The following is a 144,179-nucleotide window of genomic DNA, read 5'->3' on the forward strand; positions in this document are numbered from 1 at the left end:
TCTTCAGCTCGTGTTGCCTCTTCCTCCAGCTCACGCACAGCTGGTTTGGCTTCCTCCCAGAGACCTTGTGTAATTCCACCCACAGCACCACCTTCCCAGTCATCCTCACACTCCCAGTCTACTCTACAGCCATCGGTAGTACAGGCATGGGAGAAAAGGCGGGCATTCTCGGCCAACCACCCCCGAGCACAGGCTCTGAATGCAGACATTGCCAAACTGTTGTCCCTGGAAATGCTCTCGTTCAGGCTGGTGGAGACTGACAGCTTCCGTGACTTGATGGCATTGGCAGTCCCACAGTACAAGGTGCCCAGCCGCTTTTACTTCAGCAGGCAGGCTGTCCCTGCCCTGCACAGGCATGTTGAGGCAAACATAAAACATGCGCTACTGAATGCCGTCAGTAGCAAGGTCCACCTCACCACCGATGCGTGGACCAGTCAGCATGGACAGGGGCGATATGTTTCCCTCACTGCCCATTGGGTTAATGTTGTTGAGCCAGGTACAGATCGTGCGAGTGGCGCAGGACGTGTCCTGCCCACTCCAAGGATTGCAGGAATCCAGTCTGTACGCATCGACTCCTCCTCTTACACCAGTTCCTCTGATTCCTCTCTGCAGGATCCGTCACAGTCCACCCCCACATGGACCCGTGAACGTTTACCTATGACCGACATGAGCACAGCCGTGGCCAAACGTCAGCAGGCCGTCTTGAAACTAGTTTCATTGGGGCATCGAAGCCACACAGCGCAGGAGCTCTGGAATGCCATAAAGCAGGAGAGCGATGTGTGGTTACTGCCAGCGAATCTCCAGCCAGGCATGGTAGTGTGTGACAATGGCCGAAATCTGGTGGCAGCTTTGGCCCTTGGCAACCTCACTCACATCCCATGTCTGGCACATGTGCTCAATTTGGTTGTGCAGAGTTTTCTGAGGGACTATCCGGATCTTGATGCCCTGCTGCACAAGGTCCGCCTAGAGTGTGCTCACTTGCGGCGTTCCAGCTTGGCCAGATCCCGCATTGCTGCTCTGCAGCGCCGATTCCGCCTTCCGGAACACCGCATCATATGTGACCTACCTACCCGGTGGAATTCCACGTTACATATGTTGGAGCGGTTGTGTGAGCAGCAGCAAGCAGTTATGGAGTACCAGCTGCATCAGGCGCAAAGAAGTCGCAGTCAGCGCCGATCAGACTTCACAACCACAGAGTGGGCCACTATGAAGGACGTCTGCCAGGTTTTGCGTCCTTTTGATTATTCCACGCGGATGGCAAGTGCAGATGATGCACTAGTCAGCATGACTGTCCCCCTTATCTGCCTGCTTCAGCAAACTTTGCAAGGGTTAAGGGATGATGTGGTGGAAGAGGTGGAGGATGAGGAGTCACCTTTTCCATCAGCTTCTGGAGAGTCAGCGCCACGTGGTTCCTCACAAAGGGGTACGCAGGGGCCAATTTGTGAGGAGGATGAGGAGGAGTCAATGGAGGAGGAAGAGCTCCGTCCAGAGGAGGGAGCGACACAATTGTCCAGTGGTCAGTGTGTACAGCGAGGGTGGGGTGATGACGAGCGGGCAGAGATCATGTCTCAAGCAGGGGACAGCGTTTCTGGGCCGGTTGGCACTCTGCAGCACATGGTGGATTTCATGCTGCAGTGCCTGAGAAACGACCGCCGCATCGACCACATTCTCAACATGCCTGATTATTGGGTGTTCACCCTCCTCGATCCTCGCTACCGGGACAACGTCCAAAACCTCATCCCTGCGTTGACCCGGGAGCGTAAATTGCGGGAGTACCACGACACACTGGTGAATTCCATCATCTTCTCCTGTCCAACTGAGAGGAGTGCTGCTAGTGCTTTACAAAGCAGCTCAGTGCGTCGAGGCAGTGGGGGAGGCTCTGCCCAAAGAGGGAGCAGAAGCAGTGCCTCTGCCCAAGGCAAGCCCAGTATGGCACAACTCTGGCACACTTTTGTGTGCCCGCCCCAAATGTCTACACCATCACCGGCGGCTCCAGTCAGCAGGAGGCAACGGTTCCGTCAGATGGTGACAGACTACATGGCTTGCCCTCTTACTGTACTCCCAGACGGCTCTTCCCCGTTCAAGTTTTGGGTCTCTAAGCTGGATACATGGCCAGAGCTAAGCCAGTATGCATTGGAGGTGCTGGCTTGCCCTGCGGCTAGTGTCTTATCGGAACGTGTCTTTAGTGCCGCAGGTGGTGTACTAACAGACCGTCGCATGCGACTATCCTCCGATAATGTTGACCGGCTTACTTTCCTGAAAATGAACCAGGCCTGGATCTCGCAGGAATTTGCCACTCCTCTGCCTGATTAAGTAATTGGGTGTCATCCAGGTCTCCTGCTGTGTTCATCTTTCTACCACCTGAACTGCTATTCCTGGGCTCCAACACCGCCAGTTGCGGCTCAGAAGTGCAGGCTGCACAGTAAAAACATACGACCCAGTGTTATTGGGTTTCAGTAACGTCAGCTGATCCCCAGCTGTGTAGCCGGCAATGTGTCCTGCGACCGCCACGCTGGCACAACAACCTAAATGTAAGGGAACCTGTCCCCCCCCCCCCCCCGTCGTTTGTTACTGAAAGAGCCATCTTGTGCAGCAGTAATGCTGCACAAGGAAAAGGTAGCTCTTTTTTTTTAGCTCTTTGCACACGCAGAACTTAACACTTATAAAATGTGTTCACTGATACCGTTATACCGTCCCGGAGCTGGGACTTTCCTTCGTAATGTGACGCAGCACAGCCGTCATTCCTACCCCCTTGGTGCCATGCGCTGCCTCCTCAGCGTTGTTTTAAGCTGTCACGGAGCCTGCGCTGTTCTGTTATCCCTTGGGCATGCCCTATTTGCGCTGCCTGTCTTCTGACATAATTTGGTGTCAGGCTGGCTGCGCCTGTGCGGCCGCGGTGCCCGAGATCCCGCCTCGCAGTGTCTTCTGATTGAGTCACACTGCGGGCCTGGGATCCATGGGCATGCGCAGTGCATATCTTCCCCTCGGGCTCTCGCTCATTTCCCTCCGCCTTCTTTAGACTGTGCGCCGTCAGCTGATCCCTAGCATGCCACGGCCGTGACACCGCACAGTCTGAAGAAGAGGGAAGGAGGGGAGTGAGAGTCGAGGTTATGCACTGTGCATGCCCATGGTTCCAAGGCCCGCAGTGGGATTACGTTAGATGAGACTGCGAGGTGGGATCTGGAGCAGCGTGGACGCACAGGCACTGACAGCCTGACACCAAATTATGTCAGAAGACAGGCAGCGCTAATTGGGCATGGCCAAGGGCTAACAGAACAGCGCAGGCTCCGTGGCAGCTTAAAACAACGCTGAGGAGGCAGCGCACGGCATCAAGGGGATAGGAATGACAGCTGTGCTGTGTCCCATTACGAAGGAAATTCGCACCTCCGGAACGGTTTAACGGTATAAAGGGACACATTTTTAGTGTTTACTTCGGTGTTTGCAAGGAGCATAATTAAAAGAGCAACCTTTTCCTTTTGCATCCTTAGTGCTGCACAACATGGCTCTTTCAGCTACAAACGTCTTGGGGGGGGGGGTTAAAGGTTTCCTTTCAACTTGCTCCAATCAGGCTTCGGCCTACACTCTGTTCCTCTGCTCCTCCTGCTGTCCCTGGGCTCTAACACCGCCAGTTGGTGCCTGGAAGTGCTGTGTGCACAGTCAACAGTCGCTCCTCTGTTATTGGGGTTCAGTAACGTCAGCTGATCCCCAGCTGTGTGTGCGGCAATACCTCCAATCTGCTCCTCCTGCTGTCCCTGGGCTCTAACACCGCCAGTTGGTGCCTGGAAGTGCTGTGTGCACAGTCAACAGTCGCTCCTCTGTTATTGGGGTTCAGTAACGTCAGCTGATCCCCAGCTGTGTGTGCGGCAATACCTCCAATCTGCTCCTCCTGCTGTCCCTGGGCTCTAACACCGCCAGTTGGTGCCTGGAAGTGCTGTGTGCACAGTCAACAGTCGCTCCTCTGTTATTGGGGTTCAGTAACGTCAGCTGATCCCCAGCTGTGTGTGCGGCAATACCTCCAATCTGCTCCTCCTGCTGTCCCTGGGCTCTAACACCGCCAGTTGGTGCCTGGAAGTGCTGTGTGCACAGTCAACAGTCGCTCCTCTGTTATTGGGGTTCAGTAACGTCAGCTGATCCCCAGCTGTGTATCCGGCAACGTGTCATGCGACCGCCACGCTGGCACAACTAAAATGTAAGGGGACCTGTCCCCCCCCCCCCTAGGCGTTTGTTACTGAAAGAGCCACCATGTGCAGCACTAATACTGCACAAGGGAAAGGTCGCTCTTGAAATTATGCTCCTTGCAAACGCTGAACTACACACTCATGTAATGTGTCCCCTCACACCGTCCAACCGTCCCGGAGGTGGGACTTTCCTTTGTAATGTGACGCAGCACAGCCGTCATTGCTACCCCCTTGGCACCGTGCGCTGCCTCCTTAGCGTTGTTTGATTCCGTCATGGACCCTGCGCTGTTATGTTATCCCTTGGCCATGCACAGTTTGCGCTGCCCGTCCTCTGACATCATTTGTTGTCGTCCTGGCTGCGCCTGTGCGTCCACGCTGCCCGAAATCACACCTCGCAGTGTCGTCTAATGTGATCCCACAGTGGGCCTGGTATCCATGGCCATGCGCAGTGCATATACTAGCCTCTCACTCCCCTTCTTCACGCTTCTTCAGACTAGGCGGCGTCAGCTGATCCCTAATAGCATGCCACGGCCGTGACGCCGCACAGTCTGAAGAAGCAGGAAGGAGGTGAGTGAGAGGCGATGATATGCACTGCGCATGCCCATGGATCCCTGGCCCGCAGTGGGACTACATTAGATGACACTGCAAGGTTGGATCTCGGGCAGCTTGGACGCACAGGCACTGCCAGCCTGACACCTACATGATGTCAGAAGACGGGCACCGCTAACTGTGCATGGCCAAGGGATAACATTACAGTGCGGGCTCCGTGACAGAACCAAACAACGTTGAGGAGGTGGTGCCCGGCACCAAGGGGGTTGGAATGACGGCTGTGCTGTGTCACATTACAAAGGAAAGTCCCACTTCCGGGATGGTTTGACGGTGTGAGGGGACACATTATATGAGTGTGTACTTCAGCGTTTGCAAGGAGCATAATTTTCGGAGCCACCATTTTCCATGTGCAGTATTACTGCTGTACAAGATGGCTCTTTCAGCAACAAATGCCTGGGGGGGGGGGTTAAAGGTTCCCTTTCAACTTGCTCCACTGCAGGCTTCGGCCTACACTCTGCTCCTCTTTGATTCCCTGGGTTTCAACACTGTCAGTTGCCACCTGGAAGTGTTGTCTACACAGAAAAAAACACTAGGTGATGTGTCAGTGGGGTTCAGCACCGCCAGCTGTTCCCCTGCTGTGTAGTCGGCAACGTGTCCAGCACAAGCCACGCTGGCACAACAGAACAAAAGCTGCCACCAGTGCAGGCTTCGGCCTACACTCTGCTCCTCTCCTCCTCCTGCTGACCCTGGGCTCAAACACCGCTAGTTTTTGCCCGGAAGTGCTAGCTGCACAGAGAAAAACACCAGCCAATGTGTTAGTGGGGTTCAGCAACGCCAGCTGTTCCCCTGCTGTGTAGCCGGCAACGTGACCTGCAAACGCCATGCAGGCACAGGAACTGAAATTAAAAGGGAACCTGGCCCCACCCCCCCAGGTGTTTCTATGTATAACAGCCACCTAGTACAGCAGTACTGCTGCATTTGTACAAGGTGGCTGACTTTTTCTCCTTGCCCACGTGGAACTCAACACGTACAAAATGTGTGTCATTGAGACCATTCCACTGTCCCTGAGGTGTGACTTTCCTTTGTAATGATACGCAGCACCCCCCTTGGTAGCGTTTCCCGTCTTTTGTCATCATGGTTAGCTGGCTGCGCCTGTGCATCCGCCCTGCTAGAAACAACGCCCCTTGTTGTCATATTTATTTTGTCAGCGAGGGTGTGGTTTATGGGCACGAGCAGTGCATATGTTCGCCTGTCTTAACTCATCTCCTTCCGCCTTCTTCAGACTGTGCGGCCTCCTGGCCGTGGTAGGCGATAAGGGATCAGCTGAGGCCGCCCAGTCTGGAGCAGGTGTAAGGACATGTGTAAGCGGCAAACCTATTTACTGCACAAGGCCACGAATCCCAGCCACGCAGTGTGATTTTTTGAAAACACACTGTGGGTCTGGGATTCATGTCCATCGCTAACCGCAACGGCCGACATGAAATGAGGTCAGAAGACAGGAAGCGCTCACAGCGCATGGCCAAGGGATCACAATAGCGCAGACTCCTGTACAGCAAATAACAACGCTCAGGAATCTGCGCCCAGTACCTAGGTGCAAATTTTGACACCTGTGCTGCGTCTCGTTAAAAAGACAAGTCACGCCTCCACAACTGTTTGACAGTATAATGGGCTAAATAGTGTACGTGTTTTAGTCAGCGTGTGCAAGGAGCAAAACAAATAGAGCAACCTTTTACTTGTGCAGCATTAATGCTGCACAAGGTGTGGCTCTTGTACCTTGCAACACCTGAGGGGGGGGTTAAAGGTAACCTTTGAAATTGGTTCAACTAGGCTTCGGCCTACACTCTGCTCCTCTACTCCTCCTGCTGACCCTGGGCTCAAACACCGCTAGTTTTTGCCCGGAAATGCTAGCTGCACAGAGAAAAACACCAGCCAATGTGTTAGTGGGGTTCAGCACCGCCAGCTGTTCCCCTGCTGTGTAGTCGGCAACGTGTCCAGCACAAGCCACGCTGGCACAACAGAACAAAAGCTGCCACCAGTGCAGGCTTCGGCCTACACTTTGCTCCTCTCCTCCTCCTGCTGACCCTGGGCTCAAACAACGCCAGTTTCTGCCCGGACATGCTAGCTGCACAGAGAAAAACACCAGCCAATGTGTTAGTGGGGTTCAGCACCGCCTGCTGTTCCCCCGCTGTGTAGCCGGCATCGTGTCCAGCACAAGCCACGCTGGCACAACCGACCAAAAGCTGCCACCAGTGCAGGCTTCGGCCTACACTTTGCTCCTCTCCTCCTCCTCCTGCTGACCCTGGGCTCTAACACCGCTAGTTTTTGCCCGGACATGCAATCTGCACAGAGAAAAACACCAGTCAATGTGTCAGTGGGGTTCAGCAACGCCAGCTGTTCCCCTGCTGTGTAGCTTGCAACGTGACCTGCAAACGCCACGCAGGCACATGAACTGAAATTGAAGGGAGCCTGCCCCCCACCCACAGGTGTTTCTATGTATATCAGCCACCTTGTACAGCAGTACTGCTGCATTTGTACGAGGTGGCTGACTTTTTCTCCTTGCCCACGTGGAACTCAACACGTACAAAATGTGTCTCATTAGAGACCATTACAATGTCCCTGAGGTGTGACTTTCCTTTGTAATGACAAGCAGCACCACCCTTGTTAGCGCTGCCCGTCTTTTGACATCATTGGTTAGCTGGCTGCGCCTGTGCATCTCCCCTGCTCGAAACAACGGCCCTCGGTGTCTTATTTTTTTGGACAGCGAGGGTGTGATTGATGGGCATGTGCAGTGCATATGTTTGCCTGTGTTCACTCATCTCCTTCCGCCTTCTTCAGACTGGGTGTCCTCATGGCCGCGGCAGGCGATAAGGGATCAGATGAGGCCGCCCAGTCTGAAGCAGGTGTAAGGACATGTGTGAGCGGCAAACATATTTAGTGCACCAGGGCACGAATCCCAGCACCGCAGTGTGATTTTTTAAAAACACACTGTGGGTCTGGGATTCATGTCCATCGCTAACCGCAACGGCCGACATGAAATGAGGTCAGAAGACAGGAAGCGCTCACAGCGCATGGCCAAGGGATCACAATAGCGCAGACTCCTGTACAGCAAATAACAACGCTCAGGAATCTGCGCCCAGTACCTAGGTGCAAATTTTGACACCTGTGCTGCGTCTCGTTAAAAAGACAAGTCACGCCTCCACAACTGTTTGACAGTATAATGGGCTAAATAGTGTACGTGTTTAATTCAGCGTGTGCAAGGAGCAAAATTAAATAGAGCAACCTTTGACTTGTGCATCATTAATGCTGTTCAAGGTGTCGCTCTTGTACCTTGCAACACCTGAGGGGGGGGTTAAAGGTAACCTTTGAAATTGGTTCAACTAGGCTTCGGCCTACACTCTGCTCCTCTACTCCTCCTGCTGACCCTGGGCTCAAACACCGCTATTTTTTGCCCGGAAATGCTAGCTGCACAGAGAAAAACACCAGCCAATGTGTTAGTGGGGTTCAGCACCGCCAGCTGTTCCCCTGCTGTGTAGTCGGCAACGTGTCCAGCACAAGCCACGCTGGCACAACAGAACAAAAGCTGCCACCAGTGCAGGCTTCGGCCTACACTTTGCTCCTCTCCTCCTCCTGCTGACCCTGGGCTCAAACAACGCCAGTTTCTGCCCGGACATGCTAGCTGCACAGAGAAAAACACCAGCCAATGTGTTAGTGGGGTTCAGCACCGCCAGCTGTTCCCCCGCTGTGTAGCCGGCATCGTGTCCAGCACAAGCCACGCTGGCACAACCGACCAAAAGCTGCCACCAGTGCAGGCTTCGGCCTACACTTTGCTCCTCTCCTCCTCCTCCTGCTGACCCTGGGCTCTAACACCGCTAGTTTTTGCCCGGACATGCAATCTGCACAGAGAAAAACACCAGTCAATGTGTCAGTGGGGTTCAGCAACGCCAGCTGTTCCCCTGCTGTGTAGCTTGCAACGTGACCTGCAAACGCCACGCAGGCACATGAACTGAAATTGAAGGGAGCCTGCCCCCCACCCCCCCAGGTGTTTCTATGTATAACAGCCACCTTGTACAGCAGTACTGCTGCATTTGTACAAGGTGGCTGACTTTTTCTCCTTGCACACGTGGAACTCAACAAGTACAAAATGTGTCTCATTACAGACCATTACAATGTCCCTGAGGTGTGACTTTCCTTTTTAATGACACGCAGCACCCCCATTGTTAGCGCTGCCCGTCTCCTGACATCATTGGTTGGCTGGCTGTGCCTGTGCGTCCCCCCTGCCCGACACAACGCCCCCCGTTGTCTCATATATTTTGACTGCGAGGGTGTGATTGATGGGCACGAGCAGTGCATATGTTCCCCTGTTTTCACTCCCCTCCTTCCGCCTTCTTCTGACTGTGCGGCCTCATGGCCGCGGCATGCGATAAGGGATCAGCTGAGGCCGCCCAGTCTGAAGCAGGTGTAAGGACATGTGTGAGCGGCGAACATATTTACTGCACAAGGCCACGAATCCCAGCACCGCAGTGTGACTTTAGGAAAAGCCACTGTGGGTCTGGGATTTATGGCCATCGTTAACCGCACCGGCCAACATGAAATGAGGTCATGAGACGGCCTGCACTAACAGGGTATTGCCAAGGGATAACACAAGAGCGCAGACTCCTGTACAGCAAATAACAACGCTCAGGAATCTGCGCCCAGTACCTAGGTGCAAATTTTGACACCTGTGCTGCGTCTCGTTAAAAAGACAAGTCACGCCTCCACAACTGTTTGACAGTATAATGGGCTAAATAGTGTACGTGTTTAATTCAGCGTGTGCAAGGAGCAAAATTAAATAGAGCAACCTTTGACTTGTGCATCATTAATGCTGTTCAAGGTGTGGCTCTTGTACCTTGCAACACCTGAGGGGGGGGTTAAAGGTAACCTTTGAAATTGGTTCAACTAGGCTTCGGCCTACACTCTGCTCCTCTACTCCTCCTGCTGACCCTGGGCTCAAACACCGCTATTTTTTGCCCGGAAATGCTAGCTGCACAGAGAAAAACACCAGCCAATGTGTTAGTGGGGTTCAGCACCGCCAGCTGTTCCCCTGCTGTGTAGTCGGCAACGTGTCCAGCACAAGCCACGCTGGCACAACAGAACAAAAGCTGCCACCAGTGCAGGCTTCGGCCTACACTTTGCTCCTCTCCTCCTCCTGCTGACCCTGGGCTCAAACAACGCCAGTTTCTGCCCGGACATGCTAGCTGCACAGAGAAAAACACCAGCCAATGTGTTAGTGGGGTTCAGCACCGCCAGCTGTTCCCCCGCTGTGTAGCCGGCATCGTGTCCAGCACAAGCCACGCTGGCACAACCGACCAAAAGCTGCCACCAGTGCAGGCTTCGGCCTACACTTTGCTCCTCTCCTCCTCCTCCTGCTGACCCTGGGCTCTAACACCGCTAGTTTTTGCCCGGACATGCAATCTGCACAGAGAAAAACACCAGTCAATGTGTCAGTGGGGTTCAGCAACGCCAGCTGTTCCCCTGCTGTGTAGCTTGCAACGTGACCTGCAAACGCCACGCAGGCACATGAACTGAAATTGAAGGGAGCCTGCCCCCCACCCCCCCAGGTGTTTCTATGTATAACAGCCACCTTGTACAGCAGTACTGCTGCATTTGTACAAGGTGGCTGACTTTTTCTCCTTGCACACGTGGAACTCAACAAGTACAAAATGTGTCTCATTACAGACCATTACAATGTCCCTGAGGTGTGACTTTCCTTTTTAATGACACGCAGCACCCCCATTGTTAGCGCTGCCCGTCTCCTGACATCATTGGTTGGCTGGCTGTGCCTGTGCGTCCCCCCTGCCCGACACAACGCCCCCCGTTGTCTCATATATTTTGACTGCGAGGGTGTGATTGATGGGCACGAGCAGTGCATATGTTCCCCTGTTTTCACTCCCCTCCTTCCGCCTTCTTCTGACTGTGCGGCCTCATGGCCGCGGCATGCGATAAGGGATCAGCTGAGGCCGCCCAGTCTGAAGCAGGTGTAAGGACATGTGTGAGCGGCGAACATATTTACTGCACAAGGCCACGAATCCCAGCACCGCAGTGTGACTTTAGGAAAAGCCACTGTGGGTCTGGGATTTATGGCCATCGTTAACCGCACCGGCCAACATGAAATGAGGTCATGAGACGGCCTGCACTAACAGGGTATTGCCAAGGGATAACACAAGAGCGCAGTTTCCTGTACTGCAAATAACAACGGTAAGGAATCTGCGCACAGCACCTAGGTGTAAATTTGTACACCTGTGCTGCGTCTCCTTAAAAAGACTAGTAGTCACGCCTCCACTACTGTTTGACAGTATAATGGGCTAAATAGTGTACGTGTTTAATTCAGCGTGTGCAAGGAGCAAAATTAAATAGAGCAACCTTTGACTTGTGCATCAATAATGCTGTTCAAGGTGTGGCTCTTGTACCTTGCAACACCTGAGGGGGGGGTTAAAGGTAACCTTTGAAATTGGTTCAACTAGGCTTTGGCCTACACTCTGCTCCTCTACTCCTCCTGCTGACCCTGGGCTCAAACACCGCTAGTTTTTGCCCGGAAATGCTAGCTGCACAGAGAAAAACACCAGCCAATGTGTTAGTGGGGTTCAGCACCGCCAGCTGTTCCCCTGCTGTGTAGTCGGCAACGTGTCCAGCACAAGCCACGCTGGCACAACAGAACAAAAGCTGCCACCAGTGCAGGCTTCGGCCTACACTTTGCTCCTCTCCTCCTCCTGCTGACCCTGGGCTCAAACAACGCCAGTTTCTGCCCGGACATGCTAGCTGCACAGAGAAAAACACCAGCCAATGTGTTAGTGGGGTTCAGCACCGCCAGCTGTTCCCCTGCTGTGCAGCTTGCAACGTGACCTGCAAACGCCACGCAGGCACATGAACTGAAATTGAAGGGAGCCTGGCCACCACCCCCAGGTGTTTCTATGTATAACAGCCACCTTGTACAGCAGTACTGCTGCATTTGTACAAGGTGGCTGACGTTTTCTCCTTGCCCACGTGGAACTCAACACGTACAAAATGTGTCTCTTTGAGACCATTCCACTGTCCCTGAGGTGTGACTTTCCTTTCTAATGATACGCAGCACCCCCCTTGGTAGCGCTTCCCGTCTTCTGACATCATTGGTTGGCTACTTGCGCCTGTTCGTCCGCCCTGCCTGAATAAAATGCTCCTCGTTGTCTTAATTATTTTGACTGCGAGGGTGTGATTGATGGGCACGAGCAGTGCATATCTTCGCCTGTCTTAACTCATCTCCTTCCGCCTTCTTCAGACTGTGCAGCCTCATGGCCGCGGCATGCGAGAAGGGATCAGCAGAGGCCGCCCAGTCTGAAGCAGGTGTAAGGACGTGTGTGAGCGGCCAAAATATTTACTGCTCAAGGCCACGAATCCCAGCACCGCAGTGTGGCTTTATGAAAAGACACTGTGGGTCTGGGATTTATGGCCATCGTTAACCGCACCGGCCAACATGAAATGAGGTCATAAGATGGGCAGCGCTAACAGGGCATTGCCAAAGGATAACACAAGAGCGCAGACTCCTGTACAGCAAATAACAACGCTCAGGAAGCTGCGCCAAGCACCAAGGCGTTATTTTGGACACCTGTGCTGCGTCTCATCAAAAAACCAAGTCACGCATCCACTACAGTTTGACTGTAGAATGGGGTAAATTGTGTATGTCTTTCATTCAGCGTGTGCAAGTAGACAAATTAATAGAGCAACCTTTCACTTGTGCAGCATTAATACTGCACAAGGTGTGTCTCTTGTACTTTGTAACACCTGAGGGGGGGGTTAAAGGTTTCCTTTGAAATTGGTTCAACTAGGCTTCGGCCTACACTCTGCTCCTCTCCTCCTCCTCCTGCTTCAACACGGGCTCTAACATCGCAAGTTTTTGCCCGCAAGTGCTAGCTGCACAGATAAAAACACACGCCATTGTGTTAGTGGGGTTCAGCAACGCCAGCTGTTCCCCCAGTGTGTAGCCGGCAAAGTGTCCTGCAAACACAACGCAGACACAAAGCTGCCTCCAGTGCAGGCTTCGGCCTACACTCATCTCCCCCTGCTTACCCTTTGCTCCAACACCGCTAGTTGGGGCTCTAGGAAGACAATCTTTAAAAGGCAAGGCAACGCATCCGGGTTCCAGCACCGCCAGCTGGTTCTCGGCAGTGTTCTTGTCACAGGTACTCCCTCGTGCCAAGCCTGGTTTCAGCACCGTCAGCTGTTTCCGGGTTGTGTCAACTTCACTGAGACGCCTATGCTTGCCCCGTCGTGGGGCGGTCGAGTTAGCCAACTCCAGGGTGCCTCCAGTTTAGGAGCTTCCTATGTGGGCTGCGTGAACTGGTAGTCAAGGCTGGTTCTGTAGTGCCAGTAGGCCCAGCTCCCCCTGTAGGACTGTTGGGGTTCGGTAACTGCGGCTGCCTCGCGGCCTAGCTGTTCTCTCCTCTCCTGTGGGCCTTCGGGTCCACCACCTGGTTCCAGCACCGTCAGCTGGTTCCGGGCCGAGCCTTTGGCTTAGGTGCCTCCTCCTGGGTATCCGAGTTCCGCCAACGCCAGGCGGTCCTTGGTAGTGCTTTTAAGCGCGGGCACCTACAGCTTAGTAACCGGGTTCCAGCACCGTCAGCTGGTCCTCGGTCGTGCCATTGGCTCTTGCACACTGGGGCAACGCATCCGGGTTCCAGCACCGCCAGCTGGTTCTCGGCAGTGTTCTTGTCACAGGTACTCCCTCGTGCCAAGCCTGGTTTCAGCACCGTCAGCTGTTTCCGGGTTGTGTCAACTTCACTGAGACGCCTATGCTTGCCCCGTCGTGGGGCGGTCGAGTTAGCCAACTCCAGGGTGCCTCCAGTTTAGGAGCTTCCTATGTGGGCTGCGTGAACTGGTAGTCAAGGCTGGTTCTGTAGTGCCAGTAGGCCCAGCTCCCCCTGTAGGACTGTTGGGGTTCGGTAACTGCGGCTGCCTCGCGGCCTAGCTGTTCTCTCCTCTCCTGTGGGCCTTGGGGTCCACCACCTGGTTCCAGCACCGTCAGCTGGTTCCGGGCCGAGCCTTTGGCTAAGGTGCCTCCTCCTGGATATCCGAGTTCCGCCAACGCCAGGCGGTCCTTGGTAGTGCTTTTAAGCGCGGGCACCTACAGCTTAGTAACCGGGTTCCAGCACCGTCAGCTGGTCCTCGGTCGTGCCATTGGCTCTTGCACACTGGGGCAACGCATCCGGGTTCCAGCACCGCCAGCTGGTTCTCGGCAGTGTTCTTGTCACAGGTACTCCCTCGTGCCAAGCCTGGTTTCAGCACCGTCAGCTGTTTCCGGGTTGTGTCAACTTCACTGAGACGCCTATGCTTGCCCCGTCGTGGGGCGGTCGAGTTAGCCAACTCCAGGGTGCCTCCAGTTTAGGAGCTTCCTATGTGGGCTGCGTGAACTGGTAGTCAAGGCTGGTTCTGTAGTGCCAGTAGGCCCAGCTCCCCCTGTAGGACTGTTGGGGTTCGGTAACTGCGGCTGCCTCGCGGCCTAGCTGTTCTCTCCTCTCCTGTGGGCCTTCGGGTCCACCACCTGGTTCCAGCACCGTCAGCTGGTTCTCGGCAGTGTCTTTTGCTCTTGTACCTTCTGCTCCCCATCCTGGTTCCAGTACCGTCAGCTGGTTCCGGGCAGAGCCTTTGGCTTAGGTGCCTCCTTCTGGGTATCCAAGTTCCACCAATGTCAGGTGGTCCTTGGTAGTGCTTTCAGGCACGGGTACCTCCTGCTTAGTAACCGGGTTCCAGTAACGTCAGCTGGTCCTTGGTAGTTCCATTGGCTCTTGGACATTCGGCTACCCATCCGGGTTCCAGTACCGTCAGCTGGTTCTCGGCAGTGTCTTTTGCTCTTGTACCTTCTGCTCCCCATCCTGGTTCCAGTAACGTCATCTGGTTCCGGGCAGAGCCTTTGGCTTAGGTGCCTCCTTCTGGGTATCCGAGTTCCGCCAACGTCAGGCGGTCCTTGGTAGTGCTTTTTAGCACGGGTACCTCCTGCTTAGTAACCGGGTTCCAGTAACGTCAGCTGGTCCTCGGTAGTTCCATAGGCTCTTGAACCTTCGGGTAGCCATCCGAGTTCCAGTTCCATCAGCTGGTTCTTGGCATTTTCTCAGCCTTCTTGTACCTTCTGCTACATTTCCAAGTTGAAGACCCTAACGTCGACAACCCGGAAGACCACCCCGATGACGACGACCCGGAAGACCACCCCGATGACGACGACGACGACGACGGCGGAGACGACGACGGCTGAGACGACGACGGCGGAGATGACGACACTGGAGACGAAGACCCTGGAGACGACAACATGGAAGACCGAGAAGCAGAAGAACAAGAGGCTGCAGAACAAAGAGCAGAAGAACATTAAGCATAAGACTTAATATCAGAGCAAAAGATATTATCTAAATTATATGCAGAAGAAGACTAAGCAGTGTATGGGGGTGAGTCCGTTCCTCCTCGTGGTGCCCCTGGATAAAGCCTGATGCTGCAGGCCAAACTGAACGCGGACAAATGTAACTTTTGTGACTGGCAGAACGGAAGGTGTAATCTTCCAACTTTTATAGATAACAACTACGGGAATGCCTGTCACAAATGAGAATATGATGAAGAAGTAGAATAGGAAGAATAATAACAGTGGAATAAAAAGAATATGTAGAATAGGAAGAATAATAATAGTTGAAGAAAATGAATATGAAGAATGTAATAAAAAAAAAAATAGGTAGAAGATGAAGAAGAAGATGAATAAGGTGAAGAAGTTGATGTCAAGGATGCTGATGATGATGAAGATGAAAGTGTGGGAAAAGAAAAAAAAAAAAAAGAAAAAAAAGAAGGGGAAGGGCGTGGAATAGTGAAACATCAATATCTGACAAAATAAAAAAAATTTACATACTCAATATCTTTTTCAATCCGAACTTCTTTAAAAAAAAAAAAAAAACATGCTATTCTATTTGATTGGACTAATCCTCATTGCCTTTAATGTCTCCGCCACCTCCCCCATACATCCTACATTATTCTTAGTTGTTTTCCTTCAGGTAGAATGAACCTACAAGGAAAGAAAGGGTTTATTTTAATTCCGATATTTTGGTCCCATTGACTTGCATTGGGATCGGGTATCGGTATCGGCGATATCCGATATTTTTTGAATATCGGCCGATCCAAACCGATACCGATACTTTCCGATATCGGAAGGTATCGCTCAACACTAGTTGTTACCCTTTTAATATTTGTTATCACGCAGGTCATCAGACAATCATCATGGGTCTGGCGGCTTCAACTCTTGGGTTGAGCTGATATCTTCTGAAGAAGCTTTAGTTGATCTTACAATTACAAGTTATGTACTGTAGTATTACAGTGGGTACGGAAAGTATTCAGACCCCTTTAAATGTTTCACCCTTTGTTTCATTGCAGCCATTTGGTAAATTCAAAAAAGTTTGTTTTTTTCTCATTAATGTACACTCTGCACCCAACGTGAAATAAAATCATATAATGATATCTGTGATCCAATGTTTTATTCTAGAGAAATCCATGTTTCTTCTAATATGTAAGTGAGCTGCTAAGATCTATGAGCCGGACATAGATTTCATGAGAGTCTGCCTCCAGAGGTTATTTTAAATTAAAAGAGGTGTTAACCGTGTGAGACATGTAATGACTGACAGTCTGCTTTACCGATCTACAAGTCTCTCAATTGTATTGCCCCCGTCCAATTAAAATAAGATCTGGAGGCAGATTCACATCAAATCAGTGTCAGGCCCATAGATTTTAATAGAGCTTTTACATATGGAGAAAAATGTGGATTATTCTGGAATACAACATTGGATCCCAGAAACCAAGGTATAATTTTATTCAGCTTTCTATGTCCTGCATGCCCTTATAGATGGTTTAGGAGGGTTGCTCCTACTGAATGACTTCCTATAAGAAGATATATTCTGATATAGTGACATAAATGCTGTTTCTGAATAATTCCATGAATAAAATTGAAATACTGTACCTTATATCCATACTTAAGTTTCTACAAATTTTGTTAAAGTAGTTGTCTGATCACACAAGATTTGGTCATCAAAATGAGGTACATGAGGGTCAGACATCCGGAAACTTCACCAGTCAGCTATAAACCCCTTAAGCCCCGAGGGTGGTTTGCACGTTAATGACTGGGCCAATTTTTACAATTCTGACCACTGTTCCTTTATGAGGTTATAACTCTGGAATGCTCAACTCGGATCCCGGTGATTCTGACAATGTTTTCTCGAGACATATTGTACTTCATGATAATGGTAAAATTTATTTGATATTACATGCGTTTATTTGTGAAAAAAATGGAAATTTGGCGAAAATTTGGAAAATTTTGCAATTTTCCAACTTTGAATTTTTATGCCCTTAAATGACAGAGATATGTCACACAAAATACTTAATAAGTAACATTTCACACATATCTAATTTACATCAGCACAATTTTGGAAACAACATTTTTTTGTTAGGGAGTTATAAGGGTTAAAAGTTCGCCAGCAATTTCTCATTTTTGCAACACCATTTTTTTAGGGACCACGTCACATTTGAAGTCATTTTGAGGGGTCTATATCATAGAAAATACCCAAGTGTGACACCATTCTAAAAACTGCACCCCTCGAGGTGCTCAAAACCACATTCAAGAAGTTTATTAACCCTTCACGTGTTTCACAGGAATTTTTGGAATGTTTTAAAAAAATGAACATTTAATTTTTTTTCACAACAAAATTAATTCAGCTCCAATTTGTTTTATTTTAACAAGGGTGACAGGAGAAAATGGACCCCGAAATGTTATGAACAGGTAATTCAGAACCACAATGGACATAGAAGTACAGAGCACACAAAGTGACCTGACAATTACCAAAAACAAAGGACGAGCTCTGAGACGTGGGAACTCTGCTGACCGCAATCCCTAATCCTAACACACCACACTAGAGGTAGCCGTGGATTGCGCCTAACGCTCCCTATGCAACTCGGCACAGCCTGAGAAACTAACTAGCCCTGAAGATAGAAAAACAAGCCTACCTTGCCTCAGAGAAATTCCCCAAAGGAAAAGGCAGCCCCCCACATACAATGACTGTGAGCAAGATGAAAATACAAACACAGAGATGAAATAGATCTAGCAAAGTGAGGCCCGACTTACTGAATAGACCGAGGATAGGAAAGATAGCTTTGCGGTCAACACAAAAACCTACAAACAACCACGCAGAGGGGCAAAAAGACCCTCCGCACCGACTAACGGTACGGAGGTGCTCCCTCTGTGTCTCAGAGCTTCCAGCAAGCAAGAAAAACCAATATAGCAAGCTGGACAGAAAAAATAGCAAACAAAAATAACACAAGCAAAACTTAGCTTATGCAGGAAAGACCGGCCACAGGAACGATCCAGGAGGAAGCAAGACCAATACTAGAACATTGACTGGAGGCCAGGATCAAAGCACCAGGTGGAGTTAAATAGAGCAGCACCTAACGACTTAACCTCATCACCTGAGGAAGGAAACTAAGAAGCCGCAGTACCACTCTCATCCACCAAAGGAAGCTCATAGACAGAACCAGCCGAAGTACCACTCTCGACCACAGGGGGGAGCTTGGCCACAGAATTCACAACAGTACCCCCCCTTGAGGAGGGGTCACCGAACCCTCACCAGAGCCCCCAGGCCGACCAGGATGATCCACATGAAAGGCACGAACCAGATCGGCAGCATGGACATCAGAGGCAAAGACCCAGGAATTATCCTCCTGACCATAACCCTTCCACTTAACCAGATACTGGAGTTTCCGTCTCGAAACACGAGAATCCAAAATCTTCTCCACTATATACTCCAATTCCCCTTCAACCAAAACCGGAGCAGGAGGATCAATAGATGGAACCACAGGTGCCACGTATCTCCGCAACAATGACCTATGGAACACGTTATGGATGGAAAAAGAAGCTGGAAGAGTCAAACAAAAAGACACAGGATTAGGAACCTCAGAAATCCTATATGGACCAATGAAATGAGGCTTAAATTTAGGAGAGGAAACCTTCATAGGAATATAACGAGATGACAACCAAACCAAATCCCCAACACGAAGTCGGGGACCCACACAGCGCCTGCGGTTAGCAAAACGTTGAACCTTCTCCTGGGACAAAGTCAGATTGTCCACTACATGAGTCCAAATCTGCTGCAACCTATCCACCACAGTATCCACACCAGGACAGTCCGAAGACTCAACCTGCCCTGAAGAGAAACGAGGGTGGAACCCAGAATTGCAGAAAAACGGCGAAACCAAAGTAGCCAAGCTGGCCCGATTATTAAGGGCGAACTCAGCCAAAGGCAAAAAGGACACCCAATCATCCTGATCAGCAGAAACAAAACATCTCAGATATGTTTCCAAGGTCTGATTGGTTCGTTCAGTCTGGCCATTTGTCTGAGGATGGAAAGCCGAGGAAAAAGACAAATCAATGCCCATCCTAGCACAAAAGGCTCGCCAAAACCTCGAAACAAACTGGGAACCTCTGTCAGAAACGATGTTCTCTGGAATGCCATGTAAACGAACCACATGCTGGAAAAACAACGGCACCAAATCAGAGGAGGAAGGTAATTTAGACAGGGGCACCAAATAAACCATCTTAGAGAAGCGATCACAAACCACCCAAATGACCGACATTCTTTGAGAGACGGGGAGATCCGAAATAAAATCCATAGAGATATGTGTCCAAGGCCTCTTTGGGACCGGCAAGGGCAAAAGCAACCCACTGGCACGAGAACAGCAGGGCTTAGCCTGAGCACAAATCCCCCAGGACTGCACAAAAGAACGCACATCCCGCGACAGAGACGGCCACCAAAAGGATCTAGCCACCAAATCTCTGGTACCAAAGATTCCAGGATGACCAGCCAACACCGAACAATGAACCTCAGAGATAACTTTATTCGTCCACTTATCAGGGACAAACAGTTTCTCCGCTGGGCAACGGTCAGGTTTATTAGCCTGAAATTTTTGCAGCACCCGCCGCAAATCAGGGGAGATGGCAGACAAAATTACCCCCTCTTTGAGAATACCCGCCGGCTCAGGCAAACCCGGAGAATCGGGCACAAAACTTCTAGACAGGGCATCCGCCTTCACATTTTTAGAGCCCGGAAGGTACGAAACCACAAAGTCAAAACGGGAGAAAAACAGCGACCAACGAGCCTGTCTAGGATTCAACCGTTTGGCAGACTCGAGATAAGTCAAGTTTTTGTGATCAGTCAAGACCACCACGCGATGCTTAGTTCCTTCAAGCCAATGACGCCACTCCTCGAATGCCCACTTCATGGCTAGCAACTCTCGATTGCCAACATCATAATTTCGCTCAGCAGGCGAAAATTTCCTGGAAAAGAAGGCGCATGGTTTCATCACCGAGCAATCAGAACTTCTCTACGACAAAACAGCCCCTGCTCCAATTTCGGAAGCATCAACCTCGACCTGGAACGGAAGCGAAACATCTGGTTGGCACAACACAGGGGCAGAAGAAAAACGACGCTTCAACTCCTGAAAAGCTTCCACAGCAGCAGAAGACCAATTGACCACATCAGCACCCTTCTTGGTTAAATCAGTCAACGGTTTAGCAATGCTAGAAAAATTAGCGATGAAGCGACGATAAAAATTAGCAAAGCCCAGGAACTTCTGCAGACTCTTCAGAGATGTTGGCTGAGTCCAATCATAAATGGCCTGAACTTTAACAGGGTCCATCTCGATAGTAGAAGGAGAAAAAATGAACCCCAAAAATGAAATCTTCTGAACACCAAAGAGACACTTTGACCCCTTCACAAACAAAGAATTAGCACGCAGGACCTGGAACACCATTCTGACCTGCTTCACATGAGACTCCCAATCATCCGAGAAGACCAAAATATCATCCAAGTATACAATCAGGAATTTATCCAGGTACTCTCGGAAGATGTCATGCATAAAGGACTGAAACACTGATGGAGCATTAGAAAGTCCGAATGGCATAACCAGGTACTCAAAATGGCCTTCGGGCGTATTAAATGCTGTTTTCCATTCATCGCCCCGTTTAATACGCACAAGATTATAAGCACCACGAAGATCTATCTTGGTGAACCAACTAGCCCCCTTAATCCGAGCAAACAAATCAGACAGCAGTGGCAAGGGGTACTGAAATTTGACCGTAATTTTATTTAGAAGGCGGTAATCAATACAAGGACTCAGCGAACCATCCTTCTTGGCCACAAAAAAGAACCCCGCTCCCAATGGCGACGATGACGGGCGAATATGACCCTTCTCCAAAGACTCCTTCACGTAACTCCGCATAGCGGCGTGCTCAGGTACAGATAAATTAAACAGTCGACCCTTAGGAAACTTACTACCAGGAATCAAATCGATAGCACAATCACAATCCCTATGCGGAGGTAGGGCATTGGACTTGGGTTCATCGAATACATCCCGGTAATCAGACAAGAACTCTGGGACCTCAGAAGGGGTGGATGACGAAATTGACAGAAATGGAACATCACCATGTACCCCCTGACAACCCCAGCTGGACACCGACATGGATTTCCAATCTAATACTGGATTATGGGCTTGTAGCCATGGCAACCCCAACACGACTACTTCATGCAGATTATGCAACACCAGAAAGCGAATAACCTCCTGATGTGCAGGAGCCATGCACATGGTCAGCTGGGTCCAGTATTGAGGTTTATTCTTGGCCAAAGGCGTAGCATCAATTCCTCTCAATGGAATAGGACACTGCAAGGGCTCCAAGAAAAACCCACAATGCTTAGTATATTCCAAGTCCATCAAATTCAGGGCAGCGCCTGAATCCACAAATGCCATGACAGAATACGATGACAAAGAGCAGATCAAGGTAACGGACAGAAGAAATTTTGACTGTACAATACCAATGGTGGCAGACCTAGCGAACCGCTTAGTGCGCTTAGGACAATCAGAGATAGCATGAATGGAATCACCACAGTAGAAACACAGACCATTCAGACGTCTATGTTCTTGCCGTTCAACTCTGGTCAAGGTCCTATCACACTGCATAGGCTCAGGTTTAAGCTCAGGTAATACCGCCAAATGGTGCACAGATTTACGCTCATGCAAGCGTCGACCGATCTGAATGGCCAAAGACATAGACTCATTCAAACCAGCAGGCATAGGAAATCCCACCATGACATCCTTAAGGGCTTCAGAGAGACCCTTTCTGAATATTGCTGCCAGCGCAGATTCATTCCATTGAGTGAGCACTGACCACTTTCTAAATTTCTGACAATATACCTCTATCTCATCCTGAGCCTGACAAAGAGCCAGCAAATTTTTTTCTGCCTGATCCACTGAATTAGGCTCATCGTACAGCAACCCAAGCGCCAGGAAAAACGCATCGATATTACTCAATGCAGGATCTCCTGGCGCAAGAGAAAACCCCCAGTCCTGAGGGTCGCCGCGCAAAAAAGAAATGACGATCCTAACCTGTTGAATTGGGTCACCAGAAGTGCGAGGTTTCAAAGCCAGAAATAGTTTACAATTATTTTTGAAACTCAGAAATTTAGTTCTATCTCCAAAAAACAAATCTGGAATAGGAATTCTCGGTTCTAGCAAAGAATTCTGAACCACAAAATCTTGAATATTTTGTACTCTTGCCGTGAGCTGATCCACACATGAAGACAGACCTTTAATGTCCATTGCTACACCTGTGTCCTGAACCACCCAAATGTCTAGGGGAAAAAAAGACAAAACACAGTGCAAAGAAAAAAAAATGGTCTCAGAACTTCTTTTTTCCCTCTATTGAGAATCATTAGCACTTTTGGCTTCCTGTACTGTTATGAAAGGCAATTCAGAATCACAATGGACATGGAGGTCAGAGCACATACAGTGATCTGACAATAACCCAAAATAATAGAACGAGCTCTGAGACGTGGGAACTCTGCAGACCGCAAACCCTAATCCTATCAAACCACACTAAAGGTAGCCGTGGAGCGCTCCTGACCAGAACCTAGGCGCCTCGTCACAGCCTGAGAAACTAGCTAGTCCTGAAGAAGAAAAATAAGCCTACCTTGCCTCAGAGAAATTCCCCAAAGGAAAAGGCAGCCCCCCACATATAATGACTGTGAGTAAGATGAAAACACAAACATAGAGATGAAACAGATTTAGCAAAGTGAGGCCCTTCTAGCTGAACAGAATGAGGATAGGGAAGATAACTTTGCGGTCAGTACAAAAACCTATAAATAACCACGCAGAGGGGACAAAAAGACCCTCCGCACCGACTAACGGTACGGAGGTGGTCCCTCTGTGTCTCAGAGCTTCCAGCAGGCGAGAAAAACCAATAAAGCAAGCTGGACTGAAAAATAGCAACAAAATAACATAAGCAAAACATAGCTTTGCAGAGCAGCAGGCCACAGGAATGATCCAGGGAAAAAACAAGTCCTACACTGAAACATTGACAGGAAGCATGGATCAAAGCATCAGGTGGAGTTAAGTAGAGAAGAAGCTAACGAACTCACCAGATCACCTGAGGGAGGAAACTCAGAAGCTGCAGTACCACTTTCCTCCACAAATGGAAGATCCCAGAGAGAATCAGCCGAAGTACCACTTGTGACCACAGGAGTGAACTCTGCCACAGAATTCACAACACAAGTGTTTCACTACAGTTAATAACGCAGAGCCGTGAAAATTAAAAATCCTTTTTTTTTCAACAAAAATTATTTTAACACCCAGTTTTGTATTTTCCCAAGGGTAACAGGAGAAATTGGTCCCCAAAAGTTTTTATCCTATTTGTCCTCAGTACGCTGATACCCCATTTGTGGGGGGGAACCATCGTTTGGGCGCATGTCAGAGCTCGGAAGGGAAGGAGCGCCATTTGGAATGCTGTTGTGAATTCCGTTCTTGGGCTCCCTCCGGTGGTTGTAAGTGGCACTTTTGTGAGTTCTGCTCTTGGGCTCCCTCTTGTGGTTTCAAGTGGTATGGCTGCTCCTTGGAGTTAGCTGTCTTCAGCTGCTTCCACTGATCGCCTTTTCTGCTTGGCTATTTATGCCTGGCTCTTTCCTTTAGCCAGTGCCACTTGTAAATGGTTCCTGGTTGGATTCACATCTCTTTGGATTTCCCTGTTATCCTGACCAGTTCAGCAAAGCTAAGTTTTTGCTTGCGTGTTTCTGTTCACAGATTGTGGACTTATCCATTCTGTGCTTTCTATGTTTGTCCAGCATTATCAGTATGAATTAATTCTGTCTTGCTGGAAGCTCTGGGAAGCAGATTTACCCTGCACACCTTTAGTCAGGTGTGGAGATTTTTTGTAAACTCTGCGTGGATTTTTGTAGTGTTTTATACTGACTGCACAGTATTTCATCCTGTCCTATCTATCAAGCTAGACTGGCCTGTGCTCATCCTGGTTTCATTCTGTGTATGTCTTTTCCCTCTCCACTCACAGTCATTATTTGTGGGGGGCTAATCTATCCTTTTTTGGATTTTCTCTGAGGCAAGATAGTTTTCCTGCTTCTGTCTTTAGGGGTAGTTAGCTCTTAGGCTGTGATGAGATGCCTAGGGAGAGTTAGGAGCATTCCACGGCTATTTCTAGTGTTGTGTTGAGCTTAGGGACTGCGGTCAGTACAGTTACCACTTCCTTCTGAGCTCGTTCCATGTTGCTCCTAGACCACCGCATCATAACAGAATGCAGACGTAGATGGATTGGTCTGCAGGTGTCATGTTGCATTTGCAGAGCCCCTGATGTACCCAAACAGTAGAAACCCCATATTGGAACCTAGATCCCCAAGGAACTTATCCAGATGTGTTGTGAGAACTTTGAACCCCCAAGTATTTTACTACAGTTTATAACGCAGAGCCGTGAAAATGAGACATTTTTTTCCCACAAAAATGTTTTTTTAGCCCCACCAATTTTTATTTTCCCAAGGGTATCAAGAAAAATTGGACCACTGAAGGTGTTGTCCACTTTGTCCTGAGTACAATGATACCCCATATGTTGTGGTAAACCCCAGTTTATGCGCACGGGAGAGCTCAGAAGGGAAGGAGCACTGTTTTACTTTTTCAATGCAGAATTGGCTGGAATTGAGATCAGATGCCGAGTTGCGTTTGGAGAGCTCTGATGTGCCTAAACAATGGAAACCCCAATTCTAAATGAAACCCTAAAGCTGGAGTCACACATAACGATATATTTAAGGATATCATTGCAACGTCACGCTTTTTGTGATGTAGCAACGATCCCGCTAACGATCTCATTATGTGTGACAGCGACCAATGATCAGGCCCCTGCTGGGAGCTCGTTGGTCATTGGGGAATGATCAGGACCATTTTTTGGTCGCTGATCACCCGCTTTCATCGCTGGATCAGCGTTACACACGCTTTCATCGCTGGATCAGCGTGTGTAACGCCGATCCAGCGATGAGTTCACTTGTAACCAGGGTAAATATCGGGTTACTAAGTGCAGGGCCACGCTTGGTAACCCGATATTTACCCTGATTACCATTGTAAAAGTAAAAAAAAAAAACACTACATACTCACATTCTGATGTCTGTCATGTGCCCCGCCGTCAGCTTCCCTACTTTTACAAAGGTAACCAGGGTAAATATCGGGTTACTAAGCGCGGCCCTGCACTTTGTAACCCGATGTTTACCCTGGTTACCCGGGTGCTGCAGGGGGACTTCGGCATCATTGAAGACAGTTTCAACGATGCCGAAGTCGTTCCCCTGATATATTTTCACAGTGGGACATAAATGAAGGAAAAAGTACACCAATATCTATGTCAAAATAGAAAAAAAAGATGTGCATACTAACCAGTAGTCATGACAAATGTACCGCAGCTGCCTCCTCACACTCCAATGCGCGTTTCACACGTCTTGCTTCTTCAGGGAGTCATTTGTCATGACTACTGGTTAGTATGCACATCTTTTTGCACTATGCACTATGCACTTTTTTGCTTCCAAGCTGTTTTATGTGAAGGATAGGTGCGAGATATGAAAGGCCACCTTTAGAGTTTCTATTTTGACATAGATATTGGTGTACTTTTTCCTTCATTTATGTCCCACTGTGAAAATATATTAATATAGCAGCCTTAGAAGCAGATGCATTATCCCTTTGTAACTACCAGTATCCAAATATTAGAGTAGGATATATCCCTTTACAAATTATTACATTATATATATTTTTTTTTATATATTTTGAATGTCCGGAACTGCTCCTCTTGTTTTTAATTATTGTTTGTGTATTGTTCTATTGGTGTCAATAAAATATTTAGAATTTTTATATACTTTTTCTCTAACTATTTATTTTCAAGTAGTTTTTTGATTGGTTTAAAAAAAGTGTTGAGATGTTAGGCTGTTCATATGTTGGCAAGATTTCGTGAGCAGCAGAGAGCAGTGTCTGAATTCCAGCTTCTCAATGCCCATCAGAGTAACACTCAGCCCCCACACATAACTGTCGAGTGGGTGTTGATCCATGGCATTTCTGAGGTTCTTAAAAACTTTAGTACTAAACCTAGGTGGTGAGGGCTGATAACGCTATTGTCAGCGGAACCATCCCGCTGCTCTGTATATTAAAACGTTCACTGCAGAATCTCAAAGAGGAAGCTTTGAATGCCGAGTAGGTGGCTATGGAGTTAGATTTTACAGTGGCTGATACAACACAGCCCAGCCTCACACAATATTCTCAAGCCACATTGGATGATGATGAGGAACAGGAGTACTCCAACGTACAATTATCTTTACACAGATTTTGCCACTCACACAACTGCTAGACAAATATTAGGTATTTTAAGTAGAAAATAGCAGAGAGCTGCAGCATGTACTTGCAATGTTGTGAACACCCAGCTGCCTGCCTTTCACCCTCCCTCCTATTAAATCTCTCCCTACTTAAATCCCCACCTAATAAAAAAGTAATCTCTTGACAATCTTCAGCTCTTAAATGACCTTTTTGGAATAAATAACGCTCACTATATCCTCCTATCACTCGCACTACGCTACTTTCGCTCTCCATATGCTGAAACTACGCTCTCCCTACACTGTTTCCGGCTGCAATGTGTGTAAGATGGTGCAAGCATCACTTAAATATTCCCTATGATGCTGGAAGGCTAGCCAATCACAGTAATGCCACACCGAAGGTGGCGCTGGCATTACTGTGATTGGCAAGCCAGCCCAGCATGTTCATTAGCTGCAAATAAAGTGCCAAATATGCTGGGTGGGTCACTGGAATTTAGCAAGGTAAATACCTAATTACTCACCTAGTAACAAATAGCTCGAACACCGTACTATTCGTGTGAGTAATGAATAGTGCCGAATGTATTCGCTCATCTTTATTCATTACTGATTATACCTGCAATGGGTATGTAAGCCTCAGAACTGGACCATGGAGCAATAGAGAAAGGTGACCTTAAGGCCGGCCTCAGACTCAGCGTATAAAAATACGGTCCGTTTTTTACGTCCGTAATACGCAGAAAAGAAATAGTGGTCCGTATGTCATCCGTAGGCAGGGTGTGTCAGCGTATTTTGCGCATGGCATCCTCCGTATGCAATCCGTATGGCATACAGATTTTCTCGCAGCCTTGCAAAACCGACATACGGACATACAATGGATCCATGGGCTCAAATAATCGTAAAAACATATACTATATATATATATATATATATAAAATCAGTGAGACATATATATATATACAATAGCAAGGTGACATTAACCCTTCATTTCCCCATATCCCACCGCTACACGGGAGTGGGAAGAGAGTGGCCAAGTACCAGAATAGGTGCCTTTTCTGGGGTGGCTGGGGGCAGGTGTTTTTAGCCGGGGGGGGGGGGGCAATAGCCATGGACCCTCTCCAGGCTATTAATATCTGCCCTCAGTCACTGGCTTTACCATTCTGGCGGAGAAAATTGCGCGGGAGCCCACGCCAATTTTTTCCGCGATTTAACCCTTTAATTTAATAGCTAGAGCGCCCGAATTTTGCACATACACACTACTAACATTAGTAGTGTGGAACATGCAAAAAAAGGGATATGACATGGTTTACTGTATGTAAACCATGTCTCATATCATGTCTCATATCATGTCTCATATCATATCACAAAAAAGACCACAGCAGCACATGTGCATGAATCGGCCATGTGAAAACACAGACAAATATACATTTCACAAAAATATTTTTTCATAAAAATTTAAAAAAAAATTTTTTTTTCTTAAAACTTACAGTTAAAATGGAGATTCTTAGCGCATAAATTGGCCAATTCATGTATGCCCATCAACCACGGCAAGGTGATCTCCCCCTGATGGGTCCTACTCTACTGTACATGCCACTCTTGGGCCACCAGCCTACAACTTCGGACAAACATGTCACTCTGGGCTAGACCTACAATTTATGGGCAGGTAGAGTTAATTACCGACACCTGCAAGGTCAATGGGGGAAGTGCAAGACAAGTCTGGATGCTGCCACATCGACACAAATAGAGAAAAAAAACAAATCAGCACTTCCAATGTGAACACGTGCAAGCTGCAAACTGCAACATAGAGACAAAAAAGACCACAGCAGCACATGTGCATGAATCGGCCATGTGAAAACACAGACAAATATACATTTCACAAAAATATTTTTTCATAAAAATTTTTTCAAAAAAATGTTTTTCTTAAAACTTACAGTTAAAATGGAGATTCTTAGCGCATAAATTGGCCAATTCATGTATGCCCATCAACCACGGCAAGGTGATCTCCCCCTGATGGGTCCTACTCTACTGTACATGCCACTCTTGGGCCACCAGCCTACAACTTCGGACAAACATGTCACTCTGGGCTAGACCTACAATTTATGGGCAGGTAGAGTTATTTAACGCCATCTGCAATGTCAATGGGGGAAGTGCAAGACAAGTCTGGATGCTGCCACATCCACACAAATAGAGAAAAAAAACAAATCAGCACTTCCAATGTGAACAAGTGCAAACTACAAACTGCAACACAGAGACAAAAAAGACCACAGCAGCACATGTGCATGAATCGGCCATGTGAAAACACAGACAAATATACATTTCAGAAAAATATTTTTTCATAAAAATTTTTTCAAAAAAATGTTTTTCTTAAAACTTACAGTTAAAATGGAGATTCTTAGCGCATAAATTGGCCAATTCATGTATGCCCATCAACTACGGCAAGGTGATCTCCCCCTGATGGGTCCTACTCTACTGTACATGCCACTCTTGGGCCACCAGTCTTTTTTTTTTAAAAAAAATTTATGAAAAAATATTTTTGTGAAATGTATATTTGTCTGTGTTTTCACATGGCCGATTCATGCACATGTGCTGCTGTGGTCTTTTTTGTCTCTGTGTTGCAGTTTGCAGCTTGCACGTGTTCACATTGGAAGTGCTGATTTGTTTTTTTTCTCTATTTGTGTGGATGTGGCAGCATCCAGACTTGTCTTGCACTTCCCCCACTGACATTGAAGGTGGCGGTAATTAACTCTACCTGCCCATAAATTGTAGGTCTAGCCCAGGGTGACATGTTTGTCCGAAGTTGTAGGCTGGTGGCCCAAGAGTGGCATGTACAGTAGAGTAGGACCCATCAGGGGGAGATCACCTTGCCGTGGTTGATGGGCATACATGAATTGGCCAATTTATGCGCTAAGAATCTCCATTTTAACTGTAAGTTTTAAGAAAAAAAATTTTTTGAAAAATTTTTTATGAAAAAATATTTTTGTGAAATGTATATTTGTCTGTGTTTTCACATGGCCGATTCATGCACATGTGCTGCTGTGGTCTTTTTTGTCTCTCTCTCTCTCTCTATATATATATATATATATATATATATACCCCTATACTATGTGTAGACATTTATCTTCGCTATTCTATTCTAGTCTGTCAGTGTGATTTTACTGTATACCGCGCTGAATTGCCGGCTTTTCTATAGAACACCGCTGTGTATTTCTCGCAAGTCACACTGCTGGTCCGTGTGTAAGCCATATTTTTCTGTCCCCCATAGACTTTCTTTGGAATATTTTTTGCGCAATACGTTGACAAACGCAGCATGCTGCGTTTTTCTACTGCCGTAGAAGACCGTATAATACGGATCAGTAAAATACGGCTGATAGGAGCTGGGGCATAGAGAAGCATTGTACCGTATGCAATCCGTATTTTCAGCACCTCTCTTACATCCGTAAAACACGCTAGTGTGAGGCCAGCCTAACTGATAAATCACATTTTCATTTTAATTATGTGGGCAGCCACATGCGATTAAGTCACTTCCATGAGAAAAGAAGGCACCAGAATGTTGCATAGAAGGAAGGCAGAGGTTGAGTGATGCTCTTGCAAACTCTCTAGATGCAAACCTCCCATTAATGCAGGGCAAGTACTCCTCTTTATGGCAGCACTATTCCATGATCCACCTTTGAAGGAATTATTTTTCAAACATAATGCATATCATTGGCTTTTGCTTTCTGTTTTCCCTGTGTTGTATAGTCTATTGCTGGCTGAAGAACCAGCTAATGCCGTTGGCCAAATGATCTTTATTTTAACAGATGTGTCGAAGACATGATTTTGTGTACATTTACTATTATATTAGCATGAGAGGTTCGTCTCCAGCTCTCGTTACTGCACCCTGCACAGCTCTACAGTCAATAAAATGCTTCTGATAGAGAAGCATGTGACCAGACTTGTCAAGCAGATCTCCCAATATTAAAGCAGCTTTTTCATGAAAGGTGTTTTCAGTTAGAGGAGACTTATGGATTGGTCTGGTCGCATGGTTTGATAGTCTGGTCACATGCTCCTGCAGCAGTAGCCATTTCATGGACTGGAGAGCAGTGCAGTCTTTGAGGAAATCTCTACTAAAAACTGCAAGGGAAGAACCGGTCATTCCAATATATTAGTAAAATGTATGCAAAATTATGTCCTCAACGTATTTGTTAAACTAAAGATAAAGTGGGAAATCAGTTTAATGTTATGACTAATATAGGTGCTTCTCACAAAATTAGAATATCATCAAAAAGTTAATTTATTTCAGTTCTTCAATATAAAAAGTGAAACTCATATATAAAGCCATTACAAACAGAGTGATCTATTTCAAGTGTTTTATTTCTGTTAATGTTGATGATTATGGCTTACAGCCTATGAAAACCCAAAAGACATTGCAGTTGTGATCAAAAGTTTACATACCCCGGCAGAATTTTTGCTTTCTTGGCCTTTTTTCAGCGAATATGAATGATAACGCCAAAACTTTTTCTCCACTCATGGTTAGTGGTTGGGTGAAGACACTTATTGTCAAACTACTTTCTTTTCTCTTTTTAAATTATAATGACAACACAAAACATCCAAATGACCCTGATCAAAAGTTCACATACCCCATTTCTTAATACAGTATATTACCCCTTCTAACATCAATGACAGCTGGAAGTTTTTAGTGGTAGTTGTGGATGAGGTTGTCAAACTAATGTGTTTTCTCTATTTAAATAATAATGACAATCCAAAACATCCAAATGTCCCTGATCAAAAGTTTACATACCCCATTTCTTAATACCGTGTATTGCCTGTTATGATCAGGTGACCTTGGAGCAGCATGAAAACTTTCACTGGAGTAGGTGGTAACTATACTGACCGCAAACCCTGATCTTATCACCGCAACTAGAAGTAGCCGTGGGGTGTGCCTAACAAAACCTAGACACCTCGACACAGCCGGAGAACTAAATATCCCTAAAGATGGAAATAGGAATACTATCTTGCCTCAGAGCAGAATCCCAAAGGATAGGCAGTCCCCCACAAATAATGACTGAGAGTAGTAGAGGAAAAGACAAACTCAGGCAGAAAACAGGATTTGGCAAAAGAGGCCACTTCTAGCTAAATAGGAAAGGATAGGACAGGACACTAAGGGGTCAGCATTAAAATCCTTCCAAAATATCCACAGCAGAAAATACAAAAATTAACTCCACCACCTAACTTAAGGTGTGGAGCGTATATCTGCAACTCCAGAGAATCCAACCAGACTGAGAAAACACTGACACAGTCTAAGCTGGACAATAGAAAAACAAACGAACAGCACTGAAAATAAGCACACTGCATGTGTGCCACAGGAAAGGAAACAGACACTTATCTTTGCTGAATTGGCAGCTAAGCAGGAGAGGCCAAGAGAGATCCAACACTTCCCAAGAAACATTGACAACTGGCCAGGAGTAATGAGTCCAGCAAACCTAAATACCCCAGCCAGAATTGCAATCAGCAGATACACCTGTGCAAGACTGCAGCCCAGGGACAACTGCATTACCATTTACAACCACCGGAGAGAGCCAAAAAGCAGAATTCACAACAGTACCCCCCCTTGAGGAGGGGTCACCGAACCCTCACCAGAGCCCCCAGGCCAATCAGGATGAGCCAGATGAAAGGTACGAACCAAATCAGCGGCATGGACATCAGAGGCAAAAACCCAAGAATTTCTGAAGGCTCTTCACGGATGTGGGCTGAATCCAATCATGAATGGCCTGAACCTTAACCGGATCCATCTCTATAGACGAGGGAGAAAAAATAAAGCCCAAAAAAGAAACCTTCTTCACCCCAAAAAGACACTTAGACCCTTTCACAAACAAGGCATTGTCACGAAGGATCTGAAATACCATCCTGACCTGTTGCACATGAGACTCCCAATCATCGGAAAAAATCAAAATATCGTCCAAATATACAATCAAGAATTTATCAAGATAATTCCGGAAGATATCATGCATGAAGGACTGAAAAACAGATGGAGCATTAGAGAGTCCGAATGGCATCACAAGGTATTCAAAATCGACTTCGGGTGTGTTAAACGCAGTTTTCCATTCATCACCCTGCTTAATACGAACAAGATTATATGCCCCCCGAAGGTCAATCTTAGTAAACCAACTAGCTCCCTTAATCCTAGCAAACAAATCGGAAAGCAAAGGTAAAGGGTATTGAAACTTGACCGTGATCTTATTCAAGAGGCGATAATCAATACAGGGTCTTAAGGAACCATCTTTTTTGGCAACAAAAAAGAACCCCGCACCCAACGGTGAAGAAGATGGTCGAATATGCCCTTTCTCCAAAAACTCCTTAATATAGCTCCGCATGGCGGTATGTTCAGGTACAGACAGGTTGAAAAGTCGACCCTTAGGAAACTTACAGCCTGGAATCAAGTCAATAGCACAATCACAGTCCCTGTGCGGTGGAAGGAAACTGGACTTGGGCTCATCGAATACATCCTGAAAATCAGACAAAAACTCTGGAATTTCAGAAGAGGAAGAAGAGGCGATTGACATCAAAGGAACCTCATCATGAACCCCCTGACAACACCAACTAGTCACAGACATGGACTTCCAATCCAAAACAGGATTATGTACCTGCAACCCAGCACGATAGCATCATGCAAATTATGCAACACCAGAAATCAACAATCTTCCTGATGGGCTGGCGCCATGCGCATGGTCACCTGTGTCCAGAACTGGGGTTTATTTTTAGCCAAGGGTGTAGCATCAATGCCCCTTAAAGGAATAGGGTTCTGCAAAGGCTGCAAGGGAAAACCACAATGCCTAGCAAACTCAAAGTCCATTAAGTTCAAGGCGGCGCCTGAATCCACAAACGCCATGACAGAAAATGATGACAATGAGCAGATCATCAGGAGGGCGTTAAACTAGAAGAAGAGGGGACGGGAAGAAAAACATTAGACTTGAACAAAGAAGATCCAGGAAAACATACTCAGAAAGGAGGTAAGAACATTTCTAAAACAATCCACAGCGAGGAGATTGGAACAAAACAAAATCCTCTAAACTGCATGCTCGCAAACGCCAGAAGCCTGACAAACAAGATGGAAGAACTAGAAGCAGAAATATCTACAGGTAACTTTGACATAGTGGGAATAACCGAGACATGGTTAGATGAAAGCTATGACTGGGCAGTTAACTTACAGGGTTACAGTCTGTTTAGAAAGGATCGTAAAAATCGGAGAGGAGGAGGGGTTTGTCTCTATGTAAAGTCTTGTCAAAAGTCCACTTTAAGGGAGGATATTAGCGAAGGAAATGAGGATGTCGAGTCCATATGGGTCGAAATTCATGGAGGGAAAAATGGTAACAAAATTCTCATTGGGGTCTGTTACAAACCCCCAAATATAACAGAAAGCATGGAAAGTCTACTTCTAAAGCAGATAGATGAAGCTGCAACCCATAATGAGGTCCTGGTTATGGGGGATTTTAACTACCCGGATATTAACTGGGAAACAGAAACCTGTGAAACCCATAAAGGCAACAGGTTTCTGCTAATAACCAAGAAAAATTATCTTTCACAATTGGTGCAGAATCCAACCAGAGGAGCAGCACTTTTAGACCTAATACTATCTAATAGACCTGACAGAATAACAAATCTGCAGGTAGTCGGGCATCTAGGAAATAGCGACCACAATATTGTACAGTTTCACCTGTCTTTCACTAGGGGGACTTGTCAGGGAGTCACAAAAACACTGAACTTTAGGAAGGCAAAGTTTGACCAGCTTAGAGATGCCCTTAATCTGGTAGACTGGGACAATATCCTCAGAAATAAGAATACAGATAATAAATGGGAAATGTTTAAGAACATCCTAAATAGGCAGTGTAAGCGGTTTATACCTTGTGGGAATAAAAGGACTAGAAATAGGAAAAACCCAATGTGGCTAAACAAAGAAGTAAGACAGGCAATTAACAGTAAAAAGAAAGCATTTGCACTACTAAAGCAGGATGGCACCATTGAAGCTCTAAAAAACTATAGGGAGAAAAATACTTTATCTAAAAAACTAATTAAAGCTGCCAAAAAGGAAACAGAGAAGCACATTGCTAAGGAGAGTAAAACTAATCCCAAACTGTTCTTCAACTATATCAATAGTAAAAGAATAAAAACTGAAAATGTAGGTCTCTTAAAAAATAGTGAGGAAAGAATGGTTGTAGATGACGAGGAAAAAGCTAACATATTAAATACCTTCTTCTCCACGGTATTCACGGTGGAAAATGAAATGCTAGGTGAAATCCCAAGAAACAATGAAAACCCTATATTAAGGGTCACCAATCTAACCCAAGAAGAGGTGCGAAACCGGCTAAATAAGATTAAAATAGATAAATTTCCGGGTCCGGATGGCATACACCCACGAGTACTAAGAGAACTAATTAATGTAATAGATAAGCCATTATTTCTTATTTTTAGGGACTCTATAGCGACAGGGTCTGTTCCGCAGGATTGGCGCATAGCAAATGTGGTGCCAATATTCAAAAAGGGCTCTAAAAGTGAACCTGGAAATTATAGGCCAGTAAGTCTAACCTCTATTGTTGGTAAAATATTTGAAGGGTTTCTGAGGGATGTTATTCTGGATTATCTCAATGAGAATAAATGTTTAACTCCATATCAGCATGGGTTTATGAGAAATCGCTCCTGTCAAACCAATCTAATCAGTTTTTATGAAGAGGTAAGCTATAGGCTGTACCACGGTGAGTCATTGGACGTGGTATGTCTCGATTTTTCCAAAGCGTTTGATACCGTGCCGCACAAGAAGTTGGTACACAAAATGAGAATGCTTGGTCTGGGGGAAAATGTGTGTAAATGGGTTAGTAACTGGCTTAGTGATAGAAAGCAGAGGGTGGTTATAAATGATATAGTCTCTAACTGGGTCGCTCTGACCAGTGGGGTACCGCAGGGGTCGGTATTGGGACCTGTTCTCTTCAACATATTCATTAATGATCTGGTAGAAGGTTTACACAGTAAAATATCGATATTTGCAGATGATACAAAACTATGTAAAGCAGTTAATACAAGAGAAGATAGTATTCTGCTACAGATGGATCTGGATAAGTTGGAAACTTGGGCTGAAAGGTGGCAGATGAGGTTTAACAATGATAAATGTAAGGTTATACACATGGGAAGAAGGAATCAATATCACCATTACACACTGAACGGGAAACCACTGGGTAAATCTGACAGGGAGAAGGACTTGGGGATCCTAGTTAATGATAAACTTACCTGGAGCAGCCAGTGCCAGGCAGCAGCTGCCAAGGCAAACAGGATCATGGGGTGCATTAAAAGAGGTCTGGATACACATGATGAGAGCATTATACTGCCTCTGTACAAATCCCTAGTTAGACCGCACATGGAGTACTGTGTCCAGTTTTGGGCACCGGTGCTCAGGAAGGATATAATGGAACTAGAGAGAGTACAAAGGAGGGCAACAAAATTAATAAAGGGGATGGGAGAACTACAATACCCAGATAGATTAGCAAAATTAGGATTATTTAGTCTAGAAAAAAGACGACTGAGGGGCGATCTAATAACAATGTATAAGTATATAAGGGGACAATACAAATATCTCGCTGAGGATCTGTTTATACCAAGGAAGGTGACGGGCACAAGGGGGCATTCTTTGCGTCTGGAGGAGAGAAGGTTTTTCCACCAACATAGAAGAGGATTCTTTACTGTTAGGGCAGTGAGAATCTGGAATTGCTTGCCTAAGGAGGTGGTGATGGCGAACTCAGTCGAGGGGTTCAAGAGAGGCCTGGATGTCTTCCTGGAGCAGAACAATATTGTATCATACAATTAATAGGTTCTGTAGAAGGACGTAGATCTGGGGATTTATTATGATGGAATATAGGCTGAACTGGATGGACAAATGTCTTTTTTCGGCCTTACTAACTATGTTACTATGTTACTATGTTAGATCAAGGACACAGATAACAGAAATGTATTTTGTACAGTACTGATGGTAAATGAGCTGGCGATCCTCTTTGTCCGCTTAGGTGAAAAATCCACAAGTGCACCAGTCACAAAATACCAAATACAGGCACTGATATAAAAAATAAAAACAATAAAAAATAATACAGACTATATATATTAATATCAGTGACTAGTGTCCTGTGGAACAAGGAGTGTCGAAAACACCAACGTACCAGACAGAGGCAACCACAGCTGACATGGAATAATCCAAGAAGAATCACCAGACAGGAATAAGGTATAAGAATTATCTTTATTAAATCAAATTGGCAATTATTAATAATAAAAGAATATATATCAAAAGAAATTGTGCGCACAAGGGACAATATAATTAATAATTAAAATCAATGCAAAATGGTACAGGCTGGCCCAAAGAATATATCTAAACATATGTAAAAACAGGTACATACACCCCCAGACAGTTTATAGATAATTAAAAACAAATGGCCTGAAAATTACATATTCCTCTCATTGATATTCAATAATTGTGCAAAAAATATATAGATAAAAAAGAGTCCTTGATAAAAAAAGGCAAAATATGCGTGCAAAACTGCAGTGTAAAGTGCTAACAGACAAATATTTGAAGTTGATGTGACGTATAGTAAGTCATAAAAAAATATATAAATATATATAGTGCAAAGAAAAGTGCAATGTGCAATATGCAAGGACCATAAAGGTTTAGCACAAATTTTACATAAGCCACGGAATATAGGGTTAACAGCAGTGTATAGCTAATTTTAAGTTGTACACAAACTCACAGAATGTAAACATACAATGCTGTAGGATCCTAATGCTGTCCTAAGACAGAAAGAGGCTGTAACTACCCGGCCATAATACAAGCCAAATGCCGGTATAAGAGCCTACAGTAGGGGGGTCACAGCAGTGTGTAACTAATTTTAAGCTGTGCAAGAGATCGCAAAGTATGCCAAACTATAAGATCCAAATGCTGTCCAAAGACAGGAGAGACACTGCCACCGCCCGGCCACAATACAAGCCAAATGCCGGTATAAGAGCCAACAATAGAGGGGGAATGTATGTTATATTTAATTTACCTGTAATAATGGGTCAGCCTGGTCCCAGAGAGGCGCACCCCGACGCGCGTTTCAGAACTCGGTCCTTCGTCAGGGGGATCCCTGAATTTGTTTTTAATTTGTCCGCTTAGGGCAGACAGCAATGACATGAGAAGCGTCGCCACAATAATAACACAACCTATTCTGACGTCTGAAACCTTGTTGTTCCGTTCTAGACAGAATCCTATCACACTGCATAGGCTCAGGAATTTGCTCTGAGGATAACGCCACAGCGCGCACAGTTCTGCGCTCCCGCAAGCGCCGGTCAATCTGAATGGCCAGAGACATAGAATCACTCAGACCGGAGGGCGTGGGAAACCCCACCATAACATCTTTAACGGATTCAGAAAGACCCTTTCTGAAAATTGCCGCCAAAGCATCATCATTCCATTTAGTCAACACAGACCATTTTCTGAATATCTGACAATACAATTCAGCCGCCTGTTGACCCTGAGACAAGGCCAACAAGGTCTTCTCAGCTTGATCCACAGAATTAGGTTCATTATATAATAATCCTAGCGTCTGAAAGAAGGAGTCTACATTAAGCAAAGCCGGATTCCCAGTTTCCAAGGAAAATGCCCAATCCTGCGGGTCGCCACGCAGCAGGGAGATGACGATTTCAACCTGCTGAATGGAATCACCGGAGGATCGAGGTCTCAAAGCAAAAAACAGTTTACAGTTGTTTTTAAAACTCAAAAATTTGGACCTGTCACCAAAAAACAAATCAGGAGTAGGAATCTTCGGTTCTAAAACAGGAGTCTGAACAATGTAATCAGAAATACCCTGTACTCTAGCAGCAAGCTGGTCTACACGAGAAGCTAATTCCTGAACATTCATGCTAGCACAAGGCTCTTCAGCCACCCAGAGATATAGAAGGAGGAGTAGACAAAGTAGACTGAAGAAAAAAAATGGCTCAAGACCTTTCTTCCCTTGTTCTGAGATGCATTTAACTCATTATTGGCCAGTTGTACTGTTATGATCAGGTAACCTTGGAGCAGCATGAAAACTTTCACTGGAGTAGGTGGTAACTATACTGACCGCAAACCCTGATCTTATCACCGCAACTAGAAGTAGCTGTGGGGTGTGCCTAACAAAACCTAGACACCTCGACACAGCCCGAGAACTAAATATCCCTAAAGATGGAAATAGAAATACTATCTTGCCTCAGAGCAGAACCCAAAAGACATATACTCCCCGCAGTTTCCCCGGCGCTCCGCTATATACTCCCCACAGTGTTCCCAGCGCTCCGCTATATACTCCCCGCAGTGTCCCCGGTGCTCCGCTCCATACTCCCCGCAGTGTCCCCGGCGCTCCACAGTCAGTGTCCCCGGCGCTCCGCTCCATGCTTCCCGCAGTCACTGTCCCTGGCGCCCGCTCCATACTCCCCTCCAGTCACCGCTAACACAGGGTTAATGCCGGCGGTAACAGACCGCGTTATGCCGCAGGTAACGCACTCCGTTACCGCCGCTATTAACCCTGTGTGTCCCCAATCTTTTACTATTGATGCTGCCTATGCAGCATCAATAGTAAAAAAAGTAATGTAAAAAATAAAAACCTGCTATACTCATCCTCCGTTGTCCGCTGAGGCGCTCGCGCCTGCCGCCATCTTCCTTTTCCAGCGATGCATTGCGAAATTACCCAGAAGACCAAGTGGTCTCACAAGACCGCTAAGTCATCTGGGTAATTTCACAATGCATCCTGGGAACGCAAGATGGCGGCAGCTGCGCGCCCATCAGCACAGCGCCGTTGGATCCCAGGAGGCGGAGAGACGGGACGCTGAGGAGCAGCGACCAGAATGGTGAGTATGTTAAACTACAAGGGGCCCTCGGATCGCTAGGTGAGTATGTTTATTTTTTATTTTTTAACCTGTGACATACGTAGCTGGGCAATATACTACGTCACTGGCCAATATACTACGTGACTGGCCAATAAACTACGTGGCTCCGTGCTATATACTATGTCGCTGTGCAATATACTATGTGGCTCTGTGCTGTATACTACGTCACTGGGCAATATACTACGTGGCTCTGTGCTCTATACTACGTCACTGGGCAATATACTATGTCACTGGGCAATATACTACGTCACTGGACAATATACTACGTGGCTCTGTGCTGTATACTACGTCACTGAGCAATATACTATGAGGCTCTGTGCTGTACACTAAGTAACTGGGCAATATACTACGTCACTGGGCAATATACTACGTCACTGGGCAATAAACTACGTGGCTCTGTGCTGTATACTTAGTAGCTGGGCAATATACTACGTCACTGGGCAATATACTACGTCACTGGGCAATATACTACGTGGCTCTCTGCTGTATACTACGTCACTGAGCAATATACTATAAGGCTCTGTGCTGTATACTAAGTAACTGGGCAATATACTACATCACTGGGTAATATACTACGTGGCTGGGCAATATACTACATCGCTGTGCAATATACTACGTGGCACTGTGCTGAATACTGCGTCGCTGAGCAATATACTATGTGGCTGTGCAATATACTACGTGGCTGGGCAATATACTACGTGGTTGGGCAATATACGACGTGTCTGGGCAATATACGACGAGTCTGGGCAATATACTACGTGGCTGGGCAATATACTACGTGGCTCTGTGCTGTATACTACGTCACTGGGCAATATACTACGTGGCTCTGTGCTGTATACTACGTCACTGGTCAATATACTACGTCACTGGGCAATATACTACGTGGCTGGGCAATATACTACATCGCTGTGCAATATACTACGTGGCTCTGTGCTGTATACTACGTCGTTGTGCAATATACTATGTGGCTCTGTGCTGTATACTACGTCGCTGTGCAATATACTACGTGGCTCTATGCTGTATATTACATCACTGAGCAATATACTACGTAACTGGGCAATATACTATGTGGCTCTTTGCTGTATACTACGTAACTGGGCAACATACTACGTGGCTGGGCAACATACTACGTGGCTCAGTGCTGTATACTACGTCACTGGGCAATATACTATGTAACTGGGCAATATACTACGTCACTGGGCAATATACTACGTGGCTCTGTGCTGTGCTATATTATACTCCCCGCAGTGTCCCCGGCGCTCCGCTATATTATACTCCCCGCAGTGTCCCCGGCGCTCCGCTATATACTCCCCACAGGGTCCCCGGCGCTCCGCTCCATACTCCCCGCAGTGTCCCCGCCGCTCCGCAGTCAGTGTCCCCGCCGCTCCGCTCCATGCTCCCCGCAGTCACTGTCCCCAGCCCGCTCCATACTCCCCTCCAGTCACCGCTAACACAGGGTTAATGCCGGCGGTATTGGACTGCGTTGTGCCGCGGGTAACGCACTTCGTTACCGCCGCTATTAACCCTGTGTGTCCCCAACCTTTTACTATTGATGCTGCCCATGCGGCATCAATAGTAAAAAAAAGTAATGTTGAAAAAACAAAGCACCTGCTATACTCACCCCCCCGTTGTCCGCTGAGGCGCTTGCGCCTGCCGCCATCTTCCTTTCCCAGCGATGCATTGCGAAATTACCCAGAAGACCTAGTGGTCTCACGAGACCGCTAAGTCATCTGGGTAATTTTGCAATGCATCCTGGGAACGCAAGATGACGGCAGCCGTGCGCCCATCGGCGCAGCGCCATTGGATCCCAGGAGGCGGAGAGACGGGACGCTGAGGAGCAGCGACCAGAATGGTGAGTATGTTAAACTACAAGGGGCCCTCGGATCGTTAGGTGAATATGTTTATTTTTTAACCTGTGACATACGTGGCTGGGCAATATACTACGTCACTGGCCAATATAATACGTGGCTCTGTGCTGTATACCACGTCACTGGGCAATATACTACGTGGTTGGGCAATATACTACATGGCTCTGTGCTGTATACTACATCACTGGGCAATATACTACGCGGCTGGGCAATATACCACGTGACTTTGTGCTGTATACTACGTAACTGGGCAATATACTACGTCACTGGGCAATATACTACGTCACCTTGCAATATACTACGTGACTGGGCAATATACTACGTAACTGGGCAATATACTACATGGCTCTGTGCTGTATACTACGTAACTGGGCAATATACTACGTCACTGGGCAATATACTACGTAACTGGATAATATACTATGTCACTGGGCAATATACTACGTCACTGGGCAATATACAATGTCACTGGGCAATATACTGGGCAGTATACTATACTTCGTGGCTAGGCAATATACTACGTCACTGTGCAATATACTACGTGGCTCTGTGCTGTATACTACGTCGATGGGCAATATACTATGTGGCTGTGCAATACACTACGTGGCTGGGCAATATACGACGTGTCTGGGATATATGCGACGTGGCTGGGCAATATACTACGTGGCTCTGTGCTGTATACTACGTCACTGGGCAAAATACTACGTGGCTCGGTGCTGTATACTTCGTCGCTGTGCAATATACTACGTGGCTCTGTGCTGTATACTACGTCACAGGACAATATACTACGTAACTGGGCAATATACTACGTGGCTCTGTGCTGTACACTACGTTGCTGTGCAATATACTACGTGGCTCTGTGCTGTACACTACGTCACTGCGCAATATACTACGTCACTGGGCAATATACTTCGTCACTGGGCAATATACTACGTGGCTAGGCAATATACTACGTCGCTGTGCAATATACTATGTGGCTGTGCAATATACTACATAGTAACATAGTAACATAGTAACATAGTTAGTAAGGCCGAAAAAATACATTTGTCCATCCAGTTCAGCCTATATTCCATCATAATAAATACCCAGATCTACGTCCTTCTACAGAACCTAATAATTGTATGATACAATATTGTTCTGCTCCAGGAAGACATCCAGGCCTCTCTTGAACCCCTCGACTGAGTTCGCCATCACCACCTCCTCAGGCAAGCAATTCCAGATTCTCACTGCCCTAACAGTAAAGAATCCTCTTCTATGTTGGTGGAAAAACCTTCTCTCCTCCAGACGCAAAGAATGCCCCCTTGTGCCCGTCACCTTCCTTGGTATAAACAGATCCTCAGCGAGATATTTGTATTGTCCCTTTATATACTTATACATGGTTATTAGATCGCCCCTCAGTCGTCTTTTTTCTAGACTAAATAATCCTAATTTCGCTAATCTATCTGGGTATTGTAGTTCTCCCATCCCCTTTATTAATTTTGTTGCCCTCCTTTGTACTCGCTCTAGTTCCATTATATCCTTCCTGAGCACCGGTGCCCAAAACTGGACACAGTACTCCATGTGCGGTCTAACTAGGGATTTGTACAGAGGCAGTATAATGCTCTCATCATGTGTATCCAGACCTCTTTTAATGCACCCCATGATCCTGTTTGCCTTGGCAGCTGCTGCCTGGCACTGGCTGCTCCAGGTAAGTTTATCATTAACTAGGATCCCCAAGTCCTTCTCCCTGTCAGATTTACCCAGTGGTTTCCCGTTCAGTGTGTAATGGTGATATTGATTCCCTCTTCCCATGTGTATAACCTTACATTTATCATTGTTAAACCTCATCTGCCACCTTTCAGCCCAAGTTTCCAACTTATCCAGATCCATCTGTAGCAGAATACTATCTTCTCTTGTATTAACTGCTTTACATAGTTTTGTATCATCTGCAAATATCGATATTTTACTGTGTAAACCTTCTACCAGATCATTAATGAATATGTTGAAGAGAACAGGTCCCAATACTGACCCCTGCGGTACCCCACTGGTCACAGCGACCCAGTTAGAGACTATACCATTTATAACCACCCTCTGCTTTCTATCACTAAGCCAGTTACTAACCCATTTACACACATTTTCCCCCAGACCAAGCATTCTCATTTTGTGTACCAACCTCTTGTGCGGCACGGTATCAAACGCTTTGGAAAAATCGAGATATACCACGTCCAATGACTCACCGTGGTCCAGTCTATAGCTTACCTCTTCATAAAAACTGATTAGATTGGTTTGACAGGAGCGATTTCTCATAAACCCATGCTGATATGGAGTTAAACAGTTATTCTCATTGAGATAATCCAGAATAACATCCCTCAGAAACCCTTCAAATATTTTACCAACAATAGAGGTTAGACTTACTGGCCTATAATTTCCAGGTTCACTTTTAGAGCCCTTTTTGAATATTGGCACCACATTTGCTATGCGCCAATCCTGCGGAACAGACCCTGTCTCTATAGAGTCCCTAAAAATAAGAAATAATGGTTTATCTATTACATTACTTAGTTCTCTTAGTACTCGTGGGTGTATGCCATCCGGACCCGGAGATTTATCTATTTTAATCTTATTTAGCCGGTTTTGCACCTCTTCTTGGGTTAGATTGGTGACCCTTAATATAGGGTTTTCATTGTTTCTTGGGATTTCACCTAGCATTTCATTTTCCACCGTGAATACCGTGGAGAAGAAGGTGTTTAACATGTTAGCTTTTTCCTCGTCATCTACAACCATTCTTTCCTCACTATTTTTTAAGGGGCCTACATTTTCAGTTTTTATTCTTTTACTATTGATATAGTTGAAGAACAGTTTGGGATTAGTTTTACTCTCCTTAGCAATGTGCTTCTCTGTTTCCTTTTTGGCAGCTTTAATTAGTTTTTTAGATAAAGTATTTTTCTCCCTATAGTTTTTTAGAGCTTCAATGGTGCCATCCTGCTTTAGTAGTGCAAATGCTTTCTTTTTACTGTTAATTGCCTGTCTTACTTCTTTGTTTAGCCACATTGGGTTTTTCCTATTTCTAGTCCTTTTATTCCCACAAGGTATAAACCGCTTACACTGCCTATTTAGGATGTTCTTAAACATTTCCCATTTATTATCTGTATTCTCATTTCTGAGGATATTGTCCCAGTCTACCAGATTAAGGGCATCTCTAAGCTGGTCAAACTTTGCCTTCCTAAAGTTCAGTGTTTTTGTGACTCCCTGACAAGTCCCCCTAGTGAAAAACAGGTGAAACTGCACAATATTGTGGTCGCTATTTCCTAAATGCCCAACCACCTGCAGATTTGTTATTCTGTCAGGTCTATTAGATAGTATTAGGTCTAAAAGTGCTGCTCCTCTGGTTGGATTCTGCACCAATTGTGAAAGATAATTTTTCTTGGTTATTAGCAGAAACCTGTTGCCTTTATGGGTTTCACAGGTTTCTGTTTCCCAGTTAATATCCGGGTAGTTAAAGTCCCCCATAACCAGGACCTCATTATGGGTTGCAGCTTCATCTATCTGCTTTAGAAGTAGACTTTCCATGCTTTCTGTTATATTTGGGGGTTTGTAACAGACCCCAATGAGAATTTTGTTACCATTTTTCCCTCCATGAATTTCAACCCATATGGACTCGACATCCTCATTCCCTTCGCTAATATCCTCCCTTAAAGTGGACTTTAGACAAGACTTTACATAGAGACAAACCCCTCCTCCTCTCCGATTTTTACGATCCTTTCTAAACAGACTGTAACCCTGTAAGTTAACTGCCCAGTCATAGCTTTCATCTAACCATGTCTCGGTTATTCCCACTATGTCAAAGTTACCTGAAGATATTTCTGCTTCTAGTTCTTCCATCTTGTTTGTCAGGCTTCTGGCGTTTGCGAGCATGCAGTTTAGAGGATTTTGTTTTGTTCCAATCTCCTCACTGTGGATTGTTTTAGAAATGTTCTTACCTCCCTTCTGAGTATGTTTTCCTGGGTCGTCTTTGTTCGAGTCTAATGTTTTTCTTCCCGTCCCCTCTTCTTCTAGTTTAACGCCCTCCTGATGAGTGTAGCGAGTCTTCTGGCGAATGTGTGTTTCCCAGGTTTGTTGAGGTGTAGTCCGTCTCTGGCGAGGAGTCCATCATACCAGTAATTCACACCGTGGTCCAGGAATCCAAATCCTTGTTGTCTGCACCATCGTCTTAGCCAGTTGTTTGCATCAAGGATCCTGTTCCATCTCCTGGTGCCATGCCCGTCTACTGGAAGGATAGAAGAAAAAACTACCTGTGCATCCAGTTCCTTTACTTTCTTCCCCAACTCTTCAAAGTCCTTGCAGATTGTCGGTAGGTCCTTCCTTGCCGTGTCATTGGTGCCAACATGTATCAGAAGAAATGGGTGGACGTCCTTGGAGCTGAAGAGCTTTGGTATCCTATCGGTCACATCCTTGATCATCGCACCTGGAAGGCAGCATACTTCTCTTGCAGTTATGTCCGGTCTGCAGATGGCTGCTTCGGTGCCTCTCAGTAGTGAGTCTCCCACCACCACCACTCTTCGTTGCTTCTTGGCTGTACTTTTTGCTGTCACTTGTTGCTGTGTGCCCTTTTCTTTTTTGCTTGCTGGTATTGCTTCATTCTTAGGTGTGCCATCTTCATCCTCTACAAAGATTTGATATCGGTTCTTCAGTTGTGTGGTTGGTGATTTCTCCATGTGGCTGGGCAATATACGACGTGTCTGGGCAATATACGACGTGGCTGGGCAATATACTACGTGGCTCTGTGCTGTATACTACTTCACTGGGCAATATACTACGTGGCTCTGTGCTGTATACTACGTCACTGGGCAATATACTACGTAACTGGATAATATACTATGTCACTGGGCAATATACTACGTCACTGGGCAATATACAATGTCACTGGGCAATATACTGGGCAGTATACTATACTTCGTGGCTAGGCAATATACTACGTCACTGTGCAATATACTACGTGGCTCTGTGCTGTATACTACGTCGATGGGCAATATACTATGTGGCTGTGCAATACACTACGTGGCTGGGCAATATACGACGTGTCTGGGATATATGCGACGTGGCTGGGCAATATACTACGTGGCTCTGTGCTGTATACTACGTCACTGGGCAAAATACTACGTGGCTCTGTGCTGTATACTTCGTCGCTGTGCAATATACTACGTGGCTCTGTGCTGTATACTACGTCACAGGACAATATACTACGTAACTGGGCAATATACTACGTGGCTCTGTGCTGTACACTACGTTGCTGTGCAATATACTACGTGGCTCTGTGCTGTACACTACGTCACTGCGCAATATACTACGTCACTGGGCAATATACTTTGTCACTGGGCAATATACTACGTGGCTAGGCAATATACTACGTCGCTGTGCAATATACTATGTGGCTGTGCAATATACTACGTGGCTGGGCAATATACGACGTGTCTGGGCAATATACGACGTGGCTGGGCAATATACTACGTGGCTCTGTGCTGTATACTACTTCACTGGGCAATATACTACGTGGCTCTGTGCTGTATACTACGTCGCTGTGCAATATACTACATGGCTCTGTGCTGTATACTATGTCACTGGGCAATATACTACGTCACTGGACAATATACTACGTAACTGGGCAATATACTACGTGGCTCTGTGCTGTATACTACGTCACTGGGCAATATACTACATGGCTCTGTGCTGTATACTACGTAAATGGGCAATATACTACATCACTGGGCTATATACTATGTGGCTGGACAATATACTACATGGCTCTGTGCTGTATACTACGTAAATGGGCAATATACTACGTAATTGGGCAATATACTACGTCACTGGGAAATATACTACGTCACTGGGCAATATACTACGTCACTAGACAATATACTACGTGGCTCTGTGCTGTATATTACATCACTGAGCAATATACTACGTAACTGGGCAATATACTATGTGGCTCTTTGCTGTATACTACGTAACTGGGCAACATACTACGTGGCTGGGCAACATACTACGTGGCTCAGTGCTGTATACTACGTCACTGGGCAATATACTATGTAACTGGGCAATATACTATGTAACTGGGCAATATACTACGTCACTGGGCAATATACTACATCACTGGGCAATATACTACGTGGCTCTGTGCTGTATACTCCGCTATATTATACTCCCCGCAGTGTCCCCGGCGCTCCGCTATATTATACTCCCCGCAGTGTCCCCGGCGCTCCGCTATATACTCCCCACAGGGTCCCCGGCGCTCCGCTCCATACTCCCCGCAGTGTCCCCGCCGCTCCGCAGTCAGTGTCCCCGCCGCTCCGCTCCATGCTCCCCACAGTCACTGTCCCCAGCCCGCTCCATACTCCCCTCCAGTCACCGCTAACACAGGGTTAATGCCGGCGGTATTGGACTGCGTTGTGCCGCGGGTAACGCACTTCGTTACCGCCGCTATTAACCCTGTGTGTCCCCAACCTTTTACTATTGATGCTGCCCATGCGGCATCAATAGTAAAAAAAAGTAATGTTGAGAAAACAAAGCACCTGCTATACTCACCCCCCGTTGTCCGCTGAGGCGCTCACGCCTGCCGCCATCTTCCTTTCCCAGCGATGCATTGCGAAATTACCCAGAAGACCTAGTGGTCTCACGAGACCGCTAAGTCATCTGGGTAATTTTGCAATGCATCCTGGGAACGCAAGATGGCGGCAGCCGCGCGCCCATCGGCGCAGCGCCATTGGATCCCAGGAGGCGGAGAGACGGGACGCTGAGGAGCAGTGACCAGAATGGTGAGTATGTTAAACTACAAGGGGCCCTCGGATCGTTAGGTGAATATGTTTATTTTTTAACCTGTGACATACGTGGCTGGGCAATATACTACGTCACTGGCCAATATACTACGTGGCTCTGTGCTGTATACTACGTCACTGGGCAATATACTACGTGGTTGGGCAATATACTACATGGCTCTGTGCTGTATACTACATCACTGGGCAATATACTACGTGGCTGGGCAATATACCACGTGACTATGTGCTGTATACTACGTAACTGGGCAATATACTATGTCACTGGGCAATATACTACATCACCTTGCAATATACTACGTGACTGGGCAATATACTACGTAACTGGGCAATATACTACATGGCTCTGTGCTGTATACTACGTAACTGGGCAATATACTACGTCACTGGGCAATATACTACGTAACTGGGCAATATACTACGTAACTGGATAATATACTATGTCACTGGGCAATATACTACGTCACTGGGCAATAAACAATGTCACTGGGCAATATACTATGTAACTGGCCAATATACTTCGTGGCTAGGCAATATACTACGTCACTGTGCAATATACTACGTTGCTCTGTGCTGTATACTACGTCGATGGGCAATATACTATGTGGCTGTGCAATACACTACGTGGCTGGGCAATATACGACGTGTCTGGGATATATGCGACGTGGCTGGGTAATATACTACGTGGCTCTGTGCTGTATACTACGTCACTGGGCAAAATACTACGTGGCTCTGTGCTGTATACTTCGTCGCTGTGCAATATACTATGTGGCTCTGTGCTGTATACTACGTCACAGGACAATATACTACATAACTGGGCAATATACTACGTGGCTCTGTGCTGTACACTACGTTGCTGTGCAATATACTACGGGGCTCTGTGCTGTACACTACGTCACTGCGCAATATACTATGTCACTGGGCAATATACTTCGTCACTGGGCAATATACTACGTGGCTAGGCAATATACTACGTCGCTGTGCAATATACTATGTGGCTCTGTGCTGTATACTACGTCGATGGGCAATATACTATGTGGCTGTGCAACATACTACGTGGCTGGGCAATATACGACGTGTCTGGGCAATATACGACGTGGCTGGGCAATATACTACGTGGCTCTGTGCTGTATACTACGTCACTGGGCAATATACTACGTGGCTCTGTGCTGTATACTACGTCGCTGTGCAATATACTACATGGCTCTGTGCTGTATACTATGTCACTGGGCAATATACTACGTCACTGGACAATATACTACGTAACTGGGCAATATACTACGTGGCTCTGTGCTGTATACTACGTCACTGGGCAATATACTACATGGCTCTGTGCTGTATACTACGTAACTGGGCAATATACTACATCACTGGGCTATATACTACGTGGCTGGACAATATACTACATGGCTCTGTGCTGTATACTACGTAAATGGGCAATATACTACGTAATTGGGCAATATACTACGTCACTGGGAAATATACTACGTCACTGGGCAATATACTACCTCACTAGACAATATACTACGTGGCTCTGTCCTGTATACTACGTCACTGGGCAATATACTACATAACTGGGCAATATACTACATGGCTCTGTGCTGTATACTACGTAACTAGGCAATATACTATGTCACTGGGCAATATACTATGTAACTGGGCAATATACTACGTCACTGGACAATATACTACGTCACTGGGCAATATACTACGTCACTGGGCAATATACTATGTAATTGGGCAATATACTACGTCACTGGGCAATATACTATGTAACTGGGCAATATACTACGTCACTGGACAATATACTACGTCACTGGGCAATATACTACGTCACTGGGCAATATACTACGTAATTGGGCAATATACTACGTCACTGGGCAATATACTATGTCACTGGGCAATATACTACGTCACTAGACAATATACTACGTGGCTCTGTGCTGAATACTAAGTCACTGGGCAATATACTACATAACTGGGCAATATACTACATGGCTCTGTGCTGTATACTACGTAACTAGGCAATATACTATGTCACTGGGCAATATATTACGTAACTGGGCAATATACTACGTCACTGAAATAGATTTAGTAAAGTGAGGCCCGACTTACTGAACAGACTGAGGATAGGAAAGGTTGCTTTGCGGTCAGCACAAAAACCTACAAAAGACCACACAGAGGGCGCAAAAAGACCCTCCGCACCGACTCACGGTGCGGAGGCGCTCCCTCTGCGTCCCAGAGCTTCCAGCAAGCAAGACAACAATAAAAATAGCAAGCTGGACAGAAAAATAGCAAACCAAAGAAAAACAAGCAGGAACTTAGCTTCTGCTGGGAAGACAGGTCACAAGAATGATCCAGGAGTGAAGTAGACCAATACTGGAACATTGACAGGTGGCATGGAGCAAAGATCTAAGTGGAGTTAAATAGAGCAGCCAGCTAATGAATTAACCTCGTCACCTGTGGAAGGAAACTCAGAAACACCCACCAGAGGAAGTCCATGGACAGAACCAGCCGAAGTACCATTCATGACCACAGGAGGGAGCCCAAGGGAATATTTAGAGAGTTAGGGAGCACCACAACTGGGCAACTACCATAATTATGATGAACATATAAAGGGGTGCAGCTCAATGCATAGCAAAAACATCATGGAAAAACAACAAGAGAAAGAAAGCTATGCAAATAGGGCGCACGCCCAAAAAAATACAAACTGAATAGCAAAAAATACAAAAATAATTTATTAAAGAAAGAGACAAATGCACAAAAATAAAAACATATAAAATACAACAACCACACTACTGGTCCCAAGATATTCATATATAAACAGCCCAAATATAAATGATATTATACGACAACAATAAAGACATGCCACAATTGGAATGTTATACCATAGAAGTATATGCATGAATATATATACATACCTTTCCCAAAACAATATATGGGAAAGGCCTATAATATGGGAAAATAAGAACCCCCTGATACTTATATAGGTAAAATATGACTCAATATTTCAAATAGCCACAATATAACAATATCTATACAAATATAAACATATATGAGCATAAAGAGTCTGGGCGTCCCCAGACAACCTTGCAATAAATAAAGTGCCCTAATATAGAGAAAGAGACTAATACCATCAATGGGGCCCCAATAAGCGCATAAGAGGATAATATAAAAAAAAAAAAAATGAGATATTAGCTAAGTAAAGAGATGCGACAAGCAAAGCAGCCAGGTGGGGAAATAAACCCACTCAGGTATAGAGAAGGCGTCCATAAAGATGGAAGTATGTGGCACAATGATGTAAAAAGATACAGGGGTTAAAGATAAATACCCAAAGTAGGTCATCCAGTATGTGGCATGGGTCGTCGGCAGTCAGTAGTCAAAGGTGGAAAAGGGCGAACCCGGGATACAGAGAGTGTGGGGGGAGCCCCACGCGTATCGCTGCTAGACGCAGCTTCGTCAGGGGAAGTGCTGGGGGACAAATAGGGAAGTCGTAAGTAGCGGTGAGTAGTTTAAGATGATTTCTGACAGGTGGGGAAAAAAAAAAAAAGTAGGTAGAAAAGCAGGACTGATCGGACAGGGCAATGTCCAAGTGGGACATATATGCTATAAGATTGGAAACCACATATGCGAGATGAGCAAATTAACACAGTACCCCAAATAGAAGGGGGCAAGGAAAGGAGGTTTCAGAGACCACAATGTGGTAAAAATGATTACAATGACAGTTACCCATAAATATCCAATTCCATGGACATAACGAGCATAGAAATGCACATACATTCATACAAAAATATATGAAAAATATAAGTATGTGTATGCACTATATATACAGAAATGTGATACTAAAGTGCTTAAACAATATTTTAATAGAGAAATAATAAAGTTATATATACAGACAAATATAAAGGGAACAACAGCGAGGCCCCCAATGGAGTAGCTAAGTCTCTATGAACAAGGGACCCCCACCCCACTTGAGCAGGTACATGATGAAAGAACATGACAAAATATGGTAACCAATCCTCTTATGGCACAGGTAATATACGTATGAGTTGCCAAACATGGTACACAACCCATGAAAATAGTTGCATAAGATATGGGGAAAGCCAAAACGGGTGGGCAAAGCGTGAGTCCACAAAGAATACAGCGTCCATGAGGGGGAGAGAGAACCGTTGTTCTTATATTGAAGGTCAAGATTCCTATGAAGGTCCCAAAGCCACTCATAGTCCCTCGTCCTCATCCATTAGTGTCCAATTCATGGTGCCTGGGTCCAGTAAAATCATCCCAGGAAGCTTGTGAAAAGCAATTCCTCATTGAGTCCAGTGGGGGAAAGACTCCGTAGATTGAAGATCCACTGGGACTCAGTTTGCAACAGCCGCTTCTTCAAGTTTCCTCCTCTGGCATTAGGAAAGATTTTCTGTAAACCAAAGAATGAGATATGAGCCGAGGAGCCACCATGAGCAATTAAAAAATGCGAAGCGACTGGGGACACCATCCTGCCTTTTCTGGTATCAGATGCCGCTAGATGTATTGTGGACAGGTGCTTCTGTGCCCTCTTCCTGAATTCCTGGGAGGTCTGGCCCACATACACCTTATTACATGGGCAGATGATGGCATAAATCACATTGACCGTTCGGCGATTAATGTACGATGTTAGTCGGTATGGTTTTGAATCCAAAGGATTGATAAACCGATCTCTGGTAACAGGAACATATTGACAGACACTGCATCCCCCACAGGGGAATGACCCTCTCAGGCGTATGCCACGATTCAAACTGGTGGTAGGGCGTAGAAAGTGGCTCCTAGTCAGTATATCCCCAAGGTTTGGAGCCCTCTTAGCTGTCAAGGTAGGGCGGGGAGTGACAAGAGTGGAGGTTTGTGTGTCAGTGGTAAGGATGTCCCAATGGGATGTTAGGACACCTCTTATCCGATCCCATTGATCATTAAAATCCGTAATGAAACGGACACTATTATCTTGATGGCAAGCACTAGGAGAAATCAATAGGTCCTGATTCATACCCGAAGCCCTTTGAAAGGCCTGGGAGATGGTCTTTTTAGGATAACCCCGCTGCCTAAATCTAGAGGTAAGTGCCCTTGACTGTGTTAGGAAGTCCTCATCCAAGGTGCAGTTGCGATGGATCCTTAGGAATTGGCCAATGGGGATACCCCTTTTAGTGTGGAGAGGGTGGAAGCTATCATACCTGAGCAGGCTGTTCGTCGCGGTGGATTTGCGATACAGATCCGTGACCAGACGTTCGTCTCAAATGCAGACTTTTAAGTCCAAAAAAGTCACTGAGTCAGGAGAGAGAGAGTGCGTAAGGACAATGTTTAAGTTGTTACTATTCAGTTCATTGAGGAAGTCAAGACACCCCTGTTCCGTACCTGTCCATAGGAAGAAAACATCGTCGAGGAAGCGATGCCAATGCCGGACGTATGTTTTGAAGGAATTGGAGCAATACACGAAGGTTTCCTCCCACCAGCCTAAAAAAATGTTCGCAAAAGCCGGTGCGCAGCGCGCCCCCATGGCCACACCCGATATCTGCCGAAAGAAAGTACGGTCAAATAAAATATAATTGTGATGTAAAATAAAGTGCAATAAATCAATCAAAAAGGAATCATGAAAACGATCTGGGTTGTCCTGTTTGCTGAGAAAATGCCCCACTGCATGCAGTCCATCAGAATGGCTGATGTTTGAGTAGAGCGACTTTGGCCACATCTCTACCATCGTTTACTAGGGATTCGGCCCATTTCATTAGTGGGTGCCGCGAGGTGGTTTGCCCGGACCCAGTACTTTTGGTGACTTGCGATGTCGAGTCGCTCTACTCAAACATCAGCCATTCTGATGGACTGCATGCAGTGGGGCATTTTCTCAGCAAACAGGACAACCCAGATCGTTTTCATGATTCCTTTTTGATTGATTTATTGCACTTTATTTTACATCACAATTATTTTTTATTTGACCGTACTTTCTTTCGGCAGATATCGGGTGTGGCCATGGGGGCGCGCTGCGCACCGGCTTTTGCGAACATTTTTTTAGGCTGGTGGGAGGAAACCTTCGTGTATTGCTCCAATTCCTTCAAAACATACGTCCGGCATTGGCATCGCTTCCTCAACGATGTTTTCTTCCTATGGACAGGTAAGGAGCAGGGGTGTCTTGACTTCCTCAATGAACTGAATAGTAACAACTTAAACATTGTCCTTACGCACTCTCTCTCTCCTGACTCAGTGACTTTTTTGGACTTAAAAGTCTGCATTCGAGACGAACGTCTGGTCACGGATCTGTATCGCAAATCCACTGCGACGAACAGCCTGCTCAGGTATGATAGCTTCCACCCTCTCCACACTAAAAGGGGTATCCCCATTGGCCAATTCCTAAGGATCCGTCGCAACTGCACCTTGGATGAGGACTTCCTAACACAGTCAAGGGCACTTACCTCTAGATTTAGGCAGCGGGGTTATCCTAAAAAGACCATCTCCCAGGCCTTTCAAAGGGCTTCGGGTATGAATCAGGACCTATTGATTTCTCCTAGTGCTCGCCATCAAGATAATAGTGTCCGTTTCATTACGGATTTTAATGATCAATGGGATCGGATAAGAGGTGTCCTAACATCCCATTGGGACATCCTTACCACTGACACACAAACCTCCACTCTTGTCACTCCCCGCCCTACCTTGACAGCTAAGAGGGCTCCAAACCTTGGGGATATACTGACTAGGAGCCACTTTCTACGCCCTACCACCAGTTTGAATCGTGGCATACGCCTGAGAGGGTCATTCCCCTGTGGGGGATGCAGTGTCTGTCAATATGTTCCTGTTACCAGAGATCGGTTTATCAATCCTTTGGATTCAAAACCATACCGACTAACATCGTACATTAATTGCCGAACGGTCAATGTGATTTATGCCATCATCTGCCCATGTAATAAGGTGTATGTGGGCCAGACCTCCCAGGAATTCAGGAAGAGGGCACAGAAGCACCTGTCCACAATACATCTAGCGGCATCTGATACCAGAAAAGGCAGGATGGTGTCCCCAGTCGCTTCGCATTTTTTAATTGCTCATGGTGGCTCCTCGGCTCATATCTCATTCTTTGGTTTACAGAAAATCTTTCCTAATGCCAGAGGAGGAAACTTGAAGAAGCGGCTGTTGCAAACTGAGTCCCAGTGGATCTTCAATCTACGGAGTCGTTCCCCCACTGGACTCAATGAGGAATTGCTTTTCACAAGCTTCCTGGGATGATTTTACTGGACCCAGGCACCATGAATTGGACACTAATGGATGAGGACGAGGGACTATGAGTGGCTTTGGGACCTTCATAGGAATCTTGACCTTCAATATAAGAACAACGGTTCTCTCTCCCCCTCATGGACGCTGTATTCTTTGTGGACTCACGCTTTGCCCACCCGTTTTGGCTTTCCCCATATCTTATGCAACTATTTTCATGGGTTGTGTACCATGTTTGGCAACTCATACGTATATTACCTGTGCCATAAGAGGATTGGTTACCATATTTTGTCATGTTCTTTCATCATGTACCTGCTCATGTGGGGTGGGGGTCCCTTGTTCATAGAGACTTAGCTACTCCATTGGGGGCCTCGCTGTTGTTCCCTTTATATTTGTCTGTATATATAACTTTATTATTTCTCTATTAAAATATTGTTTAAGCACTTTAGTATCACATTTCTGTATATATAGTGCATACACATTTTTGTATGAATGTATGTGCATTTCTATGCTCGTTATGTCCATGGAATTGGATATTTATGGGTAACTGTCATTGTAATCATTTTTACCACATTGTGGTCTCTGAAACCTCCTTTCCTTGCCCCCTTCTATTTGGGGTACTGTGTTAATTTGCTCATCTCGCATATGTGGTTTCCAATCTTATAGCATATATGTCCCACTTGGACATTGCCCTGTCCGATCAGTCCTGCTTTTCTACCTACTTTTTTTTTTTTTTTTTCCCCACCTGCCAGAAATCATCTTAATCTACTCACCGCTACTTAAGACTTCCCTATTTGTCCCCCAGCACTTCCCCTGACGAAGCTGCGTCTAGCAGCGATACGCGTGGGGCTCCCCCCACACTCTCTGTATCCCGGGTTCGCCCTTTTCCACCTTTGACTACTGACTGCCGACGACCCATGCCACATACTGGATGACCTACTTTGGGTATTTATCTTTAACCCCTGTATCTTTTTACATCATTGTGCCACATACTTCCATCTTTATGGACGCCTTCTCTATACCAGAGTGGGTTTATTTCCCCACCTGGCTGCTTTGCTTGTCGCATCTCTTTACTTAGCTAATATCTCATTTTTTTTAATTTTTTTTTTAATATTATCCTCTTATGCGCTTATTGGGGCCCCATTGATGGTATTAGTCTCTTTCCCTATATTAGGGCACTTTATTTATTGCAAGGTTGTCTGGGGACGCCCAGACTCTTTATGCTCATATATGTTTATATTTGTATAGATATTGTTATATTGTGGCTATTTGAAATATTGAGTCATATTTTACCTATATAAGTATCAGGGGGTTCTTATTTTCCCATATTATAGGCCTTTCCCATATATTGTTTTGGGAAAGGTATGTATATATATTCATGCATATACTTCTATGGTATAACAATCCAATTGTGGCATGTCTTTATTGTTGTGGTTTAATATCATTTATATTTGGGCTGTTTATATATGAATATCTTGGGACCAGTAGTGTGGTTGTTGTATTTTATATGTTTTTATTTTTGTGCATTTGTCTCTTTCTTTAATAAATTATTTTTGTATTTTTTGCTATTCAGTTTGTATTTTTTTGGGCGTGCGCCCTATTTGCATAGCTTTCTTTCTCTTGTTGTTTTTCCACAGGAGGGAGCCCAACAACAGAATTCACAACAGTACCCCCCCTTGAGGAGGGGTCACCGAACCCTCACCAGAGCCCCCAGGCCGACCAGGATGAGCCAAATGAAAGGCACGAACCAGATCGGCAGCATGAACATCAGAGGCAAAAACCCAGGAATTATCTTCCTGACCATAACCCTTCCACTTGACCAGGTTCTGGAGTTTCCGTCTAGAAATACGAGAATCCAAAATCTTCTCCACCACATACTCCAACTCCCCCTCAACCAACACCGGGGCAGGAGGATCAACGGATGGAACCACAGGTGCCACGTATCTCCGCAATAACGACCTATGGAACACATTATGGATGGCAAAAGAAGCAGGAAGGGCCAAACGAAATGACACAGGATTGATAACCTCAGAAATCTTATACGGACCAATGAAACAAGGCTTAAACTTAGGAGAGGAAACCTTCATAGGAACATAACGAGACGACAACCAAACCAAATCTCCAACACGAAGTCGGGGACCCACACAGCGCCAGCGGTTAGCGAAACATTGAGCCTTCTCCTGGGACAATGTCAAATTGTTCACTACATGAGTCCAAATCTGCTGCAACCTATCCACCACAGTATCTACACCAGGACAGTCCGAAGACTCAACCTGCCCTGAAGAGAAATGAGGATGGAAACCAGAATTGCAGAAAAACGGCGAAACCAAAGTAGCCGAGCTGGCCCGATTATTAAGGGCGAACTCAGCCAACGGCAAAAATGACACCCAATCATCCTGATCAGCAGAAACAAAGCATCTCAGATATGTTTCCAAAATTTGATTAGTTCGTTCGGTTTGGCCATTTGTCTGAGGATGGAAAGCCAAGGAAAAAGACAAATCAATGCCAATCCTAGCACAAAAGGATCGCCAAAACCTCGAAACAAACTGGGAACCTCTGTCAGAAACGATGTTCTCCAGGATACCATGTAAACGAACCACATGCTGGAAAAATAATGGCACCAAATCAGAGGAGGAAGGCAATTTAGACAAAGGTACCAAATGGACCATCTTAGAAAAGTGATCACAAACCACCCAAATGACCGACATCTTTTGAGAGATGGGGAGATCCAAAATAAAATCCATAGAAATATGCGTCCAGGGCCTCTTCGGGACCGGCAAGGGCAAAAGCAACCCACTGGCACGAGAACAGCAGGGCTTAGCCCGAGCACAAGTCCCACAGGACTGCACAAAAGAACGCACATCCCATGACAAAGAAGGCCACCAAAAGGATCTAGCCACCAAATCTCTGGTACCAAAGATTCCAGGATGCCCAGCCAACACTGAACAATGAATCTCAGAGATAACTCTACTAGTCCATTTATCAGGGACAAACAGTTTCTCCGCTGGGCAACGGTTAGGTCTATCAGCCTGAAATTTTTGCAGCACCTGTCGCAAATCAGGGGAGATGGCAGACAAAATTACCCCCTCTTTGAGAATACCCGCCGGCTCAGGAACACCCGGAGAGTCAGGCACAAAACTCCTTGACAGGGCATCAGCCTTCACATTCTTAGAGCCCGGAAGGTACGAAACCACGAAATAAAAACGGGAGAAAAATAACGACCATCGAGCCTGTCTCGGATTCAACCGTTTGGCAGACTCAAGATAAGTCAAATTCTTGTGATCTGTCAAGACCACCACGCGATGCTTGGCTCCTTCAAGCCAATGATGCCACTCCTCGAATGCCCACTTCATGGCCAACAACTCTCGATTACCAACATCATAATTACGCTCAGCAGGTGAAAATTTTCTAGAAAAGAAAGCACATGGCTTCATCACCGAGCCATCAGAACTTCTTTGCGACAAAACAGCCCCTGCTCCAATCTCAGAAGCATCAACCTCAACCTGAAACGGGAGCGAAACATCTGGCTGGCACAACACAGGGGCAGAAGAAAAACGACACTTCAACTCCTGAAAAGCCTCTACAGCTGCAGAAGACCAATTGACCACATCAGCACCCTTCTTGGTCAAATCAGTCAACGGTTTAGCAACACTAGAAAATTTAGCGATGAAGCGCCGATAAAAATTAGCAAAGCCCAGGAACTTTTGCAGGCTCTTCACAGATGTCCTCTGAGTCCAATCGTAAATGGCCTGGACTTTAACAGGGTCCATCTCGATAGTAGAAGGGGAAAAAATGAACCCCAAAAATGAAACCTTCTGAACTCCAAAGAGACACTTTGACCCCTTCACAAACAAGGAATTTGCACGAAGGACCTGGAACACCATTCTGACCTGCTTCACATGAGACTCCCAATCATCCAAAAAGACCAAAATATCATCCAAATACACAATCAGGAATTTATCCAGGTACTCTCGGAAGATGTCATGCATAAAGGACTGAAATACTGATGGAGCATTGGAAAGCCCGAATGGCATAACCAGGTACTCAAAATGGCCCTCGGGCATATTAAATGCTGTTTTCCATTCATTGCCTTGTTTAATACGCACAAGATTATACGCCCCTCGAAGATCTATCTTGGTGAACCAACTAGCCCCTTTAATACGAGCAAACAAATCAGACAGCAACGGCAAAGGATACTGAAATTTGAATGTAATTTTATTAAGAAGGCGGTAATCAATACAAGGTCTCAAAGAACCATCCTTCTTGGCCACAAAAAAGAACCCTGCTCCTAACGGTGATGACGACGGGCGAATATGGCCTTTCTCCTAGGATTCCTTTATATAACTCCGCATAGCGGCGTGTTCTGGCACAGATAAATTGAACAATCGGCCCTTAGGAAACTTACTACCAGGAATCAAATTAATAGCACAATCGCAATCCCTATGAGGAGGTAGGGCACGGGCTTTGGGCTCATCAAATACATCCCGGTAATCCGACAAAAACTCTGGAACTTCAGAAGGAGTGGAAGACCAAATAGACAAAAATGGAACATCACCATGTACCCCCTGGCAACCCCAGCTGGACACAGAGATAGATTTTTAGTCCAATACTGGATTATGAACCTGTAGCCATGGCAACCCCAAAACGACCACATCATGCAGATTATGCAACACCAGAAAGCGGATATCCTCCTGATGTGCAGGAGCCATGCACATGGTCAATTGGGTCCAGTACTGAGGTTTATTCTTGGCCAAAAGCGTAGCATCAATTCCTCTCAATGGAATAGGATACTGCAAGGGCTCCAAGAAAAAACCACAGCGCCTAGCATACTCCAAGTCCATCAAATTCAGGGCAGCGCCTGAATCCACAAATGCCATAACAGAATAGGATGACAAAGAGCAAATCAGAGTAACAGACAATAGAAATTTAGACTGTACCGTACCAATGGTGGCAGACCTAGCGAACCGCTTAGTGCGCTTAGGACAATCGGAGATAGCATGAGTGGAATCACCACAGTAAAAACATAGCCCATTCCGACGTCTGTGTTCTTGCCGTTCAGCTCTGGTTAAAGTCCTATCACATTGCATAGGCTCAGGCCCATGCTCAGATAGTACCGCCAAATGGTGCACAGCTTTACGCTCACGCAAGCGTCGATCGATCTGAATGGCCAAAGACATAGACTCATTCAGACCAGCAGGCATGGGAAATCCCTCCATGACATCCTTAAGGGCTTCAGAGAGACCCTTTCTGAAGATTGCTGCCAGGGCACATTCATTCCACTGAGTGAGCACAGACCACTTTCTAAACTTCTGACAATATATCTCCGCTTCATCCTGACCCTGACACAGAGCCAGCAAGATTTTCTCTGCCTGATCCACTGAATTAGGTTCGTCATAAAGCAATCCAAGCGCCAGGAAAAACGCATCAACATCACGCAATGCCGGATCTCCTGGCGCAAGGGAAAATGCCCAGTCTTGAGGGTCACCACATAACAAAGAAATAATGATCTTTACTTGTTGAACAGGGTCACCTGAGGAGCGAGGTTTCAAGGCAAGAAACAATTTACAATTATTTTTGAAATTCAAGAACTTAGATCTATCACCAAAAAACAAATCAGGAATTGGAATCCTAGGCTCTGACATCGGATTCTGAACCACAAAATCTTGAATGTTTTGTACCCTTGTAGTGAGATTATCCATCCAAGAGGACAGACCTTGAATGTCCATGTTTACACCTGTGTCCTGAACCACCCAGAGGTAAAGGGGAAAAGAGAGACAAAACACACTGCAAAGAAAAAAAAAATGGTCTCAGAACTTCTCTTATCCCTCTATTGAGATGCATTAGTACTTTGGGCCACCTGTACTGTTATGACCTGGTGGTCAGGACAATAATGGACCTGGTGGTTAAGAGCACACGGAATGAACTGATAGTTACTGATAATAAAGGACGAGCTCTGTCCGTTATCTCTTAAGCCTAAGTTTTCGTTCCCATAGTAAAACACTTCATACTAGAATCGAACGTCCCGTGGGAACTCTGCTGACCGCAATCCCTAATCCTATCACACACACTAGAAATAGCTGTGGATTGCTCCTAACGCTCCCTATGCAACTCGGAACAGCCTAAGGAACTAGCTAGCCCTGAAGATAGAAAAATAAAGCCTACCTTGCCTCAGAGAAATTCCCCAAAGGAAAAGGCAGCCCCCCACATATAATGACTGTGAGTAAAGATGAAAATACAAACACAGAGATGAAATAGATTTAGCAAAGTGAGGCCCGACTTACTGAACAGACTGAGGATAGGAAAGGTTGCTTTGCGGTCAGCACAAAAGCCTACAAAAGACCACGTAGAGGGCGCAAAAAGACCCTCCGCACCGACTCACGGTGCGGAGGCGCTCCCTCTGCGTCCCAGAGCTTCCAGCAAGCAAGACAACAATAAAAATAGCAAGCTGGACAGAAAAATAGCAAACCCAAGAAAAACAAGCAGGAACTTAGCTTCTGCTGGGAAGACAGGTCACAAGAATGATCCAGGAGTGAACTAGACCAATACTGGAATATTGACAGGTGGCATGGAGCAAAGATCTAAGTGGAGTTAAATAGAGCAGCCAGCTAACGAATTAACCTCGTCACCTGTGGAAGGAAACTCAGAAACACCCACCAGAGGAAGTCCATGGACAGAACCAGCCGAAGTACCATTCATGACCACAGGAGGGAGCCCGACAACAGAATTTACAACATACTACGTCACTGGGCAATATGCTACGTGGCTCTGTGCTGTATACTACGTCACTGGGCAATCTATATATGTAATTGTCTAAGGGTTTTTCCGTCTGTCTGTCTGTCTGTCTGTCCTGGAAATCCCGCCTCTCTGATTGGTCGAGGCTGCCAGGCCTCGACCAATCAGTGACCGGCACAGCGACGATGATGTCATAACGGACGTAGACATCCCGCGTCTCTGATTGGTCGAGGCCGCCAGGCGATGATGTCATAAAGAACGTAGAGCCTGGCGGCCTCGACCAATCAGCGACGGGCACAGTATCGACATAGATGTCATAATGGTTGCCATGGCGACGATGATGTCATAATGGTTGCCTCGACCAATCAGCGACGGGCACAGTCTGCCGCGAATTCTGGAATCATCATTGTCCATATACTACGGGGACATGCATATTCTAGAATACCCGATGCATTAGAATCGGGCCACAATCTAGTATACTACATAACTGGGCAATATACTACATGGCTCTGTGCTGTATACTACGTAACTAGGCAATATACTATGTCACTGGGCAATATACTACGTCACTGGTCAATATACTACGTCACTGGGCAATATGCTACGTGGCTCTGTGCTGTATACTACGTAACTAGGCAATATACTACGTCACTGGGCAATATAATATGTCACTGGGCAATATGCTACGTGGCTCTGTGCTGTATACTACGTCACTGGGCAATATACTACGTGGCTCTGTGCTGTACACTATGTAACTGGGCAATATACTACGTCACTGAGCAATATACTTCGTCACTGGGCAATATACTACGTGGCTAGGCAATATACTACGTCGCTGTGCAATATACTACGTGGCTCTGTGCTGTATACTACGTCGCTGGGCAATATACTATGTGGCTGTGCAAAATACTACGTGGCTGGGCAATATACGACGTGTCTGGGCAATATACGACGTGGCTGGGCATTATACTACGGGGCTCTGTGCTGTATACTACGTCACTGAGAAACATACTACGTGGCTCTGTGCTGTATACTACTCGCTGGGCAATATACTACGTGGCTGGGCAATATACTATGTGGCTTGCAATATACTACATGGCTGGGCAATATACTACGTGACTGGACAATATACTACGTCAATGGGCAATATGCTACGTGGCTCTGTGCTGTATACTACATCACTGGGCAATATACTACATAACTGGGCAATATACTACATGGCTCTGTGCTGTATACTACGTAACTAGGCAATATACTATGTCGCTGGGCAATATACTACGTAATTGGGCAATATACTACATCACTGGTCAATATACTACATCACTGGGCAATATGCTACGTGGCTGTGTGCTGTATACTATGTAACTAGGCAATATACTACGTCACTGGGCAATATGCTACATGGCTCTGTGCTGTATACTACGTCACTGGGCAATATGCTACGTGGCTCTGTGCTGTATACTACGTCACTGGGCAATATACTACATGGCTCTGTGCTGTATACTATGTAACTGGGCAATATACTACGTCACTGGGCAATATACTACGTGGCTCTGTGCTGTACACTATGTAACTGGGCAATATACTACGTCACTGAGCAATATACTTCGTCACTGGGCAATATACTACGTGGCTAGGCAATATACTACGTCGCTGTGCAATATACTACGTGGCTCTGTGCTGTATACTACGTCGCTGGGCAATATACTATGTGGCTGTGCAAAATACTACGTGGCTGGGCAATATACGACGTGTCTGGGCAATATACGACGTGGCTGGGCATTATACTACGGGGCTCTGTGCTGTATACTACGTCACTGAGAAACATACTACGTGGCTCTGTGCTGTATACTACTCGCTGGGCAATATACTACGTGGCTGGGCAATATACTATGTGGCTTGCAATATACTACATGGCTGGGCAATATACTACGTGACTGGACAATATACTACGTCAATGGGCAATATGCTACGTGGCTCTGTGCTGTATACTACATCACTGGGCAATATACTACATAACTGGGCAATATACTACATGGCTCTGTGCTGTATACTACGTAACTAGGCAATATACTATGTCGCTGGGCAATATACTACGTAATTGGGCAATATACTACATCACTGGTCAATATACTACATCACTGGGCAATATGCTACGTGGCTGTGTGCTGTATACTATGTAACTAGGCAATATACTACGTCACTGGGCAATATGCTACATGGCTCTGTGCTGTATACTACGTCACTGGGCAATATGCTACGTGGCTCTGTGCTGTATACTACGTCACTGGGCAATATACTACATGGCTCTGTGCTGTATACTATGTAACTGGGCAATATACTACGTCACTGGGCAATATACTTAGTCACTGGGCAATATACTACTTGGCTAGGCAATATACTATGTGGCTGTGCAATATACTACTTGGCTGGGCAATATACGACGTGTCTGGGCAATATACGATGTGGCTGGGCTTTATACTACGGAGCTCTGTGCTGTATACTACGTCACTGAGCAATATACTACGTGGCTCTGTGCTGTATACTACTCGCTGGGCAATATACTACGTGGCTGGGCAATATACTATGTGGCTGGGCAATATACTACATGGCTGGGCAATATACTACGTGACTGGACAATATACTACGTCGCTGGGCAATATACTACGTGGCTCTGTGCTGTATACTACGTCGATGGGCAATATAGTATGTGGCTGTGCAATGTACTACGTGGCTGGGCAATAAATGACATTTCTGGGCAATATGCGACGGGGCTGGGCAATATACTACGTCGATGGGCAATATACTATGTGGCTGTGCAATATACTACGTGGCTGGTCAATAAATGACATTTCTTGGCAATATACGACGTGGCTGGGCACTATACTACGTGGCTCTATGCTGTATACTACGTCGCTGGGCAATATACTACGTGGCTCTGTGCTGTATACTACGTCGCTGGGCAATATACTATGTGGCTCTGTGCTGTATACTATGTCACTGGGCAATATACTACGTCACTGGGCAATATACTACGTGGCTCTGTGCTGCATACTACGTCACTGGGCAATATGCTACATAACTGGGCAATATACTACATGGCTCTGTGCTGTATACTACGTAACTAGGCAATATACTATGTCACTGGGCAATATACTACGTAACTGGGCAATAAACTACATCACTGGGCAATATGCTACGTGACTGGGCAATATACTACGTAACTGGGCAATATACTACGTCACTGGGCAATATGCTACGTCACTGGTCAATATACTACGTCACTGGGCAATATACTACGTCACTGGGCAATATGCTACGTGGCTTTGTGCTGTATACTACGTCACTGGGCAATATACTACATAACTGGGCAATATACTACATGGCTCTGTGCTGTATACTACGTAACTAGGCAATATACTATGTCACTGGGCAATATACTATGTAACTGGGCAATATACTACGTCACTGGTTAATATACTACGTCACTGGGCAATATACTACGTCACTTGGCAATATGCTACGTGGCTCTGTGCTGTATGCTACGTCACTGGGCAATATACTACGTGGCTCTGTGCTGTATACTACGTCACTAGGCAATATACTACATGGCTCTGTGCTGTATACTACGTAACTGGGCAATATACTACATCACTGGGCTATATACTACCTGGCTGGACAATATACTACATGGCTCTGTGCTGTATACTACGTAAATGGGCAATATACTACGTAATTGGGCAATATACTACGTCACTGGGAAATATACTACGTCACTGGGCAATATACTACATGAACAAAAAAAGGGAAAAGGACTACCAAAAAGCCCGCACACTACACCAAATAATATATGAAATTTTTATTGGGTACTCCAAAAACAGCAACATACACATATAAAACATAAGTAAAAGCAGCACAAGAGCACCCCACTCATGGACCCCCTACAAATACATGATTAATGACAAAATGATAAATGATACTACATTTATCATTTTGTCATTAATCATGTATTTGTAGGGGGTCCATGAGTGGGGTGCTCTTGTGCTGCTTTTACTTATGTTTTATATGTGTATGTTGCTGTTTTTGGAGTACCCAATAAAAATTTCATATATTATTTGGTGTAGTGTGCGGGCTTTTCGGTAGTCATTTTCCCTTTTTTTGTTCATGTGGCTTCTTACTACCGGCCTTTTGGCACCTCCCTGTTATTTGATTTACGGTTGTGCGCCTTGTTTCCTTCTTTTATATGGCCAATATACTACGTCACTAGACAATATACTACGTGGCTCTGTGCTGTATACTACGTAACTAGGCAATATACTATGTCAATGGGCAATATACTACGTAACTGGGCAATATACTACGTCACTGGTCAATATACTATGTCACTGGGCAATATACTACGTCACTGGGCAATATACTACGTAATTGGGCAATATACTACGTCACTGGGCAATATACTACGTAATTGGGCAATATACTACGTCACTGGGAAATATACTACGTCACTGGGCAATATACTACGTCAATAGACAATATACTACGTGGCTCTGCTCTGGATACTACGTCACTGGGCAATATACTACATAACTGGGCAATATACTACATAGCTCTGTGCTGTATACTATGTAACTAGGCAATATACTATGTCACTGGGCAATATACTATGTCACTGGGCAATATACTACGTCACTGGTCAATATACTACGTCGCTGGGCAATATACTACGTCACTGGGCAGTATACTACGTAATTGGGCAATATACTACGTCAATGGGCAATACACTACGTCACTAGGCAATATACTACGTCACTAGACAATATACTACGTGGCTCTGTGCTGTATACTACGTCACTGGGCAATATACTACATAACTTGGCAATATACTACATGGCTCTGTGCTGTATACTACGTAACTAGGCAATATACTATGTCACTGGGCAATATACTACGTAACTGGGCAATATACTACGTCACTGGTCAATATACTACGTCACTGGGCACTATACTACGTCACTGGGCAATATACTACGTAATTGGGCAATATACTACGTCACTGGGCAATATACTACGTAATTGGGCAATATACTACGTCACTGGGCAATATACTACGTCACTGGGCAATATACTACGTCACTAGACAATATACTACGTGGCTCTGTGCTGTATACTACGTCACTGGGCAATATACTACATAACTGGGCAATATACTACATGGCTCTGTGCTGTATACTATGTAACTAGGCAATAAACTATGTCACTGGGCAATATACTACGTAACTGGGCAATATACTATGTCACTGGTCAATATACTACGTCATTGGGCAATATACTACGTCACTGGGCAATATACTACGTAATTGGGCAATATACTACGTCACTGAGCAATATACTACGTAATTGGGCTATATACTACGTCACTGGGCAATATACTACGTCACTGGGCAATATACTACGTCACTAGACAATATACTACGTGGCTCTGTGCTGTATACTACGTCACTGGGCAATCTATATATATAATTGTCTAAGGGTTTTTCCGTCTGTCTGTCTTTCTGTCTGTCTGTCTGTCTGTCCTGGAAATCCCGCCTCTCTGATTGGTCGAGGCCGCCAGGCGATGATGTCATAAAGGACGTAGAGCCTGGCGGCCTCGACCAATCAGCGACGGGCACAGTATCGACGTAGATGTCATAATGGTTGCCATGGCGACGATGATGTCATAAAGGTTGCCTCGACCAATCAGCGACGGGCACAGTCTGCCGCGAATTCTGGAATCATCATTATCCATATACTACGGGGACATGCATATTCTAGAATACCCGATGCATTAGAATCGGGCCACAATCTAGTATACTACATAACTGGGTAATATACTACATGGCACTGTGCTGTATACTATGTAACTAGGCAATATACTATGTCACTGGGCAATATATTACGTAACTGGGCAATATACTATGTCACTGGTCCATATACTACGTCACTGGTCAATATACTACGTCACTGGGCAATATGCTACGTGGCTCTGTGCTGTATACTACGTCACTGGGCAATATACTACATAACTGGGCAATATACTACATGTCTCTGTGCTGTATACTACGTAACTAGGCAATATACTATGTCACTGGGCAATATACTTCCTAACTGGGCAATATACTACGTCACTGGTCAATATACTACGTGGCTCTGTGCTGTATACTACGTAACTAGGCAAAATACTACGTCACTGGGCAATAAACTACGTCACTGGGCAATATGCTACGTGCCTCTGTGCTGTATACTACGTCACTGGGCAATATACTACGTGGCTCTGTGCTGTATACTATGTAACTGGGCAATGTACTACGTCACTGGGTAATATACTTCGTCACTGGGCAATATACTACGTGGCTAGGCAATATACTACGTCGCTGTGCAATATACTATGTGGCTGTGCAATATACTACGTGGCTGGGCAATATATGACTTGTCTGGGCAATATACTACGTAACTGGGCAATATACTACGTCACTGGGTAATATGCTTCGTCACTGGGCAATATACTACGTGGCTAGGCAATATACTACGTCGCTGTGCAATATACTACGTGGCTCTGTGCTGTATACTACGTCGCTGGGCAATATACTATGTGGCTGTGCAATATACTACGTGGCTGGGCAATATATGACTTGTCTGGGCAATATACTACGTAACTGGGCAATATACTACGTCACTGGGCAATATACTACGTCACTTGACAATATACTACGTGGCTCTGTGCTGTATACTACGTCACTGGGCAATATACTACATAACTGGGCAATATACTACGTCACTGGGCAATATACTACGTCACTGAGCAATATACTACGTGGCTCTGTGGTATATACTACTCGCTGGGCAATATACTACGTGGCTGGGCAATATACTATGTGGCTGGCAATATACTACATGGCTGGGCAATATACTACGTGACTGGACAATATACTACGTCACTGGGCAATATACTACGTCACTTGACAATATACTACGTGGCTCTGTGCTGTATACTACGTCACTGGGCAATATACTACATAACTGGGCAATATACTACATCACTGGGCAATATACTACGTCACTGAGCAATATACTACGTGGCTCTGTGGTATATACTACTCGCTGGGCAATATACTACGTGGCTGGGCAATATACTATGTGGCTGGCAATATACTACATGGCTGGGCAATATACTACGTGACTGGACAATATACTACGTCACTGGGCAATATGCTACGTGGCTCTGTGCTGTATACTACGTCACTGGGCAAAATACTACATAACTGGGCAATATACTACATGGCTCTGTGTTGTATACTACGTAACTAGGCAATATACTATGTCACTGGGCAATATACTACGTGGCTGAGCAATATACGACGTGTCTGGGCAATATACGATGTGGCTGGGCATTATACTACGGGGCTCTGTGCTGTATACTACGTCACTGAGCAATATACTACGTGGCTCTGTGCTGTATACTACTCGATGAGCAATATACTACGTGGCTGGGCAATATACTTTGTGGCTGGGCAATATACTACATGGCTGGGCAATATACTACGTGGCTGGGCAATAAATGACGTTTGTGGGCAATATACGACGTGGCTGGGCAATATACTACGTCGATGGGCAATATACTATGTGGCTGTGCAATATACTACGTGGCTGGGCAATAAATGACATTTCTGGGCAATATACGACGTGGCTGGGCACTATACTACGTGGCTCGGTGCTGTATACTACGTTTCTGGGCAATATACTACGTGGCTCTGTGCTGTATACTACGTCACTGGGCAATATACTATGTGGCTCTGTGCTGTATACTATGTCACTGGGCAATATACTACGTCACTGGGCAATATACTACGTGGCTCTGTGCTGTATACTACGTCACTGGGCAATATGCTACATAACTGGGCAATATACTACATGGCTCTGTGCTGTCTACTAGGTAACTAGGCTATATACTATGTCACTGGGCAATATACTACGTAACTGGGAAATATACTACGTCACTGGTCAATATACTACGTCACTGGGCAATATACTACGTGGCTGAGCAATATACGACGTGTCTGGGCAATATACGATGTGGCTGGGCATTATACTACGGGGCTCTGTGCTGTATACTACGTCACTGAGCAATATACTACGTGGCTCTGTGCTGTATACTACTCGATGAGCAATATACTATGTGGCTGGGCAATATACTTTGTGGCTGGGCAATATACTACATGGCTGGGCAATATACTACGTGGCTGGGCAATAAATGACGTTTGTGGGCAATATACGACGTGGCTGGGCAATATACTACGTCGATGGGCAATATACTATGTGGCTGTGCAATATACTACGTGGCTGGGCAATAAATGACATTTCTGGGCAATATACGACGTGGCTGGGCACTATACTACGTGGCTCGGTGCTGTATACTACGTTTCTGGGCAATATACTACGTGGCTCTGTGCTGTATACTACGTCACTGGGCAATATACTATGTGGCTCTGTGCTGTATACTATGTCACTGGGCAATATACTACGTCACTGGGCAATATACTACGTGGCTCTGTGCTGTATACTACGTCACTGGGCAATATGCTACATAACTGGGCAATATACTACATGGCTCTGTGCTGTCTACTAGGTAACTAGGCTATATACTATGTCACTGGGCAATATACTACGTAACTGGGAAATATACTACGTCACTGGTCAATATACTACGTCACTGGGCAACATACTACGTCACTGGGCAATATGCTACCTGGCTCTGTGCTGTATACTACGTCACTGGGCAATATACTACGTAACTGGACAACATACTACGTCACTGGGCAATATGCGACGTCACTGGTCAATATACTACGTCACTGGGCAATATACTACGTCACTGGGCAATATCCTACGTGGCTCTGTGCTGTATACTACGTCACTGGGCAATATACTACATAACTGGGCAATATACTACATGGCTCTGTGCTGTATACTACGTAACTAGGCAATATACTATGTCACTGGGCAATATACTACGTAACTGGGCAATATACTACGTCACCGGTCAATATACTACATCACTGGGCAATATACTACGTCACGCGGCAATATGCTACACGGCTCGGTGCTGTATACTACGTCACTGGGCAATATACTACATGGCTCTGTGCTGTATACTACGTAACTAGGCAATATACTATGTCACTGGGCAATATACTACGTAACTGGGCAATATACTACGTCACTGGTCAATATACTACGTCACTGGGCAATATACTACGTCGCTGAGCAATATACTACGTGGCTCTGTGGTGTATACTATGTAACTGGGCAATATACTATGTCACTGGGCAATATACTACATGGCTCTGTGCTGTATACTACGTAACTGGGCAATATACTACGTCACTGGTCAATATACTACGTCACTGGGCAATATACTACGTCACTGGGCAATATACTACGTCACTGAGCAATATACTACGTGGCTCTGTGGTGTATACTATGTAACTGGGCAATATACTATGTCACTGGGCAATATACTACATGGCTCTGTGCTGTATACTATGTAACTGGGCAATATACTACGTCACTGGTCAATATACTACGTCACTGGTCAATATACTACGTCACTGGGCAATATACTACGTCACTGAGCAATATACTACGTGGCTCTGTGGTGTATACTATGTAACTGGGCAATATACTATGTCACTGGGCAATATACTACATGGCTCTGTGCTGTATACTACATAACTGGGCAATATACTACGTCACTGGTCAATATACTACGTCACTGGGCAATATAATACGTTACTGGGCAATATACTACGTGGCTCTGTGCTGTATACTATGTCACTGGGCAATATACTACGTGGCTCTGTGGTGTATACTATGTAACTGGGCAATATACTTCGTCACTGGGCAATATACTACGTGGCTAGGCAATATACTACGTCGCTGTGCAATATACTACGTGGCTCTGTGCTGTATACTACGTCGCTGGGCAATATACTATGTGGCTGTGCAATATACTACGTGGCTGGGCAATATACGACGTGTCTGGGCAATATACGACGTGGCTGGGCATTATACTACGGGGCTCTGTGCTGTATACTAGGTCACTGAGCAATATACTACGTGGCTCTGTGCTGTATACTACTCGCTGGGCAATATACTACGTGGCTGGGCAATATACTATGTGGCTGGGCAATATACTAAATGGCTGGGCAATATACTACGTGACTGGACAATATACTACGTCGCTGGGCAATATACTACGTGGCTCTGTGCTGTATACTTCGTCGATGGGCAATATACTATGTGGCTGTGCAATATACTACGTGGCTGGGCAATAAATGACGTTTCTGGGCAATATACGACGTGGCTGGGCATTATACTATGGGGCTCTGTGCTGTATACTACGTCACTGGGCAATATACTACGTGGCTCTGTGCTGTATACTATGTCACTGGGCAATATACTACGTCACTGGGCAATATACTACGTGGCTCTGTGCTGTATACTACGTCGCTGGGCAATATACTATGTGGCTGTGCAATATACTATGTGGCTGGGCAATATACGACGTGTCTGGGCAATATACAACGTGGCTGGGCATTATACTACGGGGCTCTGTGCTGTATACTACGTCACTAGCAATATACTACGTGGCTCTGTGCTGTATACTACTCGCTGGGCAATATACTACGTGCCTGGGCAATATACTATGTGGCTGGGCAATATACTACATGGATGGGCAATATACTACGTGACTGGACAATATGCTATGTCGCTGGGCAATATACTACGTGGCTCTGTGCTGTATACTATGTCGATGGGCATTATACTATGTGGCTGTGCAATATACTACGTGGCTGGGCAATAAATGACGTTTCTGGGCAATATACGACGTGGCTGGGCAATATACTACGTCGATGGGCAATATACTATGTGGCTTTGCAATATACTACGTGGCTGGGCAATATACTACGTCGATGGGCTTTATACTATGTGGCTGTGCAATATACTACGTGGCTGGGCAATAAATGACATTTCTGGGCAATATACGACGTGTCTGGGCAATATACGACGTGGCTGGGCAATATACTACGTGGCTCTGTGCTGTATACTACGTCGCTGAGCAATATACTACGTGGCTCTGTGCTGTATACTATGTCACTGGGCAATATACTACGTCACTGGGCAATATACTACGTGGCTCTGTGCTGTATACTACGTCACTGGGCAATATACTACATAACTGGGCAATATACTACATGGCTCTGTGCTGTATATTACGTAACTAGGCAATATACTATGTCACTGGTCAATATACTACGTTACTGGGCAATATACTACGTCACTGGGCAATATGCTACGTGGCTCTGTGCTGTATACTACGTCACTGGACAATACACTACGTCACTGGGCAATATACTTCGTCACTGGGCAATATACTACGTGGCTCGGCAATATACTACATCGCTGTGCAATATACTACGTGGCTCTGTGCTGTATACTACGTGGCTGGGCAATATACTATGTGGCTGTGCAATATACTACGTGGCTGGGCAATATACAACGTGTCTGGGCAATATACGACTTGGCTGGGCATTATACTACGGGGCTTTGTGCTGTATACTACGTCACTGAGCAATATACTACGTGGCTGGGCAATATACTATGTGGCTGGGCAATATTCTACATGTCTGGGCAATATACTACGTGACTGGACAATATACTACGTCGCTGGGCAATATACTACGTGGCTCTGTGCTGTATTCTACGTCGATGGGCAATATACTATGTGGCTGTGCAATATACTACGTGGCTGGGCAATAAATGACGTTTCTAGGCAATAAAAGACGTGGCTTTGCAATATACTACTGTTAAGTCCTTCTCAGTCCCTGGCTTACTAGAGGTAGGGATCCTGAGTAAATGACACGCAAACAAGGTATTGTGTGATCATATACAGGGGAAGCCCAGGAGCACACATCTCTCTCTCTGGGCTTTGCCCTTCCTTTATATAGAAAAGAATTATTCTTTTACAGACATGCGCACAAGCGCTCATATTTCACTATCTCTTACATAAACAATCTATACCAGTCTTTATCAGTAGAAAGTTACATCATCTGGAAGGTGAATGAAAGGCTGCTATTGAAAGAAGGAATGCACACATGATTACTTCCATAAAAGGAAATGTCAAGTCAGCAGAAATGTAATTGTAAGCGAGATTTCTCAGGAAGAAGACAAGATGGATTCCTTTAGTTCAGTCTGATCTCCACAATTCCCCCCTTTGACATTTTCTTTTATTTATTTTATTACCACAGGGCCAAAGACAAAGCCTTTATTTGGTATTACACATGTACATGCTTGTATTCAATAAGAGAATCAAATCTAGTATTAATTCTTCCGTTTAACTCTCGCAACCTTTTCTTTGTTTTGCAATAAGTACAGATATTACAAAGGGATAGCAAAATAAGCGCAATAATCAGTATTAGCAAAGGATAACATAAGAGAAGAAGGAAAAAAAACTTTATACTCTTGCATCTATTACACAAAGTTTATCTGTGCATACTGAGATACTCTTGAGCACAATCTGGAATAGTACGTATATGACTACAATAATCATAACTATATGTATTATGCTCTGCATAATCCCAGCAACCCACCCACCGATTCCTCTGAACCAGTTGGCTGGGTTAAGAAAAGAAAAGGTATCTGACCACCAGCTATCCTTATTCTGGTCATTGTCTTTGTCATACTGATCTCTGAGTCGTTGTACGTCCTTTAATTTAAATGTCATACTCATAGTACTATTCGGGTCTATATAATGACAGCAGGTGGGTCCGATGATTTGACACATACCCCCTTGTGAGGCAGTTCGGTAATCCAATACCAGGGTATGTTGGTTAGTGACTATTATAAGCTGATTCTGTACAGCTATACTAGTGTTTAGTATATCCAATATATCCCAGATCTGATCATCTAGATAATCCGTGGCTCTAACTAATTTATCCCACATCTGTGTTAACATAGGATAAATAAAAATGGTACTAGCAATTTTGTTAGGAATTCCCATTTGTACTATATGTGGCCTCCCCGAGGGACGTGGTGAGTTATCTGCAGCTCTTTTATATAGTGTGTGCTTGGGCACGGCTTGCATATTCACTTGTTTATTTGAAATTATGAATGTAGCCGGGGTTAGGCGTCCTAATGTACAAGTACCCTTTATACCTACGGGAAGCCATTTATATGCTCCTTCTCCGCATATCCAAAATGTACCTTCAGGCAGATCCCATAGAGCTGAGTGCTGCAATACCAATCTGTGAGCCAAGTCCACAAATCTAGATACATTCTGAAGCATACACCAAGAGGGTTTTTGTCCCAAGGGGCTACAGTACCCGGCTGCGGGATTCCCACATACAGGCATTCCTTTGATATACTCATCGGATTTATTACAAACCAGGTTCCCCAGCTTACTTGTACAACTGTTTGCATCACCTTGGGGGAACAATTTAGAATGTTTCCATTTTCTATTATGTATGTATCTTTCCAATACTACAGGTTTGAAAGCATCAGAGGGGGGGACGGTTGTACTGAAACTAAGCTGTAGATTTTCTGTGGGGACCTGTCCTAAATTAGTTAATCCAGTCTTATTTCTAGGTACCCATTTTCCTCCCCTAAATGCTAAATATTGTAGATGTGTGTTACTCCCTGAGAGATTACCCTGCCACCAAGGAAATTCTACCCATCCCACAATTGGTATGGCGATTGTAGTATTCCACAGCCTAGCATTACCAATTTGGTTGTTGGCCAGGTTGTCTGAACAATTAGGCCAAGCGAATATTTCTTCTGCTAATACGGGAACTGCTAGAAAAGGTATACTTGTGGCTGATACCGGCGAATGGGTACAGATCCAACAATCTGTCAGGGTTTGTGTATTGTTTAACAAGTCATGCACTAATTTTCTATGATGTTGTACGAATCTATTGTTCAAAGGGGCTAGAGAATTCAGTCTATCCCACGCCTCCGTTGAGGTTATCATTATTAACATCAATATCATGAGTTTATACTGCTTTCCTTGCAATGGCTTGCATGTATCCATGATGCCTTTCCTTCAAGCTTGACTGATGTAGGTGTTGTCAACAGGACTTGGAAGGGTCCGTCAAACCTTGGTTCTAGAGCCTTTCTGGTGTGTCTTTTTACATAGACTTGATCACCTGGTTCCAACTTGTGACTTCCTTCTGTGTTGTCAGGATCTGGAAGGGAAGCAAAAACTTGTGCATGCACCTTAGTTAATTGTTTCTGAAGATTTTGCACATAAGAAGTCAATGACTCAATATTTAACACAAGTTGCTGTGGAAAATAACATCCTAAATTGGCAGTCCTGCCAAACAAAATTTCATATGGAGACAGTTTAGTCTTACCCCTTGGGGTATTGCGTATTGAGTAAAGGGCCAGTGGAAGGCATTCTGTCCAAGGCTTTCCTGTTTCAGCCATGGCTTTCTGTATTTTTAATTTTAAAGTTCCATTCATGCGTTCCACCTTACCAGAACTTTGAGGATGGTACGGAGTGTGTAACTGACTTTCAACACCCAACATTTTCAGTACATTTTGAAATATTTCTCCAGTGAAATGAGTACCCCTATCTGACTCGATCACTTCAGGGAGACCGTAACGGGGTATCAGTTCGGCAACTAGCTTTACAGCAGTGTTTTTAGCTGAAGCCTTCCGAACTGGATAGGCCTCTGGCCACCCCGAGAACATGTCCACACATACCAACACATACTCATACCCATTACTTTTTGGCAGCTGGATAAAGTCTATTTGTAATCGCTGAAACGGGTAGAGAGGTCGGACGTGGTGCTTCATAGGGGTCTTTGTTGTCTGTCCGGGATTATGTGCCAGGCATATAGCGCATGCAGCACAATAGTCTCTTGCATAGTTGCCAAAACCTGGAGCCAACCAGACTTGCTTTGCCAGTAGTGTCATTGCATTTGCAGACACATGAGTAGGGTGGTGCAGTCCACCAACTACAATCGGATACCAGGCTCTAGGTAGACATATTAGTCCATCTTTCTTCCAAATTCCCGCTTGTTCTTCTGCCCCTTCCTTTTTCCACCTGTCCCTCTCCTCTTCTCCTGCATCTTCCTGTGCTTGTCTCAGTCTATCTTCAGTATTTTCTGTGGGGTTTACAGTATGAACCTGTTGTAAGGGTTTGACAGCTGCTGCTTTGGCTGCTTTATCAGCCCTATCATTTCCCCTAGATTCCCTAGTGTCGAGTCTCACATGTGCAGCTACCTTGATTACTGCTACTTCTTTTGTTTCTTGTGCAGCCTCTAAGATCTGTTTGATCAGAGAAGCATGTTTTACAGGTTGTCCTGACGCTGTCATGTAACCTCTAGCTCTCCAGATTACTCCAAAATCAAACACAATACCATGTGCATACCTAGAATCAGTGTATATATTAGCTGTCTGGTTCTCAGCTATTTTAAGAGCTTCAATCAATGCTGTTAGTTCTGCTTCTTGTGCAGACTGTTTCGGTGGAAGTGGTTCTGCTTTGAGAGTTTCAGATTCTGACACAACTGCATACCCTGTATGGAAGTTACCTGTGTCATCTGCAAACCTACTACCATCTATAAACAGCTCTAAATCTGGATTTTGAAGTGGTGTTTCGGATACATTGGGTAAGCCTACCGTTTCTTGTAAAATGAGCTCTGTACAATCATGTGTGTCTGTAGGGAAAAAATTTGCGTGTGGATCAGTGTCCTTATTCCCCCCTTCAGACTCGAGAGGTAGCAGTGTAGCTATATTGAGAGTCTGAAGCCTAGCAAATGTGATAGTAGAGGGGAGCAACAAAGAACACTGTAGCCGCAAATGTCTGGCCATGGAAATGTGTTTTGGTTGGACCTGGTTTAATATCCCATAAACATCATGTGTAGTTTGAACTGTGAGTGGATACTCTAGGACAATTTCTGATGCTTTGTCCAACAATAGTGAGACAGCAACAACTACACATACACAGGTTGGCGCTGCTCTAGCTACGGGATCTAACCTTGCTGAAAGATATGCAATTGGTCTTTGTTTCCCTGCATGCTTCTGGGTAAGAACTCCTGTAGCATGGGAATCAACTTCTGCAGCCATAAGCTGAAACGGTTTGGTGTAGTCTGGTAGCCCTAACGCTGGAGCTGAAACAAGGGCATCTTTTAATTGTTGGAACGAAATCTGACCTTCTTTTGTCAACAAATAAGGTTCACTTTTTACACAGTCATACAGTGGTTGCATTAGTTGACTGGCATGTATAATCCATTGTCTACAATGAGACACTATTCCTAAAAATGCTCGTAGCTGTTTATGATTTCTAGGCTCATTCATCTGTCTTATTGCTTCAGTTCTTTGTGGTGTAAGATGCTTTTTACCTTGAGAAATGCAATGACCTAGAAAGACCACTTTGGTCTGACAAACTTGTAGCTTTTGTCTATTCACTTTACACCCTTCTTTTTCTAGAAAACATAGTAAACTCACAGTGGACCTTTCTGCAGTTTCTAGATCTGGGCAGCAAAGTAGTAGGTCATCCACATACTGCAAAATTACTACCTGTGGTTCGGGTTCAAACCTCTGAAGGACTGTTTGTAGGGCATTTGAATAAAGAGTAGGGGAGTGTATCATTCCCTGTGGAAGGCGTGTCCACGCCAACTGTTTGCCCTTAAATGTAAATGCAAACAAATGCCAACTATCTTGGTGTAAAGGAACCGAGAAAAATGCATTTGAAAGATCTATTACAGTAAATACTTGAGAACTGGCTGGTATCTGTGATAGTAACGTATGAGGATTGGGTACAACTGGGGTGATTGGATCTAGAACTTTGTTTATTTCTCTTAAATCATGTACCATACGATATTTGGGCATAGAACTCTTATCAAGAGTTCTCTTTTTGACTGGATACAGAGGAGTGTTAGCAGGTGATTGTATCTCTACCAAAACTCCTTTCTCTTTATATCCCTCTATCTGTTTTGTAATCGCTAGTTCCTGCTGGGCACTCACAGGGTATTGTCTGAGCTGTGGGAGAACAGTTCCTGGTTGCACAGATAGTTTTACAGGAGAGATATGCAATAATCCCACATCAGTGTCACCCTGTGCCCACAGTGTTTCTGGGACCATTGAGAGGTCTAGATCTGTGGTGTACTCTTTTTCTTCAGCATAATCCTCAAAAGCCTGAATTCTAACATATTGTTCTAATGTTTCTGCATCATCAGGGATAGTCAGTATAACTGTGCCATCTTCCCTAAAATTGATGTTAGCTTCTAATTTCTTTAGGACATCAGTTCCTAACAAACATGTTGGGGCACCTCTGGCATACAAAAATCTGGATGCAAAACATTTAGGTCCTAATGAGACCTCTAGGGGCACAGTATATGGCAGTGTTCGAATTACCCCATCATAACCCTCAGCAAAAGTTGTTTGTTCTGAAATATCTTCCGGATTCGGAAGAAAATCTTGATTCAAAATTGAGGAAGTTGCACCTGTATCTATCAAAAATGGAATCTCTCTCCCCCCCACATTCACCTGTATCATAGGTCTTCTAGCTGGTAGGGAAGTTTGTAACACATCGAGTCAATCTGAATCTGGTATGGGACCATCTATGATGGTAGATTTCTGCTGGTTGTCCGTTTGGGGAGGGTTATTTCTGGGAACAAATTTGCCTGACTTTATATCTGCCAACTTCTTCCTGCACTCTCTTTGGAAATGACCTGGCTTTTTACAGTAGTGGCAAGGAAAGTTGTGTCTCACTCTTCCTCCTGTATTAGCTTGTGCTATTCTAACAGGCTTACGATTCTCTCTCATATCCATGACTATTCCTAAACATCGTTGTTTCACAATATTTGGTTGTTCAATTGTTCTCCAATCTGGAGTAGAGGATTTAAATTTTTCTCTGATTTTCGGATCTAGCCCCTCTATTAATTGTTTTGTAAAAAGTCTCCTTACTGAAGCATCAGTCAAATCCAATCCTTCATCCCTAAAGCTATTTTCTAATTCTTGACTATATTCTTCAATACTTTGCCCAAATTTCTGCATAATCACACCCGTAGATCCCCTTTCCCTCTGTTTTTCTCTCATGAAAATTATTAATGCCTCTGTGAACTGGGTACCTGATGCTTCTGTCTGTAAGGCACCCCCTTCTGCCACTGGTCTATTGGGCTGTAGGTGTGTCAATAATTCCTGAAAAAGTCCGGGGGACATTTTCATTCTACATAATTCTTCCCCGTCCGCCCAGACCCCAGCATGAGTCTGCATGATTTGTTGTATGTATTGTGCAAACCGGATGGGATATTGAGTGGGATCAGGCGCATTATGCAGGAGGGACATACCTTCAGCAGGGGACCAAGGAAAATACTGTCGGGTCTGGTGATATCTAGTTCCCATTACCCCGTCAGCACCAGGTTCCCTAAAGGGTCTTGGTACTACCCTAACAGGGGCAAGTACAGCGCCATGTCTAGGTGTACCACAGACTAGGCAATCATTTCTCCAATCTGGATTTTGTTGTCCACAGTGTGAACATACCCATCCTCCTACCCCACCAAGATTGGGATACAAGGCTGGAAATTGTTTTCCTCCTTCTGCTCCTCCAGATGGTACAAATGATTGGGCTTTTGGATCTAGGTAAGGTGGTGGGATTATGTCACAACTTTTTCCCTTCCCCATAATCCATTTGGAAGTGTCTGGATCATACTTCCAATTCTCCTCTTTAGCTGTTTTTGAGACCTCTATCATACAGTGTATGATTTCTTCCCACCCATTGTCTTTGATAATTCCACCTCGTTCTTTACTCAGTTTTTCCCATTCTGTACTGAACATAAGTGCTTCTGAAATTCCCAATTTTTCTCTTACCCTTCTAATCTGACTTCTGACTGTCTTCCCACATCTTTCCTGTATGATATCTGCTGCTTCCACTTGTCCTAAGACGGTTTTTGTCTGTTTATTTCCCATTTTTCTTTTTTTTTTTTTTTTTTTTTTTTCAATATTAGCTATTTCTACCCCAGGTGACGTTTGGACAATCACTTATCCTAGGTGATGTCTCGTTGCCTTCTCTCCTAGGGAGCTAAAATATTGAAGGGCTGATCTGTTCCATTCTTTCTAATGTGCAGAATGTACTTAAGTGCTATTATGCACGCAAACAGACCCAGCAACACCATACAGATCACAAAACTTTCTGTGTCAGTTAGCATACTTGTCCCAGGCTCATGGACCCGCGTCCTGGGCTCATTCTATCAAACCTTATCCAGAAATGAAGGAGGTTAAGCACTTAAATGAGAGTCAAGCATGGGCGGAGGTCTCCCCGAAAGGACGCAACCACATGACCCAGTTAGGCTGACTTCCGTGTATAAGGCTTATACCCCAACTATTTCGGCTTATTTTTCTACGCACTTTTGCTCTTCTTTCACAACATACCACAACCTTCATACTGTTCACACACTGCCAGGGACAGGACTCATAAATCTATACAATATAGTAACCCGAGTTTTATAGGTATCTACTCACTACTAGACTAACCCAGCGTGACACGGCTCATAGAGATCTTTCGGATAATACAAGGCAGATAAAAGAGAACTAATAATGTCTCTTACCTGGCCAGGTTTTTCAGTTCATTTGCCGTCCATTATCCCAGATCTCCATTGTCCGTATCTGCAGGTGAATCTCGAGCAAATACTCTCATCTCGGGTCCCTGTTCGGTGCGCCAAAGAAATGTTAAGTCCTTCTCAGTCCCTGGCTTACTAGAGGTAGGGATCCTGAGTAAATGACACGCAAACAAGGTATTGTGTGATCATATACAGGGGAAGCCCAGGAGCACACATCTCTCTCTCTGGGCTTTGCCCTTCCTTTATATAGAAAATAATTATTCTTTTACAGACATGCGCACAAGCGCTCATATTTCACTATCTCTTACATAAACAATCTATACCAGTCTTTATCAGTAGAAAGTTACATCATCTGGAAGGTGAATGAAAGGCTGCTATTGAAAGAAGGAATGCACACATGATTACTTCCATAAAAGGAAATGTCAAGTCAGCAGAAATGTATCTTGTTGTAAGCGAGATTTCTCAGGAAGAAGACAAGATGGATTCCTTTAGTTCAGTCTGATCTCCACACTACGTGGCTCTTTGCTGTATATTACGTCGCTGGGCAATATACTACGTGGCTCTGTGCTGTATACTACGTCGCTGGGCAATATACTACGTGGCTCAGTGCTGTATACTACGTCACTGGGCAATATACTACATCACTGGGCTGTATACTATGTGGCTGGACAATATACTACATGGCTCTGTGCTGTATACTACGTAACTGGGCAATATACTACGTCACTGGGCAATATACTACGTCACTGGGCAATATATTACGTCACTTGACAATATACTACGTGGCTCTGTGCTGTATACTACATCACTGGGCAATATACTATGTGGCTCTGTGCTGTATACTGCGTCACTGGGCAATATACTACATAACTGGGCAGTATACTACGTCACTGGGCAATATACTACGTAACTGGCCAATATACTACGTGGCTCTGTGCTGTATACTACGTCACTGGGCAATATACTATGTGGCTCTGTGCTGTACACTACGATGCTGTGCAATATACTACGTGGCTCTGTGCTGTATACTATGTCACTGGGCAATATACTATGTGGCTCTGTGCTGTATACTACGTAACTGGGCTATATACTACATCACTGGGCAATATACTACGTAACTGGGCAATATACTACATGGCTCTGTGCTGTATACTACGTAACTGGGCAATATACTACCTCACTGGGCAATATACTACGTGGCTCTGTGCTGTATACTACATCACTGGGCAATATACTACGTGGCTATTTGCTGTGTACTACGTAACTGGGCAATATACTACGTCACTGGGCAATATACTACGTGGTTCTGTGCTGTATACTACGTCGCTGGGCAATATACTACGTGGCTGGGCAATATACTATGTGGCTGGGCAATATACTACATGGCTGGGCAATATACTACGTCGCTGGGCAATATACTACGTCGCTGGGCATTATACTACGTGTCTGGGCAATATACTATGTGGGCTGGGCAATACACGACTGAAGGGTGATCTAATAACCATGTATATGTATATAAGGGGACAATACAAATATCTCGCTGAGGATCTGTTTATACCAAGGAAGGTGACGGGCACAAGGGGGCATTCTTTGCGTCTGGAGGAAAGAAGGTTTTTCCACCAACATAGAAGAGGATTCTTTACTGTTAGAGCGGTGAGAATCTGGAATTGCTTGCCTGAGGAGGTGGTGATGGCGAACTCAGTCGAGGGGTTCAAGAGAGGCCTGGATGTCTTCCTGGAGCAGAACTATATTGTATCATACAATTATTAGGTTCCGTAGGAAGGACGTAGATCTGGGGATTTAATATGATGGAATATAGGCTGAACAGGATGGACAAATGTCTTTTTTCGGCCTTACTAACTATGTTACTATGTTACTATGTTACATGCATATACTAGAATACCCGATGCATCAGAATCGGGCCACCATCTAGTGACTCTATATTATATATGAGTTTCACTTTTTGTATTGAAGAACTGAAATACATTTTTGAACTTTCTAATAATATTCAAATTTTGTGAGATGCAATTGTATATGCAGCGCCCCAGAGACCTGGTCGTTACAGTATGACGCTCAGTGTTATGACCTGGTGGTTAGGAGCACCCGGAATGACCTGATAGTTAAACCTCATACAGGACGAGCTCTGGGATGTGGGAGCTCTGCTGACCGCAAGCCCTAATCCTATCACACACACTAAAAATAGCCGTGGAGCGCTCCTGACCAGACCTAGGCGCCTCGTCACAGCCTAAGAACTATCTAGCCCTAGAGATAGAAAATAAAGCCTACCTTGCCTCAAACAAACTCCCCAAAGGTAAAGGAAGCCCCCCACATATATTGACTGTGAGTAAAGATGAAAGTCACAAACGCAGAGATGAAACAGGTTTCAGCAAAGGGAGGCCAGACTTACTAAATAGACAGAGGATAGGAAAGGTAACTTTGCGATCAGCACAAAAACCTACAAAAGACCACGCAGAGTGTGCAAAAAAGACCTCCGCACCGACTCACAGTGCGGAGGGACCACTCTGCATCCCAGAGCTTCCAGCTAGCAAGACAAAATCATGAAAACCAGCTGGACAAGAAAACAGTGAACAAATAATGACTATCATGAACTTAGCTTCTGCAGGAGAAGGCAGGTCACCAGAGAGATCCAGGAGCGAACTGAACAAATGCAAAAACATTGACAGCTGGCATGGAGTAACGATCTGAGAGGAGTTAAATAGAGCAGCCAACCAAAGGACAACCCACGTCACCTGTGTAAGGAACCTCAGAAGCAGCAGCTTCACTCATAGCCACCAGAGGGAGCCCATAGACAGAACTCGCCGAAGTACCACTCACGACCACAGGAGGGAGCCCGACAACAGAATCCACAACAGTACCCCCCCTTGAGGAGGGGTCACCGAACCATCACCAGAGCCCCCAGGCCGATCAGTATCAGCCAAATGAAAGGCATGAACAAGATCGGCAGCATGAACATCAGAGGCAAAAACCCATGAATTATCTTCCTGACCATAACCCTTCCACTTGACCAGGTACTGGAGTTTCCGTCTCGAAACACGAGAATCCAAAATCTTCTCCACCACATACTCCAACTCCCCCTCGACCAACACCGGGGCAGGAGGATCAACGGAGGGAACCATAGGCGCCACGTATCTCCGCAAAAACGACTTATGGAACATATTATGGATGGCAAAAGAAGCTGGAAGATCCAAACGAAATGACACAGGATTAAGAACTTCAGAAATCTTATATGGTCCAATGAAACGAGGCTTAAACTTAGGAGAGGAAACCTTCATAGGAACATGACGAGATGACAACCAAACCAAATCCCCAACACGAAGTCGGGGACCAACACAACGCCGGCGGTTAGCGAAACGTTGAGCCTTCTCCTGGGACAATGTCAAATTGTCCACCACATGAGTCCAAATCTGCTGCAACCTGTCCACCACCGCATCCACACCAGGACAGTCCGAAGACTCAACCTGCCCTGAAGAGAAACGAGGATGGAAACCAGAATTACAGAAAAACGGAGAAACTAAAGTAGCCGAGCTGGCCCGATTATTAAGGGCGAACTCAGCCAAAGGAAAGAAAGACTCCCAATCATCCTGATCAGCAGAAACAAAGCATCTCAGATATGTCTCCAAAGTCTGATTAGTTCGTTCGGTTTGGCCATTAGTCTGAGGATGGAAAGCCGAAGAAAAAGACAAATCAATGCCCATCTTAGCGCAAAAGGACCACCAAAACCTCGAAACAAACTGGGAACCTTTGTCCGAGACGATGTTCTCTGGAATGCCATGCAAACGAACCACATGCTGGAAAAACAATGGCACCAAATCAGAGGAGGAAGGCAGTTTAGATAAGGGTACCAAATGGACCATCTTAGAGAAGCGATCACAAACCACCCAAATGACCGACATCTTTTGAGAAACAGGGAGATCAGAAATAAAATCCATGGAAATATGCGTCCAGGGCCTCTTCGGGATCGGCAAGGGCAAAAGCAACCCACTGGCACGAGAACAGCAGGGCTTAGCCCGAGCACAAATCCCACAGGACTGCACAAAAGAACGCGCATCCCGTGACAAAGAAGGCCACCAAAAGGATCTAGCCACCAAATCTCTGGTACCAAAGATTCCAGGATGACCAGCCAATACTGAACAATGAATCTCCGAGATAACTCTACTAGTCCATCTATCAGGGACAAACAGTTTCTCCGTAGGACAACGGTAAGGTCTATCAGCCTGAAACTTTTGCAGCACACGCCGCAAATCAGGGAAAATGGCAGACAAAATTACCCCTTCTTTAAGAATACCCGCCTGCTCCGGAACACCCGGAGAGTCAGGCACAAAACTCCTTGACAGGGCGTCAGCCTTCACATTCTTAGATCCTGGAAGGTATGAAACCACAAAATCAAAACGGGAGAAAAAGAGCGACCATCGAGCATGTCTAGGGTTCAACCGTTTGGCAGACTCGAGATAAGTTAAATTCTTGTGATCCGTCAAGACCACCACACGATGTTTAGCTCCTTCAAGCCAATGTCGCCACTCCTCGAATGCCCACTTCATGGCCAACAACTCCCGATTGCCCACATCATAATTGCGCTCAGCAGGCGAGAATTTTCTAGAAAAGAAGGCACAGGGTTTCATCACCGAGCCATCAGAACTTCTTTGCGACAAAACAGCCCCTGCTCCATTTTCAGAAGCATCAACCTCCACCTGAAAAGGAAGCGAAACATCTGGCTGGCACAACACAGGGGCAGAAGCAAAATGACGCTTCAACTCCTGAAAAGCTTCTACAGCCGCAGAGGACCAATTGACCACATCAGCACCTTTCTTGGTCAAATCAGTCAACGGCTTAGCAACACTGGAAAAGCTAGTGATGAAGCGATGATAAAAATTAGCAAAGCCCAGGAACTTCTGCAAGCTCTTCACAGATGTCGGCTGAGTCCAATCGTAAATGGCCTGAACTTTAACAGGGTCCATCTCGATAGTAGAAGGGGAAAAAATGAAACCCAAAAATGAAACCTTCTGAACTCTAAAGAGACACTTTGACCCCTTCACAAACAAGGAATTCGCACGAAGGACCTGGAACACCATTCTGACCTGCTTCACATGAGATTCCCAGTCATCCGAAAAGACCAAAATGTCATCCAAATATACAATCATGAATCTATCCAGGTACTCTCGGAAGATGTCATGCATAAAGGACTGAAACACAGATGGAGCATTAGAAAGCCCGAATGGCATAACCAGGTACTCAAAATGGCCCTCCGGCGTATTAAATGCCGCCTTCCATTCATCACCTTGTTTAATTCGCACAAGATTATACGCACCACGAAGATCTATCTTGGTGAACCAACTAGCCCCCTTAATCCGAGCAAATAAATCAGACAGCAGCGGCAAAGGATACTGAAATTTGACTGTGATATTATTAAGAAGGCGGTAATCAATACAAGGTCTCAAAGAACCATCCTTCTTGGCCACAAAAAGAACCCTGCTCCCAATGGTGACGACGACGGGCGAATATGACCCTTCTCCAAGGATTCCTTTACATAACTCCGCATTGCAGCGTGCTCTGGCACAGATAAATTAAACAGACGGCCCTTAGGAAACTTACTACCAGGAATCAAATCAATAGCACAGTCGCATTCCCTATGAGGAGGTAGGGCACCAGATTTGGGCTCTTCAAATACATCACGGTAATCTGATAAAAACTCAGGGACTTCAGAAGGAGTGGAAGGTGAAATTGAGCGCAATGGAACATCACCATGTACCCCCTGACAACCCCAACTGGACACAGACATAGATTTCCAATCCAACACTGAATTATGGACCTGTAGCCATGGCAACCCCAAAACGACCACATCATGCAGATTATGCAACACCAAAAAGCGAATATCCTCCTGATCTGCAGGAGCCATGCACATGGTCAATTGAGTCCAGTACTGAGGCTTATTCTTGGCCAAAGGCGTAGCATCAATTCCTCTCAATGGAATAGGATACTGCAAGGGCTCCAAGAAAAAACCACAGCGCCTGGCAAACTCCAAGTCCATCAAATTCAGGGCAGCGCCTGAATCCACAAATGCCATTACAGAATAGGACGACAGAGAGCAAATCAGAGTAACGGACAAAAGAAATTTAGACTGTACCGTACCAATGGTAGCAGATCTAGCGAACCGCTTAGTGCGCTTAGGACAATCGTAGATAGCATGAGTGGATTCACCACAGTAAAAACACAGCCCATTCCGACGTCTGTGTTCTTGCCGTTCAGCTCTGGTCAAAGTCCTATCACACTGCATAGGCTCAGGCCTATGCTCAGAGAATACCGCCAGATGGTGCACAGCTTTGCGCTCACGCATGCGCCGATCGATCTGAATGGCCAAAGACATAGACTCATTCAGACCAGCAGGCGTGGGAAATCCCACCATGACATCCTTAAGGACTTCAGAAAGACCCTTTCTGAAAATTGCCGCCAGGGCACATTCATTCCACTGAGTAAGCACAGACCACTTTCTAAACTTTTGACAGTACACCTCCGCTTCATCCTGACCCTGACACAAAGCCAGCAAGATTTTCTCTGCCTGATCCACTGAATGAGGTTCATCATAAAGCAATCCAAGCGCCAGAAAAAATGCATCAACATCACGCAATGCAGGATCTCCTGGCGCAAGGGAAAATGCCCAGTCTTGAGGGTCACCACGCAACAAAGAAATAATGATTTTTACCTGTTGAGCGGGGTCACCAGAGGAGCAGGGTTTCAAAGCTAGAAACAGTTTACAATTATTTTTGAAATTCAAGAACCTAGATCTATCCCCAGAAAATAAGTCAGGAATAGGAATTCTAGGCTCTAACATAGGATTCTGAACCACAAAATTTTGAATGTTTTGTACCCTTTCAGTGAGATGATCCACACAAGAGGACAGACCTTGACTGTCCATGTCTACACCTGTGTCCTGAACCACCCAAAGGTCTAGGGGAAAAGAAAGACAAAACACAGTGCAAAGAAAAAAAAATGGTCTCAGAAGTTCTCTTAACCCTCTTTTGAGATGCAGTAATACTTTGGGCCAGCTGTACTGTTATGACCTGGTGGTTAGGAGCACCCGGAATGACCTGATAGTTAAACCTCATACAGGACGAGCTCTGGGATGTGGGAGCTCTGCTGACCGCAAGCCCTAATCCTATCACACACACTAAAAATAGCCGTGGAGCGCTCCTGACCAGACCTAGGCGCCTTGTCACAGCCTAAGAACTATCTAGCCCTAGAGATAGAAAATAAAGCCTACCTTGCCTCAAACAAACTCCCCAAAGGTAAAGGAAGCCCCCCACATATATTGACTGTGAGTAAAGATGAAAGTCACAAACGCAGAGATGAAACAGGTTTCAGCAAAGGGAAGCCAGACTTACTAAATAGACAGAGGATAGGAAAGGTAACTTTGCGATCAGCACAAAAACCTACAAAAGACCACGCAGAGTGTGCAAAAAAGACCTCCGCACCGACTCACGGTGCGGAGGGACCACTCTGCATCCCAGAGCTTCCAGCTAGCAAGACAAAATCATGAAAACCAGCTGGACAAGAAAACAGTGAACAAATAATGACTATCATGAACTTAGCTTCTGCAGGAGAAGGCAGGTCACCAGAGAGATCCAGGAGCGAACTGAACAAATGCAAAAACATTGACAGCTGGCATGGAGTAACGATCTGAGAGGAGTTAAATAGAGCAGCCAACCAAAGGACAACCCACGTCACCTGTGTAAGGAACCTCAGAAGCAGCAGCTTCACTCATAGCCACCAGAGAGAGCCCATAGACAGAACTCGCCGAAGTACCACTCACGACCACAGGAGGGAGCCCGACAACAGAATCCACAACAGCTCTGCCGCTAAGGCGAGTGATGGTACGTCTGATGGCACTAAAGGAGTTCTTCTGACCAAGTATCACCAGCACACATTACACTTCACACTCCGGCCACTAGGGGGAGAAAAAGGCTTTATTTATTGGGCCACTCCTCACACTGGTAAAACTAGGGGTTGGATAGGAAGTTAGTCAGAAGCTGACTGGGTTGGATTCAGGCAACATCCCGTGGCAGGGGGTGTTGCAGGGAGAAGATTCAGGGGGGTCCCTGTCAGGCGTGGGAACCTGGCAGGTACCTAGCGACCAGAATAGAACGTTACGGAACCGCGCCTGCACACCCCGCGGTGGTATCCTAAGAAAGAGACACGAAGCGAAGGATATTGTGGAACAGTGAGAAATGAGATCAAGCACAAAGGAGAGCCAGTAGGAGTCGTGCCCGGAGAACGGCAACATCCTACTGAGGTGCGTAGCTGGTGGCCGGAACACCGAGGAAGTAACTGACTCTATGCCTTACTTCAAACTCTGCACGACAGTTAATTATAGGTTGGCTGTCTACCTTATATCACTGTTATGAATAGGTAATTCAGAACCACAATGGACCTTGAAGTTCAGAGCAAACAAAGTGACCTGACAATAACCAAAAGACATAGGACGAGCTCTGAGACGTGGGAACTCTGCTGACCGCAATCCCTAATCCTATCCAACCACACTAGAGGCAGCCGTGGATTGCGCCTAACGCTCCCTATGCAACTCGGCACAGCCTGAGAAACTAGCTATGCCAAAGAAGGAAAAATAAGCCTACCTTGCCTCAGAGAAATACCCCAAAGGAAAAGGCAGCCCCCCACATATAATGACTGTGAGTTGAGATGAAAATACAAACGCAGAGATGAAATAGATTTAGCAAAGTGAGGCCCAACTTACTGAACAGACCGAGGATAGAAAAGATTGCTTTGCGGTCAACACAAAACCCTAAAAACAACCACGCAGAGGGGGAAAAAAGACCCTCCGCACCGACTAACGGTACGGAGGTGCTCCCTCTGCGTCCCAGAGCTTCCAGCAAGCAAGAAAAAACAATAAAGCAAGCTGGACAGAAAAAATAGCAAACAATAATACTCCCTGAGAGATTACCCTGCCACCAAGGAAATTCTACCCATCCCACAATTGGTATGGCGATTGTAGTATTCCACAGCCTAGCATTACCAATTTGGTTGTTGGCCAGGTTGTCTGAACAATTAGGCCAAGCGAATATTTCTTCTGCTAATACGGGAACTGCTAGAAAAGGTATACTTGTGGCTGATACCGGCGAATGGGTACAGATCCAACAATCTGTCAGGGTTTGTGTATTGTTTAACAAGTCATGCACTAATTTTCTATGATGTTGTACGAATCTATTGTTCAAAGGGGCTAGAGAATTCAGTCTATCCCACGCCTCCGTTGAGGTTATCATTATTAACATCAATATCATGAGTTTATACTGCTTTCCTTGCAATGGCTTGCATGTATCCATGATGCCTTTCCTTCAAGCTTGACTGATGTAGGTGTTGTCAACAGGACTTGGAAGGGTCCGTCAAACCTTGGTTCTAGAGCCTTTCTGGTGTGTCTTTTTACATAGACTTGATCACCTGGTTCCAACTTGTGACTTCCTTCTGTGTTGTCAGGATCTGGAAGGGAAGCAAAAACTTGTGCATGCACCTTAGTTAATTGTTTCTGAAGATTTTGCACATAAGAAGTCAATGACTCAATATTTAACACAAGTTGCTGTGGAAAATAACATCCTAAATTGGCAGTCCTGCCAAACAAAATTTCATATGGAGACAGTTTAGTCTTACCCCTTGGGGTATTGCGTATTGAGTAAAGGGCCAGTGGAAGGCATTCTGTCCAAGGCTTTCCTGTTTCAGCCATGGCTTTCTGTATTTTTAATTTTAAAGTTCCATTCATGCGTTCCACCTTACCAGAACTTTGAGGATGGTACGGAGTGTGTAACTGACTTTCAACACCCAACATTTTCAGTACATTTTGAAATATTTCTCCAGTGAAATGAGTACCCCTATCTGACTCGATCACTTCAGGGAGACCGTAACGGGGTATCAGTTCGGCAACTAGCTTTACAGCAGTGTTTTTAGCTGAAGCCTTCCGAACTGGATAGGCCTCTGGCCACCCCGAGAACATGTCCACACATACCAACACATACTCATACCCATTACTTTTTGGCAGCTGGATAAAGTCTATTTGTAATCGCTGAAACGGGTAGAGAGGTCGGACGTGGTGCTTCATAGGGGTCTTTGTTGTCTGTCCGGGATTATGTGCCAGGCATATAGCGCATGCAGCACAATAGTCTCTTGCATAGTTGCCAAAACCTGGAGCCAACCAGACTTGCTTTGCCAGTAGTGTCATTGCATTTGCAGACACATGAGTAGGGTGGTGCAGTCCACCAACTACAATCGGATACCAGGCTCTAGGTAGACATATTAGTCCATCTTTCTTCCAAATTCCCGCTTGTTCTTCTGCCCCTTCCTTTTTCCACCTGTCCCTCTCCTCTTCTCCTGCATCTTCCTGTGCTTGTCTCAGTCTATCTTCAGTATTTTCTGTGGGGTTTACAGTATGAACCTGTTGTAAGGGTTTGACAGCTGCTGCTTTGGCTGCTTTATCAGCCCTATCATTTCCCCTAGATTCCCTAGTGTCGAGTCTCACATGTGCAGCTACCTTGATTACTGCTACTTCTTTTGTTTCTTGTGCAGCCTCTAAGATCTGTTTGATCAGAGAAGCATGTTTTACAGGTTGTCCTGACGCTGTCATGTAACCTCTAGCTCTCCAGATTACTCCAAAATCAAACACAATACCATGTGCATACCTAGAATCAGTGTATATATTAGCTGTCTGGTTCTCAGCTATTTTAAGAGCTTCAATCAATGCTGTTAGTTCTGCTTCTTGTGCAGACTGTTTCGGTGGAAGTGGTTCTGCTTTGAGAGTTTCAGATTCTGACACAACTGCATACCCTGTATGGAAGTTACCTGTGTCATCTGCAAACCTACTACCATCTATAAACAGCTCTAAATCTGGATTTTGAAGTGGTGTTTCGGATACATTGGGTAAGCCTACCGTTTCTTGTAAAATGAGCTCTGTACAATCATGTGTGTCTGTAGGGAAAAAATTTGCGTGTGGATCAGTGTCCTTATTCCCCCCTTCAGACTCGAGAGGTAGCAGTGTAGCTATATTGAGAGTCTGAAGCCTAGCAAATGTGATAGTAGAGGGGAGCAACAAAGAACACTGTAGCCGCAAATGTCTGGCCATGGAAATGTGTTTTGGTTGGACCTGGTTTAATATCCCATAAACATCATGTGTAGTTTGAACTGTGAGTGGATACTCTAGGACAATTTCTGATGCTTTGTCCAACAATAGTGAGACAGCAACAACTACACATACACAGGTTGGCGCTGCTCTAGCTACGGGATCTAACCTTGCTGAAAGATATGCAATTGGTCTTTGTTTCCCTGCATGCTTCTGGGTAAGAACTCCTGTAGCATGGGAATCAACTTCTGCAGCCATAAGCTGAAACGGTTTGGTGTAGTCTGGTAGCCCTAACGCTGGAGCTGAAACAAGGGCATCTTTTAATTGTTGGAACGAAATCTGACCTTCTTTTGTCAACAAATAAGGTTCACTTTTTACACAGTCATACAGTGGTTGCATTAGTTGACTGGCATGTATAATCCATTGTCTACAATGAGACACTATTCCTAAAAATGCTCGTAGCTGTTTATGATTTCTAGGCTCATTCATCTGTCTTATTGCTTCAGTTCTTTGTGGTGTAAGATGCTTTTTACCTTGAGAAATGCAATGACCTAGAAAGACCACTTTGGTCTGACAAACTTGTAGCTTTTGTCTATTCACTTTACACCCTTCTTTTTCTAGAAAACATAGTAAACTCACAGTGGACCTTTCTGCAGTTTCTAGATCTGGGCAGCAAAGTAGTAGGTCATCCACATACTGCAAAATTACTACCTGTGGTTCGGGTTCAAACCTCTGAAGGACTGTTTGTAGGGCATTTGAATAAAGAGTAGGGGAGTGTATCATTCCCTGTGGAAGGCGTGTCCACGCCAACTGTTTGCCCTTAAATGTAAATGCAAACAAATGCCAACTATCTTGGTGTAAAGGAACCGAGAAAAATGCATTTGAAAGATCTATTACAGTAAATACTTGAGAACTGGCTGGTATCTGTGATAGTAACGTATGAGGATTGGGTACAACTGGGGTGATTGGATCTAGAACTTTGTTTATTTCTCTTAAATCATGTACCATACGATATTTGGGCATAGAACTCTTATCAAGAGTTCTCTTTTTGACTGGATACAGAGGAGTGTTAGCAGGTGATTGTATCTCTACCAAAACTCCTTTCTCTTTATATCCCTCTATCTGTTTTGTAATCGCTAGTTCCTGCTGGGCACTCACAGGGTATTGTCTGAGCTGTGGGAGAACAGTTCCTGGTTGCACAGATAGTTTTACAGGAGAGATATGCAATAATCCCACATCAGTGTCACCCTGTGCCCACAGTGTTTCTGGGACCATTGAGAGGTCTAGATCTGTGGTGTACTCTTTTTCTTCAGCATAATCCTCAAAAGCCTGAATTCTAACATATTGTTCTAATGTTTCTGCATCATCAGGGATAGTCAGTATAACTGTGCCATCTTCCCTAAAATTGATGTTAGCTTCTAATTTCTTTAGGACATCAGTTCCTAACAAACATGTTGGGGCACCTCTGGCATACAAAAATCTGGATGCAAAACATTTAGGTCCTAATGAGACCTCTAGGGGCACAGTATATGGCAGTGTTCGAATTACCCCATCATAACCCTCAGCAAAAGTTGTTTGTTCTGAAATATCTTCCGGATTCGGAAGAAAATCTTGATTCAAAATTGAGGAAGTTGCACCTGTATCTATCAAAAATGGAATCTCTCTCCCCCCCACATTCACCTGTATCATAGGTCTTCTAGCTGGTAGGGAAGTTTGTAACACATCGAGTCAATCTGAATCTGGTATGGGACCATCTATGATGGTAGATTTCTGCTGGTTGTCCGTTTGGGGAGGGTTATTTCTGGGAACAAATTTGCCTGACTTTATATCTGCCAACTTCTTCCTGCACTCTCTTTGGAAATGACCTGGCTTTTTACAGTAGTGGCAAGGAAAGTTGTGTCTCACTCTTCCTCCTGTATTAGCTTGTGCTATTCTAACAGGCTTACGATTCTCTCTCATATCCATGACTATTCCTAAACATCGTTGTTTCACAATATTTGGTTGTTCAATTGTTCTCCAATCTGGAGTAGAGGATTTAAATTTTTCTCTGATTTTCGGATCTAGCCCCTCTATTAATTGTTTTGTAAAAAGTCTCCTTACTGAAGCATCAGTCAAATCCAATCCTTCATCCCTAAAGCTATTTTCTAATTCTTGACTATATTCTTCAATACTTTGCCCAAATTTCTGCATAATCACACCCGTAGATCCCCTTTCCCTCTGTTTTTCTCTCATGAAAATTATTAATGCCTCTGTGAACTGGGTACCTGATGCTTCTGTCTGTAAGGCACCCCCTTCTGCCACTGGTCTATTGGGCTGTAGGTGTGTCAATAATTCCTGAAAAAGTCCGGGGGACATTTTCATTCTACATAATTCTTCCCCGTCCGCCCAGACCCCAGCATGAGTCTGCATGATTTGTTGTATGTATTGTGCAAACCGGATGGGATATTGAGTGGGATCAGGCGCATTATGCAGGAGGGACATACCTTCAGCAGGGGACCAAGGAAAATACTGTCGGGTCTGGTGATATCTAGTTCCCATTACCCCGTCAGCACCAGGTTCCCTAAAGGGTCTTGGTACTACCCTAACAGGGGCAAGTACAGCGCCATGTCTAGGTGTACCACAGACTAGGCAATCATTTCTCCAATCTGGATTTTGTTGTCCACAGTGTGAACATACCCATCCTCCTACCCCACCAAGATTGGGATACAAGGCTGGAAATTGTTTTCCTCCTTCTGCTCCTCCAGATGGTACAAATGATTGGGCTTTTGGATCTAGGTAAGGTGGTGGGATTATGTCACAACTTTTTCCCTTCCCCATAATCCATTTGGAAGTGTCTGGATCATACTTCCAATTCTCCTCTTTAGCTGTTTTTGAGACCTCTATCATACAGTGTATGATTTCTTCCCACCCATTGTCTTTGATAATTCCACCTCGTTCTTTACTCAGTTTTTCCCATTCTGTACTGAACATAAGTGCTTCTGAAATTCCCAATTTTTCTCTTACCCTTCTAATCTGACTTCTGACTGTCTTCCCACATCTTTCCTGTATGATATCTGCTGCTTCCACTTGTCCTGAGACGGTTTTTGTCTGTTTATTTCCCATTTTTCTTTTTTTTTTTTTTTTTTTTTTTTCAATATTAGCTATTTCTACCCCAAGTGACGTTTGGACAATCACTTATCCTAGGTGATGTCTCGTTGCCTTCTCTCCTAGGGAGCTAAAATATTGAAGGGCTGATCTGTTCCATTCTTTCTAATGTGCAGAATGTACTTAAGTGCTATTATGCACGCAAACAGACCCAGCAACACCATACAGATCACAAAACTTTCTGTGTCAGTTAGCATACTTGTCCCAGGCTCATGGACCCGCGTCCTGGGCTCATTCTATCAAACCTTATCCAGAAATGAAGGAGGTTAAGCACTTAAATGAGAGTCAAGCATGGGCGGAGGTCTCCCCGAAAGGACGCAACCACATGACCCAGTTAGGCTGACTTCCGTGTATAAGGCTTATACCCCAACTATTTCGGCTTATTTTTCTACGCACTTTTGCTCTTCTTTCACAACATACCACAACCTTCACACTGTTCACACACTGCCAGGGACAGGACTCATAAATCTATACAATATAGTAACCCGAGTTTTATAGGTATCTACTCACTACTAGACTAACCCAGCGTGACACGGCTCATAGAGATCTTTCGGATAATACAAGGCAGATAAAAGAGAACTAATAATGTCTCTTACCTGGCCAGGTTTTTCAGTTCATTTGCCGTCCATTATCCCAGATCTCCATTGTCCGTATCTGCAGGTGAATCTCGAGCAAATACTCTCATCTCGGGTCCCTGTTCGGTGCGCCAAAGAAATGTTAAGTCCTTCTCAGTCCCTGGCTTACTAGAGGTAGGGATCCTGAGTAAATGACACGCAAACAAGGTATTGTGTGATCATATACAGGGGAAGCCCAGGAGCACACATCTCTCTCTCTGGGCTTTGCCCTTCCTTTATATAGAAAAGAATTATTCTTTTACAGACATGCGCACAAGCGCTCATATTTCACTATCTCTTACATAAACAATCTATACCAGTCTTTATCAGTAGAAAGTTACATCATCTGGAAGGTGAATGAAAGGCTGCTATTGAAAGAAGGAATGCACACATGATTACTTCCATAAAAGGAAATGTCAAGTCAGCAGAAATGTATCTTGTTGTAAGCGAGATTTCTCAGGAAGAAGACAAGATGGATTCCTTTAGTTCAGTCTGATCTCCACACTACGTGGCTCTTTGCTGTATATTACGTCGCTGGGCAATATACTACGTGGCTCTGTGCTGTATACTACGTCGCTGGGCAATATACTACGTGGCTCAGTGCTGTATACTACGTCACTGGGCAATATACTACATCACTGGGCTGTATACTATGTGGCTGGACAATATACTACATGGCTCTGTGCTGTATACTACGTAACTGGGCAATATACTACGTCACTGGGCAATATACTACGTCACTGGGCAATATATTACGTCACTTGACAATATACTACGTGGCTCTGTGCTGTATACTACATCACTGGGCAATATACTATGTGGCTCTGTGCTGTATACTGCGTCACTGGGCAATATACTACATAACTGGGCAGTATACTACGTCACTGGGCAATATACTACGTAACTGGCCAATATACTACGTGGCTCTGTGCTGTATACTACGTCACTGGGCAATATACTATGTGGCTCTGTGCTGTACACTACGATGCTGTGCAATATACTACGTGGCTCTGTGCTGTATACTATGTCACTGGGCAATATACTATGTGGCTCTGTGCTGTATACTACGTAACTGGGCTATATACTACATCACTGGGCAATATACTACGTAACTGGGCAATATACTACATGGCTCTGTGCTGTATACTACGTAACTGGGCAATATACTACCTCACTGGGCAATATACTACGTGGCTCTGTGCTGTATACTACATCACTGGGCAATATACTACGTGGCTATTTGCTGTGTACTACGTAACTGGGCAATATACTACGTCACTGGGCAATATACTACGTGGTTCTGTGCTGTATACTACGTCGCTGGGCAATATACTACGTGGCTGGGCAATATACTATGTGGCTGGGCAATATACTACATGGCTGGGCAATATACTACGTCGCTGGGCAATATACTACGTCGCTGGGCATTATACTACGTGTCTGGGCAATATACTATGTGGGCTGGGCAATACACGACTGAAGGGTGATCTAATAACCATGTATATGTATATAAGGGGACAATACAAATATCTCGCTGAGGATCTGTTTATACCAAGGAAGGTGACGGGCACAAGGGGGCATTCTTTGCGTCTGGAGGAAAGAAGGTTTTTCCACCAACATAGAAGAGGATTCTTTACTGTTAGAGCGGTGAGAATCTGGAATTGCTTGCCTGAGGAGGTGGTGATGGCGAACTCAGTCGAGGGGTTCAAGAGAGGCCTGGATGTCTTCCTGGAGCAGAACTATATTGTATCATACAATTATTAGGTTCCGTAGGAAGGACGTAGATCTGGGGATTTAATATGATGGAATATAGGCTGAACAGGATGGACAAATGTCTTTTTTCGGCCTTACTAACTATGTTACTATGTTACTATGTTACATGCATATACTAGAATACCCGATGCATCAGAATCGGGCCACCATCTAGTGACTCTATATTATATATGAGTTTCACTTTTTGTATTGAAGAACTGAAATACATTTTTGAACTTTCTAATAATATTCAAATTTTGTGAGATGCAATTGTATATGCAGCGCCCCAGAGACCTGGTCGTTACAGTATGACGCTCAGTGTTATGACCTGGTGGTTAGGAGCACCCGGAATGACCTGATAGTTAAACCTCATACAGGACGAGCTCTGGGATGTGGGAGCTCTGCTGACCGCAAGCCCTAATCCTATCACACACACTAAAAATAGCCGTGGAGCGCTCCTGACCAGACCTAGGCGCCTCGTCACAGCCTAAGAACTATCTAGCCCTAGAGATAGAAAATAAAGCCTACCTTGCCTCAAACAAACTCCCCAAAGGTAAAGGAAGCCCCCCACATATATTGACTGTGAGTAAAGATGAAAGTCACAAACGCAGAGATGAAACAGGTTTCAGCAAAGGGAGGCCAGACTTACTAAATAGACAGAGGATAGGAAAGGTAACTTTGCGATCAGCACAAAAACCTACAAAAGACCACGCAGAGTGTGCAAAAAAGACCTCCGCACCGACTCACAGTGCGGAGGGACCACTCTGCATCCCAGAGCTTCCAGCTAGCAAGACAAAATCATGAAAACCAGCTGGACAAGAAAACAGTGAACAAATAATGACTATCATGAACTTAGCTTCTGCAGGAGAAGGCAGGTCACCAGAGAGATCCAGGAGCGAACTGAACAAATGCAAAAACATTGACAGCTGGCATGGAGTAACGATCTGAGAGGAGTTAAATAGAGCAGCCAACCAAAGGACAACCCACGTCACCTGTGTAAGGAACCTCAGAAGCAGCAGCTTCACTCATAGCCACCAGAGGGAGCCCATAGACAGAACTCGCCGAAGTACCACTCACGACCACAGGAGGGAGCCCGACAACAGAATCCACAACAGTACCCCCCCTTGAGGAGGGGTCACCGAACCATCACCAGAGCCCCCAGGCCGATCAGTATCAGCCAAATGAAAGGCATGAACAAGATCGGCAGCATGAACATCAGAGGCAAAAACCCATGAATTATCTTCCTGACCATAACCCTTCCACTTGACCAGGTACTGGAGTTTCCGTCTCGAAACACGAGAATCCAAAATCTTCTCCACCACATACTCCAACTCCCCCTCGACCAACACCGGGGCAGGAGGATCAACGGAGGGAACCATAGGCGCCACGTATCTCCGCAAAAACGACTTATGGAACATATTATGGATGGCAAAAGAAGCTGGAAGATCCAAACGAAATGACACAGGATTAAGAACTTCAGAAATCTTATATGGTCCAATGAAACGAGGCTTAAACTTAGGAGAGGAAACCTTCATAGGAACATGACGAGATGACAACCAAACCAAATCCCCAACACGAAGTCGGGGACCAACACAACGCCGGCGGTTAGCGAAACGTTGAGCCTTCTCCTGGGACAATGTCAAATTGTCCACCACATGAGTCCAAATCTGCTGCAACCTGTCCACCACCGCATCCACACCAGGACAGTCCGAAGACTCAACCTGCCCTGAAGAGAAACGAGGATGGAAACCAGAATTACAGAAAAACGGAGAAACTAAAGTAGCCGAGCTGGCCCGATTATTAAGGGCGAACTCAGCCAAAGGAAAGAAAGACTCCCAATCATCCTGATCAGCAGAAACAAAGCATCTCAGATATGTCTCCAAAGTCTGATTAGTTCGTTCGGTTTGGCCATTAGTCTGAGGATGGAAAGCCGAAGAAAAAGACAAATCAATGCCCATCTTAGCGCAAAAGGACCACCAAAACCTCGAAACAAACTGGGAACCTTTGTCCGAGACGATGTTCTCTGGAATGCCATGCAAACGAACCACATGCTGGAAAAACAATGGCACCAAATCAGAGGAGGAAGGCAGTTTAGATAAGGGTACCAAATGGACCATCTTAGAGAAGCGATCACAAACCACCCAAATGACCGACATCTTTTGAGAAACAGGGAGATCAGAAATAAAATCCATGGAAATATGCGTCCAGGGCCTCTTCGGGATCGGCAAGGGCAAAAGCAACCCACTGGCACGAGAACAGCAGGGCTTAGCCCGAGCACAAATCCCACAGGACTGCACAAAAGAACGCGCATCCCGTGACAAAGAAGGCCACCAAAAGGATCTAGCCACCAAATCTCTGGTACCAAAGATTCCAGGATGACCAGCCAATACTGAACAATGAATCTCCGAGATAACTCTACTAGTCCATCTATCAGGGACAAACAGTTTCTCCGTAGGACAACGGTAAGGTCTATCAGCCTGAAACTTTTGCAGCACACGCCGCAAATCAGGGAAAATGGCAGACAAAATTACCCCTTCTTTAAGAATACCCGCCTGCTCCGGAACACCCGGAGAGTCAGGCACAAAACTCCTTGACAGGGCGTCAGCCTTCACATTCTTAGATCCTGGAAGGTATGAAACCACAAAATCAAAACGGGAGAAAAAGAGCGACCATCGAGCATGTCTAGGGTTCAACCGTTTGGCAGACTCGAGATAAGTTAAATTCTTGTGATCCGTCAAGACCACCACACGATGTTTAGCTCCTTCAAGCCAATGTCGCCACTCCTCGAATGCCCACTTCATGGCCAACAACTCCCGATTGCCCACATCATAATTGCGCTCAGCAGGCGAGAATTTTCTAGAAAAGAAGGCACAGGGTTTCATCACCGAGCCATCAGAACTTCTTTGCGACAAAACAGCCCCTGCTCCATTTTCAGAAGCATCAACCTCCACCTGAAAAGGAAGCGAAACATCTGGCTGGCACAACACAGGGGCAGAAGCAAAATGACGCTTCAACTCCTGAAAAGCTTCTACAGCCGCAGAGGACCAATTGACCACATCAGCACCTTTCTTGGTCAAATCAGTCAACGGCTTAGCAACACTGGAAAAGCTAGTGATGAAGCGATGATAAAAATTAGCAAAGCCCAGGAACTTCTGCAAGCTCTTCACAGATGTCGGCTGAGTCCAATCGTAAATGGCCTGAACTTTAACAGGGTCCATCTCGATAGTAGAAGGGGAAAAAATGAAACCCAAAAATGAAACCTTCTGAACTCTAAAGAGACACTTTGACCCCTTCACAAACAAGGAATTCGCACGAAGGACCTGGAACACCATTCTGACCTGCTTCACATGAGATTCCCAGTCATCCGAAAAGACCAAAATGTCATCCAAATATACAATCATGAATCTATCCAGGTACTCTCGGAAGATGTCATGCATAAAGGACTGAAACACAGATGGAGCATTAGAAAGCCCGAATGGCATAACCAGGTACTCAAAATGGCCCTCCGGCGTATTAAATGCCGCCTTCCATTCATCACCTTGTTTAATTCGCACAAGATTATACGCACCACGAAGATCTATCTTGGTGAACCAACTAGCCCCCTTAATCCGAGCAAATAAATCAGACAGCAGCGGCAAAGGATACTGAAATTTGACTGTGATATTATTAAGAAGGCGGTAATCAATACAAGGTCTCAAAGAACCATCCTTCTTGGCCACAAAAAGAACCCTGCTCCCAATGGTGACGACGACGGGCGAATATGACCCTTCTCCAAGGATTCCTTTACATAACTCCGCATTGCAGCGTGCTCTGGCACAGATAAATTAAACAGACGGCCCTTAGGAAACTTACTACCAGGAATCAAATCAATAGCACAGTCGCATTCCCTATGAGGAGGTAGGGCACCAGATTTGGGCTCTTCAAATACATCCCGGTAATCTGATAAAAACTCAGGGACTTCAGAAGGAGTGGAAGGTGAAATTGAGCGCAATGGAACATCACCATGTACCCCCTGACAACCCCAACTGGACACAGACATAGATTTCCAATCCAACACTGAATTATGGACCTGTAGCCATGGCAACCCCAAAACGACCACATCATGCAGATTATGCAACACCAAAAAGCGAATATCCTCCTGATCTGCAGGAGCCATGCACATGGTCAATTGAGTCCAGTACTGAGGCTTATTCTTGGCCAAAGGCGTAGCATCAATTCCTCTCAATGGAATAGGATACTGCAAGGGCTCCAAGAAAAAACCACAGCGCCTGGCAAACTCCAAGTCCATCAAATTCAGGGCAGCGCCTGAATCCACAAATGCCATTACAGAATAGGACGACAGAGAGCAAATCAGAGTAACGGACAAAAGAAATTTAGACTGTACCGTACCAATGGTAGCAGATCTAGCGAACCGCTTAGTGCGCTTAGGACAATCGTAGATAGCATGAGTGGATTCACCACAGTAAAAACACAGCCCATTCCGACGTCTGTGTTCTTGCCGTTCAGCTCTGGTCAAAGTCCTATCACACTGCATAGGCTCAGGCCTATGCTCAGAGAATACCGCCAGATGGTGCACAGCTTTGCGCTCACGCATGCGCCGATCGATCTGAATGGCCAAAGACATAGACTCATTCAGACCAGCAGGCGTGGGAAATCCCACCATGACATCCTTAAGGACTTCAGAAAGACCCTTTCTGAAAATTGCCGCCAGGGCACATTCATTCCACTGAGTAAGCACAGACCACTTTCTAAACTTTTGACAGTACACCTCCGCTTCATCCTGACCCTGACACAAAGCCAGCAAGATTTTCTCTGCCTGATCCACTGAATGAGGTTCATCATAAAGCAATCCAAGCGCCAGAAAAAATGCATCAACATCACGCAATGCAGGATCTCCTGGCGCAAGGGAAAATGCCCAGTCTTGAGGGTCACCACGCAACAAAGAAATAATGATTTTTACCTGTTGAACGGGGTCACCAGAGGAGCAGGGTTTCAAAGCTAGAAACAGTTTACAATTATTTTTGAAATTCAAGAACCTAGATCTATCCCCAGAAAATAAGTCAGGAATAGGAATTCTAGGCTCTAACATAGGATTCTGAACCACAAAATTTTGAATGTTTTGTACCCTTTCAGTGAGATGATCCACACAAGAGGACAGACCTTGACTGTCCATGTCTACACCTGTGTCCTGAACCACCCAAAGGTCTAGGGGAAAAGAAAGACAAAACACAGTGCAAAGAAAAAAAAATGGTCTCAGAAGTTCTCTTAACCCTCTTTTGAGATGCAGTAATACTTTGGGCCAGCTGTACTGTTATGACCTGGTGGTTAGGAGCACCCGGAATGACCTGATAGTTAAACCTCATACAGGACGAGCTCTGGGATGTGGGAGCTCTGCTGACCGCAAGCCCTAATCCTATCACACACACTAAAAATAGCCGTGGAGCGCTCCTGACCAGACCTAGGCGCCTTGTCACAGCCTAAGAACTATCTAGCCCTAGAGATAGAAAATAAAGCCTACCTTGCCTCAAACAAACTCCCCAAAGGTAAAGGAAGCCCCCCACATATATTGACTGTGAGTAAAGATGAAAGTCACAAACGCAGAGATGAAACAGGTTTCAGCAAAGGGAAGCCAGACTTACTAAATAGACAGAGGATAGGCAAGGTAACTTTGCGATCAGCACAAAAACCTACAAAAGACCACGCAGAGTGTGCAAAAAAGACCTCCGCACCGACTCACGGTGCGGAGGGACCACTCTGCATCCCAGAGCTTCCAGCTAGCAAGACAAAATCATGAAAACCAGCTGGACAAGAAAACAGTGAACAAATAATGACTATCATGAACTTAGCTTCTGCAGGAGAAGGCAGGTCACCAGAGAGATCCAGGAGCGAACTGAACAAATGCAAAAACATTGACAGCTGGCATGGAGTAACGATCTGAGAGGAGTTAAATAGAGCAGCCAACCAAAGGACAACCCACGTCACCTGTGTAAGGAACCTCAGAAGCAGCAGCTTCACTCATAGCCACCAGAGAGAGCCCATAGACAGAACTCGCCGAAGTACCACTCACGACCACAGGAGGGAGCCCGACAACAGAATCCACAACAGCTCTGCCGCTAAGGCGAGTGATGGTACGTCTGATGGCACTAAAGGAGTTCTTCTGACCAAGTATCACCAGCACACATTACACTTCACACTCCGGCCACTAGGGGGAGAAAAAGGCTTTATTTATTGGGCCACTCCTCACACTGGTAAAACTAGGGGTTGGATAGGAAGTTAGTCAGAAGCTGACTGGGTTGGATTCAGGCAACATCCCGTGGCAGGGGGTGTTGCAGGGAGAAGATTCAGGGGGGTCCCTGTCAGGCGTGGGAACCTGGCAGGTACCTAGCGACCAGAATAGAACGTTACGGAACCGCGCCTGCACACCCCGCGGTGGTATCCTAAGAAAGAGACACGAAGCGAAGGATATTGTGGAACAGTGAGAAATGAGATCAAGCACAAAGGAGAGCCAGTAGGAGTCGTGCCCGGAGAACGGCAACATCCTACTGAGGTGCGTAGCTGGTGGCCGGAACACCGAGGAAGTAACTGACTCTATGCCTTACTTCAAACTCTGCACGACAGTTAATTATAGGTTGGCTGTCTACCTTATATCACTGTTATGAATAGGTAATTCAGAACCACAATGGACCTTGAAGTTCAGAGCAAACAAAGTGACCTGACAATAACCAAAAGACATAGGACGAGCTCTGAGACGTGGGAACTCTGCTGACCGCAATCCCTAATCCTATCCAACCACACTAGAGGCAGCCGTGGATTGCGCCTAACGCTCCCTATGCAACTCGGCACAGCCTGAGAAACTAGCTATGCCAAAGAAGGAAAAATAAGCCTACCTTGCCTCAGAGAAATACCCCAAAGGAAAAGGCAGCCCCCCACATATAATGACTGTGAGTTGAGATGAAAATACAAACGCAGAGATGAAATAGATTTAGCAAAGTGAGGCCCAACTTACTGAACAGATCGAGGATAGAAAAGATTGCTTTGCGGTCAACACAAAACCCTAAAAACAACCACGCAGAGGGGGAAAAAAGACCCTCCGCACCGACTAACGGTACGGAGGTGCTCCCTCTGCGTCCCAGAGCTTCCAGCAAGCAAGAAAAAACAATAAAGCAAGCTGGACAGAAAAAATAGCAAACAATAATACTCCCTGAGAGATTACCCTGCCACCAAGGAAATTCTACCCATCCCACAATTGGTATGGCGATTGTAGTATTCCACAGCCTAGCATTACCAATTTGGTTGTTGGCCAGGTTGTCTGAACAATTAGGCCAAGCGAATATTTCTTCTGCTAATACGGGAACTGCTAGAAAAGGTATACTTGTGGCTGATACCGGCGAATGGGTACAGATCCAACAATCTGTCAGGGTTTGTGTATTGTTTAACAAGTCATGCACTAATTTTCTATGATGTTGTACGAATCTATTGTTCAAAGGGGCTAGAGAATTCAGTCTATCCCACGCCTCCGTTGAGGTTATCATTATTAACATCAATATCATGAGTTTATACTGCTTTTCTTGCAATGGCTTGCATGTATCCATGATGCCTTTCCTTCAAGCTTGACTGATGTAGGTGTTGTCAACAGGACTTGGAAGGGTCCGTCAAACCTTGGTTCTAGAGCCTTTCTGGTGTGTCTTTTTACATAGACTTGATCACCTGGTTCCAACTTGTGACTTCCTTCTGTGTTGTCAGGATCTGGAAGGGAAGCAAAAACTTGTGCATGCACCTTAGTTAATTGTTTCTGAAGATTTTGCACATAAGAAGTCAATGACTCAATATTTAACACAAGTTGCTGTGGAAAATAACATCCTAAATTGGCAGTCCTGCCAAACAAAATTTCATATGGAGACAGTTTAGTCTTACCCCTTGGGGTATTGCGTATTGAGTAAAGGGCCAGTGGAAGGCATTCTGTCCAAGGCTTTCCTGTTTCAGCCATGGCTTTCTGTATTTTTAATTTTAAAGTTCCATTCATGCGTTCCACCTTACCAGAACTTTGAGGATGGTACGGAGTGTGTAACTGACTTTCAACACCCAACATTTTCAGTACATTTTGAAATATTTCTCCAGTGAAATGAGTACCCCTATCTGACTCGATCACTTCAGGGAGACCGTAACGGGGTATCAGTTCGGCAACTAGCTTTACAGCAGTGTTTTTAGCTGAAGCCTTCCGAACTGGATAGGCCTCTGGCCACCCCGAGAACATGTCCACACATACCAACACATACTCATACCCATTACTTTTTGGCAGCTGGATAAAGTCTATTTGTAATCGCTGAAACGGGTAGAGAGGTCGGACGTGGTGCTTCATAGGGGTCTTTGTTGTGTGTCCGGGATTATGTGCCAGGCATATAGCGCATGCAGCACAATAGTCTCTTGCATAGTTGCCAAAACCTGGAGCCAACCAGACTTGCTTTGCCAGTAGTGTCATTGCATTTGCAGACACATGAGTAGGGTGGTGCAGTCCACCAACTACAATCGGATACCAGGCTCTAGGTAGACATATTAGTCCATCTTTCTTCCAAATTCCCGCTTGTTCTTCTGCCCCTTCCTTTTTCCACCTGTCCCTCTCCTCTTCTCCTGCATCTTCCTGTGCTTGTCTCAGTCTATCTTCAGTATTTTCTGTGGGGTTTACAGTATGAACCTGTTGTAAGGGTTTGACAGCTGCTGCTTTGGCTGCTTTATCAGCCCTATCATTTCCCCTAGATTCCCTAGTGTCGAGTCTCACATGTGCAGCTACCTTGATTACTGCTACTTCTTTTGTTTCTTGTGCAGCCTCTAAGATCTGTTTGATCAGAGAAGCATGTTTTACAGGTTGTCCTGACGCTGTCATGTAACCTCTAGCTCTCCAGATTACTCCAAAATCAAACACAATACCATGTGCATACCTAGAATCAGTGTATATATTAGCTGTCTGGTTCTCAGCTATTTTAAGAGCTTCAATCAATGCTGTTAGTTCTGCTTCTTGTGCAGACTGTTTCGGTGGAAGTGGTTCTGCTTTGAGAGTTTCAGATTCTGACACAACTGCATACCCTGTATGGAAGTTACCTGTGTCATCTGCAAACCTACTACCATCTATAAACAGCTCTAAATCTGGATTTTGAAGTGGTGTTTCGGATACATTGGGTAAGCCTACCGTTTCTTGTAAAATGAGCTCTGTACAATCATGTGTGTCTGTAGGGAAAAAATTTGCGTGTGGATCAGTGTCCTTATTCCCCCCTTCAGACTCGAGAGGTAGCAGTGTAGCTATATTGAGAGTCTGAAGCCTAGCAAATGTGATAGTAGAGGGGAGCAACAAAGAACACTGTAGCCGCAAATGTCTGGCCATGGAGATGTGTTTTGGTTGGACCTGGTTTAATATCCCATAAACATCATGTGTAGTTTGAACTGTGAGTGGATACTCTAGGACAATTTCTGATGCTTTGTCCAACAATAGTGAGACAGCAACAACTACACATACACAGGTTGGCGCTGCTCTAGCTACGGGATCTAACCTTGCTGAAAGATATGCAATTGGTCTTTCTTTCCCTGCATGCTTCTGGGTAAGAACTCCTGTAGCATGGGAATCAACTTCTGCAGCCATAAGCTGAAACGGTTTGGTGTAGTCTGGTAGCCCTAACGCTGGAGCTGAAACAAGGGCATCTTTTAATTGTTGGAACGAAATCTGACCTTCTTTTGTCAACAAATAAGGTTCACTTTTTACACAGTCATACAGTGGTTGCATTAGTTGACTGGCATGTATAATCCATTGTCTACAATGAGACACTATTCCTAAAAATGCTCGTAGCTGTTTATGATTTCTAGGCTCATTCATCTGTCTTATTGCTTCAGTTCTTTGTGGTGTAAGATGCTTTTTACCTTGAGAAATGCAATGACCTAGAAAGACCACTTTGGTCTGACAAACTTGTAGCTTTTGTCTATTCACTTTACACCCTTCTTTTTCTAGAAAACATAGTAAACTCACAGTGGACCTTTCTGCAGTTTCTAGATCTGGGCAGCAAAGTAGTAGGTCATCCACATACTGCAAAATTACTACCTGTGGTTCGGGTTCAAACCTCTGAAGGACTGTTTGTAGGGCATTTGAATAAAGAGTAGGGGAGTGTATCATTCCCTGTGGAAGGCGTGTCCACGCCAACTGTTTGCCCTTAAATGTAAATGCAAACAAATGCCAACTATCTTGGTGTAAAGGAACCGAGAAAAATGCATTTGAAAGATCTATTACAGTAAATACTTGAGAACTGGCTGGTATCTGTGATAGTAACGTATGAGGATTGGGTACAACTGGGGTGATTGGATCTAGAACTTTGTTTATTTCTCTTAAATCATGTACCATACGATATTTGGGCATAGAACTCTTATCAAGAGTTCTCTTTTTGACTGGATACAGAGGAGTGTTAGCAGGTGATTGTATCTCTACCAAAACTCCTTTCTCTTTATATCCCTCTATCTGTTTTGTAATCGCTAGTTCCTGCTGGGCACTCACAGGGTATTGTCTGAGCTGTGGGAGAACAGTTCCTGGTTGCACAGATAGTTTTACAGGAGAGATATGCAATAATCCCACATCAGTGTCACCCTGTGCCCACAGTGTTTCTGGGACCATTGAGAGGTCTAGATCTGTGGTGTACTCTTTTTCTTCAGCATAATCCTCAAAAGCCTGAATTCTAACATATTGTTCTAATGTTTCTGCATCATCAGGGATAGTCAGTATAACTGTGCCATCTTCCCTAAAATTGATGTTAGCTTCTAATTTCTTTAGGACATCAGTTCCTAACAAACATGTTGGGGCACCTCTGGCATACAAAAATCTGGATGCAAAACATTTAGGTCCTAATGAGACCTCTAGGGGCACAGTATATGGCAGTGTTCGAATTACCCCATCATAACCCTCAGCAAAAGTTGTTTGTTCTGAAATATCTTCCGGATTCGGAAGAAAATCTTGATTCAAAATTGAGGAAGTTGCACCTGTATCTATCAAAAATGGAATCTCTCTCCCCCCCACATTCACCTGTATCATAGGTCTTCTAGCTGGTAGGGAAGTTTGTAACACATCGAGTCAATCTGAATCTGGTATGGGACCATCTATGATGGTAGATTTCTGCTGGTTGTCCGTTTGGGGAGGGTTATTTCTGGGAACAAATTTGCCTGACTTTATATCTGCCAACTTCTTCCTGCACTCTCTTTGGAAATGACCTGGCTTTTTACAGTAGTGGCAAGGAAAGTTGTGTCTCACTCTTCCTCCTGTATTAGCTTGTGCTATTCTAACAGGCTTACGATTCTCTCTCATATCCATGACTATTCCTAAACATCGTTGTTTCACAATATTTGGTTGTTCAATTGTTCTCCAATCTGGAGTAGAGGATTTAAATTTTTCTCTGATTTTCGGATCTAGCCCCTCTATTAATTGTTTTGTAAAAAGTCTCCTTACTGAAGCATCAGTCAAATCCAATCCTTCATCCCTAAAGCTATTTTCTAATTCTTGACTATATTCTTCAATACTTTGCCCAAATTTCTGCATAATCACACCCGTAGATCCCCTTTCCCTCTGTTTTTCTCTCATGAAAATTATTAATGCCTCTGTGAACTGGGTACCTGATGCTTCTGTCTGTAAGGCACCCCCTTCTGCCACTGGTCTATTGGGCTGTAGGTGTGTCAATAATTCCTGAAAAAGTCCGGGGGACATTTTCATTCTACATAATTCTTCCCCGTCCGCCCAGACCCCAGCATGAGTCTGCATGATTTGTTGTATGTATTGTGCAAACCGGATGGGATATTGAGTGGGATCAGGCGCATTATGCAGGAGGGACATACCTTCAGCAGGGGACCAAGGAAAATACTGTCGGGTCTGGTGATATCTAGTTCCCATTACCCCGTCAGCACCAGGTTCCCTAAAGGGTCTTGGTACTACCCTAACAGGGGCAAGTACAGCGCCATGTCTAGGTGTACCACAGACTAGGCAATCATTTCTCCAATCTGGATTTTGTTGTCCACAGTGTGAACATACCCATCCTCCTACCCCACCAAGATTGGGATACAAGGCTGGAAATTGTTTTCCTCCTTCTGCTCCTCCAGATGGTACAAATGATTGGGCTTTTGGATCTAGGTAAGGTGGTGGGATTATGTCACAACTTTTTCCCTTCCCCATAATCCATTTGGAAGTGTCTGGATCATACTTCCAATTCTCCTCTTTAGCTGTTTTTGAGACCTCTATCATACAGTGTATGATTTCTTCCCACCCATTGTCTTTGATAATTCCACCTCGTTCTTTACTCAGTTTTTCCCATTCTGTACTGAACATAAGTGCTTCTGAAATTCCCAATTTTTCTCTTACCCTTCTAATCTGACTTCTGACTGTCTTCCCACATCTTTCCTGTATGATATCTGCTGCTTCCACTTGTCCTAAGACGGTTTTTGTCTGTTTATTTCCCATTTTTCTTTTTTTTTTTTTTTTTTTTTTTTCAATATTAGCTATTTCTACCCCAGGTGACGTTTGGACAATCACTTATCCTAGGTGATGTCTCGTTGCCTTCTCTCCTAGGGAGCTAAAATATTGAAGGGCTGATCTGTTCCATTCTTTCTAATGTGCAGAATGTACTTAAGTGCTATTATGCACGCAAACAGACCCAGCAACACCATACAGATCACAAAACTTTCTGTGTCAGTTAGCATACTTGTCCCAGGCTCATGGACCCGCGTCCTGGGCTCATTCTATCAAACCTTATCCAGAAATGAAGGAGGTTAAGCACTTAAATGAGAGTCAAGCATGGGCGGAGGTCTCCCCGAAAGGACACAACCACATGACCCAGTTAGGCTGACTTCCGTGTATAAGGCTTATACCCCAACTATTTCGGCTTATTTTTCTACGCACTTTTGCTCTTCTTTCACAACATACCACAACCTTCACACTGTTCACACACTGCCAGGGACAGGACTCATAAATCTATACAATATAGTAACCCGAGTTTTATAGGTATCTACTCACTACTAGACTAACCCAGCGTGACACGGCTCATAGAGATCTTTCGGATAATACAAGGCAGATAAAAGAGAACTAATAATGTCTCTTACCTGGCCAGGTTTTTCAGTTCATTTGCCGTCCATTATCCCAGATCTCCATTGTCCGTATCTGCAGGTGAATCTCGAGCAAATACTCTCATCTCGGGTCCCTGTTCGGTGCGCCAAAGAAATGTTAAGTCCTTCTCAGTCCCTGGCTTACTAGAGGTAGGGATCCTGAGTAAATGACACGCAAACAAGGTATTGTGTGATCATATACAGGGGAAGCCCAGGAGCACACATCTCTCTCTCTGGGCTTTGCCCTTCCTTTATATAGAAAAGAATTATTCTTTTACAGACATGCGCACAAGCGCTCATATTTCACTATCTCTTACATAAACAATCTATACCAGTCTTTATCAGTAGAAAGTTACATCATCTGGAAGGTGAATGAAAGGCTGCTATTGAAAGAAGGAATGCACACATGATTACTTCCATAAAAGGAAATGTCAAGTCAGCAGAAATGTATCTTGTTGTAAGCGAGATTTCTCAGGAAGAAGACAAGATGGATTCCTTTAGTTCAGTCTGATCTCCACACTACGTGGCTCTTTGCTGTATATTACGTCGCTGGGCAATATACTACGTGGCTCTGTGCTGTATACTACGTCGCTGGGCAATATACTACGTGGCTCAGTGCTGTATACTACGTCACTGGGCAATATACTACATCACTGGGCTGTATACTATGTGGCTGGACAATATACTACATGGCTCTGTGCTGTATACTACGTAACTGGGCAATATACTACGTCACTGGGCAATATACTACGTCACTGGGCAATATATTACGTCACTTGACAATATACTACGTGGCTCTGTGCTGTATACTACATCACTGGGCAATATACTATGTGGCTCTGTGCTGTATACTGCGTCACTGGGCAATATACTACATAACTGGGCAGTATACTACGTCACTGGGCAATATACTACGTAACTGGCCAATATACTACGTGGCTCTGTGCTGTATACTACGTCACTGGGCAATATACTATGTGGCTCTGTGCTGTACACTACGATGCTGTGCAATATACTACGTGGCTCTGTGCTGTATACTATGTCACTGGGCAATATACTATGTGGCTCTGTGCTGTATACTACGTAACTGGGCTATATACTACATCACTGGGCAATATACTACGTAACTGGGCAATATACTACATGGCTCTGTGCTGTATACTACGTAACTGGGCAATATACTACCTCACTGGGCAATATACTACGTGGCTCTGTGCTGTATACTACATCACTGGGCAATATACTACGTGGCTATTTGCTGTGTACTACGTAACTGGGCAATATACTACGTCACTGGGCAATATACTACGTGGTTCTGTGCTGTATACTACGTCGCTGGGCAATATACTACGTGGCTGGGCAATATACTATGTGGCTGGGCAATATACTACATGGCTGGGCAATATACTACGTCGCTGGGCAATATACTACGTCGCTGGGCATTATACTACGTGTCTGGGCAATATACTATGTGGGCTGGGCAATACACGACTGAAGGGTGATCTAATAACCATGTATATGTATATAAGGGGACAATACAAATATCTCGCTGAGGATCTGTTTATACCAAGGAAGGTGACGGGCACAAGGGGGCATTCTTTGCGTCTGGAGGAAAGAAGGTTTTTCCACCAACATAGAAGAGGATTCTTTACTGTTAGAGCGGTGAGAATCTGGAATTGCTTGCCTGAGGAGGTGGTGATGGCGAACTCAGTCGAGGGGTTCAAGAGAGGCCTGGATGTCTTCCTGGAGCAGAACTATATTGTATCATACAATTATTAGGTTCCGTAGGAAGGACGTAGATCTGGGGATTTAATATGATGGAATATAGGCTGAACAGGATGGACAAATGTCTTTTTTCGGCCTTACTAACTATGTTACTATGTTACTATGTTACATGCATATACTAGAATACCCGATGCATCAGAATCGGGCCACCATCTAGTGACTCTATATTATATATGAGTTTCACTTTTTGTATTGAAGAACTGAAATACATTTTTGAACTTTCTAATAATATTCAAATTTTGTGAGATGCAATTGTATATGCAGCGCCCCAGAGACCTGGTCGCTACAGTATGACGCTCAGTGTTATGACCTGGTGGTTAGGAGCACCCGGAATGACCTGATAGTTAAACCTCATACAGGACGAGCTCTGGGATGTGGGAGCTCTGCTGACCGCAAGCCCTAATCCTATCACACACACTAAAAATAGCCGTGGAGCGCTCCTGACCAGACCTAGGCGCCTCGTCACAGCCTAAGAACTATCTAGCCCTAGAGATAGAAAATAAAGCCTACCTTGCCTCAAACAAACTCCCCAAAGGTAAAGGAAGCCCCCCACATATATTGACTGTGAGTAAAGATGAAAGTCACAAACGCAGAGATGAAACAGGTTTCAGCAAAGGGAGGCCAGACTTACTAAATAGACAGAGGATAGGAAAGGTAACTTTGCGATCAACACAAAAACCTACAAAAGACCACGCAGAGTGTGCAAAAAAGACCTCCGCACCGACTCACAGTGCGGAGGGACCACTCTGCATCCCAGAGCTTCCAGCTAGCAAGACAAAATCATGAAAACCAGCTGGACAAGAAAACAGTGAACAAATAATGACTATCAGGAACTTAGCTTCTGCAGGAGAAGGCAGGTCACCAGAGAGATCCAGGAGCGAACTGAACAAATGCAAAAACATTGACAGCTGGCATGGAGTAACGATCTGAGAGGAGTTAAATAGAGCAGCCAACCAAAGGACAACCCACGTCACCTGTGTAAGGAACCTCAGAAGCAGCAGCTTCACTCATAGCCACCAGAGGGAGCCCATAGACAGAACTCGCCGAAGTACCACTCACGACCACAGGAGGGAGCCCGACAACAGAATCCACAACAGTACCCCCCCTTGAGGAGGGGTCACCGAACCATCACCAGAGCCCCCAGGCCGATCAGTATCAGCCAAATGAAAGGCATGAACAAGATCGGCAGCATGAACATCAGAGGCAAAAACCCATGAATTATCTTCCTGACCATAACCCTTCCACTTGACCAGGTACTGGAGTTTCCGTCTCGAAACACGAGAATCCAAAATCTTCTCCACCACATACTCCAACTCCCCCTCGACCAACACCGGGGCAGGAGGATCAACGGAGGGAACCATAGGCGCCACGTATCTCCGCAAAAATGACTTATGGAACATATTATGGATGGCAAAAGAAGCTGGAAGATCCAAACGAAATGACACAGGATTAAGAACTTCAGAAATCTTATATGGTCCAATGAAACGAGGCTTAAACTTAGGAGAGGAAACCTTCATAGGAACATGACGAGATGACAACCAAACCAAATCCCCAACACGAAGTCGGGGACCAACACAACGCCGGCGGTTAGCGAAACGTTGAGCCTTCTCCTGGGACAATGTCAAATTGTCCACCACATGAGTCCAAATCTGCTGCAACCTGTCCACCACCGCATCCACACCAGGACAGTCCGAAGACTCAACCTGCCCTGAAGAGAAACGAGGATGGAAACCAGAATTACAGAAAAACGGAGAAACTAAAGTAGCCGAGCTGGCCCGATTATTAAGGGCGAACTCAGCCAAAGGAAAGAAAGACTCCCAATCATCCTGATCAGCAGAAACAAAGCATCTCAGATATGTCTCCAAAGTCTGATTAGTTCGTTCGGTTTGGCCATTAGTCTGAGGATGGAAAGCCGAAGAAAAAGACAAATCAATGCCCATCTTAGCGCAAAAGGACCACCAAAACCTCGAAACAAACTGGGAACCTTTGTCCGAGACGATGTTCTCTGGAATGCCATGCAAACGAACCACATGCTGGAAAAACAATGGCACCAAATCAGAGGAGGAAGGCAGTTTAGATAAGGGTACCAAATGGACCATCTTAGAGAAGCGATCACAAACCACCCAAATGACCGACATCTTTTGAGAAACAGGGAGATCAGAAATAAAATCCATGGAAATATGCGTCCAGGGCCTCTTCGGGATCGGCAAGGGCAAAAGCAACCCACTGGCACGAGAACAGCAGGGCTTAGCCCGAGCACAAATCCCACAGGACTGCACAAAAGAACGCGCATCCCGTGACAAAGAAGGCCACCAAAAGGATCTAGCCACCAAATCTCTGGTACCAAAGATTCCAGGATGACCAGCCAATACTGAACAATGAATCTCCGAGATAACTCTACTAGTCCATCTATCAGGGACAAACAGTTTCTCCGTAGGACAACGGTAAGGTCTATCAGCCTGAAACTTTTGCAGCACACGCCGCAAATCAGGGAAAATGGCAGACAAAATTACCCCTTCTTTAAGAATACCCGCCTGCTCCGGAACACCCGGAGAGTCAGGCACAAAACTCCTTGACAGGGCGTCAGCCTTCACATTCTTAGATCCTGGAAGGTATGAAACCACAAAATCAAAACGGGAGAAAAAGAGCGACCATCGAGCATGTCTAGGGTTCAACCGTTTGGCAGACTCGAGATAAGTTAAATTCTTGTGATCCGTCAAGACCACCACACGATGTTTAGCTCCTTCAAGCCAATGTCGCCACTCCTCGAATGCCCACTTCATGGCCAACAACTCCCGATTGCCCACATCATAATTGCGCTCAGCAGGCGAGAATTTTCTAGAAAAGAAGGCACAGGGTTTCATCACCGAGCCATCAGAACTTCTTTGCGACAAAACAGCCCCTGCTCCATTTTCAGAAGCATCAACCTCCACCTGAAAAGGAAGCGAAACATCTGGCTGGCACAACACAGGGGCAGAAGCAAAATGACGCTTCAACTCCTGAAAAGCTTCTACAGCCGCAGAGGACCAATTGACCACATCAGCACCTTTCTTGGTCAAATCAGTCAACGGCTTAGCAACACTGGAAAAGCTAGTGATGAAGCGATGATAAAAATTAGCAAAGCCCAGGAACTTCTGCAAGCTCTTCACAGATGTCGGCTGAGTCCAATCGTAAATGGCCTGAACTTTAACAGGGTCCATCTCGATAGTAGAAGGGGAAAAAATGAAACCCAAAAATGAAACCTTCTGAACTCTAAAGAGACACTTTGACCCCTTCACAAACAAGGAATTCGCACGAAGGACCTGGAACACCATTCTGACCTGCTTCACATGAGATTCCCAGTCATCCGAAAAGACCAAAATGTCATCCAAATATACAATCATGAATCTATCCAGGTACTCTCGGAAGATGTCATGCATAAAGGACTGAAACACAGATGGAGCATTAGAAAGCCCGAATGGCATAACCAGGTACTCAAAATGGCCCTCCGGCGTATTAAATGCCGCCTTCCATTCATCACCTTGTTTAATTCGCACAAGATTATACGCACCACGAAGATCTATCTTGGTGAACCAACTAGCCCCCTTAATCCGAGCAAATAAATCAGACAGCAGCGGCAAAGGATACTGAAATTTGACTGTGATATTATTAAGAAGGCGGTAATCAATACAAGGTCTCAAAGAACCATCCTTCTTGGCCACAAAAAGAACCCTGCTCCCAATGGTGATGACGACGGGCGAATATGACCCTTCTCCAAGGATTCCTTTACATAACTTCGCATTGCAGCGTGCTCTGGCACAGATAAATTAAACAGACGGCCCTTAGGAAACTTACTACCAGGAATCAAATCAATAGCACAGTCGCATTCCCTATGAGGAGGTAGGGCACCAGATTTGGGCTCTTCAAATACATCCCGGTAATCTGATAAAAACTCAGGGACTTCAGAAGGAGTGGAAGGTGAAATTGAGCGCAATGGAACATCACCATGTACCCCCTGACAACCCCAACTGGACACAGACATAGATTTCCAATCCAACACTGAATTATGGACCTGTAGCCATGGCAACCCCAAAACGACCACATCATGCAGATTATGCAACACCAAAAAGCGAATATCCTCCTGATCTGCAGGAGCCATGCACATGGTCAATTGAGTCCAGTACTGAGGCTTATTCTTGGCCAAAGGCGTAGCATCAATTCCTCTCAATGGAATAGGATACTGCAAGGGCTCCAAGAAAAAACCACAGCGCCTGGCAAACTCCAAGTCCATCAAATTCAGGGCAGCGCCTGAATCCACAAATGCCATTACAGAATAGGACGACAGAGAGCAAATCAGAGTAACGGACAAAAGAAATTTAGACTGTACCGTACCAATGGTAGCAGATCTAGCGAACCGCTTAGTGCGCTTAGGACAATCGTAGATAGCATGAGTGGATTCACCACAGTAAAAAGACAGCCCATTCCGACGTCTGTGTTCTTGCCGTTCAGCTCTGGTCAAAGTCCTATCACACTGCATCGGCTCAGGCCTATGCTCAGAGAATACCGCCAGATGGTGCACAGCTTTGCGCTCACGCATGCGCCGATCGATCTGAATGGCCAAAGACATAGACTCATTCAGACCAGCAGGCGTGGGAAATCCCACCATGACATCCTTAAGGACTTCAGAAAGACCCTTTCTGAAAATTGCCGCCAGGGCACATTCATTCCACTGAGTAAGCACAGACCACTTTCTAAACTTTTGACAGTACACCTCCGCTTCATCCTGACCCTGACACAAAGCCAGCAAGATTTTCTCTGCCTGATCCACTGAATGAGGTTCATCATAAAGCAATCCAAGCGCCAGAAAAAATGCATCAACATCACGCAATGCAGGATCTCCTGGCGCAAGGGAAAATGCCCAGTCTTGAGGGTCACCACGCAACAAAGAAATAATGATTTTTACCTGTTGAACGGGGTCACCAGAGGAGCAGGGTTTCAAAGCTAGAAACAGTTTACAATTATTTTTGAAATTCAAGAACCTAGATCTATCCCCAGAAAATAAGTCAGGAATAGGAATTCTAGGCTCTAACATAGGATTCTGAACCACAAAATTTTGAATGTTTTGTACCCTTTCAGTGAGATGATCCACACAAGAGGACAGACCTTGACTGTCCATGTCTACACCTGTGTCCTGAACCACCCAAAGGTCTAGGGGAAAAGAAAGACAAAACACAGTGCAAAGAAAAAAAAATGGTCTCAGAAGTTCTCTTAACCCTCTTTTGAGATGCAGTAATACTTTGGGCCAGCTGTACTGTTATGACCTGGTGGTTAGGAGCACCCGGAATGACCTGATAGTTAAACCTCATACAGGACGAGCTCTGGGATGTGGGAGCTCTGCTGACCGCAAGCCCTAATCCTATCACACACACTAAAAATAGCCGTGGAGCGCTCCTGACCAGACCTAGGCGCCTTGTCACAGCCTAAGAACTATCTAGCCCTAGAGATAGAAAATAAAGCCTACCTTGCCTCAAACAAACTCCCCAAAGGTAAAGGAAGCCCCCCACATATATTGACTGTGAGTAAAGATGAAAGTCACAAACGCAGAGATGAAACAGGTTTCAGCAAAGGGAAGCCAGACTTACTAAATAGACAGAGGATAGGAAAGGTAACTTTGCGATCAGCACAAAAACCTACAAAAGACCACGCAGAGTGTGCAAAAAAGACCTCCGCACCGACTCACGGTGCGGAGGGACCACTCTGCATCCCAGAGCTTCCAGCTAGCAAGACAAAATCATGAAAACCAGCTGGACAAGAAAACAGTGAACAAATAATGACTATCATGAACTTAGCTTCTGCAGGAGAAGGCAGGTCACCAGAGAGATCCAGGAGCGAACTGAACAAATGCAAAAACATTGACAGCTGGCATGGAGTAACGATCTGAGAGGAGTTAAATAGAGCAGCCAACCAAAGGACAACCCACGTCACCTGTGTAAGGAACCTCAGAAGCAGCAGCTTCACTCATAGCCACCAGAGAGAGCCCATAGACAGAACTCGCCGAAGTACCACTCACGACCACAGGAGGGAGCCCGACAACAGAATCCACAACAGCTCTGCCGCTAAGGCGAGTGATGGTACGTCTGATGGCACTAAAGGAGTTCTTCTGACCAAGTATCACCAGCACACATTACACTTCACACTCCGGCCACTAGGGGGAGAAAAAGGCTTTATTTATTGGGCCACTCCTCACACTGGTAAAACTAGGGGTTGGATAGGAAGTTAGTCAGAAGCTGACTGGGTTGGATTCAGGCAACATCCCGTGGCAGGGGGTGTTGCAGGGAGAAGATTCAGGGGGGTCCCTGTCAGGCGTGGGAACCTGGCAGGTACCTAGCGACCAGAATAGAACGTTACGGAACCGCGCCTGCACACCCCGCGGTGGTATCCTAAGAAAGAGACACGAAGCGAAGGATATTGTGGAACAGTGAGAAATGAGATCAAGCACAAAGGAGAGCCAGTAGGAGTCGTGCCCGGAGAACGGCAACATCCTACTGAGGTGCGTAGCTGGTGGCCGGAACACCGAGGAAGTAACTGACTCTATGCCTTACTTCAAACTCTGCACGACAGTTAATTATAGGTTGGCTGTCTACCTTATATCACTGTTATGAATAGGTAATTCAGAACCACAATGGACCTTGAAGTTCAGAGCAAACAAAGTGACCTGACAATAACCAAAAGACATAGGACGAGCTCTGAGACGTGGGAACTCTGCTGACCGCAATCCCTAATCCTATCCAACCACACTAGAGGCAGCCGTGGATTGCGCCTAACGCTCCCTATGCAACTCGGCACAGCCTGAGAAACTAGCTATGCCAAAGAAGGAAAAATAAGCCTACCTTGCCTCAGAGAAATACCCCAAAGGAAAAGGCAGCCCCCCACATATAATGACTGTGAGTTGAGATGAAAATACAAACGCAGAGATGAAATAGATTTAGCAAAGTGAGGCCCAACTTACTGAACAGACCGAGGATAGAAAAGATTGCTTTGCGGTCAACACAAAACCCTAAAAACAACCACGCAGAGGGGGAAAAAAGACCCTCCGCACCGACTAACGGTACGGAGGTGCTCCCTCTGCGTCCCAGAGCTTCCAGCAAGCAAGAAAAAACAATAAAGCAAGCTGGACAGAAAAAATAGCAAACAATAATAACACAAGCAAAACTTAGCTTATGCAGAGTAGACAGGCCACAGGAACTATCCAGGAGGAAGCAAGACCAATACTAGAACATTGACTGGAGGCCAGGAGCAAAGCACTAGGTGGAGTTAAATAGAGCAGCACCTAACGACTTCACCACATCACCTGAGGAAGGAAACTCAGAAGCCGCAGTACCACTCACATCCACCAACGGAAGCTCATAGACAGAATCAGCCGAAGTACCACTTATGACCACAGGAGGGAGTTCTGCCACAGAATTCACAACAGTACCCCCCCCCTTGAGGAGGGGTCACCGAACTCTCACCAGAGCCCCCAGGCCGACCAGGATGAGCCATATGAAAGGCACGAACAAGATCGGCAGCATGAACATCAGAGGCAAAGACCCAGGAATTATCTTCCTGACCATAACCCTTCCACTTAACCAGATACTGGAGTTTCCGTCTCGAAACACGAGAATCCAAAATCTTCTCTACAATATACTCCAACTACCCCTCCACCAAAACCGGGGCAGGAGGATCAACAGATGGAACCATAGGTGCCACGTATCTCCGCAACAATGACCTATGGAATACGTTATGGATGGAAAAAGAATCTGGAAGGGTCAAACGAAAAGACACAGGATTAAGAACCTCAGAAATCCTATACGGACCAATGAAACGAGGCTTAAACTTAGGAGAGGAAACCTTCATAGGAATATGACGAGATGACAACCAAACCAAATCCCCAACACGAAGTCGGGGACCCACACAGCGTCTGCGATTAGCGAAACGTTGAGCCTTCTCCTGGGACAAGGTCAAATTGTTCACTACATGAGTCCAAATCTGCTGTAACCTGTCCACCACAGTATCCACACCAGGACAGTCCGAAGACTCAACCTGCCTTGAAGAGAAGCGAGGATGGAACCCAGAGTTGCAGAAAAACGGCGAAACCAAGGTAGCCGAGCTGGCCCGATTATTAAGGGCGAACTCCGCCAAAGGCAAGAAGGACACCCAATCATCCTGTTCAGCAGAAACAAAGCATCTCAGATATGTTTCCAAGGTCTGATTGGTTCGTTCGGTCTGGCCATTTGTCTGAGGATGGAAAGCCGAGGAAAAAGACAAATCAATGCCCATCCTAGCACAAAAGGCTCGCCAAAACCTCGAAACAAACAGGGAACCTCTGTCAGAAACGATGTTCTCTGGAATGCCATGTAAACGAACCACATGCTGGAAGAACAATGGCACCAAATCAGAGGAGTAAGGTAATTTAGACAAGGGTACCAAATGGACCATCTTAGAGAAGCGATCACAAACCACCCAAATGACCGACATTTTTTGAGAAACGGGGAGATCCGAAATAAAATCCATAGAGATATGTGTCCAAGGCCTCTTCGGGACCGGCAAGGGCAAAAGCAACCCACTGGCACGAGAACAGCAGGGCATAGCCCGAGCACAATTCCCACAGGACTGCACAAAAGAACGCACATCCCGCGACAGAGATTGCCACCAAAAGGATCTAGCCACTAACTCTCTGGTACCAAAGATTCCAGGATGACCAGCCAACACCAAACAATGAACCTCAGAGATAACTTTATTCTTCCACCTATCAGGGACAAACAGTTTCTCCACTGGGCAACGATCAGGTTTATTAGCCTGAAATTTTTGCAGCACCTGCCGCAAATCAGGGGAGATGGCAGACAAAATTACTCCCTCTTTGAGAATACCCGCCGGCTCAGACAAACCCGGAGAGTCGGGCACAAAACTCCTAGACAGGGCATCCGCCTTCACATTTTTAGAGCCCGGAAGGTACGAAACCACAAAATCAAAACGGGAGAAAAACAGCGACCAACAAGCCTGTCTAGGATTCAACCGTTTGGCAGACTCGAGATAAGTTAAATTCTTGTGATCAGTCAAGACCACCACGCGATGCTTAGCTCCTTCAAGCCAATGACGCCACTCCTCGAATGCCCACTTCATGGCCAGCAACTCTCGATTGCCAACATCATAATTTCGCTCAGCAGGCGAAAACTTCCTGGAAAAGAAGGCGCATGGTTTCATCACCGAGCAATCAGAACCTCTTTGCGACAAAACAGCCCCCGCTCCAATTTCAGAAGCATCAACCTCGACCTGGAACGGAAGCGAAACATCTGGTTGACACAACACAGGGGCAGAAGAAAAACGACGCCTTAACTCTTGAAAAGCTTCCACAGCAGCAGAAGACCAATTGACCACATCAGCACCCTTCTTGGTCAAATCGGTCAATGGTTTAGCAATACTAGAAAAATTACAGATGAAACGATGATAAAAATTAGCAAAGCCCAGGAACTTTTGCAGACTCTTCAGAGATGTCGGCTGAGTCCAATCATAGATGGTCTGGACCTTAACAGGGTCCATCTCGATAGTAGAAGGGGAAAAAATGAATCCCAAAAATGAAACCTTCTGAACACCAAAGAGACACTTTGATCCCTTCACAAACAAAGAATTAGCACGCAGGACCTGGAACACCATTCTGACCTGCTTCACATGAGACTCCCAATCATCCGAGAAGACCAAAATATCATCCAAGTATACAATCAGGAATTTATCCAGGTACTCTCGGAAGATGTCATGCATAATGGACTGAAACACGGATGGAGCATTGGCAAGTCCGAATGGCATAACTAGGTACTCAAAATGGCCCTCGGGCGTATTAAATGCAGTTTTCCATTCATCGCCCCGCTTAATACGCACAAGATTATACGCACCACGAAGATCTATCTTGGTGAACCAACTAGCCCCCTTGATCCGAGCAAACAAATCAGATAACAGCGGCAAGGGGTACTGAAATTTGACCGTGATTTTATTTAGAAGGCGGTAATCTATACAAGGTCTCAGCGAACCATCCTTCTTGGCCACAAAAAAGAACCCCGCTCCCAATGGCGACGATGACGGGCGAATATGACCCTTCTCCAAGGACTCCTTCACGTAACTCCGCATAGCGGCGTGCTCAGACACAGATAAATTAAACAGTCGACCTTTAGGAAACTTACTACCAGGAATCAAATCGATAGCACAATCACAATCCCTATACGGAGGTAGGGCATTGGACTTGGGCTCATCAAATACATCCCGGTAATCAGACAAGAACTCTGGGACCTCAGAAGGGGTGGATGACGAAATAGACAGAAATGGGACATCACCATGTACCCCCTGACAACCCCAGCTGGACACAGACATTGATTTCCAATCTAATACTGGGTTATGGACTTGTAGCCATGGCAACCCCAACACGACCACATCATGCAGATTATGCAACACCAGAAAGCGAATATCCTCCTGATGTGCAGGAGCCATGCTCATGGTCAGCTGGGTCCAGTACTGAGGCTTAGCATCAATTCCTCTCAATGGAATAGGACACTGCAAGGGCTCCATGAAAAACCCACAACGCCTAGCATACTCCAAGTCCATCAAATTCAGGGCAGCGCCTGAATCCACAAATGCCATGACAGAATAAGATGACAAAGAGCAGATCAAAGTAACGGACAAAAGAAATTTTGACTGTACCGTACCAATGGTGGCAGACCTAGCGAACCGCTTAGTGCGCTTAGGACAATCGGAGATAGCATGAGTGGAATCACCACAGTAGAAACACAGCCCATTCTGACGTCTGTGTTCTTGCCGTTCAACTCTGGTCAAAGTCCTATCGCACTGCATAGGCTCAGGTTTATGCTCGGATAATACCGCCAAATGGTGCACAGATTTACGCTCACGCAAGCGTCGACCGATCTGAATGGCCAAAGACATAGACTCATTCAGACCAGCAGGCATAGAAAATCCCACCATGACATCCTTAAGGGCTTCAGAGAGACCCTTTCTGAAAATAGCTGCCAGCGCACCTTCATTCCATTGAGTGAGCACGGACCACTTTCTAAACTTCTGACAATAAATCTCTATCTCATCCTGACCCTGACACAGAGCCAGCAAATTTTTCTCTGCCTGATCCACCGAATTAGGTTCATCGTACAGCAATCCGAGCGCCAAGAAAAACGCATCAATATTACATAATGCAGGATCTCCTGGTGCAAGGGAAAATGCCCAGTCTTGAGGGTCGCCACGTAATAAAGAAATAATAATCCTAACTTGTTGAACTGGGTCACCAGAGGAGCGAGGTTTCAAAGCCAGAAACAGTTTGCAATTATTTTTGAAATTCAGAAACTTAGTTCTATCTCCAGAAAACAAATCAGGAATAGGAATTCTAGATTCTAACATAGATTTCTGAACCATAATGTCTTGAATTTTTTGTACTCTTGCAGTGAGATTATCCACACAAGAAGACAGACCTTTAATGTCCATCACTACACCTGTGTCCTGAACCACCCAAATGTCTAGGGGAAAAAAAGGCAAAACACAGTGCAGAGAAAAAAAAATGGTCTCAGAACTTCTTTTTTCCCTCTATTGAGAAGCATTAGTACTTTGGGCCTCCAGTACTGTTATGAATAGGTAATTCAGAACCACAATGGACCTTGAAGTTCAGAGCACACAAAGTGACCTGACAATAACCAAAAGACATAGGACGAGCTCTGAGACGTGGGAACTCTGCTGACCGCAATCCCTAATCCTATCCAACTACACTAGAGGCAGCCGTGGATTGCGCCAAACGCTCCCTATGCAACTCGGCACAGCCTGAGAAACTAGCTAGGCCTAAGAAGGAAAAATAAGCCTACCTTGCCTCAGAGAAATACCCCAAAGGAAAAGGCAGCCCCCCACATATAATGACTGTGAGTTGAGATGAAAATACAAGCGCAGAGATGAAATAGATTTAGCAAAGTGAGGCCCAACTTACTGAACAGACCGAGGATAGAAAAGATTGCTTTGCGGTCAACACAAAACCCTACAAACAACCACGCAGAGGGGGAAAAAAGACCCTCCGCACCGACTAACGGTACGGAGGTGCTCCCTCTGCGTCCCAGAGCTTCCAGCAAGCAAGAAAAACCAAATAAGCAAGCTGGACAGAAAAAATAGCAAACAAAAATAACACAAGCAAAACTTAGCTTATGCAGGAAGACAGGCCACAGGAACGATCCAGGAGGAAGCAAGACCAATACTAGAACATTGACTGGAGGCCAGGAGCAAAGCACTAGGTGGAGTTAAATAGAGCAGCACCTAACGACTTCACCACATCACCTGAGGAAGGAAACTCAGAAGCCGCAGTACCACTCACATCCACCAACGGAAGCTCATAGACAGAATCAGCCGAAGTACCACTTGTGACCACAGGAGGGAGCTCTGCCACAGAATTCACAACATATCACCTAAGCAGACACAGGGGGCAACGCGTGGAGAGGGGCATCTCTAGGGTCCCGGAAGAGCTCCGAGCCTACCCGTCAAACGGGTGTGTCCTAGCCATAACATACCTGGGGGACGGTGTTGTGAATTCTGTGGCTGAATTCACTCCTGTGGTCACAAGTGGTACTGCAGCTTCTGAGCTTCCTCCCTCAGGTGTTCTGGTGAGCTCGTTGGCTGCTTTGTTATTTAACTCCACCTGATTCTGTCTTCCTTGCTCCTTGTCAATGTTCCAGTGTTGGACCTGAGCTTCTGGATCTTTCCTGTGGCCTGCTGCTCTGCTTAGATAAGTGCTTCTTTGCTTTTGTTGCTACTTTTTCTGTCCAGCTTGTCTATTCGTTTTGCTGGAAGCTCTGAGACGCAAAGGGTGTACCGCCGTGCCGTTAGTTCGGCACGGTGGGTCTTTTTGCCCCCTTTGCGTGGTTTTTTGCTTTAGGGTTTTTTGTAGACTGCAAAGTTCTCTTTGCTATCCTCGCTCTATCTAGAATATCGGGCCTCACTTTGCTGAATCTATTTCATCCCTACGTTTGTCTTTTCATCTTGCTAACAGTCATTATATGTGGGGGGCTGCCTTTTCCTTTGGGGTATTTCTCTGAGGCAAGTCAGGCTTGTTTTTCTATCTTCAGGCTAGTCAGCTCCTCAGGCTGTGCCGAGTTGCATAGGTAGTGACAGGCGCAATCCACAGCTGCCTTTAGTTGTGTTTAGGATAGGTTCAGGTATTGCGGTCTACAGAGATTCCACGTCTCAGAGCTCGTTCTATTGTTTTTGGTTATTGTCAGATCACTGTATGTGCTCTGATTGCTGGCACACTGTGTCACTGGATTGCCTACATAACAGTACAAGGAGCCAACCTAATGATTCTCAATAGAGGTAAAAAAGAAGTTCTGACATCATTTTTTTTTCTCAGCTCTGTGTTCAGTCTTTTTTTTCCCCTAGACATTTGGGTGTTTCAGGACACAGGTGTACATGGATATTCAGGGTCTGTGCTCTTCAATGGATAATCTCGTTACAAATGTACAAAGGATTCAAGATACTATTGATCAGAAATCTATGTTAGAACCAAGAATTCCTATTCCTGATTTGTTTTTTGGTGATAGAACTAAGTTTCTTAATTTCAAAAATAATTGTAAGCTATTTCTGGCCTTGAAACCTCATTCTTCTGGTAATCCTATTCAACAGGTTTTGATTATTATTTCTTTTTTGCGCGGCGACCCTCAGGACTGGGCATTTTCTCTTGCGCCAGGAGACCCTGCATTTTGTAATGTCAATGCGTTTTTCCTGGCGCTCGGATTGCTTTACGATGAGCCTGATTCAGTGGATCAGGCTGAGAAAAATTTGCTGGCTTTGTGCCAGGGTCAGGATGATAAAGAAGTATATTGTCAGAAATTTAGGAAGTGGTCAGTACTCACTCTGTGGAATGAATCTGCGCTGGCAGCTTTGTTCAGAAAGGGTCTCTCTGAGGCTCTTAAGGATGTCATGGTGGGTTTTCCTATGCCTGCTGGTTTGAATGAGTCTATGTCTTTGGCCATTCAGATCGGTCGACGCTTGCGCGAGCGTAAATCTGTGCACCATTTGGCGGTATTGTCTAAGATTAAATCTGAGCCTATGCAGTGCGATAGGACTATGACCAGAGTTGAACGGCAAGAACACAGACGTCTGAATGGTCTGTGTTTCTACTGTGGTGATTCCACTCATGCTATTTCTGATTGTCCTAAGCGCACTAAGCGGTTCGATAGGTCTGCCGTCATTGGTACTGTACAATCCAAATTCCTTCTGTCCATTACCTGGCGTTTGTGGATTCAGGCGCTGCCCTGAATCTGATGGATTTGGATTATGCTAAACGTTGTGGGTTTTTCTTGGAGCCTTTGCGGTGTCCTATTCCGTTGAGAGGAATTGATGCTACACCTTTGGCCAAGAATAAACCTCAGTACTGGACCCAGCTGACCATGTGCATGGTTCCTGCACATCAGGAAGTTATTCGCTTCCTGGTGCTACATAATCTGCATGATGTGGTCGTGTTGGGGTTGCCATGGCTACAAACCCATAATCCAGTATTGGATTGGAACTCTATGTCGGTATCCAGCTGGGGTTGTCAGGGGGTACATGGTGATGTTCCATTTTTGTCTATTTCGTCATCCACTCCTTCTGAGGTCCCAGAGTTCTTGTCTGATTATCAGGATGTATTTGAAGAGCCCAAGTCCGATGCCCTACCTCCGCATAGGGATTGTGATTGTGCTATCAATATGATTCCTGGTAGTAAGTTCCCTAAAGGTCGATTATTTAATTTATCCGTGCCTGAACACGCCGCTATGCGCAGTTATGTGAAGGAATCCCTGGAGAAGGGACATATTCGCCCATCGTCGTCACCACTGGGAGCAGGTTTCTTTTTTGTGGCCAAGAAGGATGGTTCGCTGAGACCATGTATTGATTACCGCCTTCTTAATAAGATCACTGTTAAATTTCAGTATCCCTTGCCATTGTTATCTGACTTGTTTGCTCGGATTAAGGGGGCTAGTTGGTTCACTAAGATAGATCTTCGTGGTGCGTATAATCTGGTGAGAATCAGGCAAGGAGATGAATGGAAAACTGCATTTAATACGCCCGAGGGTCATTTTGAGTATCTAGTGATGCCGTTCGGACTTGCCAATGCTCCATCTGTGTTTCAGTCTTTTATGCATGACATCTTTCGTGAGTATCTGGATAAATTCCTGATTGTTTACTTGGATGACATTTTGATCTTCTCGGATGATTGGGACTCTCATGCGAAGCAGGTCAGAATGGTTTTCCAGGTCCTGCGTGCTAATTCTTTGTTTGTGAAGGGATCAAAGTGTCTCTTCGGTGTGCAGAAAGTTTCATTTTTGGGGTTCATCTTTTCCCCTTCTACTATCGAGATGGATCCGGTTAAGGTCCAAGCCATCCAGGATTGGACTCAGCCGACATCTCTGAAAAGTCTGCAAAAGTTCCTGGGCTTTGCTAATTTTTATCGTCGCTTCATCTGTAATTTTTCTAGCATTGCCAAACCATTGACCGATTTGACCAAGAAGGGTGCTGATTTGGTTAATTGGTCTTCTGCTGCTGTGGAAGCTTTTCAAGAGTTAAGGCGTCGTTTTTCTTCTGCCCCTGTGTTGTGTCAACCAGATGTTTCTCTTCCGTTCCAGGTCGAGGTTGATGCTTCTGAGATTGGAGCAGGGGCGGTTTTGTCACAGAGAGGTTCTGGTTGCTCGGTGTTGAAACCATGTGCTTTCTTTTCCAGGAAGTTTTCGGCTGCTGAGCGTAATTATGATGTGGGCAACCGAGAGTTGTTGGCCATGAAGTGGGCATTCGAGGAATGGCGTCATTGGCTTGAAGGAGCTAAGCATCGCGTGGTGGTATTGACTGATCATAAGAACCTTACTTATCTCGAGTCTGCCAAGCGCTTGAATCCTAGACAGGCCCGTTGGTCATTATTTTTTGCCCGCTTCGATTTTGTGATTTCGTACCTTCCGGGCTCTAAAAATGTGAAGGCGGATGCTCTGTCTAGGAGTTTTGTGCCCGACTCTCCGGGTTCATCTGAGCCGGCGAGTATTCTCAAGGAAGGAGTCATTGTGTCTGCCATCTCCCCTGATTTGCGGCGAGTGTTGCAAAGATTTCAGGCGAATAAACCTGATCGTTGTCCGGCGGAGAAACTGTTCGTCCCTGATAGGTGGACTACTAAAGTTATCTCTGAACTTCATTGTTCGGTGTTGGCTGGTCATCCTGGAATCTTTGGTACCAGAGAGTTAGTGGCTAGATCCTTCTGGTGGCCATCTCTGTCACGGGATGTACGTACTTTTGTGCAGTCCTGTGGGATTTGTGCTAGGGCTAAGCCCTGCTGTTCACGTGCCAGTGGGTTGCTTTTGCCCTTGCCGGTCCCAAAGAGGCCTTGGACACATATTTCGATGGATTTCATTTCTGACCTTCCCGTTTCTCAAAAGATGTCAGTCATTTGGGTGGTCTGTGATCGCTTTTCTAAAATGGTCCATCTGGTGCCCTTGGTTAAATTGCCTTCCTCCTCTGATTTGGTGCCTTTGTTCTTCCAGCATGTGGTTCGTTTGCATGGCATTCCTGAGAATATTGTTTCTGACAGAGGTTCCCAGTTTGTTTCGAGGTTTTGGTGAGCCTTTTGTGGTAGGATGGGCATTGACCTGTCTTTTTCCTCGGCTTTCCATCCTCAGACTAATGGCCAGACCGAACGAACCAATCAGACCTTGGAGACATATCTGAGATGTTTTGTTTCTGCAGACCAGGATGATTGGGTGTCCTTTTTGCCGTTGGCTGAGTTCGCCCTTAATAATCGGGCCAGCTCGGCTACCTTGGTCTCTCCATTTTTCTGCAATTCTGGGTTCCATCCTCGTTTCTCTTCAGGACAGGTTGAGTCTTCGGACTGTCCTGGTGTGGATTCTGTGGTGGACAGGTTGCAGCAGATCTGGACTCAGGTAGTGGACAATTTGACCTTGTCCCAGGAGAAGGCTCAACTTTTCGCTAATCGCAGACGCCGTGTGGGTCCCCGACTTCGTGTTGGGGATCTGGTTTGGTTATCTTCTCGTCATATTCCTATGAAGGTTTCCTCTCCTAAATTTAAACCTCGTTTTATTGGTCAGTATAGGATTTCTGAGATTCTCAATCCTGTGTCTTTTCGTCTGACCCTCCCAGACTCCTTTTCCATACATAATGTATTCCATAGGTCGTTGTTGCGGAGATACGTGGCACCTATGGTTCCATCTGTTGAGCCTCCTGCCCCGGTTTTGGTGGAGGGGGAATTGGAGTATATTGTGGAGAAAATTTTGGATTCTCGTGTTTCTAGACGGAAACTCCAGTATCTGGTTAAATGGAAGGGTTATGCTCAGGAAGATAATCCCTGGGTTTTTGCCTCTGATGTCCATGCTCCAGATCTTGTTCGTGCCTTTCATGTGGCTCATCCTGGTCGACCTGGGGGCTCTGGTGAGGGTTCGGTGACCCCTCCTCAAGGGGGGGGTACTGTTGTGAATTCTGTGGCTGAATTCACTCCTGTGGTCACAAGTGGTACTGCAGCTTCTGAGCTTCCTCCCTCAGGTGTTCTGGTGAGCTCGTTGGCTGCTTTGTTATTTAACTCCACCTGATTCTGTCTTCCTTGCTCCTTGTCTATGTTCCAGTGTTGGACCTGAGCTTCTGGATCTTTCCTGTGGCCTGCTGCTCTGCTTAGATAAGTGCTTCTTTGCTTTTGTTGCTACTTTTTCTGTCCAGCTTGTCTATTCGTTTTGCTGGAAGCTCTGAGACGCAAAGGGTGTACCGCCGTGCCGTTAGTTCGGCACGGTGGGTCTTTTTGCCCCCTTTGCGTGGTTTTTTGCTTTAGGGTTTTTTGTAGACTGCAAAGTTCTCTTTGCTATCCTCGCTCTATCTAGAATATCGGGCCTCACTTTGCTGAATCTATTTCATCCCTATGTTTGTCTTTTCATCTTGCTAACAGTCATTATATGTGGGGGGCTGCCTTTTCCTTTGGGGTATTTCTCTGAGGCAAGTCAGGCTTGTTTTTCTATCCTCAGGCTAGTCAGCTCCTCAGGCTGTGCCGAGTTGCATAGGTAGTGACAGGCGCAATCCACAGCTGCCTTTAGTTGTGTTTAGGATAGGTTCAGGTATTGCGGTCTACAGAGATTCCACGTCTCAGAGCTCGTTCTATTGTTTTTGGTTATTGTCAGATCACTGTATGTGCTCTGATTGCTGGCACACTGTGTCACTGGATTGCCTACATAACAGGACGGAGAACTAGAAAGATCTGGAACGAATTAGAAAGAACAAACGAACGAGAATAGAAGTTGTTAGGACTATTTCGAATGCTCAGCAGGGTAGGACTACAACACACAGGCGCTAGTGGTAGGCAACGATTTCCACCTGCAAAGGGAACTCTGGATGGGCCATCGGACCGGCCGGTCTCAGACAGCCCTGTTAACTGTGCTCTGGATTGAGGATCCTGAAGTCTTCAGTAAAGAGGTAAAGAGACTGCAACCCTGTGCCCTCGTTATTGTCTGCACCTCACACCATCACCATCCACCTTACTGCGAAGCCCTGGGGACATACTTCACCTGTGGGAAGGTTCACCATGTAGCCGCCATCACATCACCCCAGCGGACCCCAAGCAGCGTCGGTCACCCTGACCGAATACCACAGCTGGCGTCATGAAACCTTGACAAACTATCATCACCCCTTTTGTTGGACGCCCCTTAGCAGGGTCACGGACCAGGTCCAGCCACCGTGACAACCCCAGAACTGATACAGAAAGGACCGGTACCGAGTAACCTGTGGCCCTGTGTCTGGGGGCGCTCCAACTATATGGCTGAAATCGTGCAGCCAGCATCTGATACATGCTGTCCATGGATCGGGTGGCAATCCCTTATAAATATGTGAAAAGACTCTACTTTAAAATGTTATTTAAAGTAATGTTAAATCATTGTAGGCATCCACAAGTGAATATCATTACATCAGATTTTAAACATTTACACACAGTTACACGGAGCAAGTGCTGAAGTTATAATTAATTAATCTCTTCACACATCGGTACAACTGTATTGGCAACATCTCCAGCATCGGCTGATGAGAATAATCAAACTTAGAGCCTCAATCTGCTGAAAGGCTTGTTGCCATCCTGCTCCTCCTCTGCACAATCATACGATCCTGTATATGATTGCATATAATGTTCTTCTTTCAATTATGGTTTCTCACTTCCTCGCTAACGCTGGACATTTGAATTGATAACATTTGTTAACATAGTAACATACAGTAGTTAGCAAGGCTGAAAAAAGACACTTGTCGATCCAGTTCAGCCTATATTCCGTCAGAATAAATCTCCAGATCTACATACTTGTAGTTTTTTGTCCCAATAGTTTGTAAAGATTTCACAGTTCAGATGTAACAGAGCTGTAATTGCTGTGTAGCTCATTGGTGATATACAGAACTTAGGAAAATTAAACAAAAAAAGTTTTTTTCTTGATCCTTATGTCGGAACCCTCTCTATGCACTGTAAAATAAATTAACATCATAAAGAAGGAGAAGTAGAAGATGCCAAGCATAAAATATAAGACTCTCCTTCACTAGTTTGGGTTATTTTAAAGAATAGTCCCTGAATGATTTTTTGTAATAAATCTGTCTATTAGTGTATATAGTATAGTGTGTGTTAATATACTCACCTGCTGCTGCCATCTACGGTGCTCCTCTTTTCAGTGATGTCACAGCTAGGGTTGAGCGACCTTGACCTTTTTAGAGTCGAGCCGTGTTTCGCGAAACCCGACTATCTTAAAATTCGAGTCGAGTGGAATCGGCCGATTATCGCGAAAAGTCGGGTATCGACCGAAACACGAAACCCAATGCAAGTCAATGGGGGAGCATAGTCGGCAGTGAGTGGAGGCCAGGAAAACACCTACACTGCCCATTTTAATGGCAAAAACATCCATTCTTGTTACAGAAGCTTGTCAATCGTAATTTAGCTTATAATAATTGGAAGGCATTTGAAATTGGGGGTCATTTGGCTAAAGTTGTGGGGGGTAGGGCTGGTTCAAGTAATTAGTGGGCCCAGTAAATCTGGACCACGTCACGGCAGTGGAGCAGGGAGAGGTAAGTATTTCAACTTTGCAAGTGCTGTGATCCTGAGCAAGCAGGGGGGGCCCACTCGTTGGCATTGGCACTGGCACAGAGCCCCTCAAAGTACAGCGGTGTGTTTGCACGGCGGGGGCGCCTCCCACCGGCAGCAACACTTTTGCGTACTATGAGAGGCCCTGTGCCAGTGACGTCGCCAACTAGTATTCCTCCCCCCACCTGATGAAGGAACCTGCATTTTCATCTGCACCTTCCTCTTTGTCCCCGTGTAAGGTGGTATGGTATGCGGGAAGAGGAACCTGACTTTCAGGAGGGTCACAATCTTGCTGTGTAGCATGCACGGGGAATGTTGCGTTATGGGTCAATGTACCAGCAGACTCATCTATCACTGGCTGGGCAATGGGCAGGATGAGGAGGAAACACAGATATAGGCCCAAAGAATAAAGTGGGCTAAATGCAGTTAAAAATTGGTAACACAGGACTAACCAGGAAGCATTGCAGTGGAGGACAACTGGAATGAGAGGTTGACACAGAGAGTAGGCCCAAATCAGTAAGTAGTCGAAATGCAGTTCAAAATTGGCAACAGTAGTAAACAGGCGGCACAGCTTTGTTCAGTGGAGGAGAACAGCAAGGAGTGGCAGACACCAATAGTAGGCCCCAACCCAACTAGTAGGCCAAATGCAGTCTAACATTAACAACTACTTAACGAGAGCCTGAAAATGGAATTTCAGGACAGGAAACCAGGAGAACAGCAAGGAGCGGCAGACACTGTTAGTAGGCCCCAAACCAACTAGTACGCCAAATGCAGTTGTTCCATTTAACAACTATTTAACAAGAGCCTGAAGATAGAAGCACAGGAAAGGCAACCTGGAGAACACCTTGGAGCGGAAGACACCGTCTCTACAACCCAGACCCAACTTGTAGGCCTAATGCAGTGTTGTTTCAACAACTACTTAACGAGAGCTAGAAGATCGAAGCTATGGAGAGGCAACCTGGAGAACACCTTGGAGCGGAAGACACCGTCTCTATGACCCAAACCCAACTTGTAGGCATAATGTAGTGTTGTTTCAACAACTACTTAACACGAGCATGAAGAATGAAGCAATGGAGAGGCAACCTGGAGAACACCTTGGAGCGGAGGACACCGTCTCTACAACCCAGACCCAACTTGTAGGCCTAATGCAGTGTAGTTTTCAACAACTACTAAACGAGAGTAGTAAGATCGAAGCAATGTGGACGAAACCTGGGGAACACCTTGGAGTGTAACACACCATCTCTCTACACCCCATACCCAATTTGTAGGCCTAATGCAGTGTAGTTTTCAACAAATACTAAACGAGAGTAGGAAGATCGAAGCAATGTGGACGAAACCTGGGGAACACCTTGGAGTGTAACACACCGTCTCTCTACAACCCATACCAAATTTGTAGGCCTAATGCAGTGTAGTTTGCAACAACTACTAAACGAGAGTAGGAAGATCGAAGCAATGTGGACAAAACCTGGGGAACACCTTGGAGTGTAACACGCCCTCTCTCTACACCCCATACCCAATTTGTAGGCCTAATGCAGTGTAGTTTTCAACAACTACTAAACGAGAGTAGGAAGATCGAAGCAATGTGGACGAAACCTGGGGAACACCTTGGAGTGGGACACACCGTCTCTACACCCCATACCTAATTTGTAGGCCTAATGCAGTGTAGTTTGCAACAACTACTAAACGAGAGTCGGAAGACCGAAGCAATGGCGAGGAAACCTGGGGAACACCTTGGAGTGGGACACACCGTCTCTACACCCCGTACCAAATTTGTAGGCCTAATGCAGTGTAGTTTTCAACAACTACTAAACGAGAGTAGGAAGATCGAAGCAATGTGGACGAAACCTGGGGAACACCTTGGAGTGTAACACACCGTCTCTCTACACCCCATACCCAATTTGTAGGCCTAATGCAGTGTAGTTTTCAACAACTACTAAATGAGAGTAGGAAGATCGAAGCAATGTGGACGAAACCTGGGGAACACCTTGGAGTGTAACACACCGTCTCTCTACACCCCATACCAAATTTGTAGGCCTAATGCAGTGTAGTTTGCAACAACTACTAAACGAGAGTAGGAAGATCGAAGCAATGTGGACAAAACCTGGGGAACACCTTGGAGTGTAACACGCCCTCTCTCTACACCCCATACCCAATTTGTAGGCCTAATGCAGTGTAGTTTTCAACAACTACTAAACGAGAGTAGGAAGATCGAAGCAATGTGGACGAAACCTGGGGAACACCTTGGAGTGGGACACACCGTCTTTACACCCCATACCAAATTTGTAGGCCTAATGCAGTGTAGTTTGCAACAACTACTAAACGAGAGTCGGAAGACCGAAGCAATGGCGAGGAAACCTGGGGAACACCTTGGAGTGGGACACACCGTCTCTACACCCCGTACCAAATTTGTAGGCCTAATGCAGTGTAGTTTGCAACAACTACTAAACGAGAGTCGGAAGACCAAAGCAATGGCGAGGAAACCTGGGGAACACCTTGGAGTGGGACACACCGTCTCTACACCCCATACCAAATTTGTAGGCCTAATGCAGTGTAGTTTTCAACAACTACTAAACGAGAGTACGAAGATCGAAGCAATCTGGACGAAACCTGGGGAACACCTTGGAGTGTAACACACCGTCTCTCTACACCCCATACCAAATTTGTAGGCCTAATGCAGTGTAGTTTTCAACAACTACTAAATGAGAGTACGAAGATCGAAGCAATGTGGACGAAACCTGGGGAACACCTTGGTGTGGGACACACCGTCTCTACACCCCATACCAAATTTGTAGGCCTAATGCAGTGTAGTTTGCAACAACTACTAAACGAGAGTCGGAAGACCGAAGCAATGGCGAGGAAACCTGGGGAACACCTTGGAGTGGGACACACCGTCTCTACACCCCGTACCAAATTTGTAGGCCTCATGCAGTGTAGTTTGCAACAACTACTAAACGAGAGTCGGAAGACCGAAGCAATGGCGAGGAAACCTGGGGAACACCTTGGAGTGGGACACACCGTCTCTACACCCCGTACCAAATTTGTAGGCCTAATGCAGTGTAGTTTGCAACAACTACTAAACGAGAGTCGGAAGACCGAAGCAATGGCGAGGAAACCTGGGGAACACCTTGGAGTGGAACACACCGTCTGTACACCCCATACCCAATTTGTAGGCCTAATGCAGTGTAGTTTTCAACAACTACTAAACGAGAGTAGGAAGATCGAAGCAATGTGGACGAAACCTGGGGAACACCTTGGAGTGTAACACACCGTCTCTCTACACCCCATACCAAATTTGTAGGCCTAACGCAGTGTAGTTTGCAACAACTACTAAACGAGAGTAGGAAGATCGAAGCAATGTGGACGAAACCTGGGGAACACCTTGGAGTGTAACACACCCTCTCTCTACACCCCATACCCAATTTGTAGGCCTAATGCAGTGTAGTTTTCAACAACTACTAAACGAGAGTAGGAAGACCGAAGCAATGGCGAGGAAACCTGGGGAACACCTTGGAGTGGAACACACCATCTCTACACCCCATACCCAATTTGTAGGCCTAATGCAGTGTAGTTTTCAACAACTACTAAACGAGAGTACGAAGATCGAAGCAATGTGGACGAAACCTGGGGAACACCTTGGAGTGTAACACACCCTCTCTCTACACCCTATACCCAATTTGTAGGCCTAATGCAGTGTAGTTTTCAACAACTACTAAACGAGAGTAGGAAGACCGAAGCAATGGCGAGGAAACCTGGGGAACACCTTAGAGTGGGACACACCGTCTCTACACCCCATACCCAATTTGTAGGCCTAATGCAGTGTAGTTTCCAACAACTACTAAACGAGAGTCGGAAGACCGAAGCAATGGCGAGGAAACCTGGGGAACACCTTGGAGTGGGACACACCGTCTCTACACCCCGTACCAAATTTGTAGGCCTAATGCAGTGTAGTTTGCAACAACTACTAAACGAGAGTAGGAAGATCGAAGCAATGTGGACGAAACCTGGGGAACACCTTGGAGTGTAACACACCGTCTCTCTACACCTCATACCCAATTTGTAGGCCTAATGCAGTGTAGTTTGCAACAACTACTAAACGAGAGTAGGAAGATCGAAGCAATGGAGAGGAAACCTGGGACACACCTTGGGGCGGCAGACACCATTAGTAGGCCCTACCAAAGTAGTAGCCCCAATGCAGTTTTAAAATTCCTAGAGGCTGAAAACAAGACTATTGACGCTCTGCTTTTTTCAAAGGAGGACAGCTGTATTGAGTGGCACAGACAGACACAGGTAGTAGGCCTTAAACCAAAAATGTGGCTCACTGCAGTTTAAAAAAGGTTACAGGGGTACACAGGCAGCATTGCTCTGGGCAGTGGAGGACAATTTCAATAGTGGACCGCAGACAGACTTTGTATGCCTACTATTAAAAAAAGGATGCTCTATGCAATTAAAAATAGGTTCCAGGGGTCCACGGGCAGCAGTGGTGTGGTCAGTGGATGAGTATTGGAAGGAGGGACCGCAGACAGGCGTAGTAGGCCTAACATAACAAAATTAGGTTGTAGGCACTTTAAAATTGGTTCCAGGGGTACACGTGCAGCAGTGGTGTGGTCAGCGGAGGACAATTTGAATTAGGGACTGCAGACAGACTTTGTAGGCTGTCCCCTGGGGACCATGCATCCAACACATTAACCCAGTGCGCCGTAATGGACACGTAACTTTTTGTGGACATGCCTACTGGTCCATGCGTCTCTTGTCAGGTGCACCTTTCTACTGTTTGATTGCCTGAGTGCTATGACAATGCAGACTTTTTCATGCCGTTGGAGGGCTGGGATGGCTTTTCTCGCAAAAGAAATGTCGACTGGGTAGCTTGAACCGTGGTACAGCGTAGTTCATCTGGGCTTTCTAAATATAAAACAAAGAAAAAAAGGAGGCTCCATGCACTTTCAGCTGGGTTCCAGGGGTACACGGCCAGCATTGGTCTGCTCAGTGGAGAACTATTGGAAGGAAGGACCGCAGACAGGCTTCGAAGGCCTAACATAATAAAATATGGCTGTAGGCACTTTAGAATTGGTTCCAGGGGTGCACGGGCAGCAGTAGACAGGTCACTGGAGGCCTAGTGGAAGGAGGGACCGCAGACAGGCTTCGAAGGCCTAACATAAAAAAATTGGGCTGTAGGCACTTTAAAATAGGTTCCAGGGGTACACGGGCAGCAGTGGTCTGGTCAGTGGAGGAGTAGTAGAAAGAAGGGACCGCAGACAGGCTTCGAAGACCTAACATAAAAAAATTGGGCTGTAGGTACTTTTAAATAGGTTCCAGGGGTACACGGGCAGCAGTGGTCTGGTCTGTGGAGGAGTAGTAGAAAGAAGGGACCGCAGACAGGCTTCGAAGGCCTAACATAAAAAAATTGGGCTGTAGGCACTTTTAAATAGGTTCCAGGGGTACACGGGCAGCAGTGGTCTGGTCAGTGGAGGAGTAGTAGAAAGAACGGACCGCAGACAGGCTTCGAAGGCCTAACAATAAAATTGGGCTGTAGGCACTTTATAATTGGTTCCAGGGGTACACGGGCAGCAGTAGACAGGTCATTGGAGGCCTAGTGGAAGGAGGGACCGCAGACAGGCTTCGAAGGCCTAAAATAATAAATTAGGGCTGTAGGCACTTTGAATTCTCTTGCAGGGGTACACAGGCAGTGGGCACCATTGGTGTTGTCAGCGGCGGCCGATTGTAATGAGTGTCTGCCAGTTAGTAGTCCCAAAAAATCAATACATGTTAATGTCTCGCATTACAACAAAAAGAAAAACCAAAAGGGTGCAATCATTAGGTACAGTTTTGGGCTCCTCTGCTTAGTTTCAGACCTAGTAATTTTGCACAAAGTATTTACTTGGGTAAATATAGGACACTGCCCCTGACTATGTTAAGTACCATCATACATGTCAACACAATGGTATTGTCAGTGGCAGTAATTTACGGATGTCAGCGCATAGACTAAACATAGGTGTAACTGTGAGAGATAATTGTGCAAGTGGTAGAGCAATGTTTGAGCTGGGGGTGGGTGAACTCTCTTGTGGCCGGCGGTACATGCCCAGGGCCCCTCATGTTACAACAGTGTGTCTGACGTTGGGTGCGCACCACCACCGCCAGAGACACTTTATTGTACTATGAGGGACCCAGTGGCAGTGCCGTAGACCAAAAGCGGGCACACCCACCTCTTCAGACAAACAGCACTCTCACGGGTGCTTGCGCCAAGTGGCGATACCACCGCCCCGTGTGGGGAGTTTGGCCATTTAGGGAGGTGTAAACATGTCGTATGCTGGACAATCAGCTGCTGCAAATTACGAGATTGGTAAAGTCATTCAGAGTAGTCCACAGGCAATACCTTTTCATAGGAAAGCTAGGTGTCGGCCGGGCAAGGTGGGGCAAAAGAATTCGAAATCCAGTTGTGGTTCATTTTAATGAAGGTTAGATCATCAACATTTTGGGTGGCCAGATGAGTCCTTTTTTCGGTTAATATTGAACCTGCAGCACTGAATACTCTTTCTGACAAGACACTAGCTGCCGGGCAAACAAGCTCCTGCAATGCATATTCTGCCAATTCTGGCCAGGTGTCTAATTTGGATGCCCAGTAATCAAATGGGAATGACGGTTGAGGTAGAACATCGATAAGTGATGAAAAATAGTTAGTAACCATACTGGACAAATGTTGTCTCCTGTCACTTTGAATTGATGCAGCAGTACCTGTCCTGTCTGCGGTCATAGCAAAATCACTCCACAACCTGGTCAGAAAACCCCTCTGTCCAACGCCACTTCGGATTTCTGCACCTCTAACACTTCTGGTCTGCTGCCCCCTGCTGCTCGTGTGAGAACGATCACGGGCGCTGTGTGCTGGGAATGCCTGAAGCAAACGGTCAACAAGAGTTGATTGTTTGGTTGCTAATATTAGTTCCAAGTTCTCATGTGGCATAATATTTTGCAATTTGCCTTTATAGCAAGGATCAAGGAGGCAGGCCACCAGTAATCGTCATCGTTCATCATTTTAGTAATGCGTGTGTCCCTTTTGAGGATACGTAAGGCATAATCCGCCATGTGGGCCAAACTTCCAGTTGGCAAATCAGCGGTTGTGCTTGGTTGAGGGGCAGTTTCAGGCAAATCTACGTCACTTGTGTCCCTCAAAAAACCAGAACCCGGCCTAGCCACGCCACCAATTTCCAGTGGCCCCGGAAAAGCTTCCTCATTAAAAATATACTCATCCCCATCATCCTCCTCATCCTCCTCCTCTTCGCCCGCTACCTCGTCCTGTACACTGCCCTGACCAGACAATGACTGACTGTCATCAAGGCTTTCCTCTTCCTCTGCTGCAGACGCCTGATTTTTTATGTGCGTCAAACTTTGCATCAGCAGACGCATTAGGGGGATGCTCATGCTTATTATGGCGTTGTCTGCACTAACCAGCTGTGTGCATTCCTCAAAACACTGAAGGACTTGACACATGTCTTGTATCTTCGACCACTGCACACCTGACAACTCCATGTCTGCCATCCTACTGCCTGCCCGTGTATGCGTATCCTCCCACAAAAACATAACAGCCCGCCTCTGTTCGCACAGTCTCTGAAGCATGTGCAGTGTTGAGTTCCACCTTGTTGCAACGTCTATGATTAGGCGATGCTGGGGAAGGTTCAAAGACCGCTGATAGGTCTGCATACGGCTGGAGTGTACGGGCGAACGGCGGATATGTGAGCAAAGTCCGCGCACTTTGAGGAGCTGGTCGGATAAACCTGGATAAGTTTTCAGGAAGCACTGCACCACCAGGTTTAAGGTGTGAGCCAGGCAAGGAATGTGTTTCAGTTGGGAAAGGGAGATGGCAGCCATGAAATTCCTTCCGTTATCACTCACTACCTTGCCTGCCTCAAGATCTACAGTGCCCAGCCACGACTGCGTTTCTTTCTGCAAGAACTCGGACAGAACTTCCGCGGTGTGTCTGTTGTCGCCCAAACACTTCATAGCCAATACAGCCTGCTGACGCTTGCCAGTAGCTGCCCCATAATGGGACAACTGGTGTGCAACAGTGGCAGCTGCGGATGGAGTGATTGGGCGACTGCGATCTGTGGACGAGCTCTCGCTTCTGCAGGAGGACGAGGAGGAGGGGGTGCGAACGCCTACAGCCAACTGTTAGCAAGACCGTGGGCTAGGCAGAACTGTCCCGAAATTGCTGTCTCCTGTGGACCCTGCATCCACCACATTCACCCAGTGTGCCGTGATGGACACGTAACGTCCCTGGCCATGCCTACTGGTCCATGCATCTGTTGTCAGGTGCACCTTTGTACTCACAGATTGCCTTAGTGCATGGACGATGCGCTCTTTAACATGCTGGTGGAGGGCTGGGATGGCTTTTCTCGAAAGGAAGTGTCGACTGGGTAGCTCGTAGCGTGGTACAGCGTAGTCCATCAGGGCTTTGAAAGCTTCACTTTCAACTAACCGGTAGGGCATCATCTCTAACGAGATTAGTCTAGCTATATGGGCGTTCAAACCCTGTGTACGCGGATGCGAGGATAAGTACTTCCTTTTTCTAACCAGAGTCTCATGTAGGGTGAGCTGGACTGGAGAGCTGGAGATCGTGGAACTAGCGGGTGTGCCGGTGGACATGGCAGACTGAGAGACGGTTGGAGACGGTATTGTTTCTGCCTGTGCCATAGATGCAGTGTTTTCTACTACGAAACTGGTGATTCCCTGACCCTGACTGCTTTGGCCTGGCAAAGAAACCTGCACAGATACTGCAGGTGGTGCGGAAAATGGTGGCCTTACAGTGACGGCAGGGATGCAGCATTGGTGAGTAGCTTCATTGGCCGAGGGTGCTACAACCTTAAGGGACGTTTGGTAGTTAGTCCAGGCTTGCAAATGCATGGTGGTTAAATGTCTATGCATGCAACTTGTATTCAGACTTTTCAGATTCTGACCTCTGCTTAACCCCTCTGTGACCTTAGACGTACTATCCCGTCGAGGTGCCCTGGGCTTATCTGACCCTGGACGGGATAGTACGTCATAGCCGATCGGCCGCGTTCACGGGGGGAGCGCGGCCGATCGCGGCCGGGTGTCAGCTGCTTATCGCAGCTGACATCCGGCACTATGTGCCAGGAGCGGTCACGGACCGCCCCCGGCACATTAACCCCTGGCACACCGCGATCAAAGATGATCGCGATGTGCCGGCAGTGCAGGGAAGCACCGCGCAGGGAGGGGGCTCCCTGCGGGCTTCCCTGAGACCCCCGGAGCAATGCGATGTGATCGCGTTGCTGCGAGGGTCTCACCTCCCTCCCTGCTCAGTCCAGCCCCGGATCCAAGATGGCCGCGGATCCGGGTCCTGCAGGGAGGGAGGTGGCTTCACAGAGCCTGCTCAGAGCAGGCACTGTGAAGCCTGCAGCGCTGCATGTCAGATCAGTGATCTGACAGAGTGCTGTGCAAACTGTCAGATCACTGATCTGTGATGTCCCCCCCTGGGACAAAGTAAAAAAGTAAAAAAAAAATTTTCCAAATGTGTAAAAAAAATTAAAAAAATATTCCAAAATAATGAAAAAAAAAAAAAATATTATTCCCATAAATACATTTCTTCATCTAAATAGAAAAAAAAAACCAATAAAAGTACACATATTTAGTATCGCCGCGTCCGTAACGACCCGACCTATAAAACTGTCCCACTAGTTAACCCCTTCAGTAAACACCGTAAGAAAAAAAAAAAAAAAACGAGGCAAAAAACAACGCTTTATTATCATACCGCCGAACAAAAAGTGGAATAACACGCGATCAAAAGGACAGATATAAATAACCATGGTACCGCTGAAAGCAACATATTGTCCCGCAAAAAAAGAGCCGCCATACAGCATCATCAGCAAAAAAATAAAAAAGTTATAGTCCTGAGAATAAAGCGATGCAAAAATAATTATTTTTTCTGTAAAATAGTTTTTATCGTATAAAAGCACCAAACCATAAAAAAATGATATAAATGAGGTATCGCTGTAATCGTACTGACCCGAAGAATAAAACTGATTTATCAATTTTACCAAACGCGGAACGGTATAAACGCCTCCCCCAATAGAAATTCATGAATAGCTGGCTTTTGGTCATTCTTCCTCACAAAAATCGGAATAAAAAGCGATAAAAAAATGTCACGTGCCCAAAAATGTTTTCAATAAAAACGTCAACTCGTCCCGCAAAAAACAAGACCTCACATGACTCTGTGGACCAAAATATGGAAAAATTATAGCTCTCAAAATGTGGTATTGCAAAAAATATTTTTTGCAATAAAAAGGGTCTTTCAGTGTGTGACGGCTGCCAATCATAAAAATCCGCTAAAAAACTCGCTATAAAAGTAAATCAAACCCCCCTTCATCACCCCCTTAGTTAGGGAAAAATAAAAAAAAATGTATTTATTTCCATTTTCCCATTAGGGCTAGGGTTAGGGCTAGGGTTAGGGCTAGGGCTAGGGTTAGGGCTAGGGTTAGGGCTAGGGTTAGGGCTAGGGCTAGGGTTAGGGCTAGGGTTAGGGCTAGGGCTAGGGTTAGGGTTAGGGCTAGGGTTAGGGCTAGGGTTAGGGCTAGGGCTAGGGTTAGGGCTAGGGTTAGGGTTAGGGTTAGGGTTAGGGCTAGGGTTAGGGCTAGGGTTAGGGCTAGGGTTAGGGCTAGGGTTAGGGTTAGGGCTAGGGTTAGGACTAGGGTTAGGGCTAGGGTAAGGGTTAGGGTTAGGGCTACAGTTAGGGTTGGGGCTAAAGTTAGGGTTAGGGTTTAGATTACATTTACAGTTGGGAATAGGGTTGGGATTAGGGTTAGGGGTGTGTCAGGGTTAGAGGTGTGGTTAGGGTTACCGTTGGAATTAGGGTTAGGGGTGTGTTTAGATTAGGGTTTCAGTTATAATTGGGGGGTTTCCACTGTTTCGGCACATCAGGGGCTC

The sequence above is a fragment of the Ranitomeya imitator genome, chromosome 1, assembly GCF_032444005.1.
Source record: "Ranitomeya imitator isolate aRanImi1 chromosome 1, aRanImi1.pri, whole genome shotgun sequence".
Lineage (NCBI taxonomy): Eukaryota > Metazoa > Chordata > Amphibia > Anura > Dendrobatidae > Ranitomeya > Ranitomeya imitator.